This window comes from Dasypus novemcinctus, chromosome 3 (genome assembly GCF_030445035.2).
Source record: "Dasypus novemcinctus isolate mDasNov1 chromosome 3, mDasNov1.1.hap2, whole genome shotgun sequence".
NCBI classification, from domain to species: Eukaryota; Metazoa; Chordata; class Mammalia; order Cingulata; family Dasypodidae; genus Dasypus; species Dasypus novemcinctus.
Genome location: NC_080675.1, coordinates 93,580,522 through 93,724,700, shown reverse-complemented (window position 1 = coordinate 93,724,700; position 144,179 = coordinate 93,580,522). Strand labels below are relative to the sequence as shown.

General features: G+C 43.2%; 2 gene segments (V, D, J or C); both read left to right on the top strand.

Annotated features, from left to right (window-relative positions):
- Nucleotides 1–29,224: 29,224 nt before the first annotated feature.
- LOC131277967 (T cell receptor delta constant-like) lies at nucleotides 29,225–36,218 on the top strand. The segment is given in 5 exon segments: nucleotides 29,225–29,425; nucleotides 32,825–33,103; nucleotides 33,516–33,581; nucleotides 33,941–34,054; nucleotides 35,243–36,218. Coding segments are annotated over 4 exon segments (522 nt in total).
- A 7,682-nt stretch (nucleotides 36,219–43,900) lies between these two features.
- LOC101444481 (T-cell receptor alpha chain constant-like) lies at nucleotides 43,901–120,595 on the top strand. The segment is given in 5 exon segments: nucleotides 43,901–44,128; nucleotides 116,302–116,559; nucleotides 118,098–118,142; nucleotides 119,034–119,141; nucleotides 120,003–120,595. Coding segments are annotated over 4 exon segments (540 nt in total).
- Nucleotides 120,596–144,179: the final 23,584 nt, after the last annotated feature.

The window sequence follows — 144,179 nt, the reverse complement described above, 5'->3', positions numbered from 1 at the left end:
TGCTTGCTTCCCACACTCCAGCTCAAAACTCCAATTCTCTTCTCTGCCATGTAGTTTCCTCTTGAGTCCCTTAGTGGTGAGGACTTCACCTCCTATTGATGTGGCCCAATCAAAGCCCTAATCATAATTTAATCATGCCCAGGTACAGACTAGTTTACAAATATAATCCAATATCTATTTTTGGAATTCATAAATAATACCAACAGCTGTACTATATTATTCAATCACCCCTCCCTTGCAATTTCAAAACTAGAACCTAAAACCATCTATAGTCAAGTCCAAGTTATAGTTCTTTATTCTCATCTTCCACCTGCACCCCGATAAGATCTACATTTTCCTGCTTTCTACCCTAAGCCACCCCATGGTACATAGTCTGTTACCAAGGCTATGACAGTTTGAAGTTCTTTTATGAATCCCAAAAAAGAGAAAGATTATGTTTTTTATTAATGCATTCCTGTGTGTGAGAGACCCTTTTCATTGGACTGTGTCAGGGAAATATGACTCAGTTTGAGTCTCAGCCCTCCTGCTGGATCTTATATAAATGAAGACAGAATTGTAAGTTTTGCCCCAATAAATTTCCCATTATAAAAGCCAGCACATTTCTGGTACTTTACATCAATAGCCCTTTGACGACCTAAGACAGAAATTGGTAGCAGGAGAGTGGGGTGCGACTGCTAGCAATTGCCAAAAATGTAAGAATGACTTTATAAATGGGTAAGGAATATTTTTTGGAGGAATTGTGAGATGATTGATAGAAAAAGTCTATATTGCTTTGAAGAGACTGTTGGTTGGAATATGGAACCTAAAGTTAATTTCCAATAAGGTCATAGAAGGAAATAATGAAACTATTATTGGAAACTGGAGGAAAGGCAATTCTTGTTTTAAAGTGGCAGAGAATTTGGCAAAATTGACTCCTGATGTTAGATGGAAGACAGAATTTTTAAATGATGACCTTGGATACTTGGTTGAGGAGATTTCCAAATTAATGTGCAAAATGCACCTGGGCTTCTCCTTGCAACTTATAGCAAAATGTGAGAGGAAAGAGATAAGCTGAGAACTAAACTGCTGGGCACAAAGAAATGAGAAATTGATGATTTGATAAATTCTAAATTTCTGGAAAAGAAGCCCCCAGAGGATAGTGCCCTATGTGAGGATTCAACTGATCTTGGAAACAGGCAGTCATTTCAGTGTAAGTCAGGATTGGAAATGCACTTATCCAGGAAGGATTTGATGAAAGTCTTACTGTCTGATGACTTGGAACCAAGTGAAATTCATGGAAAACTAACAAGCTATTTGTGAGATCTGTATGAATGAAACCACTGTCAGCCTAGACAAAAATGGACAGGTCGGGGAGAGATTGAAGGAAAAATGGCTTCAAGAGGAAAACCATGGAAGCAGAGGTCTGGAATGAAAACATCTTGTCTGGCCAAGAAAGGGACCCACCCATGTGTGCAGAAAGGTGAGTTTGCCCCAGTATATGTAGAGGGTGGGTCTTCTAACCTGTTGTTCAAGGACAGTTTGGCTGCCCCAGACTGCAGAGAGCATAGAAAAGATTAGCAAGAGTTAGGTTATCACTCCACTGTTCTGAGGGTGTTGGGCCTGTGAACCAGAAATTAGGGAGAATGTTGCTACCATCTCACTGCACAAAAGGGATTGAGACTGTCCCCCAGAGACTGGGGAAAGTGTGGCCATCACCCCAATGTTCTTGGAGGATGAGGTCTGGAGCTCCACTGCCACCCAGATGCTTGATGAGGGCGGAACTGAGGAATTAAGGAGATGGCCATTGGGCAAGCCCGTGATTGGGGTAGGCCCCATGAGGTCCCAAAGAGTAGAAGACATCATTCTAGAGACGACCTCAGACTGAAATCTAACAGAATATGCCCTTCAGGTTTTCAGAACTGTTTGGGACCCATGACATCTGTTTTTCCTCCAATTCCTCCCTATGGTGATGCAAATGTTTATTCTATGACTGTCCCTCTATTGTATTTTGTAAGAAGATAACTTGTATTCTAAGTTTCACAGGTCTATGGCTAGAGGGGAATGTTGCCCCAACACAAATTCCATTCCTATAACTGATTTTTATGAAATTTTGTACTTAACATTTCTAATTAAATGATTTAAGGTTTTTGAAATATTGTGATATAACGAATGTATTTTGCATATGGAAAGACATGTCTTTCTGAGATTCAGAGGGTGGAGTGTGACAGTTTGAAGTTTTTTTATGAATCCCAAAAAGAGAAAGATTATGATTGTAAACTAATTCATTCTGTGGATGTGATACCCTTTTGATTGGACTACATCAATGAGGCATGACTCCAATTGAATCTTCACCCTCTTGCTGGTTCTTAAATAAATGGAGACAGAACTATAAGCTTTTACCCTAACAAAGTTCCCATTACAAAAGCCAACACATTCCTGGTACATTGCATTGGCAGTCCTTCAGCAAACTAAAACAAAGGCCATAGCATTTTTTCTTTTCTTCTTTTCCTTTTCTGTTCAATCAACAAAGGAATGTTAGACTCTATATGGAGATGAAGCTGCTTGGAATCTATGCGGTAATTTACGGGGCTGTTTTATTAGGGTGGGAGGGAGTTGTCACAAAGATCATAAATGAAATAGGGATACTTAAATTAAAGCAGGGATTTGGATTAGATCCTCCAGGGAAAGTGTTAATCTTTTTATACTTTAATACTGCTTCCCTTTCTTTCTTTTTTTTTAATTTTAGCTACAAATACTCCACACCCATCACCTGCTCCCTTTTGATTAAAAAAAAAAAAGGTAACAAAACTGACATTATCCCCTAGTGGTTAATGTTTACTAAGCCTGTTTTCAATAAGCCTATTGTACACTTTGTTTTCACAGAGATAGATACAGAGATTAAAGGCAAACCAAAATCAGTGTCTTGACAGCCCAGAGGAGAGTTTTTAAGAAGGGAATAAAAATATCAAAAGTCAAAGGTCAAGCAAAATCAGAATTAGAAAGCATCAATTGAATTTTGCCAGGACCACAGCCTGTGGTAGCACAGGTTGTGCCTTGCACAAAGGTCCTCAGCTGAGGGCACAATAGGGCTAAAATTCTGCTTGCCCTCTGCTGGCCAAGGTGACGCCCTGTTGCAGAACTTCTGGCTGGAGAAAGGGATGCCTTTTATAAAGTGCACAAAGGTGCCGCCTGGTTGCCAAGCTTGAAACAAGGGGTTGCCTTTGCATCCACCCAATGGGGTTACCTTTTCTAAACTGCACAAAATATCATGTGGGCCACAGATATTGAATTTGGCAACTCTGAAGACAATGGAAAATATGATATTTTTAAATTTATATGTAAACACTTTGTAAACTGTATAACACTATTCCAGTGTAAAGCAGAGCAGGCAGAGGTGATTCAAAGGCTTAGCAGGTTATGAGAAATCACATCGACCACAAACATTTTCTGAGTAATCCACAGCATGTAGAATCTACATGAGGTATTCAGATATCTGACAAGCTTCACTGTGGGAAACCATCTGAGGACAGACTGGCCAGAAAGCACAGATGGGAGTGGTCATGAAAATTTCCGAAAGTTCATTCTAGTTGCAAACTCCAGGAGAGATCTTGCCAGCAGGTCAGAGAGCCTCAGACAGAAGCACCTGGGTAAGCCTGACTTAAACCTAATTGCTGAAGTCTGAAGGGAGCAAGCCTCCAGCCTTGGGGGTTTTCAGAGGCTACATAGTGCAAAACCAAGGGGAGGTTTTTGTAAAGCTCTTTAGCACTGTGACGGGTGGGATACGCACAATGATACAAAACCCACCGAGACCTGTACAAAAACCGCAGGGGCAAAAGTGGCATTTCCCTGAAAAACCCTCAACCTGACTACCATCCTGCAGGGGATAAACAGCAGGCAGTCTTCCCTCCCTGCTCTGAAATCTAGAAGGGATGCCAGAAAGGTTGACTGGACCAGGGAAGATGAGAGGCTGCTGACCTCTCACTCTGCTACTGTCCTTTGGGTGAAACTGGCATTTCAGCATTTTCTTACAGGGAATCCAGGGAATTCAGAAATGTATTTCTTTAAGAACGATCCCTTTAGTTAAAAATAATATCTTTCTTTTCCAGTATTCCACCCAGGATACCACGCTACATTTACTCATCATGTCTGCTTATTCCCCAGACTTACCTGACTTATCACTCCTGACCTTGACCCTGAGCACCTGACTGAGATGGTGTTTGTCAGATTTCTTGGTTTTAAAGTGACTCTTGACCACCACCGCCCTTTTCACTCTGTATCCTTTAGAAAGAAACTGCCATGTGCAGCCCAAACAGGAGAGAAGAGTTAGTTCCACCTCCTAGAGGCAGAGTAGCTGCTCAAATTATTTGGGAGTCCTTTGCATAAGGGTTTTGTCTCTTCATCCCTTTTATGTGTATCAATATGGAATCATGGATACTTTACACTTTGATTTTTTAAATATACTTTTGTTTATTTTTAAAAGATGCATAGATCACACAAAATATTACATTAAAAAAATATAGGAGGTTCCCATATACCACACTCGCCACACCCCCCATTTTTCCCACATCATCGACTTCTTTCATTAGAGTGGTACATTCATTGCAATTAATGAATATACTTTAGAGCACTGCTACACAGCATGGATTATAGTTTACATTGTAGTTTACACTCTCTCCCAGTCCACTCAGGGGGTTATGGCAGGATATATAATGTCCTGCATCTGTCCCTGCAATATCATTCAGGACAACTCCAAGTCCTGAAAATGCTCCCATATCCCACCTCCTTTTCCCTCTCCTTGCCTTAAGCAACTCCTGTGGCCACTGTCTCCACATCAATGATATAATTTCTTCCATTGCTAGCATCACAATAATTCAATAGTAGAATACCAGTAAGTCCACTCTAATCCATATTGTATTCCTCTTTCCTGAGGACTCTGGGGTGGCAATGCCCACTCCACCTCTCAACTGAGAGGAGACTTCAATCCCACACAGCTGGTAAATGGGACTCTCATGCCTGCAGCTGTGGACTCTCTTGGGTCCTTGTTGAGGTGGTTGTCCATCCTCAACTCCCTGTCAGCTGACCTGAGTAAGTCCAATGAACTAGAGACTAGGTGGTGCAACAGTGCTAAGGCTCAGGACCCAGCTGGCACCTGGACAGCCCAGAGATTCAAGTCTCCTGGGCATACACCAATCCCAGCACCAACCACAGGTTCAATAAAAAGGACAGAAGAGGCATGTGTAGAAAAGTCACATATGAGTCCAACTCCATCACACTCAGGAGCACAAATTCCAAAGTAGGGCTCATTGGCAAGGCACTGAACTCTGGAATCATCTGCCATGACCGTAGGACCTGGGTGTATCTGTAGTCCTCGGGAGCATCACTGCCTGGGGTAGTATCTACTTTGGCTGTGTCTGGGCTCCTGCTGAGACATGCGTATGACCCCTCTGATGACCTCCTGACTCATTTTGAAGTCTCCTAGCCATATAAACTCATTTGTCTTTACCATTTCCCCCTTTTATTCAAGGTCTTTTCCTAGTTGCATCATCAGCCAGTGCTTGAATGCTTTGTTTTCCTTTTTGGGAAGAGATTGAATTGTTTTCAGGCAATCACTGGCCATAGTTGTGCATTCTAAACTGGCTGTACCTTATCAGTGCTTCATGCACCATGTCACAGGGTGTTGGGTCCCACAGTACCTGTCCTTACAACAGCACTGGTGACTGGAAGATCTTAACTCAGGGATAGTCGTGCATCCAAGTCCTATCACCTTGGCAATGTCAGTTTCCTGAGACTGCAAGTTAGATGTGGACCTAGGAAGTGGGAACAGTAGAATAGAAAGCAATAATTCTAAAAACTTCATCCTCAAGTGTTCTGGAATATTCACCATAGGAAAAGGTGAACCTGTCTCCTCCTCAGGCAACAACCTCCCCAAAGAAAACCTACCCATATCTGCTATTGATTAAGTCATCATGAACTCACTGGATAAATAAAACAAGAGCCATAATTCAAGAATCCAAGCCATAAAGATCCTCCAGTCCTAAAGCTAATGGGAATAAGGAAAGTGGGAGCACTGCCAAGTTTTTTTGAAACCCCCCTAAAGTACTGTGGTACAGGCAAGTGCATTTTCAGAAAAGAATCCATGTGACTGTGGAACCAAGTAAGTAAATCATTTGGGTTTGTCTACTCTTTGGGCATTCTTCATCTGAGGCAGAGATATCAGAAATTTGAATGGATAGTAATAGCACCAATCTCATGTCAAGGAGGATCCTTGAAAAGAGGTGAACTATGGTTAATCCTGCTAAAGAGTCTGGCAGATGTCTGTAAAAGAGAGACTTTGGGTGATGTGAAATGACGCACAAATTTCTGGAGAAACTGAGACAACTGTGCCCAATCCATGGGAGTCAGGCCCATCTGTAGAAACCAGTCATTGGTCTCACTCCCCAAGTAGAGCCAGAACTGACCAGGACCAAGATTGGCCTGAGTCTGGGTGATTTTATCCAGGTGGCTCCAAATATAAACAACTCTGATCTTCCTTAGGCCAAACACTGCTCCTGCGAGAGCTCAGAACTGAATCAGCCTCCTGGACATGGAGGGTGAAAGCAGAGTAAGGGGTCACTGGTTTTGCTACATACCTCTTCAGATAAAAAGGAAGAAATCCCAGGCATTTGTTTCTAACTGTTCGAGCTGCGTATAGATGCTGAGTTACTAGCGTGGAATCTGGAATATGCTATTTCCCAATGAGAAAACATCTCAAGTAGAAAAAGTAAGGATGTGATACTTCCAACTAAGAAATGCCTTAAAGTCTAAAGAACACAGTCAGGAGTAGTTCCCTAAGGGCACATGGTGTTCATCCTGCTCACAAAGAAGGTACAGTGCTGCTCCTTAATTAACTTTTATAAAGGAAGTGATGCTAAAATTGTTGAAGGATCATACTCTACAATGGCATCACTGATGCCATTAAGTAACATTTGAATTCAGCCTATGTCTCACATTTTTTAAAAAGGCAGAGGTCTCCATTTGGCAGCAGCTTCCAGTTATAAAGTGAAAACTCAGTAATAGGGGTCAGTGGTCCCAAATCTGCCAAACTGGGCCACTGGAAAAAGAAATAGCACTCCCAGCCCTGATGCCTTGGTATACGGCTTATGTTTTCCAAGCTAAGAGAAAACACATAGAAAAGTGGGTAGAAAAGTGGGATGGGGTGGACTTCACTCAGATAAAGTCAGGGACAAGACAGTCTTGGGTGTATGAAGTAAAGGAGGCATAGAATTGAGATAGAGAAAGAGAAAGAGAAAGAGAAGGGGTGGGCATTCCTGGACCTCACATACAAAGGGGAGAAGTGGGGTAGTGTCTACGTTCAGAGAGGGAGAAAAGAGCCCCAAAGCTGTGCTAGCCGTGTTAGAGCAGAAAAATACAGATGAAAAAAACCACACTAAGATTTTGAAAATTCAAATAATTCAGGCCCTTGCTTTTTGATCTCATAGATTTAAAACTTCTCACTAAAATAATAGTTTATTCATGTTTCCAACAAAGTTAATGACTGATTTCCCTGATCTCTCTTTAGTTGACAAGTATTTCCTAATTAATTAAGTTCCTCTGTTGACTAACTTACTTGGTCCAACATTTTCCTAAGAATGGAAAGCATACCGTATGATTTTAGATGTACATGGATAGACTCTCCTTTTGTCTTAATTGCTCTATGTTTTAACTGATATCAGAACAATATAACCAGGTCTTCAAACCCATGTTATTTACAGTTTCCTTTTAATTATATTTTAAGTGAATAATTTTGTTTTTAATTATTAAGCAAATTATAAGACAAAACCCCCAAAGATTAGATGTAATTAGTTGAAGTTTAGAAACACTGAGCCAGGGCATTCCATCATCCTTTGAATGGAAAAAGTGAATGGTGCCCAGAGGGGCAGGAACCAGAATAGTATTGAATTGTGCCCTCATTTTTAGCCAACTAATATTGGATTAAAGAGGAATCACTGCAAACCCAGGGCTTTTATTTTCCCAGGAACCTATTTCCTCTTGGTGATTTCCTTGGGAATGCCTCTCAAGTTCTTATTTACAAGGCTTCTGGGTAGTCCAAAACTAACAGAGCAGGTCGACATGAACCCACATCCTTCAAATCCGAGCACACCTTTTTTTTCCTCTCCCCTCCCCCCACCTGCCCCAGTTTTCTGTTCTCTGTGTCCGTTTTGCTGCGTGTTCTTCTTTCGTCTGCTTCTGTTGTTACCAGCGCATGGGAACCTGTGTCTCTTTTTGTTGTATCATCTTGCTGTGTCAGCTCTCCCATGTGTGCGGTGTCATTCCTGGGCAGGTTGAACTTTCTTTTGCGCTGGGCCGCTCTCCTTAAGGGGTGCACTCCTTGTGCATGGTGCTCCCCTACGCGGGGGACACCCCTGCATGGCAGGGCACTCCTTGCACACATCAGCACTGCACGTGGGCCAGCTCCACACTTGTCAAGGAGGCCCAGGGTTGGATCCGCGGACCTCCCATTTGGTAGACGGTGGCCCTATCCACTGGGCCAAGTCTGCTTCCCCGCAGCACACCTTTTAACCCTCTGGGTAGAGTAAGGCTGGGCCACCAATTAACATCACAAAACAGAGCCAGGCTCTGCACGGCATAAAGTGCCACCATATAAATGTGTGCTGCTGACTGTGACAACTACGGAGCATAAAAAAGGGCTGTGATTGTTGGGGACATCTTCATGAAATAGGACCATGAAGGATTTGGAATGATATGCAGCATGATATATTATCAAACTGAAGACTTGCCACTTTTTGAGTGCCTACTGTGTATCAGACAACTGTACTAGGCTCTTTACAAATGTCATTTTATTCAGTTTCACAATGATCATGTGGAATTTGATAATATTACCTGCATTTTACAGATCAGGAAGCTGGATCCTATGAAGCTCTAGGGCAAATGCTTGAATGCACAAGTTTTATGGACTATAACGGGAGCTGTCCAGATCGCATGCCTTTAATGAAAGAAACAAATTTTGTCACCTTAGACAACTCCAACTCTCTGGTCAACTTCTGTTTTCTGAATATCACACCTCATTCTACAACATATTTATGGCAGACTTAGTCCACTCAAAATTAAGCAACCTGAAACAAGTCAACATAGTTTTGTGCTACTCTGGTGACAAAAAGTAAGGTAAGTGACTATGATTCCAGAGTAAAAGATTCCCCTTTCTCCAGTGAAATGTTCTGAGAATAGGTCTCTAATCACTCTAAATTTTCATTTCGACATATTTCTCTCAGTTGCAGAATATTGTGTATTGAAAACTGAGACTCACCTATCAGTGCAAACATGGATTCACTAACCTCTATTTTAATGAGAAAATGAGAAGCTTTCTTCCTACAAAGACTTGCCCTCTCATTGGATTGCTTGTGCAGAAGGGATGGGGTGGCTCTGCCACCACTTCATGGCTTCAACAACCCAAGCCATCTGGTCTCCATCAGATATAGAGGAAAGATCTCCTTGCTCAGCAGTGTTTGCACCATCACACTGATTCCAGTAGTAAGACCTGATTTATACAGATAGGCTAATCAATCCAGAAAATCCAATGTTCTAAGGGAGAGGTGGGAAGTGGTGGGACAGATGGGCCCTGAGTGCTGGGGCACTGCTCCTTTCCACTGCTGACTTCAACTGCTCACCAGCTGCCTGATGCAAAACACGTGTCTTCCTTGGGAGGCACCAGAGGCCTAGAATATGCACATCCTGTGGTTCCCTGTACCCCTAACACCCAACATTTGAGTTCCTTCCCAATTCAGAAACCAAACCCTGTTGACGATGTGCCAATTCACAACGGATGTGGGTTACAACTGCCAACTACCCAGGAGGCATCGACCAGAGCAGGGCATGAGAATCAGCTTCTTAGAAATTCCCATACATGGGACCCCATCAAGCATCTCACACCTGCTCAAAGCAAGAGACTGGTAGGTTTCTCCTAAACATCTCCAGTGATTTATCTCTTTATGTTCAGAATTAAGAAGGTTGAGGTTACCACTAATTTAGGAAGCCTGAGACAAAGTTAAAGAAATGATTGGAAATTCTGTATTACAACTGTACATGGACTTTATGAAAATCTGCAGATGCACCTATACATTTACATAATCCTTCCCTATATCATGGCCTTGCCCTTCTAACTCTGAGTCTCACCTGGTGTTCATACACAGGACAAGCATTCTAAGCCATAAGCAGCAGGACCCTGCATCTCCTCATACGTAATGTGTTGGGAATCCTGCTGATCAGAATATCATTCCTAGCTTGTGCCAGGACTTATGATGAAGCCCTTGCATTACAACTCCCTGTAAGAAATTGAACCCTGACTACCTCTAAGTCTGTAGACATTTATGCTCCTGAAAAATGACCCTTGCTGTGCACTGCCCTCTTAGTACAACTGACAATGATAGGAAGGAGAAGAGCAAATTAACAAAGTGTGAGGAGAGTTAACAAAGACCTTAGTATCAGAGAAAATATTGTTGTGGACTCTGGGTATTTATCGATTGAATTGCTGTTAACCTGACCTCTCCAGAAAACGTTAAGAAAAATAATTTGAGAATTCAGGGAATGCACCTGCAGAATCTATACATATAATTAGTTGTGGCTTGAATTACCCAAAATGTTGGCAAGTAGCAAAGGAAGGCTGTCAGGTGCCAACTCTTTGCGAACTGTAAAGTAAGTCATCAATGGTTCCCCATTTCACATTTCTATACCCTTTTCTTCTGTTGTACACACACCACCATCACATCTGAAATATCCTTTTTATCTATTTCCATCAAATTCTGACCACAATAAATGGCCTAAAATCAATTAACACTAATATGTAAGTGATGAAAATAGAACTTTTCTGGGAAAGAGGGAGCAAGGTTGTGTCTTAACCAAGATCTTGACCATAAGCTAAAGACTGAAGCAAATATGGCAGAGTTTTCAAAGTTTGAGGAAATTCTGCCCAAAATGAAGCATCTGGTTGGAAGCTCCATGTGGATCATAAAAGGAGAGTCGGGAGCCTCCTAGAGTGACCCTTCCTTTCCATGTCCAGGAAGAGACCCAGCTGGAGCTCTCATCCAAAGAGAATATTAATCTGACCATGGAGAAAGACACTGAAGCAGAGGGCAGAACTGGAGTCATAGGAAAAAAGATTCAGTGGAAGGAATCACTTTGTAACAGTTGGCATCCATTCAACAATGAAGGAGCCCCCTTGTCAGAGAATAAGTTCAAGGCAAATGACTATAATGGGAAAGTTGTCTACTTGGTGGGAGTTAGAACTCAATGGCTGAGCTTCTTTCCTACCAAGGGTTCTATACTCTATTATTAAGAATTCCGTGTTAAAGGAAAAATAAGCCATCACCAAAAAGCAACTAAAGATAATATATTACTACATTTCTTCCCAGGTTTCTTTTTCAGTGCCTATATTACTATGTACTCTGGATATGTAATAATACCCCACATATGCATTTGCATCCTTTTAACATTTTATAATCAGTTTCCTATACTATTGCATACTTTTCCTAATCAGTATTTTTAATAAGCTACATTAATATTGAATCTTAGAGGCATACCATAGTTTACTTAATCAGTTCTCTTATGGTTGAGCATTTAAGTAGCTTCTACACTTTTCCTATTATAAAAATTGCTGAGATGAATATCTGTCAACTAATACTTTTTTCATTGCTTAGAATTACCATGCATATGTATATGAAGAAACTTCATATATGTATGTGTATATACATATATATTTATGTAAATAGCAAATTTGAAGCAAGCCTCTATTTTCCTCAATTAGAAGATTCAAAATAAAGGTATTTGTCCAACTAGTGTGCACAAACCCTTAAGGTTACAGCTGAAATTGTCAAATTTTCCACTTCATAATTTTAACACATTAATTTAGTCACACATATATTTAAAACCATACAATATACAAACAAATATATTAATTTTGAAATATACTGCTTTATTCCATTTTCATAGTTCATAAAATAATTTTATTCCAAATTTTCACAAACTTTTAAATTGATGTATTAGTCAACACTAGAGCCATTTTTTCAAATTCTCAAACAATTTTCTACAACTTATCAAATTCACTTTTGTCTAAGTTGTTTGAATAATGTCCCATCATGAATCTATATGTGAGGCTATAGCTCAAAACATTTTTGAATCACAATACCTATTCACGTAACATTAAGAGTGTTGTTTTGCCGTTTATCATATGAAAGAAGATTCATGCTCTGCAACAAAACATTTGCTTTAAAAGGTTTGTTTAAATAGCCAATCCTTGCAATTTCGAAGAAATATCCGAAGAATCACTACTAAATTTTTGTGAGATTATTTTGTCATCTTTTTCACTAATTCCAGCTACGGACTTATATATGCAAGAATAAACTAGCATTGATTGAGATCATTTCAGGTTAATGTATATTCAGCAAGCTGCACTTATCTGTTCAAAATAAAATAATTGAGGAATTGACTGAAACTATTGTACTATGAGAAATTTTATAAGGAATCAAATATATCAGGACTCCCTCTTCTCTAAGGATAATAATATAAAATTAATTTTATACTCAAACAGAAGTAATATTTTCTTATTTTAAATTCCCCAAAGTAGAAACATTTGTTCAAACTAGTAGGAATATTTTCACCATCCTGAAATCCCAATTGATTTCCAGTAAAAATAAAGCAATTTATACTGTGACTAACACTGCCAGTATTGAGAGTATCACCTCTTCTATTAAAAAAAAAAAAAAAAAACGAGAAAGCATTGCTTTAATATCTGTCAAAAAATTAGTTTGTTAATGCTATATCTACATTTTTATTACTACAGGGTTAAAACATTTTTCCAACTTTGTTAATTAATGGTTGACTTTCTTCATTTGTGAATGGTCAGTTCATATCCTTCACCCACTTAATTTTTAGGTTCTTAGAGTTTTCCTAATTGAATTGTGTGACTGTAATAATTTTGCACCACTGCGTTTTATGCCATTTAACTACAATAACAGCATCAGTGAAAGGAGATTTCTGAAGTATTCTAGATGTCAGAGGATGGTGCTGGCAAAATGCCAAGAAGAGGGAGCAAGGAAGAAGAGAGTTTTTGTACAGCTGCGTTTCACTGTGACTACGTACGTACCACGGAGGTTCAAATGCATTAAGTCTTTGTTCAAAAACTGGCAGCTAGGAACCACTGTGCTTGTCCTCTGAGTGTAATGGAGGAAGTAACACATGTGCTTATAGCCCCCTTTCCCTCTGGCTCCTTCTTTAGATTTTTGCTCCAAATCCTGGACTGCAATAGTTTCCGAATGTGGAAAAGTTTCACCAAAGTCATCAGTAATTGATTATCCCAAGCACACATTTCAACAATTTTTATGAAATATACCCATGGTGATGCAAGGGAAGTCAGGAGAATGGGAATAACAGCAATTTGAGTGCCTGGATACCAGGTCACATAGCGGTGTACAATGAACCAAGAACTTGAACCCAGGTCCGTCTAATGACAATCCCTTATTTCAAAGAACTTAATCCCTAGTACAAAAGAAAGCAAATACTCAAACCCTTAGTACAAATGTTTGCTGTGAGTTGAATTCTATCTCACTGGAATGCTTCCCGAGTGCCAACTTTTGGAAATAATGTATTTCTAAAGGCCACAACTTGAAGCTCCACAAGATGAAACCCTGACACTGAATCCTGAAACCTTAACAGTTCATGTGCCTTGTTCTGTTGAGAAAACTGTCGAATGAGAGAGTAGGGGCCCAGAGGGCTTCATTATTAAGCAGCATTGGACAAATGGCCCAGTAATGAGATAAAAATGAAGACTCTTCATAAATAAAACAGGACTACTTAGAAATACACAAGTAAGTAAACAGATGGTGGGAGAGAAATCTTTGTTGGGTACAGTTAGCTGGGAAGAGATTTTTGGAAGAGATGAATCTTGAGCTGGCCCTTGGAGGGAGTGAAAGACCTGGCATGATTGGAATATGATTTCAGAGTCAAGGAATCTCCCTTTCTGATCTAACGCCACCAAGAAGATCCCTCATTCCAGGGCAAATACATGCCTTAAGCCCACCTGCTTAAACTATGTGTTTTTGAAGGCTATTTTCCAGGAACTGAGTAATATTTCTGGTCACTTCAGAAGATCAATCGTTGTTAGTAACACAGATCTGAGAGCTTGTGAGGCCTGGGCTCTCCTTGGCTCTTCCCTTGATCCTGAATATGTTTGATTCACGAGCACAGGGATCTGTTAATTATGATCCCTTCATCCTGGAGTCACAACTGCCAGGCAGGTAGCACACCAAGTCCAATTGCTATTTTTAAGTCTAGGAGAGCAAAAACAATGCACAAGGGAAGAAATCTATACCTATGTTTCCTTCCCAGTTTGTCTAAAATAACTGGTCTAATGGTTTAAAGAATGGAATACATCAACCTAATCAAAATGAAGTGAAAGGAGACCGATTATTTTCTAAGGTGGAAGGCTCTTTTAGATGGTATCTGAGAAAGTTTAAGAATATTTTTGTGAATCTCAAAAAGAGAAACATTATGTTTGAAAAGTAATCTATTCTGGGTGTAATATGCTTTGATTATATTTGATTCAGTTGAGGGGTCCTTGACTAAACTACCTGTTAAAATTTGATTCGACCACATCAGTAAGGTGTGACTCAGGTTGAGTCCCCGCCCCTTTGGTGAGACCATAGAAACAGATTCACTCAAGAAGACATGCGGGAAGAGAGAGAACTTTGACATGTCGATCCTGCCATGTGACAGAAATCAGAAAGCTCAAACAGCTAAACCTCCAGGGAGAGATGGTACTCTTAAGGTACCTTGAGTTGGACTTTCCATGGCCTTGAGTCTGTAAGCTTTTACAAATAAATACCTTTAATAAAAGCCAAAAGATTCCTGGTTCTTTGCTTTGGCACCCCTTTGGCAGACTATGACACTATTTTTCAGCATATAGTGATGAGTTTGTAACATTTCTTTCTGGTATGGAACAGTGGATGCACTCATGGTTACAGAAAGAAACAATATGACTAGTTTCCTGCTTCACACAAAGAAATCATGCAGAAAAAGTATTTCAAGTACCCTCAAAAAAGTTTTAAAATATTTTAAGTCTCAGATGACCTTCTAGTTCCAACAGGAAATATGTAACTGCGAAAAGACATATTTGTCATCACCATCCTGTTCTAGTGACCAATCTTAGCCTCATTGAGCTATTATGAGCATCCTAGTATGACACAATATGCAATACACATCACTCATGGAATATTCTTGCCAAAAAGTAAGTTAACTAAACATAATCAAGCATTTAGATCTAACAGGAGATAGAAGAACACGTTAAAGGATTCCACAAAGAAACCACTAGATGAATTTAAAAAGTGAGACATTCTACAGGATAATAGGCCCAGGCCCTTCAATAATCAATGTCATAAAATAATAAAATAATGAAGTAAAAGCAAAATGGGGGAGATCATTTGAAGTGGAAATATTACAGATTAAGGAGATTTACAAGATTTAACAGCTAAATGAACTATATAATCTTTGAACGGATCTTTCTTTGGAAAAAAACATCTATAATATATTTATGGGGATAAATAGGAAGAGATGACTCTGGACTGGCTATTAAATAAATTTAAGCAATTAGCATTAACTTCATTAAGTGGGAAGGGGTTTTGTGGTTATATAAGAAAATATTTTTTAAATCATTCATGAAGTATTTAGGAGTCAATTATCATGAATGTGTGTAATTTACTTTACAATATTAAAGCAAAATAAATAGCAAATATGGCAAACAACAATTGGTAAATCTAGGTGATGTGACTGTGAATATTCATTCTATTCATCTCTTTTTTGGCATGATACAGAGATTTATAACAAAATTTTTTTAAATGTTCATTTTTAAGGGCCCAAAAAGTCTGCAGCAAGTTTAAACAATGAAAAGGTGAAACACGATATGCTTCTTGGAAATCAGCATGCCTGTTTAAAAAATACTGCTCTGCCTAAAAAACTTCCTGAATCTGTAGGAGTTAGAATAAATTAAAACTATGGCTTCATGTTACATATTTTTAAGATAACAATGAAATTGTCACTGACTACACAGGTAAAATAAATAAGAAAACCATTTATGATGACAATGCACATTTTGGATTCCTATTATTCTTTTGCAAAACAGGAATAATTAAGGTATCGTAAAATCACTAAGATTATTTTCAGGATTTGAGATAATGATAACAGCTCAAAATCAAGTCCCCTATTTGGAGGAAGTGAGATACTTCCAAACTTGTACAAATATACCAATGAACTCCAATCAATTGATTGCCAAACTCGCTTCTCCTTGCTGGGTAGGCATCATGGAGAAAGCTAAAAGAAGGATTAGCAAAAGCCAAAAAGCATATTCTAAGGAAAATTTAATACTTTGGGTCCCACAAAGGAGGGAAATCTGACTAGATTTATCTATACTTGAAACCTCATTTGGACCTCAGTTCAAAAGCCTGGGCCTCTCTTAACTCCTGTCCACTTCTAAGTATATTATTTTGGCCCATTAAACTTCAAGCCATGTTGGTCCATTCTCCTTTATGGTTTTGCTAAAAACTCAAGTGATAGTCTCAACTACTTGTCATTTTTTAAAGTTTTTAATGGAAAGGCAAAACTATTGAGACAAAAATATAGTATCAGTCTCAAGATACTGTAGTCACACTCTCAGGCCTTCACTAGTCATCCATCTCTCACCAATGCACATCGCCGAAGATCCAGCATCTAACCTACAGAGTACTACCAAGAAGAATAAAATCAGAGTTGAATGACATAAAGATCCATGGTTCTTCTAGATAGTCCAAGTAAAGTCTTTGCTTGGGTCAATTTCATCATTTCTATAGAACTTGAAGTCTGTCCCTCAATATGGTGACTGTCCACTTACTTATTGGTCAGTCAGAGCATATAATATAGGATACAACTGATCTACTAGTCACTAGCAAGCAGGTAGAAAACGATAAAAAGAAGGGAAAGCCTGGCATTCACTGCCATCATTGAGGCTTTGGCACCACAAACAGCAAAGAACTAGGACAGTTCTCTCAAAGGAGGGTCCACGGAAACGTGGGGCACCAAGACCTATCCAGGGAGTCAAGGAGGTCAGAGCTGTTTTCATAATAATGCCAAGCCAATGTGTGACTCTTTTCTTGTGGAATTTTTTCCACAGCACTAATGGGTCAAGGCAGTGTCCTCAATGCCATACTTGTAGCCATTGTATTCTTCACTGCTACATATTTTCAGAAAAATAAAAGTCACTCCTACTTTAAAATATTGTAGATGAATTAGTGAAAAAAGTTATTGCTTTTCTGAAATCCCTTTAGTATACATCTTTTTAGTAGTTTTTTTTTGGTGATAAAATGGGTAATACACATAAATATTTCTGCTACATTCTAAATTATGGTAGTTACCTCAAGGGAAAATACTTGTGTGACTGTTTGAGCTGCAAGATGAACTAACCACTTTTCCATGAAACACCTTTTTTTATTAAAAATAACAACTGACAAACAGTGGTTACTCAGAATTGGGCAATTGGCAGGCATTTTCTTCAAAATGAATGACGTGAGGTTCTCACATCAAAAAAAACTTACAGGCTTACATTTGTTAATGTTAAAATCTTTGCTTCCAAGAAATAATGAGAATTTTGGAAAGCTTTCATTTGTCATTCTAAGTTTCATGGCTCTCCAGTATTTAAAGATTTTTCCTGGTATGATTGGTGATAATATTAATTACTGAGATAATTTGATACTGTAAAATGAAATGTGTTAACATGTGGAAGCTGCCTAACTGAGTGAACCAATTATTCATCAAATGATGAATGTGTGATATTATAAAACCATGGATAAGAGATCCATCCAAAATACAAACTATACCAATGGAGTTTAAATTAACAGAATGGGAGAAGTTCATTAGTAGGGATTCATATTGCATATTGCAAGTAACCTTTAAGAAATTAGCTTTTATCAAATATTGGTGTAGTACCAGAGAACACTATAACCATAATTCTCTGAAGAGGCTATTAAAATACTCCTCACTTTTCCAACTACATATCTGCAAGAGGCAAGATTTTTCTCATATACTTCAGCCAATACAACATATCGCAGTAGATACAATGCATAAGAAGACATGAGAATCCAACTGTCTCTTAATAAGCCAGTTCTTCCTAACAGATATCTGAAGACCATGATGAACCACTCTGGGATCACTCTTCCTTTGGTCTACCCCCTCCCATGTTTTTCAGCTGTTCCTCTCTGAACTACATTTGAAGTCTCTTCAACAGCCTGGTTGTTCTCCTTTGACTACATGGCAGTTTGCTTGAAAACCTCAAAATATGCCTGTCAATGCCTGATACAGTGTGTGCAGTAAAAAAAAAAGAAGCCAATTCAAACTCCATAATTCCAGACATTCCAAGCCTCAAGGACACCCCTGTCTGATCCCTATTTTGTTTCTTGGCCTGGTATCCAATAAGGTTGTTCACAGTGCTGTGAGTCTCCAAGTGTTTGGCCTGTTTCCGGTCAGGACTGGACTGCACTAAGAGAAATTCAGTCCTTTCACACTGTCCCTTGCCCCTATTCCTTCCCCCAAAATGAGCTTCTTTGGCACTAAGAACATGACCCAGCCTCCTTTCAGGAAGAGGTGAACTTTAGAACACACATACCTTGTACCTGCCACTCCCCTTTTCCATGGAATAGCTTCCCAAACAACAAATAAGAGCAAATGAGCAAAATAGAAATCCAGGCTGCCCAGGCCATCCTATGACTACTCCAGGAAATAATAATCAGAATTACTTTCAAACCATAAAAGCTGGAATGGAAGATTAAAGAAGCCAGGATATTTATCTAATGTACCAAAATGATCACTTGCCTGGGAATCAGAACATGTGAGTTCTTTAAGGTTGGGTGCCTTGGCCAAGTTAGCAAGCTTATTTGGACCACCCTCTACTGAAAAGGCAGGAGAGTGAATTTATGATCCTTGAAGTCCCTCTGAAACAAGAGTAACACTCTTGTTTCTCTCCAGAAGCTCACTGATCCTTGATTACCCATGTTAGTGAAAGAGAATGTGATTTGAATAATCCAATGAGGTAGACAGCATGAAACTTACTTGTATTTGGCTTTAGGATATATTCTATAGTGTGGAGCAAATCACAACAAATTTAACTTCCTAATGATACTTAACTCGGATTAATGTTAAAAATCAATTTACTGGGACTCGACCGTGGCTTAATTGTTTGGGCTCCCGTCGACCATGTGGGAGGCCCTGGGTTCGCGTCCCAGGGCCCTTGTGAAGGCAGGCTCGCCTGCGGGTGCTGGGCCACCAGCCCACCAGCACCATGGAGAGCCGACTCAGCAAGGTGACGCAACAGAAAGGGAGACAAGCAAAAACACAGAGGAGCGCAGCAAATGGACACAGAGAACAGACAACAAGCAAACCGCAAGGGGGGGGGATGGATAAATAAATAAATACAGACACAGTAGAAAGCACAGCAAACAGACACAGAGAACTGACAGCCAGCAAAAAGCCACAAGGGGGGAGGGGAGAAAAAAAATCAGTTTACAACTTATGGTGGTATGTATCACTAAACAAATATAAGGAAGTATCCATAAAACAGCCTCATCCCAGAGAAAGACTAGGGATAAGGAGGTGGGATGATATGTGTTCTGGGCATGGCTCTGTCACTTCCTAGTTTATCCTCTCTGAAATTGAGATATATCATACTTAAAATGGATTCAGAAGACCCTTTCTGAGGACTCATTGACTCAAGCGTTGTTCTGGTACAGGCTATACAGTGATGACATGATAAATCCTTTTCTTCAAGAGTCTCTACCTAATAAAGGAAAGAAAACAAAAGAGTTTTGAGTGTAATGATATAGATGCCATGAAAATACAAGGAGGGGGTGGGCACCTAAACCAGTTACGGGAAGTCATTAAGGACTTCCTAGGGAAGTCAACAGCTAAGAACTGAAAAATGAATAGGATCTAAGGAGTAAGGCTAGAAACCTAAATGGGGCAAAGCAGTGAGAAAGGGCATTTCAGGCAAAAGGAGTCACATGGCAGAGACACAGAGGAGTGAGAGAACATGAAGTCTTTAGGAAGCTAATAGTTCTATGAGGCTGAGTATAAGGTGGCAAGAAAAAAATGCAAGAAATAGGACTGGGGAGGCAAGGCCTTGTATTTCATTCCAATTTATACTAAAGACAATGGAGGATTTGATAATTTCATAGTTGCTGTAGTTATAGAAATAAAAGGATATGAAGTTTATAGTATCCCCCAAGACTCATCCTCTGCATTAATCAGCTATTTCTGCTCTGATTATGCTCTGTAATAAACAACCCCAAAATTTCAGTTGCTGACAACAAACATATACTTCTTTTGCTCACCAGCTTGCAGGCCAGCTGGATTTGGCTTTGGGACATGGGTTAAGTACAAGGCTGCTCTACTTGTCTTCATTCTAGGACCCAACCTGAAGCAGCAAGGGTTCCCTAGAGCATACTCTTCTCATCTCAGAACTCAGGGAGTCAAAAACATTGATGGAAATCCATAATGCAACACCTCTTGTAGTCATCCTGGAACTGGCACACTGTTCTTCCACCCATATTTCATTGACCAAAGCATGACCAAGCCCCAAAATTGATGGGACAGGGTATATGCTCTACATGCTCCAGGAGAAGGTCCAGCAGAGTCACGTGGCACAGAGCCTGGATGCACACTTCTGCTACAGGAAGAGCAGGAAGAATTGAATTCCACCACAGGTACACTCCCATCAGGATTCATCACCCCAAAACTCTGTTACAGACCCAGGATTTTAAGATCACCTATCCCATACCAACATTTTTGCTTGGTTTAAGTTTCGATATTACTCCAGGGTTCCCTTGCCTTTTCACCCCAACAATTTTGTCACCTATAACTAGCTCTATTCAAACCAATTTCTGGCATTCACTTCTGATGGATTCAGACCAACTCTACAGGGGCATCAATAAGTCTCAGGTGTGGCAGCAGACTTGACCCAGTGGTTAGGGCGTCCGTCTACCATATGGGAGGTCCGCCATTCAAACCCTGGGCCTCCTTGACCCGTGTGCAGTTGGCCCAAGGGCAGTGCTGATGCGCGCAAGGAGTGCTGTGCCACACAGGGGTGTCCCCCACGTAGGAGAGGCCCACGTGCAAGGAGTGTGCCCCGTAAGGAGAGCCGCCCAGTGTGAAACAAAGTGCAGCCTGCCCAGGAATGGTGCCGCACACATGGAGAGCTAACACAAGAAGATGACGCAACAAAAAGAAATGCAGATTCCCATGCAGCTGACAACAACAGAAGCGGACAAAGAAGACACAGCAAATAGACACAGAGAACAGACATCCGGAGTGTGGGGTGAAGGGGAGAGAAATAAATAAATAAATTAAAATCTTTAAAAAAAAATAAGTCTCAGGCAGGTATTCAAAGTCTTACTTTATTATTCAATGTAAAAATCACCCTTCGCATGCTATTTCAAAGACTAGAACCTAAAACCAACTATACTTAAGAGCCCGAATTACAGTTTTTTATTCTCATCTGCCACCCCAATGAAATCTACATTTTCCTGCTTTGTACCTTAAACCACCGCATGGTCATTGTCTGTTACCAAGGCTGTGACAATTTGAAGTTCTTTTATGAATCCCAAAAAAAGAGATTATGCTTTTTAATTAATGCATTCCTGTGCATATGAGACCCTTTTCATTGGACTAGGTCAGGGAGACGCGACGCAGGTTGAGTCTCAGCCCTCCTGCTGGATCTTATATAAATGAGGCGAGAACTGTAAGTTTTGCCTTAAAAAATCTCCCATTATAAAAGCCATAACATTTCTGGTACTTTGTATCTGCAAGACTTTGGCAAACTAAGACAGAAATTGGTTGCAGGAGAGTGGGATGCCACTGCTTGCAATTCCAAAAAGGTTGGAATGACTTCATAAATAGGTAAGGTGTACCTTTTGGATGAATTATGAGATGTTTGATAGAAAAGGTCTATATTGCTTTAAAGAGACTTTTGCTAGGAATATGGAACCTAAAGTTATTTCCAATGAGGTCATAGAAGGAAATGATGAAACTATTAATGGAAACTGGAGGAAAGGCAATTCTTGTTTTAAAGTGGTAGAGAACTTGGCAAAATTGACTCCTTATGTTAGGCAGAAGACAGAAATTGAAAATGATGAGCTTGGACACTTAGTTGAGGAGATTTCCAAATTAAATGTGGAAAATGCAGCCCAGTTTCTCCTTGCAACTTATAGCAAAATGTAAGAGGAATGAGACAAGCTGAGAACTAAACTGGTGGGCACAAAGAAATGAGAAATTGATGATTTGGTAAATTCTAAGTTTCCATAAAAGAAGCCCCCAGAGGATAGTGCCCCATGTGAGGATTCAACTGAACTTGGAAACAGGCAGTCATTTCAGTACAAGTCAGGATGGGAAATGCACTTATCCAGGAAAGATTTGTGGGAAGTCTTACTGTCTGTTGGCTTGGAACCCAGTGAAATTCATGGAAAACCGACAAGCTATTTGTGAGATCTGTATGAAGGAAACCACTGTCAACATGGACTAAGAGGGACAGGCTGGGGAGAGATTGAAGGAAAAAAAATGGCTTCAAGAGGAAAACCATGGAAGCTGAGGTCTGGAATGAAAACATCTTGTCTGGCCAAGAAAGAGTCCCACCCATGTGTGCAGAAAAGGTGAGTTTGCCCCAGCATTTACAGAGGGTGGATCTTCCAGCCCTTTCTTCAAGGTCAGTTTGGCTGCCCCAGGTTACAGAGAGGGTGGAACACATTCTCCAAAGATTAGTGAGAGTTAGGTTGCCAGTCCACTGTTCTGTGGGCACTGAGCCTATGAGTCAGAGATTAGGGAGAATGTCGCCACCAACCTACTATACTAAGGGGGTTGAGACTGTCCTCCAGAGATTAGGAAAAGTATGGCTGTCACCCCAATGTTCTTGGAGGATGAGGTTTAGAGCTCCACCACCATTCAGATGCTTGATGAGGGTGGAACTGAGGAACCAAGAAGATGACCACTGGGTAAACTCATAAAAGGGGTGGGCCCCCCATGAGGTCCCAAGGAGAAGACATCATTCTAGAGATGACCTCAGATTTTGAAATCTAATGGAGTATGCTCTGCAGCTTTTCAGAACTGTTTTGGTCGCCTATTTTCCTTCTACTTCCTCCCTGTGTTAATGCAAATGTTTGGGTTTGTCTGCTTTTTGGGCATTCTTCATCTGAGGCAGAGATATCATACATTTGAATGGATAGTAATAGCACCAATCTCATGTCAAGGAAGATCCTTGAGAAGAGGTCAACTACAGTTTATCCCTCTAAAGAGTGAGCATGTGTCTATAAAAGAGAGACTTTGAGTGATGCAAAATGACCCATAAAACTCTGGGGAAATTGAGACTACAGTCCCCAATCCATGGGAGGCAGGGCCATCTGTAGAAACCACAGTCATTGGTCTGACTCCCTAAGTAGAGGCAGAACTGACCAGGACCAAGACTGACCAAAGTCTGGGTGATTTTATCCAGGTAGCTCCAAATATAAACAACTCTCATCTTCCTTAGGCCAAACACTGCTCTGGGAGAGCTCAGAACTGATTCAGCCTCCTGGGCATGGAGGGAGAAGTCAGAGTAAGTGGTCACTGGTATTGCTACTTCAGAAAAAAGGAAGAAGTCCTGGCATTTGTTTCTAACTGTTTGAGCTGCACAAAGATGCTGGGTTATTAGCGAGGAACTGGAACATGCTGTTTCCCAGAGAGACCACATCCCAAGGAGAAAAAGTGATGCTTCCAACTAAGAAATGCCTTAAAGTCTAAAGAACACAGCCAGGAGTAGTTCCCTAAGGGCACATGGTGTTCATCCTGCTCACAAAGAAGATATGGTGCTGCTCCTTAATGAACTTCTATAAAGGAAGTTAAAATTGTTGAAGGATCATACTCCACAAAGAAGGCATCGTTTGGTACCATTTAAGTAACATCTGAATTCAGCTTATGTCTCATATTTTAAAAAAACAAAAGAAAAAACAGAGGTGTCCATTTGGCAGCAGCTTCCAGTTAAAAAGTGGAAATTCAGCAATAAGTTTCAGTGGTCCCAAATCTGCCAAATTGGGGCACTAGATAAAGAAATAGCATTCCCAGCCCTGATGTGTTGGCATTCGACTTCTTTTCCAAGGTAAGAGAAAGCACTTCGAGAGATGGGTAGAAGAATAGAGGAAAGGGGTGGGCATTCCTGAACCTCACATACCATGGGGAGAATTCTCTACGTTCAGAGAGAGAGAGAAAAGAGCCCCAAAGCTGTGCTGGCTGTGTCAGAGCAGACAAATACAGATTTAAAAAATCTCACTAAGATTTTGAAAATTCAATTAAGATCCCTTGCTTTTAGATCTCATTATCTTTAAAACTTCTCACTAAAATAATAGTTTATCCATGTTTCCAACAAAGTTAATGACTGATTTCCCTGATCTCTCTTTTGTTGACAAGTTTTTCCTAATGTATAAGTTCCTCTGTTTACTGATTTACTTGTCTAGTATTTCCTTAAGAGGGGAATGCATACCACACAATTTTAGATGGTACATGAATAGACTCTCCTTTCATCTTAATTGCTCTAGGTTTTCATTTATATCAGAATAATATAACTAGGTCATTAAACCCATGTGATTTACAGTTTAATTTTAATTGTATTTTAAGTGAAAATATAAGTGAATAATTATGTATTTAATTATTAAGCAAATTATAGGACAAAACCCCCAAAGATTAGATGTGACTGAAGTTTGGAAACACTGTGCCAGGGCATTCCATCATCTTTTGAAGTGAAAAGGTAAAGGGTGCCCAGAGGGGCAGGAACCAGAATAGTATTGAATGGTGCCCTCTTTTTTAGCCAACTAATATTGGATTAAAGTGGCATCACTGCAAACCCAGGGCTTTTATTTTCCCAGGAACATATTTCCTCTTGTGATTTCCTTGAGAACTCCTCTTAAGTTCTTACTTTCAAGGCTTCCAGGTAGCACAAAACTAACAGAGCAGGTCGACATGAACCCACACCCCGGATCCCAGCACACCTTTTAACCCTCTGGATAAAGCAAGGCTGGGCCACCACTTAACATCACAAAACAGAGCCATGGAATGGGACACAAAGCTGCATGGCATAAAGTGCCACCATATAAACGTGTGCTACTGGCTGTGACAACTACGGAGCTTAAAAAAGGGCTTTGGTGGTCGGGGCCTCTTCATGGAATTGGACCATGACGGATTTGGAATAATATGTAGCATGATATATTATCATTCTGGCTCTTAAGAACTCCACATTTCTGTTAGGGCTGTGGCTCGACTGGGCCTGGAGATCAATGTGGCGGTTTTTCCTGCCTCGCCCAGCCTCCCTCTCAGGCCTCTGAAACAGCAGCGTAGCCTCTTCCCTTCCATGCCCCCTCCTTTCAGTCAACATTCATTCTCCTCCTTCAGAAAACAATTCTGTCAGATTATAACTTGGGTAAAAGTTGGACACAGGAGTCATACCCTACCCCTCCCTGAAGGATGCTCCAAAGACTGAGGAGGAAAGAGGTTAGGCCAGAGGAGACAGGAAATTCCTTCAGTGGAGATCATGTGACATGGCAATTGGTGCCAGCATTGCTGTAAGGAGAAATGCAACATGGTTTTTAGAATGGGTGTGTCAGCTGTGTATGATCCACTGATCTTCGGAAAAGGAACATATCTGGAGGTAGAACCAAGTAAGTAATTTACTTTTTCTTCCTATACCCACTGTGTTTGGCAATTACCCTTGTTAAACGTGTTCCCAAGTCACTGACTTGGTAAATTCTTCTCAAATTGCTGAAAATTCCTTCCAGCAAGTAATTTTGCAAAGGATGGTTTCAGGAACAGGGGCTGAGTCTCTCATGAAGTCCAGGGTGGGGTATGTGCTGTGGTAGGCTTCTTGATCCATTACCCTTCCTGGAGAATCTTCATTTTCTTGCCGCTGCCTATCTAGCTTCAGAGAACCAGCTTACTCAACATCCGACCATTCACCATTTATAGATCTAGGTTGCATCCAGACCTGTGCTACAGTACATCTAGTTTGCAGATGTGATGTGTAATGAGGAGCAAATCAGACCAAAAATTGAGAGACTGTGTTTCCAAATCTTCTCTTTGACTAAAAAGCTCTGTGAGTGAACATTGCTGAGCTCTAGTTGAGTTCTAATTAGACTGGGTGATTTCCAAGGTGCATTCTAGCTTTAATACAATATTAAATATGATCCTGATTATCCTCCAGACAAGTTGTTAGGGACAGTCCAGTAGGAAAAGCAAAGTCCTACAGTATGCATGTTCTATGACCCAGTAAGAAATCTGTGATTGAATGAAAAAGCACTGGAAAAGGAGCCAAAACTCTCTCAATTTGTCCATTAGTAAGCCCTGGTGTAAGACAGAGGTTTGGATAAGTGACAGCTGAGGCTCCTTCCAGTTTTATCACCTATTTCTCTGGTTCAACAAGCAAACCTGGCCTACAGAGACCAGCCACTCACTAGTTGTGTGAACTCAGCTAAGTCCCTTAACCACCATTAGCTATAGTTACTTTATCTGCAAGATGGATCTAATAATATCTGCCTCACTGAGTTTGTTACAATAATGTTTGTTGAGAGACTGTAGACACTAGCTGCTTGCAAATATATTTTATACCAATAGTAATTACCTATGATTATTATTATCCTTTGAATAGACTCCATGCCTTTCATATCAGTGTCCCTTGCTTCCACCGTCATGTCTTTCCACCTCTGCCAAAGGCATAATTCTGTTGTGATCGATTGATTGATCTACTATGGCCATTTGGCAATTCTCAGCACAACCAAAATGATTCTGTTCTCCCTGTGAAAACATGACCGTGAAGCAAGGCTTGTGGTAAGAGCTGTCAGGTGGGGGAGATAATAGCAGAAAACCGAGGGACTTTCCTAAATACCAAAATTCAGAAAACATCAAACAAGCTGTCAGCATGTAATGCTTAGATCTCAGAAACCCTTGCAAAGTTCAATGTCTCCAGCTATCTTATTCTGCTCCACCCACCCCTTCCAAAAGATGAATTAGATGGATGGGGGACAAAGAAGTGACAAAGATTTTTGTAATGATTCCTGGGGTAGTGTTTTGTCACCACCACAACTCATTTTTGGAACTGGGACTCAGCTCATCGTGGAACCAAGTAAGTGAAGTATTTTACTACAGCTCAGCCATGTATAGTCCCTCAGGGCTGCTATAGCATAGCCCTGAGTAAATGGAGCTTCTCAGGAAGTCAGGAATTTCTAAATTAAAAATCCATCTTTTTTTCTACAAAAAGTCAGAGTGAAAGTTTAGGGCAAACACGTTAGGTTTCTGTTAGGAAAATATTCTATGTATGCTTGGTAAGTTTGTTCTGAGGCTTGGTATTGATGAGTCTCCTGTGAGTATTAAATAGGTGATGCCAGGCTTCTGGTCCTGGTCGGGAATGGAGGCGCTAGAAAAGAAGGGTCTCCCCACTGTTTATGAGGGAAAAGAGTCAAGGGTCACAGCTTGGGAAAAGGGAGGTTAGAAAGACGGAAAATACTATGAAAGAGTTAAAGGTGTCTCCCCTCCCCCAGATGATAAGAAGTTAATCTTCTTTTCTCTTTTTGCTGAAACCTTGAGCTCAGCCAACATGGCTGGCTCAGACTAAATGAGTTCAAAGTTCCCTTCCTAGCCTGGGTCTGCCAAGGGCAGCTATGCAGTCACCTCCCCCATTTGCCCTGAATCTGGGAACGGACGCAACACAGGTGTTCTGAAGCCACATCCGGGGCAGGGCTTTGGAAATCCAGGAGCCATATCTAGTTAATTGTGGTAGTTGCCAATAGTCAATCACTGGAGACCAGTCCAGAGAACAAGTCTTTCAGATGTTTTCAAAGAATATCAAGTCCAATAAAACAGGCATAACCCCCTTAAAAGGTTATATTTCCATTGAAAATGAAGAAATGAAGTAAGGAAAGATGCATGAGCAAAGTCAGGCTCTCCGCCAGTCCTGAGGGGCTGGTACTGTCAACTGTCTCTGCCTCCCAGAGGATAATATAAGCTTATTGGGATTCTTCATTGTCTTTCACTTTCAAGAGAAATATGGAATTTGGTGGGTTTTCTTAGAGGGAGGGAGACTAGAACAATGAAAAGGAGGGAAACAATTATGCTGTAGTTGATCGCTGTCTGGTTGATGTTTGGCAAATTGCATTTGAGCAAAAAGTTGGGTTTCACTTTTCCTGTAACTCATTTCCACTTGAAATTCAGAATTGTCTGCAGTGTTAGAAGCAAATCTTTGAGGCTGTTCCTTTGGGAGTCTTAAGGAAGAGGGAAAGTGATGGAACTGATGCTTAGCCCCTCTTCCTGGGCACTGATCCATGCTTTCTAATGATAGTCCTTTTGCTACTCTGGTTTTCTCTTTCTGCAGTGATGGTGTGCAATGTAGTGATGTGAAGTTCAGGTAGAGAAAGTGAGGATTTCAAATCAAGCCTTCAATTCTGAAAGTTTTGAGAGTAAATAATGGCCCTACACAACCATCATTCTCTTTTATCTAGCTCTCTTCCTAGACTTGATTTTCAGTTATGGGACAAAGTCATCCATGTGGTCTTTAAGTTCTATTTCACATGACTACCATATCTTCCTGAAGCTTGTGCCAGGATCCAGATTCAGGAGAAATTATAAAACAAAAATAAGCAATCCACTGCAGGCACTGGCTTCTCTGACCTGCATACAGGACACATGGCTCCAATGGGCTTCCCCTGTGGCAACCAACTTCCCATACAACCTGCAAGTCATTAGGAAGCCCTTCACTGGGCTCCGAGAGTTAGAAAACAGATCAGTTATTATTCTGAGACTCGGTCTGAGTAAATGGGGAAATTTAGCTTCCTAACCAAAGAGCAGTATTTGTGAGCCTGTAGAAGGGAGCCGGAGTACGAGAACCAAGGTGTGGTTCCAAACCCTTCTCTCTAGGCCTAATACCCATCGTAAGAAATGTCAATTTTCAGTGCCCCATTCCTACTCCTGTTTGTGTTCTTCTTGGAGAGTTCTCTCAGTAAACTAGGAGCTACATTTTCTGCCCTGAAGACAGCTCTCAGTCTCCTGTCACCCTCTTCTCTTGCTCTCTCAGCCCTGTCCCTGCACCTCTCTGCTGGGGATTTCATGCTCACATTGCTATGCCTCTCCAGCAGGTAAACAAGGGTTTAGCTTCAAAAGGAACTGAGACTTCCCTGGTCCCATCAAAGGCAGCTTTGTAGTTCTCTGAGCTGTGGGTCTCTAGGCTGAGACACGGGGTTGGGGGGCAGGGCACAGATGTTCTAGCCCAGGCCTCAGGGCCAGCCCCAGGCTGGTTACCTGTGAGGCACTGTCACAATGTGCTCCTGGGACACCCGGCAGATGTTCTTTGGAGCTGGCACCAAGCTCTTCGTGGAGCCCCGTGAGTTGATTTGATTTGTTTCCTATGTTTCTCAGGATAATTTGAGTCCCAGTACAGGGGCTGCCACCGGGTTCGTGGCAGGTAGAGTCAGTAACTTGGAAATGCAGTGGTGCAGATGTAAAGTGGACCAGAGTGAAATGCTGGGTTGAGTCGCTTAAGTAGCTCTGTATCTACTTTTATATTAAAAAAAACAAAACAAAACTCCATACTAAAACTATTCCTCCCACTTGTTTCTGAAATCTTCAATGCAACCAGAAAGCACAAAGAAACCTAGATAGACTGTGCTAAGAGTTGGAACATTCAGATCCAGGGCTCTGTGGCAGGGACACTGGCTTAAATTCTCCAGGAAGTTGCTTCTTCCTTATATATCCCTTTGGTTAAGCTGACTAGCATGTATATTTCATAGCAACCTAAAAACAAATGTCCTGCAGCTTAGGAGATTTCTGAGAGAGGGGTTAGCCTGGTTAGAATAACCAGGTAGAGCTAACTTACAACTCAGGGTTCAGGTTAAATCTCATACTTGCAGAGAGCCTGGAAATTCTGTGTGGCATATATTATTATTATAGATTCTTGGGGGACCCCAAGACCCTCTGTGAGAATATGAGTCATGGATGATTTCTGAGTTTATAAATAAAAGCTCTTCAGGAAGAGTATATACTTTTTCTACTGTTTACTAGCACATAATCTTAGCATTGGAATGGTACTGATAAAAAGAGGTCTGAAAATAAAATAGCAATTGTCAAAACAAATAGCAATTTGAAACACATGTTAAAATGTAATTACACTTATTGACCATGAAGAAAGACTGGAAATTCTTAAATGATAAATAATTAAATCTTTAATTTAAATTTTGGACAATAATATAAATTTTTATAGAACTTAAATTTTTTATTGGTTTTAAGTCAAACATAAATAGACTGAAAAACATATGGCCAATGTATTGAGTGCATTCCATTTTAAAAAAAGGTTCAATTCAGTCACACAGCCTTTTCTTTTGTTACCATGACGCCAAAAAACATGAATTAAATAGAACACTTTTCAAGCAATTTGAGAAAGGTCTCCCCAGCCCAAAGTTATCATTGACAGTTGCCTGAAGAAATTAGATTTTAAAATCCCAGGCAGGTTCTAATTATCCAAATAAATCAGACTAGAATTGGGTCATCCTCTTAAATAACCAAAGAGATAAAGTTCGTTTGTTCTTTTTTAATGCACTAGTTTCCTTTCTCTCTAACTCATAACTCCTTGAAAATCAACTGGAATATATCTCAAAGCGAAGTAAGTATAGTGAGCAAGAAATGTTGCCATTCTGAAGGAATGTGAGTAACATATGTGGTTTCCAGCCGTTAATGCTAAGGCTGTCAGTTTCTGTTATCAGTGGCTTCAGCTATGCCAGGAAACTCAACAAAGATGGTTTTCTCATGTGGTTGAAGGTAGGTTCCAGGAAAGCCCTTTGAAAAAGTTAAGGTCCCCATCTCTCCTAGAGCTAAAACCAAATACCAGATTTTTAGGAATGAGTTTCCTGCCCTGAGTGAATAAAACAGAATCAAGTCTTTTTCCTGAATTTTCCAGCATGGAAAAGGTGACAGAATTATGGCAGTGGTGTTGAGGGTGCGTCTCTGAACTGTTGGTTCCCTGGGAAATAACTGCTCAGCCATGGTCCATGTATAAAGTGCTGCATCAACAGAAACTTCCCAACTAGCAAGCACTCCCCCTCAACCAGATAAAAACAATTGATTTGGTTGTAGCTCTACTACCATAAGCATCACAGCTGAAGCCCAAATTCAGACCTGGAAAAAGCATTAGAAAAATCATTTCTTTTCTATTTATACGTTCATTACCAAGACTTTTTGTTTAGCAGTCCCTGATGTCTTGATCAAGGACTATAGTAAATCAAAGTACATTGGAATTCAGCATATTTTTCATTTGATATCAAGAAGCCAAGTTCACCTAAGTTTTAAATATTAATATCCCATATTCAAGGAAGCAATTTATATTGAAAATCATCAATAAAGCTTATAATTGGAAATGTATCTAGATCACCATTCACAGGTTAGTTGTCTTTCTGGATTTCAAGCATTTAGCAAGGTTTTTTTTTAGTAGTGATTTGGAAATATCCTAAGAATCAGAGTGTCCATGGACAAAAAATTTATCACAGTTCAGAAATTTCAAAAAGGTGCAGTGCAAAAGAATCATTACTATCTCCCTCCAAGACTTCAAGACTTTTTGTATTAAGGGAAGAAAAAGATGCACCTACAGATGTAGATGTATGTATGTACAGAGTAGCAGACACATGATAATCCTAGGTGAGGCATGAAAGGAGAGAAGGCCAGAAGAAAATCCAATTATTGGAACCAATCATTCCACAACTCCACTTAGAATAAAACAAGAAGGAATGGAGTTAAGCCACAACAACCTAGGGGTCATATGGACTTCCTGAAAATGTTATTTTCTGGTAAATTCTCAAAGGAAACTTCAGGACAGTCGGTTTCTTACAAAAGAATAAGTATTCACCTAAAGATAGGGAGATGCACTACTGAAATTCTGCAGATCCCTTCCAATTCAAGAAAATGGTGATGGCTCCCAGAAGTGACCCCAACTGCCATTCTTGGGACATTTGAACCTATTATGCAGTCTTTATCAGACCCTTAGATCTTTAACTGACACAATACAAAACATGAGCGCCTGCCTTGATCTCTCTTCAAGAGCTTATGAATTTAAAAAAACTAGCTGACTTGGAGTTGTCCTGGGTGGTGCTGCAGGGACAGTTACCAGACATTGTATGTCCTCCCATGGCCCACTGGGTGGACTGTGGGAGAGTGTGGGCTATGATGTGAACCATTAACCATGAGGTGCAGCGGTGCTCAGAGATGTATTCACCAAATGCAATGAATGTCTGATGATGATGGAGGAGGTTGTTGTTATGGGGGAAGGCGTGGGGTGAGGGGGGTAGGGGGTATATGGGGACCTCATATTTTTTTAATGTAACATTAAAAAATAAGACAAAAAAATAAAATATTTTAAAAAAATAAAAATAAAATAAACCAGCTGATGCAGACAATATTCAACTTGGCCTCAATTGTCCAGAGGATTGATTAATAAAATGTAGATAACTGAACCCCAAATGATCCAGAAACTTCTTTGTAGTTGTTACTTTCCATCTCTGCTCTAGCCCTAGCCCTTAGCAGCTCCTAACTAGAAGTCAAACTATGTTTCATTTCTGCTGCCCTTGGCCATCCTTTCATGGAGGTGCTAGAAAGTCCAGGTTATTAACAGGTGCAGGGCAATCTGGATTGTAAAAGAGAACCATGTTTGGCCACAGGGGCATTGAGGTAACCACCACTGTTTAACTTCCACGGAGTTGTGGGTAATCATCTCAAAATAAGTTGGTTTTATTTGCAGAAAGTCAGCCTCCTTCCAAACCATCTGTTTTCCTCATGAAAAATGAGACGAAAGTTGCTTGTCTGGTGAAGGACTTCTATCCTAAGAATGTAATTATAAATCTCCAATCGTCCAAAAAGATAACAGAATTTGACCCTGCTATCGTCGTCTCTGCCAGTGGGAAGTACAGTGCTGTCAAGCTTGGTCAGTATGAAGATCCAAATTCAGTGACATGTTCAGTTCAACACAATAATGAAATTGTGCGCTCCTCTGACTTTGAATTGAAGACAAATTCCTCAGGTAGGTCATATCTGGTTTCAAGGACCTAGAGGTTGTGGAGGAGAAAGGTTGGGGGAAAGGGAAATTTGAGACGTAAACTCTGGGCAGATCTCTTTCAATATGACAATATGCTGGAAATAAGACTTAAGCCCAACTGCAGCCTATCATTGACTGGAAAGGAAATTCTTTGCATCTCTGAGAGGGGTTCTGAGCTAAAACCTATATGAGGTTATTTCATCCCCATTTGTCCTCTTCATTAACCACTGTCTCCTTCATATGAACAACTGCCCTACTAATGGTTCTCTGGGACTGAAAGTCCCTGGAAAAACTATGAAGTCTAATCTGGTACTGAATTCCAAAATAAAGATGGAGTTAAGAATCTTAATTCTTCCTACATGTAACATGTAACCCTGACCACTGCTGTTTGTTCCAGGGACTCCAGAACCAACGAAACCTGAAGGCACACAGCAAAGTTCAGAAAGCTGTTATGAACCCAAAGGTTTGTTCAAATCAAAGAGTCAGCTTCAGACTGAGGGTTAAGGGAAACTCTAATTATCAGATGGAGCCCGAAAGCATCAGATTTCAAAGGAAAACCTTGCCTGGCCCCAGTTGGTTGCCTTCAGTCTCTGCCTCTCCCACCAGAGCTGGCCTTGCTGCAAGCACTGGGTTTCCAAAGAGGTTTGCCTGGGTGTGAGCAGCAGCAGCCTTAGGTCTCTGAGGGCTGTGCGGCTCCAAGCTGGGCTGCGTAGGCCAGGAAGAGCGATGGTGACTTGGTACAGGCTGGTGTCAGTGGTGGGGGGCCCGTTTCTGGAAGTGAATTTAGTCTCTCCCTGAAACTACTCTTTCTCAACCACACAGTTCAAGCCAGGAAGGTGAACATGATGTCTCTCACGCTGCTGGGCCTAAGAATGCTGTTTGCCAAGAGTGTTGCCATCAATTTTCTCTTGACTGCCAAGTTACTTTTCTTTTAAGGTAAAAATTAGTCCCTTCCTATTCCCATCTCCACCCAAACTATGAAATCATGGGGGGAAGAGGTTTAGGAATGGTTTAGAAACCAAAGCATTCAAAATGGAAAAATACATGCAGATATATTTAGAATTATTAAGGTGGCTATCTTAAGTGCTCAGCACAAGAACATTCCATTTCCAGCTATCCTTTTATTTCAAGTCAGACCCCAAACCTGTCATATAATATTATATATATAATATAATGTACTGCTTTTCTAACATCCCAGCCAATATCCCCACCTCCACCCCAGGGAGAATTTTGGAGGTAAAAAGGAGAATTCGGTTTTATCTGCTATTTTGTTTTTCTGGCCCATGGGCCAGAGCTGTTTGTAAAGCCATAAGTAGAGCTTCACCTAATGAAGGAGAGAAGAAGCTACTTCTGCCTAGACAAAGGGAACGCCAGGTTCCGATCCTTAATCATAGGACTCTGATGTGTGCACAAGCCTGTCTTCAGCAGTGTATAGCTCACTAATTAACTACTCAAGATGCATACAAAGTCTGTGAGATATTAATTATCACATCTTACTTGCATAGCCTTTTCAGGTACTCTTGTACATGAATCAGGGCCTGATTTTGCCTCTGACACTTCTCTCCCTTGCTCTTTCTCCTATACCTCCAAGTAGTCCTCAGTCCCAGCTCCCGTTCTAGGAGCAATCCTAGACTTAGAATGTTAGACTTATCTGGCTCAGCCTGAAAACAAACCCAGTCACTTCCAAATGGGTGCCCAGCCCCACCTGCTGTTTTAAAAACAGTCCCAAGGACATAGGCAGTGTGGCTGTATAAAAAGAGCACTGAACTGGGAGTCAGAAGATCTGAGCTACAGACCTGATTTTGTCACTAACTCACTATGTTACCAGGTTGCTTCACCCCTATAGACCTTGGTTTTTACATCTACAAAACAGGGGAGTTAAGAATGACTAAATGAGTACAAGTGGGTTTCATTACTTGTGCCAACATTGATAGAGTGATTCTGACTAGCTAGACTAACTGCATGCATAGAGGGGGAAGTGTCATGATAGATTAGTGCTTTCTGCAATGGTACAGCCACAGCAAACATTGGCCATCCCAAGACTATGACCCCTATGATTCATTCTAGAACTGTTAATCTATGATTTTATAACAGGCAGCTCTGACAACTTTTCTTTGCTTGCAGGATGACTGCCGTGAGGAGGCTATACTCCCTGAATGTCTACAAAGATACTATCTCCAACTTCGCATAACTCAAGTTGACCTGTCACAGCCTAGCTTAACCGGCTACTGCCCAAACCAGTCTTCCTTTGAAAACAACAAACCCAGCTCATCCTTCAGCCTAGTAGTTGGGAAAAAGTCCTGGGGAGAAAGGGTTTATGGTCCTTAACTGCATTAATGCTGCTTTATAAAGGAATATAGGCCACATTTTTTACTCCTACAACCAATACACTTTGAAAAATGGTGTTTGTTCCTTTTGACTTTTCTTTGCCTCCAGAGGTAGATCCATTCTCCAGGAGTAAATGGGTCCTGGAAGAAAGAAAGCATGTTCACCTAAACATGAAAGATTCTGCTCTACCCAGCACTAAATTTGCCCCCAAACCAACAGTCCCATCCCCCCTCCTCTTGGCTTGTCCCACCCTCTGTGCTCACTTCAGTAACCATTTTTGCAGGGGTGGGAGGAGAGCAGACACAAACTTTCATCATTTTCTGGTTTTCCTAGTACATTACAAATGAAATTACATTTGATTTCCCTAATATTCTCTGTGCAGAATATTTAGAACTTCTAAAACATCTTCTAAATACTCTTCAGGTCACCAGCAGAGATCAGAGTAAAATACAGAGGAAGGACACTTCTTTCTGCTCATTGATTTATCAAAAATGAATTGACTGCCTCTAAATTCCAGGCACTGAGCTGAAGGAACAAAGATGAATAAGACACAGACCCTGCCTTCTAGTGGCTTTGGAGGGAGGGAAGGACAGAAATGAGGCCACAAGATTTCCCCTGTAAAAACAATATCTTCTTTTATCTACCAGTCTGTGCCCAGGGAGTTGGAGATCATTGGATGCTGACTCCTTTGCCTGGGCCTCTGGTGTTGATGATTGCCTGATGTTCATCTCAGACGTGTCTCTGTTGCATTTATTAAAACGTATTATGTGCACCTCGCCTCTGGGTTTACTCATTGTGGCCTCTGTGAACTCACTGGTAGTCAAATGAAAGCCAAACAGTTTCAAGGTCACACCGCAGCTTCCTGAGCCCCAAGTCTGCAGGCTCCTGCCTCTGACACCAGCCCTGGGTTTCCTGCTGCTGTGGCTACAATAGCAGCAGCAGCAGCAGCAGCGGAGCCCTCGGTGCAGCTGGCGAGCTCCGGTCCTCCCACCTCAGCAGGGTCACGGCTCTTTCCAGGTGCACACACTCAGATAGCAGAGCCTTCGCAGCCCCTTACTGTGGTTTCCATGGCACCTAGCTGAGGTGTCAAGCAGGGGGTGTATGAGGTTACAAGTGAAAGAATAATCATCACCGACAGCTCCCCCTGCCCTCACCAACTGCAACTCCCACACCATGTGTTCACGTCCCAAACAAAAGCTAAGAGGCAGTAGTCTTATGAGCCAATGGGTTTAAGGATTTCTGCATGGATAAGCTATGTCCATCCAGAGAAAAACAATAAATGATTCTATACAACTTCAACTTGAATGTGTAAAGAACACCTAATTCCACAATAGTGCCATCTATTACGTTGGGTAACATTAAAATTTTCCCTGAAGTTACTAGGTATGAAAAGATATCATTTACCCTCTTTTTTTTAAGATTTATTTTATTTATTTCTCTCCTCTTCCCCCTCATTGTCTGCTTTCTGTATCCATTTACTGAGTGTTCTTCTGCGTCCACCTGCATTATCAGGTGGCACTGGGAATCTGCATCTCTTTTTTGTTGCATCATCTTGCTGCATCAGCTCTCCATGTGTGCGGTGCCACTCCTGAGCAGGCTGCACTTTTTCAAGTGGGGCGACTCTCCTTGAAGGGTGCACAACTTCCTTGTGGGGCACCCCTACGCAGGGATGCCCCTGCGTGGCACGGCACTCCTTGCGTGCAGAAGCACTGTGCATGGACCAGCTTACCACATGGGTCACAAGGCGCTGGGGATCGAAGCCTGGACCCTCCCTATGGTAGATGGATGCTCTATCAGTTGAGCCATGTCTGCTTCCCACTTACCCTCATTTTTAAGATGGAAAAAATATATTCACAGAAAAACTGTGCACCTTGTCCAAAATCATTCAGTGAGCCAATGATATTGCTAGGAGCAAAACTGAGGTATCAAAAGTGTCAACCCAAAGTTCATACTTTAAGAGCATACTACATCCCCAAAATGAAGACAAGGTCTCAAAGTGAATATCAGCCAGATTTTCCTTCAGGGCTGTCCTATATTTAATCTATAATTGAGCCACCCTCTGGTCCCCTTTGGTCATCGGTAGGAAAAAGAAAATCACAGGACCATGAATTCCTTCTTCCAAAAGGAACCTCTGCAAAAAACTTAAGGCAGGAGTGAGAGGAGATTGTGGCTGCCTTCAGGTCTGGAGGCCATTGGACTATAGATTATAGTTTTCAGGAGCTTTCACACGTAACATCTCATTTAAATGTCCAACAACCCCAAAGTAATAGTTATCAAGAAGATTGTTACAAACTCTCAATAAACTGTGGAACAGAAATCCCAGGAAGCTGAGTCACTTGCCCAAGGCCATTGGATTCTAAGGTTCTTGCTATTCCTTTATATAGTGACTACTCTTTGCCTGGCTGTTTCTGAAGCCCAGACAAACTATAGTTCAAATCACCTATTGCTAAAAGCATCCTCGGGAGAAAGAGAGCCCAAGAATTGCAGTACTGCAGCACTGGCTCTGCCACTGTCACTGGCCAGCTGTATGACCTTGGGAGCATCCACTTCCCCCTCTTCTGTCACTAACCAGCCATATGACCTTAGGAATGTCCCATCACTCCAACCCTGTCTCTAGGACCTTAGGAATGTCCCTCACTTCTCTGGGTCAGTGATATTTCTTATAAAATGATGTCTAAGTCTCCTTCCATTTCTAAAATTGCATCGAATAACTCTACCAGTTCTTTGAAAATAGAGACTTCAATAGAAATAGACAAAGGAGGGATCAATTCCCAGGGGCTGTGGGTGTATCTATGTTTCACCCACAATGTATCACATCATTGTTTTCCCCTGGAGGTAATTCTCTTCCCTGGAGACATCACTGTGCTCCAAACTCAGGGACTTTGGAGCTGGGATTCAGGGATTCACAGACAACTTTCTAGGAGTAACTCAATTATCTTCAGTGAAAGAGAAACGTTCTCCAAAAGTGTGGAGATGTCTGGAGGATGCCAAAAAGCATCCAAGAGACATAAGGTGACTGGAAAGAAAAAGAGGTAAATTGGGGAAAATAACTTTGCATCCAATTTGGTTCTTAAACTGAAAACAGACTATGATAGTTGGAGCTATATACCTCAGAAAAACATGTTCTTAAACTTAATCCATCCCTGTGGTGTGGTTCCATTGAAGTAGGGCCTTTGGAAGAGGTTACTTTAGTTAAGGTGAGACACAACTCAATCAGGATGGGTCTTAATCCTATTACTGGAGTCCTTTATAAGCAGAAAGAAATTCAGACAGAGAGAAAGCTACAGATGGAGCAGCCAGAAACTGAAAGTCAACAGAGCCTGGAAGAGAAAGGAAAGGCCAAGAGTGGCCATCATGTACACTGCCATGTGACAGAGTTGCCAAGGACCAAGGATTGCTGACACCCAGCCCCAGGATGCCAGTCTCTGGGAAGAAAGCATGACCTTGATGATGCCTTGATTTGGACTTCTAGCTTCAAAACCATGAGCCAATAAATTCCCATTGTTTAAGCCAACCCACTGCATGGTATTTGCTTAGCAATAAGGAAAGTAAAACATGAACCAATTCACAATCATGGATAAATGGTAAAGGAAACTAAGATGAAGATATTTCTGCTGGCCTTTCCTTAGATTGACCCTTCACCTGCACCATTCTGGTATCCTCACAGCAAACACAGCACAAACTTGTCAAGTCCTATTCTGCACAGGCATGACCTGGGCACAGGGGACACAAAGACAATGATCCCTCAGTCATGCAAATTTCTCTTACCCACCATGAGTCACTCAAGTAGCAAGGCCCACTAAGCCACAAATGGGGAGGTGCTCAGATCCATATGAAGCCAGGGTGTACCCCTGGATGTGACCAGGCCTTGAGTTATTCATCAAACACTTTAGGGCATCTGTAAAGGCCAGGCGGCTGAGACACAAAATGACTAAGGACAAGACTGTGATCTTCCCTAACCTAAGTAGTAGCTCTGCCAAGCTGGCCCATGTCCCAAGGGTTTGCGTGCAGACTTCCTGGGCACCTGCATCACTGTGTGAGCAAGGCACAGTAGTAAGTGGCACTGTCTTCAGCCCTTGCAGAGGAGATCACCAAGTGGAAGGTTTTCTTGGTCCGACTGTGCTCTACAGAAAACCGACCTTGAGTAAAATCTGCATCTTGGGATCTGGTATTATCCCTGTAAAGGACAAACTGAAAGGAATGATCTGGCCTCCTTCGGTACCAGTATAAATCTGGGTTTCTGTATTCAGTTTCATAAGTGCAGAGCAGTACCACCCTATCATCCGTCGTCACCGTCTTGTCCAGGGAAGTCATCTGATTTACACTGTTAGAGAACACGACATTACCTGTAAAGAGAAGAAATGAGAAAACAGTGAATTCCTGCAGCCCTCAGGCTCTGGGTCCAGCACAAACCCAATCCAAAGGGAAGTCAAGGGATAGAGGCAGGAGAAGGACACAGAAATGAAAATCAAAATTTCTAAAATTTTAATTAAAAAAAAAAAAACAGCTAGAAGTTACCAAGGATTAGAAATGGGGTAGGAGAAGGGAGTGTTTGTAAAAATTAAAACTTTTTAAATTTAAAATTGAAATTCAAAGGCAGAGAACAACCAGAAAACTAAGTGGGAAAGAGAAAGATGGAGAGAAGTCAAGTCTTTAAAAGTAAGGGAAAGGGAAATGGGGTCAAGAACAAAAGGATGGTAAAGCAAATGAAGTTGCGTACAGAAAAACAAAAGGCTAAAACCCGTAATCAGAATCATTTTCTTTTTGCATCAGGCCAGAGGATATAGAATTAAGCACGGTTCGAGAAATCTCTGAGACATCTTGGGCTCTCAGAGGGGAAGGAGATGGGAGGGAAATAAGAGGAGACAGCAGCCCTGACTGTCACGTGACTGAGTGAGCTGGAACTCTCTGAGGCAAATGCTCCAGCCAATGAAACTATTGTTAATGTTATTTTGGTCCTCAATCCTTCTTGAACCAATATTTAAAAAAAAAAAAAAAACACAATGAAAATGATTTAAAAGAAAGGAAGAAAGAAATAGAAACTGCAAGCTAAGTGATGACATGCTTGGATGTCAAATCGCTATAAAAGTAGCTTATTTTCCATTTCCGTAGCTTGTTGTTGCAGACTGTTAACAGTCTGTGGGCCAGTACCTGCCCATGAATCACACTTCCAGCAGCACTGCCTTACAGTGCCTAGCACAGCTACTTGTGGTTTGCAGATGCTCAAAAAATGGAATAAGTGAATGAGTTCTGTGGACAAAGTCCCTTAGTCCTCTGTATAAAGAGGGAGGGAAAGGGGTTGGACAAGCTGGTTTTTAAAGTTTGTCCTAGCTCTAACTTCTAGGAATATTTGGTTTCAGGTGTTGAGAAATGGGAACAGGAGTATCCTGAACCTGAGAGTACTTAATTTTCCTCTATCATTAGACCCTTTGCAGCATATATTGGCCCCAGTTGGAAAATTCTTCCCTGAAGAAAAGCATTCCAATGGGTGAATGGCCATGAAATGGTTACATGTTCACTGGCCATGTGGTGTCACCAGTGGCTGGAGTCCCTGAGGCCAGTCTCTCCCAGCTGTGTGCTGTACAAATATTATTTTCCATGTAAGCCATGACACAACAAAATTTGGGAAGCTCCACCCTAAAAATGACAAGATGAACCAACTCACTCACCCCAAACCCTAGGTTGACTTCCTTCATTTCACATTTCCTCTATACCCAATCCATCCAGTTCTACCATGAAAATGTATTTCTAGTCCATCTACCTCTCTCCATCTGCACTGTCACCACCTCCTCCAATCACCATCATCTTATTGGGACCACCGCTCTTGTCCCCCAACCATCCATTCTCCAGGGCTTTGTAAAATGTCAATCAGATGATGTCGGTCAGAACTCATCTCCTGAGCCTGTAAAGCCTGGGTAGTATCAGCCCTTGACTCTTCTCCAAAATCCCCTCGTGCCCTCTCCTCCCTCTCTCACACCTCTTCAGCAGCTGCAGCCTTCTTTCGGATCCTCTATTTGCCTCGCTTTTCTGTCTTCCTGAGACTATGGGTCCCAGGTCTTCACAAATCTCAGCTCAGAGGCTTTGCCTGCCCACCCCCAGTAGATTAGTCACCCACCCCAAACACAGTCACCACTCTGATTTTCCCTCTCATAATTACCTGAAATCATTGGATTTATATACTTGTTTATTATTGGTCTCAGCCATCTCACCTCCCCACCCCACATACACATGCTCCATGAGGGCAGTGACCTTGTTTATCTTTTCCCTGATAAATCCCAGCCCTTAGGATTGTGTCTGCCACATAATCGACCATCAATAAATATTTGTGGAATAAAAGAATGCATGAACAGGTGTGCCAGGTTTATCAAACAAAAATATGGGACATCCAGCTAAATTTGAATTTCAAACAAAGAACAAAAAAATTCATGCCGTATTTAGGACACACTCATATTGAAAAAGTAAGTATGCAGTGTTTATCTGAAATACTGGGCGTCCTTTATTCTCTGACACTCTCAGGCAGGGAGAACTGCAAAAGTCCCACCATGTGCATCCCCACAGTGCCTGGGCGTGGGGAGGGAAGGGCTCCTGCCCCTCGGGCTGCCCCGTGTGCACAGCTGCTGCTCTGCCTGCACTGCCGCCTGCTGGCAGGGAGCCTTTCCCCAGGAACCCAGCCATCTGCTGGTGGAAATCTATTTCAGAGATTCCAGGTCCATAGGTTTTGCTCAGGCCCTGCCCTAAAGATGTCCCCCAGGATTGATATTTATAAGAAATTGAGCGTTCCCTTCCTGATCTGGATAGAAACAGCTCTCAAGGTAAACATCTACTCCTCTTCTGACTGTGCAACCACAATGCCATCTGACCACACCCAAGAAGAGAGAAGCAGGTGTCCTGGACCCTCACATAGAGGGCCACACCCTCTCTGCTAATGCTTCACACATAATGTTCCCTCTTGAGTCCTCCTGGGGGTGGCACAATAATGATTCTCCCTGCCCTCGTGTCCTTCCCTGCAGGAAGGGCACTTCTCAGAACAGCAGCATATATCAGCTCCAGCATTTACTTGCTCTGTGAGCCTATATCGTGACTTAAACTCTCAAAGCCTCAATGTCTCTATGTGCAAAATGGTGATCATAATGCTAGTGTTTTCACAGGGCTATTGGGAAATTAAATGAAATAACATACCCAGCAAATGATCTATGAATGTGAGGTACTGCTGATTCTATTGTCATTTTCATTAAATAGACTCACACATATAGTTCCTGAGAGCTTTGTTCTCATCAAAGCTGTTCAGAGAAAAGATGCAGAATCTAAAAAAAATAAATTGTGGAATCTGGCAAGAGACATTTTGTATCAATCAAGGGTAAAAAAGAAAAGAAAAAAAAAGGGACTCACACCTTGAATTTGTTGTCAGGGCTGCAAGCATGTCTTGGAACTCTGCACTCCCCAAAGAACAGCAGCTGTGTTCTCCCCAAAATCGCTAAGAGCATTAGGAGTATGAGAAATGAGTGTTCTAATCCACTGAGTTCTTATGTCTTTCAAGACTTCTACAGATTCACTCATGAAAGATCACAATGTACAATAGGGTGACCCCAAAGTTTAGGGATAAGGATGATCGACCTCAAGACTTAATGACACATTCCAGACTTACTGTCCATGAATTTCTATCTCCCTTAAGCCTATTAACATAGGATCCTGAGCAGCTCCCCAAGACAATGAGGGTCCTGGAGGCAACCACCTACCCACTGGTGAAGAAAAACCGCCCTTCATTAGTCCAAAACCATCCCTTCAACTTCAAGGCAGGCACTCAGACCAGAAGGCACCAAGTGATTTGGTCAACATAGCTACCCTTTTCCCACAGCTTGGTTCCTAATCGCTCCTATCACTCAAAAAAGGGAAACTTTGCGTCACTTTGCTGAGGTAGGTGGCTTTGTTTTTGACCTTGCAGCGCCCTCTGCTGCTCTAATGATCCATCTCCCATAAATAGCTCATACTGGTGGTTTACAGAAAATAGGTCAAGGAAAGAAAAATATTCTTTGTTCACTACTTAGATCAAAGCTGTTGCTTCTGTTTCCATTCAGCTTTCTGAGACAGGCAGCTGCTTCTCTGTTGGCCCAAAGGTTTCATCCCCCACAAGTCTCTCAAAAAGGATATGAGATAGCCCCTAAGAGGGCAGGTAGGCAGTTTCCTGTCAAGAAAAAGTCAAATGTAAGAGTAGAGGACATTGGGAAATTTATCTGTATGGATTCAGATGAGTGGCAATCTCTTACATACAATAGAAACCAGACACATGTGATTAAAAGGAGAAATCTTAGAAACACCTGAATTGTGGTGACGGGACTGACTGGTCTAGAAAAAATGTCCCTGCATCACACTTTCTTCCTGTATCACCTTCCATTCCAAGACCCCAGGACAAGACCTGCAGGAAGCATGCAGGAGGGGGGCTGCCAGGCTCCTGGGTGTTCTCTCCATCCCCCAGCAGGGGAAGCACAGTAGTCACCCAGGACCTAGGCTTTGGGGAAAATCCTTTGGCCAAGAATGAGTATGAAGAAACTACCATGGTTTGTCACCCAATGCCTCTACAAAGCTGCCGTTTGAAGAAAAGCTGTGAGGAAGAAGGATGCGCCATGGTGTTGCTGCTGCCACCTCTGAAGCAGCCTGTGGAAAGAAGAGTTCTGGTCAAACCAGGTGAGAGACAGCGTTCGTGATGGGTCTGTGTGGGGGCTGGTCTACATCTGGCCAAGCAGATTTCTCACATCATCTGTCGTGTTTATCTACTAATTCCCCAGATCAGGGAAGGAAAACAAGTTATATCTCCATTGTCCAGGGCTAGCAATTGGTAGTGGTTCTCTAAAGTTACAAAGGATTGTGAGGCCACATGAGAGGAAAAGAGTGATATGCCTGTCAGCAATATCTGCCATGGGAGCAGGGCCCAGAGGTAACGCCTCACCCTTGCGTATTTGCCATTCCTACTCGAGATGGCATTCCCTGTAAAGAGGCCTGCAGAGAAAGAATCATCAGAGCCAACTCTCTGCTGGATTATTCTTTTGCTAAAGGGCAAAATTTTAAATCTCTCTCTTTCCCTAGGCTTCACTAGGATCTCATGGACCATTTCCCCCACTATGAATTGCTGCTGCCTACAGCCTAAGAAATAAAAATTTTAAGTGAATTGGAAGGTTATGTATCTCTCTCTAAAATCATAAACTATGTGCCAAATCCAAACACTTCTCTTCTAGAGCTTGCCCACTATTTAACAGAGATAATCATACCCGGGTCTGGCCAAGACCACTACTTACCATAGAGCTACTAGGTTCTGAGTCTGCTCAGAACCTCTTAAATCACACTAAGGGAGGAGCAGAAATCAGGACTGGGGCTCAGAAGTCCTTAGTTCTAGTCCAAGCTCTGTCTCTACCTACCTGTATGACCTGGACCAAATTTGCCCCTCAGGGCTTTGGCTGGTTCATCTGTAAAATGAGAGCATTGGACCAAGCTATAGTTAAGTTCTCTTCCAGGTCTAGAATTCTGGAAGGCTAACAGATAAAGCTATAGATCTGATCTTAGTGCACTATTTGTTTATATTCCCCTGTGCCTGTTGCTTTAAATCCTCATTGCCCAGCAAGAAGAAAAAGTTAGGCATGCTTCTTCATTTGGGGGTAGCATAATTTCTTGGTTCAATATATGTGAATCGTCAGAGCCTGAGGGTCCATGCCCAGATGCCAAGTTAGAATCCAGTTATCATTGCATCTGGGAAAGACAAAAGTGCTGAAAACAGCCTTTGGGAAAAACATCAATTTGGGAGGGAAAAAAAAGCTTTGCAGAGTGTGATAACATTTTGATATCTTATTTATCATCTTCATCCCTGAAATCCATTCTGCCCATTCCTAACCCTGCTGTGAAAAAGGGTAGGAGGGCAGACCTAAACTGGGAGAAGGGGGCCTCTGTGGGGAACCAAGAGGTGTCTCTCAAGTGAGGAATGAGAGCAAAGTTGAGGCTACATCTCTTTCAACCATGCTGATGCCTGTGGTTTTTGTAAAGGTGCTCACTCCTGTGGGAATGGGGTTAATAGGAAACTGACATCCAGAGCCAGGACCAAAGAAATCATGAAACTGAGCAAGTAATATTTGGCAGAATTAATTTTTTTCTTCTGAAAATTGTCAGAGAGATTCAAGTGTTCCTCAAGGAGTAGGAACAAAAGATGAATGTTTAACACAATCCAATTTAACAAATATTTATTAAGAGCCTACAGTTTTTCCCAAGGATCATCTGGGCCAATTTCTGAGAAGATGCTGTTATTGCCCTCAGCGAGTCGGGCATTTTGTCAATGGACCCAGGGGACGAATAATGACAAGAGACTTACGTTTGGGAGAGGAACCCGGTTAACTGTGGCCCTGAGCTTCGGGGGGAAAAAAGACAGCACAATGGCATAATCTAAAACACCAGGTAATCAAAAATGTTATTTTATGATTAGCTTTAGCATGTATTTCATTATTTTGTAGGGCAGGTTTTTCTTCCCAATTATAAGTTTTCTTAAGCAGATCTATAAATTCTGTGGGAGGAAATGTTATCAGAATCATAGCTCTCTGAATTTAGGCTTCTCAAGGTCAACATAGGAGAAGTGACACTTTTGTCTTTCCAGTCATGAAAAAGGGAGCCTGGCATCTCTGGTCCCCTTGATGGTTCCTATCAGAACCAGTGGCAAACCACCAGATTTATGGGTCTTATAAATCTGTACCACAGGGTAGGTAACAAGAAACAGCCTGCTAAGTTCTTTGGGTATAAAAGGGTCTCTGTTCTCTATAAAGCCAGGAAAGGGCTTTGGACAATTCTGTATTTGGTGCTGTTCACCTCACAGCCTGAGTCCTGGGCTGCATTAATAGAAGAGAAAACAACCACCTGCTCACAAAGCTGGCTTCCTATCATGCCCCTAATCACACCAGAAACATGGCTGTGGGAAGTCACAGGCCAATACCAAGAGGGACTTTGGGGAAAGGGCCCAGGCACTGTGTGAAGGGGCTCAAGACACTCAGTTCCAGGAAGGGGACTCAGTTAATGATAAGCCTGGGTAAGTACCTCCATTCAAAGGTAGCTTTAGCAGAATCCCTTCAGTAACTAACACCTGGTAAACAGAGGGCTGAAACACTTGGCTAGAGAGTGAATTCCTTTATCCAGGTGGGAAAAGGCTATAAAGGTCAACCCACATTTCCTGTGGGTAAGGGAGAGCCTGGAGTTTATGTAAAGGCCTAATTTCCTGTGGGAGTCAAGTGAAACCTAGTGAGTTCTGTCCTTAAACCAAAGGTGTCAGTTTATTTGGTTTGGTTCTTGAATTATCTGGAAGCTTCAAAGAAAGCAATTCTCCCTGAGAATGTTGTTCCAAAATTTTGACTTCAAACTTCTAAAAAGATCAAATGCTAAGACAGATGGTAGACTTGGAAAACTAATTTCCTCTCTAATAAGTAGAACCTCCTTTTCTTTTGTTTGTTTGTGTTATTTTGCTTAGGAACTGGAGAGGAGGGTTAGACACTCTGAAAAAAATATTTTTTTTCACAGCCTTTTTTGGATAAATTAAATCCAGAGACTCAAATCAAAGACTATCAACTCAGAAAGACACTAAAGATCACCTAACTCACCTCTTTAATTTTGTCAGTAGGACAGTAAAATTTAGAGAGGTTTCCATCTTTCTCAGGGTCACACGGTTGAGCCTGGTTCTGAAGTCCAGAGCAAGCTGGCTGAGACAGCTCGTGGCCCTGACCAGGCAAGCCCTAAAGCAGAGAAAGCATCCTGGTCCTTGGCTGTGACAGCATCAAACCTTCATTATTTAAGCAAGATTTGGTACACTCAAAACAGAATTCTGAGTTCCAAAGGGAACTAAAATCATTCTGCCTGTTGGGGATAAAAGCTAGCTGAAATAGGAACCATACCTGAATGTGATAAGAGAGGATAGGAGCAGGGGTGGGAAAAGCCAGCATGAAAATGATCATGACCATCAAACACTAGCTATAAATTCTGCATATCTAATTCCCGGTGGGAGTTTATATTCCGTGATAGATTGGGTGTGCCAGGTGATTCCTTTGGACCTCAGAATATGTATACCAAATTGGCTAGCTGAGGCTTCTGGTGGCTTAAAGTCGGTGGCCGTATCTCTGGACATATCCCTTACCCTGAAGTCCAAGGCTACCACAAAAAAAAAACACCATCACCTGCTTTTCTCAACTTGGAGATGGAAGAGAAGTTCTAGTGCTTGAGAAGCTATGCCAGTCTCTGTTCATCTGGTTGGCACCACAGGTTTTTGCAAAGCTCCTCAACATTGTGCAACCACCAGTGGCTCTAGGATCATATTTGGAAAGGGAACTCAGCTCATGGTGAATTTTGGTAAGTGAAGGAGAGCACTGAACTCTTTTCTTGAACATGATTGGAGTTCACATTCCAACTAATAGGGAATGTGGCTTCCCCATTACCAACTAACGGGGATGTGGCTTCTTGCCCCATCTCTGCTGGGGCTGGTTGGCTTTAAGACGCCCTCACCCACACACACCTACTGCCATGGTCCAACCCATGGAAGTGCCCTCATGCAGCTGGATACAGCTCTATCTAAAATCTCACAAAGGCACTTAAACTCCTGGCCAAACTGCTTGGTGGCTCTTTTGTTGCCCTCATACCCCTGCTGGTTTAATTTTAGGCTTTTAGGTCATTGTGGAAAGAAAAATGTTGGCAATGTGTTTGGTTTTTTGGGAGGAAAATAATAATGATCATTTATTATGTACTTACTATGCGCGAGGCAGTGTGCTATATGCTTTCTACCCAATATCAAATTCAAGTCTTTTACCAGCTCTGGGGATTAAGTACTATTATTATCCTCATTTTGTAGAAGAGGAAACTGAATCACAGAGAAGTTGAGTAATTTGTGCAAGATGACACAGCAAAAAAAAGGGGAGGGGGACCTGGAATTTAATTCTTGGCACTTGGATTCCAGAGCTAAGTGCTTATTAGTGGGGGGATTATGTCTGGGGAAAAGTCACTGAAGCTTTGGTCCCTAAAGTTGCTGAAGAAATACCTAAAGAAGTATGCTGTCAGCAAATAAAGCCAAAGATTGATCAATAGGTCCACTGTAACCCAGTTACATATTCCTAATCCTTACACCGACATTGCCAAGCAGTTATCATTTCATTATCCCCCACTTTACAGATGTGGAAACTGAGGCACAGCAGGTTAAGGAACTTGCTCTGGGTTTCAAACCTAAGTCTATCTGACCCCAAAGCCTAAGCTCTTTCGAATATATTACAACTGCACACCTGCTAAATAAATAAGAAAATAAATAAATATATAAGGAAATAAACAGATGATACATGTGTGGGCATACAGACATGTACACACACATTATCCAACAAGCTGTTATGCAAAAGAAGAATTAAATTTTTTCCATAGTTTCCTCTCCCTTTTCAGGAGCAGCCATATAATTGTATAATCACATGTTTCTGCCTTTGTGCTTCCCCTGGGAGAGCAGGAGAGTCCCTGGCTCCAATCCGACCCAGCGCCTGGTGGAAGAGTCTTGGAGGTGTTTGTAAAGTGGCCTGTGGGGTTATGCCTCAGGGCAGATCCAACCAACTTATCTTTGGAAAGGGAACAAAACTGACAGTGTATGCAAGTAAATTTGAATAGCTAATGTTTCTAAATTGTTCTCTGGAACCCCCAGCCCTAAATTTTCTATTTGGGTATGTAACCAACGTCCAGGCCACAGCAGTTTGAATCCTCTTAATGGTTTCCAATTCAAACAACCTCTGATGTGCGCCTGCTACACGTGGAGCATTGCTGTTTACCTACATGCTATTTCATTTAACAGAGAATGATAATGGTAATGGAGCATTGCACTAGGAGTCAGACAGTTAAAGAGATTATTTTCCTATAATTATGGCATTTTCCATGGAACTAAGAGAAAATTAATTAACCTCTCTGCACCTCTATTTAACTCCTCTGTAAAATGGGGAAGGCAGTTCCTGTTCCTGTTTTACCAAAGCAGGTATGCTGTCAGTGACTACTGGTACATTTCTGGCAAAGTGACAATAAGGACAAGGAAAAAGGAAGCCCCCCCCCCCCCAGGTGATGAATTAACTCCACCACCAATCCCTCTTTATAAAAAATGGGTTTTATCATGGGGGGTTTGGGATGACAGGGAAATATTTAAGTAGGTAGCAAGCACAGTTGAAGCAATTGAGTTTTTGTAGAGTCCCGTGTCATTGTGTGATACTGGAGCAAATAATAAGCTGATATTTGGACAAGGAACAACTCTGAATGTTAGACCAAGTAAGTTTTAAAGATTATTTGCTTCTAAACATAAGCCTTCTCTCTTAGAAATTCAGTGAAAAATAACTGAATTATTCACCCAGTCATTAGTTTCTTGGGGGTGGATTGATGCTAAGCTCTTCCTGGTGAAAATGACAAGGCAACCCCCAACCAGAGCCCTTTTGACTCTTTCTTCAGCACCTCTAAGCACTTGAGAATATTAAGCTTGTTTTTGTTAACATTGGAGATATTTGCCTGACGAGTGGAATCTTACTGAAGCTTTAGTGTGTAGGGGCAGAGAGCAAAAAGGGAAAAGGGTCTGGGAGGAAGGGAGAGGTTAGACTAAGTACATAGCAATAGCAAGGGTATGTGAAATGCAACCTGATCCAAAAGGAGACAGTGAGATGGGGTCTATTGATATAAACAATGAAATGATGCATTTGCACATTATCTGCCTTGTCTGTCCAAGGCTTCCCTGTTGGTGCAAATAGGAAAAGAAGTGTCTAATCATGGTGACTCTCAGAGTCTTGAAGCCAAACTAGTTGGGTACAGCCATTTAAGATTTCCTGGTGCTGGCATTGATGAAAGGCTGATATTTAAGGAAAGGATAAGTTTGAAAGCAAAGATTCAAATTAGAAAGATCATGAACTTCTGAAAACATGCCCCAGGACTCTGTTAACTATATTTCTAATTGGGTCCCATGAGACATTTCATCCCTGCCTGGGCTGAGTTTTCAGAATCAGAAAAGACGTTTTTGATACCTGTTTATTTCTGTGCCCCTCAGTGAAAAGGTGGAAACTGAGGATGGAAGTATGACAGAAGGATTCCCTAATCCAGATGAAGTAACTCTCCTCTTCTCCATCTCGCAGTACCCAGAGGGATATTCTGAGAGCTGCCCCAACATTCTCAGAACAAACCTCACTTTAATTAATATAAATGTAGCTGAAAGTTTGCTCCATGAACACTCTTCAAAGAGGAATTTGGGGGAGTCTCTATTTTCTACAACAGTAATGCTGAACATTTCCAACCATAAAGTTACCTCAAGGCCCAGGTATCATTAGAAGCTCATTCCAGATGATTGTTTGGAACTTATTTTTGTTCATAATTCCTAAAATTACCAGCTACCCAAAAAGTGCCTCAAAGTAAAACTTCTACTTTCTTAGCCAAATTATGATCCACCTTAGAAAGGCTAGAATCAAAGTGTCATACTGAGTATCGTGTTATCTTCAGATGACCTTCCTGAAGTCCTTGTGTCAAAACTGGTGTAAGATATAAAATCATTTCCATGCTGACCTCTGTGTCCAGTGACTAAAGAGGATCCAAGAAGCAGTTGAATCAGCTGCTACTTTTCTAAACTGGATTGGATACTTAGAGTCTTCTGGATTTAAGAAATGATAATCAGGAAAATACATGCAATTCCATTCTTATTTATAATTCTCATCTCTCTCAAAGAAATGTTATAAATTCTCTCCCGAAAGTGTTGCCTTCATCCTTCTTGTGGTTTCTTTATTTGTGATGTGTACAGAGATGAAATATTAGTTGAGATTCAAAAATCATCCAGGAGATTTACCTTAAGCTTTTCCTGTCAGAAAGATGCTAGGAGCTAAAAAGATGGGAGGCTGACACTTGGGGACTAGATTAAAAAGGAAATCCAAATTAATCCCAAAGAGCAATGCTCTGTAGATTGTTATTTAGACACAAGCATGTCAACCTGTAAGCCTCATTGCTCAGTTGGCCAGACTGTCTCTACCTTGGGCTTGCCTGAAAGAGTCATAATAACATGTTTAGCCCCAGACCTGTCTTGGGTAGTGAGAAATGTCAGCCTCCAGCACTGAAAACTCCTCGTGATTTGGTTTATTTCGATAGAGTTTATCATTACACACAGTGTTCTGGAAGTAATAGAAAAGTGCATTAGTATCTCCTGCAAATGGAAATGAAATGTAAATTTAGATTGTAAATATATGGCTGCAATAAATAGACAGCAAGGAAAAAAGATGTAGAGATTAGAAACTTGCCACATTTCTCTACCCCTAAAGGGGATGTTTCTATAAATAGTTTTGAAACTATTGACAAGGTGGGGGAAGAAAGAGGAGCACAGAGGGAAACAGATTTTCTCCTAATCCTCTTTCCTTGGCAAAATTGGAAATTGTTTTGAAATCAAATTTCCCTGAGCAGAGATGAGAAACCATGTCTGTTTTAAGATTAAAGGACATGTGGGAGGTGTCTCTTATAATTGATTCTGAGGAGGGCACCCCATTAGTAACAGGTGCCAGTTATGCCTTGGCCAGGGTGAAGGGGATAAGCACAAAAATAAACCCAAGTAAGTGGGAAGAGAAAGGTAGGCCTCATGGAACAGGACTTCCCTGCAATTTTCTGGGTTGTCTTTTAACCAATGGATTGGATCCCAGGATAGCAGATCCTAGGATTTGAACCAGAAAATTTAAGGAGGAACTCAGTTTAACTTCCCTCAGGAGATCTAGCATATTTTGACTTTAAAGAGTCTTTTAATCCAGCTGTTTTTAGGGAAAGCTCTGTTCAAAGAAAGGTGTTAGGAAAAAAAAAAGTTAAAATCCTCTGAAATGAAAATAAAGATGTTAAATATCCGACTGACAAGAGATTGAAAAATCTGGTATGTGTCTACAACTGCTAAAGGAGACTTTGTAAAGGAGAAAACGAGCAGCCCCAAGGAGACACTTTGTCCTAAACTTCTCTAGTTAATGAGATTCAGGCCATTTTCTGCAGCAGGCTAAGGGCGGCTGGTAGCGCAAATCAGGCATCCTCCTGCAGGGGGTGAGAGAGGGACTTGGGTGCAGTTTGTGTAAAGCTGTTTACTGTGGTGTAACTCAGGTGGCCAGAAGCTGGCATTTGGGCAAGGAACCAGGCTGAAGGTCAAAGCAAGTAAGTGTGAACAGGTACAGCTTCATGTGGCTCTTTACAGGCTTTTCCTTTTTAGTCCATGTCCGGCAAGTTGTCTCTGAGGGGCAAGTGCTTGTTGTGCCCCGTCCATCATAGGGAAGCTGTCCAGGAGAGACAGGGAAGCCCCAAAAGCCCACCTTTAAACATACCCCTGTAAAAATTTCCCTCATTTTCCTCCCCTTCTGCAATCGGTTTCCAGAAACCAGAATCTAGTAATTTAATATGCACAATTTCAATAAAAAGCAGAGAATAAAAAGTAACTATGTGAGTGCCAGCCAAGAGAAGGCACTTAGGGAAGAAGAAAAAGAAACAGATTACCAAAACTAAGGTGGCAGCCTAGTCATAAAGAGAAGAAAAACAGGAAAGAAAGAAATATATGTATCTCAGAGTCCCATTGCCCTCTGAAAGCCCAGCTCTAGTGTGCAGTAGCTGCCTTCTAGGCTTGTTAGCAAATAACCCACAGTTTAGCACAGGGTTGAGAGAGCAAACCCATATTGACCCCAGGTCCCTTCTGCAAAGAGCAGCTCCTCTTCCTGTTTTTGTAAAGCCTCCTCTGGCTGTGACAATAGTGGAAATAACTTGAAACTGACATTTGGCAAAGGAACTCTCTTAACCGTGACTCCAAGTAAGTCTGAAGGGAATGTGGGAAGTGGGAGATGATTTCAATCACTTGCCCCTCCCCCTAAACATCCCTGCTTAGCTTCCAAATCTGACGTTTCTGTTGGAGGAATATGGTCCCATGAAGGGAATTAGAAGCCCATCAGTAGAAAGACTTCAGCCAAAAGCATTCCTCCCGTCTGTCTTAAAACAAGATTATTGCTACGGGGAGAGAAATTGAACACAGGATCCTAAGAGATTCAGCTCAAGCCAGGAAAAGTTTGCCAAAAAAGATAGAGGGAACTGGCATATTGTGGCCAGGCAAATTCAGTAGACCAAACATAAATCTTCCTGACTTAGACACTAAAATGCTCCTTAATTTATCTCTGAAATAATGGAACCCTGTGATTTGATTAGCAAATGTTGGAAATTCTACAGAGAGATTTCTTCTTTTTTTCGCTTTCACTTTATCTCTGTTAAAGGAACTCGTCTCAATTCCCAGTCCAGTAACTGAAGTCTCCTTGGGTGGACTTGTCTGGTTAACTCGGATAGAGCATTTAATCCTACTTCTTTCTCAAAATAATTGATTCAGCCTCTCTTTTAACGGCTCACCTGAGAAAAGAGGAAACCATTCATTTGTCCTCTAGGTCTTGAGAAGAGAGCAGAACATTCTCTCCTTCAGAGATATACCCAGCCTTCCATCATGGTAATGATGGATGTGTGAGTACTTGGAAAAGTTAAAGATACTGTGAATAAAAGTGAAGAGCTTAGTTGCTTTTGACAATTCTCCAAAAGCTATGTTTCCAGTGGGCTTCTGGGAGTGGCACTTATAAACTAATGCTAGGGAAGACCAACTTGTTATAAAATGAAAGTAAAGCAGAAAAGGGAAAACTTGCTGAAGGGCTTCTGTGTCCTTTGAACCTAAGCTAAGTGCCCAGGATGCTGAGTAAAGGCTGGTTAGCCCAGTTTTATTTATCCAGACCCCTCTTTTGTGGGTAGGAGAAGACGCAGCACTAGGTGAGATGCATTGGAAAACACAGCCAGGCAAAGCTCTTGAAAAGACTGACTAGGAGAGGGGGAATGAGTAAGAGACACCACAGGCGCATGCAGCATTGAAGGAGTTAAGGTGGCCCTGGTAGCAGAAGGCTTGGAATGTTCTGGATAGGCCCAGCCTGAGGTACTTGCAGTGTGGTTAGCCTCCAAGTTACCATGTGCAAAAGTGGCTTGCTCAGCAGGAACAATATCAGCACATGTCTCCGACAACAGTTAGAGCTCCCAGGAATAATGAATAATGCATGATATTGTTAAATCCCAGACATTCAAGACTTTGACGGCTTATCAAATTAAAGCTTCCAGGGGATTCATGTGAACATCCCTGGAGACCCAAGGACGTTGCTTTTCAGAGAATGGGTAACCAAGGCTGGGGGAGAGACTGAGTTTTATCTGTAGTATCTGGAAACACACCAAGCAGGACTCTGTGGTGGGTTTTCCAGAATGCAGGGAGCAGCTGGGAGCCCCTCTCTGCACTTGGGTGGCCTCTTTGGGGAATGAGAGCTGGAACCACTACACTTTAAAATGTTGGACAATCCAGGAGTTTGAAAGCCTATGCATGCAAAGAAAATATCTGTGTAAGGCAAGCATCCCTTCAGAGCTCTAGACAGTAATAGTACAGTTTGCCAGATTTTTCATGCAATGGACTCTAAATGCAGGGGCTACAAGACAAGGCTAGAGTCCAAAGGACCTATGATTAAATTCTGTTTTCCTTCATTCAACAGAGCACAGAGATTAATGCCACAACAACAGTTTAGTGTCTGTCAGGTTAAGGCCTTCAGCTGGGGCAGGCATCTAATTTCAAGTGAGAATGGGGGTGCGGAGTGGGGAGGAGCCCTTTATAAAGTGAATGTTGTGAAATAGGGAAGAGATAGGAAGGACTGCTTGAATCCCTGACTGTTGTCCTTCTTCTTAGCTAAATAATAACCTTTTTCTCTCACCCTTTTCGCAGTAATAAGCAAGCTAAAACTCTAGCCCTTTGCTAATAAGTGGTTGCTTGTAGAAATGACTAGTGAGGCTGGTTTAAGAATTTAAAGTTGAATACAGTCAAAGAGCTAAAGTATTTGTTTTGGGGGTTTTTTGTCTTCCTTTGAGTTAGGGTTTGATTACCATCACGTCAATTAATGAGACCCCTGATTTTTGCTACTTACACTTCTTGTGGCATCCGCCAGACACAGCCAGGGACTGTGACTGTCAGCAGTGGAAGCTGCCTCTAAAACAGGCCCCACTTAATGGGCTGCTCTGTGATGCCAGGACACCACGAGTGAGGCTGTAGGGTGACAACCACCCCAGCTGCTAGGGAATGAGGAGCCTCCCAGAAGAGGAGCCTTCAAGGCTAAAACCAGAACAGGCCCAGGCTAACCGGGATGCTTGGTCACCACCACAAGGCTTGGATATAACCTCTCGTGAGATTCTACTAACATGCCACGGGGTCCAAACCTGACATGAAAGCCACCTGAGTGAAGGATCAGTAAAATGTGCTGATCTTTTCATTTCTTATGCTGATATGTGAAAAGAGGCTAAGGAAATAGTGTTTTCATAAAGCTGGAGCCTAAACCTCATCCAATTCCAGTTAGCCACCTCCAAAAAGCTGAACGCTCTCCTTCCCTCTCCTCATTATCAACTAATTGTTATCAGAAATACGTGACACCTCAAGGCAAGGGGAGAACATGTCTTGAAAAAGGATCAGAGAAAGAGTCCTGAAAATGATGCTGTAAAATGGAAATGACCTTTAGGAAGAGAGAGACTGAACATGAGAAGTCAGTAATCCTCAAGACGGAAACCAGAGGAAATGGACAGAGATGGCAGATGGACCCTCCTTAGGTACAGGAGGTCAGTTCCCCAAGACCAGACATGCAAATCGTCCTCTCCCCTTCCATGGGAAGAAACTCAGTCCCACAGATCTGGGTCCCTTTAAGTGAGTTTCTTCTCCCCAGAATTAGAAGAGGAATAGATCTGTGAGTCTCGGGGACGCCCATGAGGTTCTTGTAAAGGGTTCCATCACAGTGTTAATACTGGTGGTTCTAGCTATGGAAAGCTGACATTTGGACAAGGGACTGTCTTGACTGTCTATCCAAGTAAGTGTAACAGGACGCAGCTGCATACTGGTAATCCTGGAATTTCACCCCAGGTATCAGGTTAGAGAGAAACGTGTGTTGTCTGGGAATTAGGTCTTGCTTGAAGTTAATTGGGGGCCTCCCATGTCCTTTCTCTTCTTCAGTCTCAATATTCATAGATTCCTTTTTGGACTCTGAGTAATTAGGACTATCCCCCAGCTGTTGGGTAAATCTGACCCTTACCCTAGAAAGACAGAAAAGAGTCTTTGCTGCTTTCAGAGCCTTCTGGAGGTGATGCCCCAATTTTTATTAGACGTGGGGAGTCACCCTTCACAATCAACTCCCTTGGATAATCCGTTCTAATGTTTAGTACCGTTCATTGTCAGAGTTTTCCTTATATCAATCTTAAATTCTTGGTGGTGCTGAGGCCATTTCCACTAGCATCATCCTCAGTGGAGAGGGATAACTGAGACCAGTGTTTGAATAGGTATGTGGTATTCAGTTCAGAATGGATTTAAAATGAAAGCAGAGAGGGGAGAAAATGAATGGGAACCTGCGGTCTTATTTCAAATCCCTCTATGTTCCCCGCCTGTCTCCTATTGCTTCTATAGATGTACAACTACAAAAAGAGAGAGGGAAGGATTTGACAGAAATAAGAATCCACATTCTCTATCACTGAAACCACAGGCAAGGGATGACAATTAATTCCAAAGACTTTCAGATACAACACTTAATACCTTCCTTCTCCTCAAGATGACTTGTATCCTTGCTGATAATTAGAGCAGATAGAAAGATTTGGCTTTGGTTTGTTTGCAGTTTCATCCCTTTGGGAAGAGAGAAATTCTATTTTTTTTTAATTCATAAAGTTCCTTCTGCCAGTTGTTGTAAAACTCCCTGCTGCAGGGAGATGTGTGACAGCTATGAAAAACTGACATTTGGAAAGGGGATGCAGTTATCCATGAAGCCAAGCAAGCTGGAAAGACCCAAACTCCCAATGTTCGTGTGTATTTTTGCTTCCTTTCCCCATTTACGCCCTTTGACTCTTTCTAATGAAATCAAATGGAAATGGGTTGAAAGAGAATCTGGAGCCCTGTGATACCTGGAAATGATAAAATTTCAAAAAGCGTGTGGGGGGGGCGGAACGAGATAAGAAGGGAAACAAGTTAAAAAGCAAAACAATGTCTTTCACTGCAGCTGAATAAGGTAGCTAGAGATGGGATGGGGAGGTGGGTAGCAAAGAGAAGGTGTCGTCACTCCAATCATTGTTGCAGGGCATTCAGCTTTATATCCCAGGCTCTCCATCGAGGGTAGAGGGTCCTCCCATGCCAACGGGATAAGGGTCCAGTCCCTGTTTTCCTGCACTAGCTACTCCTGCACGGGGATAGTAGATCAGGCAGACAGCTCCATCCCTGTTCTGAGTGTGAGGGGGAGGCTGTCTGACATCCCAGTCTTTATCCGCTCCTTGAGTGGCAACATAAATTCATACCAGGTGGGTGTGGAGCTGGAATGTGCTGGCGCTGCTATGAGGCTGAACATAGGGCTGTTATGATCTTCTTGAACGTACGAGATGCCTCCAAGTGAAGCCGGTTCTGATGAACAGGGGACAGGCAGGCAGGTATTGCCTGGTTTTCACTGAGTTTCTTAAAGCCCTGTAATGTGAAAGCCAAAGCTGAAAGGTTGACATTTGAACCTGGGATCCTTTAGACTGAAATATGTCAAAGGGTTCTGAAAGGCCAAAACTGCCTTTAAAGCTTAGCTTTTGTTGCTAGCTCTCTGGCAGTTGTCATTCTAGCAAAACACACCTATTTAGAAAGGTCAGCTCTTCGTTAGCCAGACAAATGAGAACACAGGTAGGGAGCATGGAGCCCAGGTCTCAGCTCTGAGAGCCTGGCATTTCCATTCCTTTCATCACAGCATGGTGAACAGATGCAGTCTCGGAGAAGGTGGATCCATGACACCTAGGGTACCAAACTAGGGCTTGGAGATGGGAATGAGATGCAGATTGAGATGTCGTAAGGCCAGGGAATCACAGAGAAGGGAGGAGGAGACAAGGGAGCTCAATGATGCTTTTTAAAACCCACCACATGACTGAAATTGTAATGATATTGAGGTGGAGAAGTGCACATTCCTAGCAAGTTTTCCTACCATCCACATCCGCAAGAGAATTCGGCCTAAATATGACCCCACGCACACAGATCCCATAGATAATGTTGAACTGTATCTGAGATGACTTTTGAAGTGGTGTCAAGAAAAATGGGGGTCTAAGATCTTTAAGAGTCACCTGTTAGTTATTGCAAAGGGTTGGGTGATTGTGTGGCATCCTCCTACGACAAGTTAACGTTTGGGCAAGGGACAAGCTTATCAGTCATTCCAAGTAAGTCTCCCCATGACTTTTCCCATGGGGTGTGGTGTGCTGATGTTCATACACATGGGGCAGCTCAAATGGCTATGAAGGGGGCATGGCAGTTGAGGGTACAAAGCTAAGGGAATGGAAGATACATTAACTCTGATCGAAACAAATAAATGTTAAACAGTGGCAAAGGTAGGTTTTGTCCTTTAAAGGCAGCACAGAGAATTTGGGACTGAAAGTGGCTATTTTTAAAACATGTCACCAACCTGCATTCTACCATCACATTCTCATTACGCCTAGGGGACAAGGTGGGGTAGAGGGCAGAGGAGGGGAGAGGGGGAAGAATCAATGGTCAGTGTGTAATGGGAGTGACAGGAGAGGGAGGCAGATTGGAAAGGAGCAAGGTGATCTGAGCCTCATGCTGGGTGATCTAGAAAAAATGAACCATTCCAGAAATTTCACAGAGAAATAAAAACCCTTCCTTGAGTCAGAAGATGTAATAAGGAGACCTGATTAAAACGCATTTCAGAATCATATGATCACCGGGAGAGAAATGAAATTTTAAAAGAAAAAGAATTTTTTAAATGCCCAAGCATAAAACAAATGGACCTACACCTTTAATTAGACAGCGAGCGGCACAAGATGCACATTAGCCTTCCCTTTAATCCCCTCTCAGGGGGAATCAGCCCCTCCTGCTGCAGTCACAGCTGCTCTAAGCACTGAGGCTCCTCTCCTCTAATGCCCGTGCTTCTGTGCCTGCTTGGGGGAAAGCGATAGTGTGCCCGCCCCTCTGTCCGTCTGGAGGGGCCCCAGGTGTAAGCTCAGGCTCCCTCTTCCGCCTGGTTTTTGTTGAGCTCCCTATCACAGTGGAACACCGGTAACCAGAAGCTCTATTTTGGCACAGGGACCAGTTTGACAATCATTCCAAGTAAGTCAAAGAAAATTTCCCATCTCCACTGTGTTGTGCAAACCCTTTAAACTCCAGCAAGAGCTGCGGGCTGCTGCTCTATTTCTCTGCCTCTAGGCATAACTTCATCTGGAATGTAGCAAAGGGCACCTCCTTCTCCCCACCCAGAATGATTTTTGCCATGACAGGTCTTCATTTCCCTGCCAGAAAACTCCTGGAGGGAGGGGGCAGACAGCATTGTTTGCAGCCATGGTGTCCCCTCGAGCTCACCCCCCACATCAGCACTGACCAGAGAAGTTTGGCCCCTTGTGGCACAGGCCTGAGGAGCCGAGAATGGAGAGACAACTCTCAGTTGAGAGAAAGTGGAGCAGAAGCTCGAGGTGGGAAATGAGGCGACTCCAGAGAACATTGAAACATGGGGTGGTGTAAAGGGATGAGAAGATGGCAGGGGAGTCCCTCTCACCCCAGTGGTTAGACCTAAGGGATTCACGGATATCACCTGGAGAGAGAAAGAGGGTGTCTGTTTTCTCTTTGAAGAAAAATTTGGCAGAAATTCAAAACAGATCACCCATGTCAAGCCTCTCCTAATTACAGCCTTTTATCTCAGTTTCTCTCCATTGTTCCAACAGGGAATAGTAGAAAGGGTCACTGGTAGCTTTGATGTTGTGGAACATTGAGGGGAAGGGGGACTCACAAGAGACAGTGAGAGAACTGACAGAGGGGTCTTGCAGTTGCAGTTAGAGCCATGGGTTTTAGCAATGACTCAGAACACTGTGTGTCTAACTATGGAGGCGAGAAATTAACCTTTGGGACTGGAACCAGAGTCACCATTACACCCAGTAAGTACTTAATCATTGCTCAGGAAATCAGTTATTCTTTAATTTCCAGATCACCAGTGTCAGATTCTGGGGGTCATACGAGACCATACAGGCTTAGGCAGGAGAATTTCCATCTGTCCTTGTTCTTAACTGGTAGAGATGAGTGACAGCCAAATATGAGTGTGCTGGGGAATCTCCAGTCTTGAATATTTAATTCAAAACTAGAAAATATGATTCACAATTCTCTTTTTGCTGCTGCCATGTGAAGAGAATTCAGATACAATGACTGCATCTTCATTTTCATCTTGCATGATAATTTTAACTTTGAGTACTGCAAGTGTTTTTAAGAAATAGGAAAAACACAGGATATCAAAGACACAAGCAAACCAGGAGCCCCAGAGGGGCAGACAGGCAGAATACCAGGCAGTATGATTTTACAAAACTAACCCAGTGGCATGTCTCTCTTTTCAGATGGCAAAGGTATTTGGATAGGTGCTAAGAGCTGGTGCTCTGGGTGAGGCAGGCTTACCCTAAATGAGAGGACCAAACATTGAACCAAAGGAGAGAGTTTAAACTTGGAAAACTTTTTTTTTAAAGTTCTTTCAGTGGAGTTTATCAATGTGGCATCACATCTGAATTAAGTAAATTAGAACTCGGGCAAGGCACAGAACTGACTATTAAAAACAAATATGTCTGGTAAACATATGTGCATATATATGTATGCATAGATAGGTATATGTACTGCATATTGCAAAGCCTGGGGCAAATAGATTTCTTGCACCTGAAATTAAAAGCTGTGTGGAAAGTTTGAATGTGTTCTCTTTGTAACCAAAGAATTCTCATAAAATGGAAAGAGAAGCATATGGAAAGAGCAAGAAATGGAGCTGTGGAACCATTCCAAGTCTGGATTTCCCAACTGTATAAGCCACTCCATTACCTAGAGAAATCATTTTTTCTTTTCTTTTTTCTGCATTAGAAATTAAAGGCATAAGTACTGAGGATTTGGATGGCTCAGATTCTTGTAGTGAAAATTACATTATAAAGAGCCTCCCAGCTAGGCTGGATACAACACCTTTAGACATCAAAGCATTTTTCTTTTCCTCACTCTGGCTCAGAGAGGAAACCAGTGCTCTCCTCACTCTGTAGCTAGGGATGGGGGCTCAGAGAGAGTAAGAGAGGTGGTGGTGACAGAGCTGAGCCAAGGCATCTGGGGAGCCCGTGGCAGTCAGTCTGCTCACTGACACAGACACCACAATAGCCAGGGGTCTATCTCCAGGTGAAAATTTGAGCTCTCCTAGGGAAAATGCCATGTTCCTTTGTGCCTCTGAAAGCAACACCATGTAGGAATGCTTTACCTAGCAGGGGACCATAACATTTGAAAATGGGACCATAACATTTGAAAATGTTATGTGGAACTCAGCTATAACAAGTTAAGACAGTGCTTCCAGAAATTTTTAGTGGCTGGTAGTTGCTACAGGTTTTGAAATTGGAAGACATCACAGCAGAGTGGAATTGTTTGGAACAGAGGAGTATGATTAGGATTAATGAGATGAAAGAAAATTCTGGCTAGAAGGCTAGAAAAGTCCAGAAAGAAAACATGTATCAAATCTTTGAGGTATTTCTTCTAGAGAAATGTTGTAGCATTCATCCAAGTCCAAGAAGTAAACACAAGCCAAATTCTAATGCACTGTTGACCTTTTTAAGTTTAGAAGTTTCTGTAATTATTACAATGCCTTCAGCTTCTTGGCCAAATAGTAGCCAGTCCCCAATGCAAAATGGAACAACTCTGTTTCCAAGGTCAAGGCACCCCACACCCCACACCCACCCATGCCCTAGCACTGTTTTTGTAGAGGAGTTTGATGCTGTGTGAATTACGGGAACAAGCTACTCTTTGGCTCAGGAACCATTTTGAGAGTCCAGCCTTGTAAGTATAAAACACATTCTGGCCCACCCTATCCCAACCAGAGTTTCATTACAAATTGAACAGACTCTGGTTGAGAAGTGTTTGATTCTAAGGAAAGAAAAAGTGAAATTCCAGGTGCAACACAAGCCCATCATTAGTGTGATTCATTGAAGAATTTCCGTGCTTTGCCTTTGAGAGAGTTAATCGCACCAATTAACTGGTGTGAACCACAGCTTTAAAATCTAATTTCAATTAAAAAAAAAAAAGTCAGCATCTCTGCAGATCAGACTGCTGTTTGGGTGTCTAGACTCAAAATGGAAACCTTAGTCTGTAGTTTTGCATATAAAGACTTATTCTGAGCCTATGAGTTAGTGAAGTGTGAGGAAAAGATGCACACTCCTCAGCTTGCAGGGCATTTTGGGGATCGGTGTCAGGAGAAAGCCCGGGCAGACAGTTGGGGGATGAGACACTTGGGCCAGGGGTCTGCCTTGTTTTTGTAAAGCTGCTGACAACGGTGAGAAGAGCAGCGGATACAAGCTGACTTTTGGCACCGGGACACGTTTGGCAGTTAGGCCTAGTAAGTCTGAAGGGAAAGGGAAATCTTTTTGTCTTTTCCTATTATTCGCTCTAGCCTGGCTTTCAAGTTGCCCGGCTTTAGATTCCAGATATGTAAGTATTTGTGACTGAGGGCCTCTGTCCTACCCATCCTCTCTCACATGACAGGAGAGTTTCAGGACATGCCGTCTAGCGTGAAGAAGTGGTGCAGTTGGGAGCTGGACCCTTCTTGTTCTGTGTGTTTCGAGCTTCTGTGCCAGCCATAATTATGGGAAGGGACTGGCTAGGCCTAGAAGCTGTCCCGGTGTTTGTGGGCATCACAGTGGCTGCAGGTGTGCTCAGTTCTTGGCAAGGTCTCCGGCAAAGCAGTTTATGTAATGGCGAGACCCAGGGTGTGAACACAGGAGGAAGTGCTGGTCCACTCGCCTTCGGGATAGGGACCCGGCTGACCATCCAGCCCTGTAAGTGCTTCTGCCCAGGGTGTGGGGGTCTAAATGGCAGGTCCATGGGGGCCTTTCCTGATGCTGCTCTGGGTCTTGGGTCCCTGCCCTGTCGGCACAGTCCTAAGCACAAAGGGGCTTTTGAGCCACATAGAGGAGGGAGGTGATGCAGTCTCTGCTTTGGAGGAGTCCTGAGACCCTTTTGTGACTGTATTAGACTACAGGCTGTCTTTGGGCATTCTGGACTCCAGCAGACCAAGGATACGCGCTGAGGACTGGAGCCACACACGTGTGGGCTGCTTCAGCCGCAGCACCTCTGCAATCTCCTGCAGGGTGGGATGTGACTTTCATAGGAATTGTGGAAATGGCTGTGGAGATAGAGGTTTGGTTGTTTCTCCTTTTCTGTCTTCCTGTCCTCATCTCTGCCTGACTTAGAGACCCTAAATTAGAACAGTTATTAATCATTTGATTTCTCAGACCCATCATTCATTAAGTGTGACAAGAAGTATTCATTAACATAAAACCCAGAAAGGGAAAGGACAACAAGTTTGATTCCCGATGTCTTCAGAGTTGAACTTGACAACTCCTTGGACTTAATCCAGTAACCAGAATCCCATGATCAACTAAGGTCAAAGAGGGCAGCTAGCAGGTAGCATTAGTCAAGGAAGTATCTGGCTGGAGCCCTGCTGTCCTCATAGGAGTTAATGCCGCAGAGTTTGGGGAAGTGGAACTAGAACCTTGAGGACTGGCCCAGGCTCCCGTCTAGGAAGAGATCATCAGTAAGGGAGTGGAGGCTGGAGACCAGATGGAAGTGCAGGCAGACGGTTTCTGTTATGAAGCATCTCACAGTGTAACCAGTGGCAGTGCCAGGAAACTCATCTTTGGGACTGGAACGAGACTTCAGGTCCTCCTTGGTACGTAAAAGGAACCATGAGGTAATTCAATTGTGCGTTCCTTTAAAGCAGGGGTTACTCAAAGAGGGGATATCCTGGCTGGATGCAGTCCTTCCTTCCTTCCAGTAGAAATGATCTCACTGAGGATGGCTACATTCGTGTTATTTTTATTTTTATTACTGAGGTTTTCATCTCCATCCTTAAATAGAGTTCTCTCTACTCCAAGCTCCCTCAATCTTCATTATTTCCTTTGGAATGGAATGGAAAGTGGACTCAGGAACTAATTTACTGTCAGGACTTTGTCATTCTGGGCAGCAGAATTAAAAGAGCTCTCAAATAGAGTAGTCCTGCTTACTTTAATAACTTTTCAGGGGTGATATGTGTAAGTGAGCAGAACTGGGCTAGAATGACCTGCTAATGACTATTTTAGAGTGGCTCTAAGGAAATTTGATTAACAAACATCCTACACACTCAACTTCTGAGAGGGATCATTTTGCTAGACCCTCAGTAGAGTGAAAGCAAAACCTCGACACTCTGAGAACATAATCAAAAGCCTACCTCACTCCCCAAAACACTCCTGTTTCATTATTTGCCAATTATGAAATGATTACATGATAATTAGCATGAAATTATATAGATGAGTAGTTTGAGTTATTTTGAACCGATAATTAAGATGCAAATTATAGAAGTTCTAGAGCATGCCATCAGGCAGAATCTCATATATTGTGGGCCCTGAAGACAAAGAGTGTGCTTGAGTGTAATTTGTTTGTGGCATTGGTTTGTACACTGCTCAGGAACCTGCTTAAAAGATGATGATATGTCTCAGAGTGCCAATTTGTGGTCTAGATGAGCTGTGCTCAGTGCACAGAGAAGTTCCACTTTCACAGTTTAGAAGCATGGTAGAATGGTCCATTCCTGTAAGGAAGGAGAATGTGACTGCTGTGTTGTATGGCATTTGTCGGAGTCTCCCCCTTGTCCCTGCCATGTGGGAAGTCTGACTGCAAGAAGCTTCCCCAGGAGGTTTTTGTTAGACGGTGTATTGCTGTGGCAATAATAACAATGACCTGCGCTTTGGAGCAGGAACCAGACTGACGGTAAAACCAAGTAAGTGAGAGGCCTGGGCTGAGCTCCAAAGCTGGCCTGAGTGAGTGACGGAACTGTGCCGTCCAGCTTCAGCAGGATTAAGACACAGCCACTCCCAAAAGGAGTGCCTGAGACCCTGAACTGGTTGTAGTCTGTTACTTGATCAATTCTGGTAATCCTAAGGATTGGGTTGTAAAAAATTAGGAAATTTCTGAGTTTTTTCACTGATATATGGGAATGCTTAAGAGCAGATAATAAGCAATACCCACAGCTATGTCACAAGACAAGGTGAAAAGACCAGACAACCCTGAAATTGGGTTTTCCTTGTTAAGAACCCCTCCACTCCAAGAGGAGTGCCGTTGGCTCTTTCGTCCTTTCTAGACTTATTATTCCTGCTTGAGAACCATGGCTATGAAAGTGGCATGATATTCCTGGCCCCTAAAACAGCCACTGCATGCCCCAGTGTTGACTACCTATGCTAAGTGGCTTATCTCTGCCTGACCTTGCCATTGGTCTGTGTGTCTCAGGCCTGAGGAGACCATCAGAACCCAGTGTGCTGAGAGCAAAACTAATAGTTTAAGATCCAGTTCGAATCTGTCTCTCAGCCCGCTGTTATTTTTAGAGAAATGTCCTAATCCTGCCAAAGAGCCAGGAGCTGAAGCTGCAAGGTGGTGAGACTTCCACTAGAGAGAACTTGCCTGTTCCTCCCCTCCCCACAATCCTCTTCCCACCTGCTGATTAATGTAAGGCCCGGTGTGACTGTGTGAATTATGGAGGAAACCAAGGAAAGCTCATCTTTGGAAAAGGCACTAAACTCTTTGTTAAACCAAGTAAGTGCTGGGGATTTCAAAGTCTATACCATTGAGAGCAACTAAAGTACCAACCCAGAAGTGAGTTAGAATAAATTTAACAAATTCTTTCTCTGTGGTTTCTTCCAACCTTCACCCATGAGCCCCACAGGACAGCCCATGGCCGTCCTCAGCCTGGGCTGGCACCACCCTCTGCTGGACATGGGAAAGATCTGGGTTGTGTAAGGTGGAACAGGGCCCCCTACCCAAGATGGCCCTTCTCAGGAGTGGTCACCTACCACACTTTGGTGAGTGGGTGACCTTCTTAGCAATGGTCTCATGGAAAGGAAGCTTGATTTACACGATCCAGAGCCCTACATGACCCCCTATCCTATGCTCTGGGATTGGGTTTTAATAGGGGATCATAGGAGAAGGTGTTTAATAGTGGATCATAGGGGGAGGACCAGGTGGCAGCTGCCAGGGGATTTTTGTTTAGGGAGAATGCACTGTGCTACTCAAACACCGGGTATCAACTCACCTTTGGCAAAGGCACCTCACTGCTGGTCACACCCGGTGAGTTCTTGTGGTTGGCTAATTATCTTTATTCTGGAAAGAAATCCAATGGGACCTGTTGAAACACAGCTGAATTTAATTATTTCGTTTAGCATGCAGTTGTTAACTGTGTCGGATGTGGGAGCAAGATATGAATACATGTTTCCCTGGAGGCTGGATTTGGTTATCAGGTCTATGGGCACTTTGATAAATTGTACTAGTACTGCAGTCATTATTTCTCGAGGGTCCGCAAAGCGTGTTGCAGCTTTAGGAAAGAGGCAGAGATAAGAGGAAGGAAAGCTTTGTGATAGAGACAGAAACAAACAAAAAGAGCCACAGTGTGTAGCCAAGGAAGCGTGTTCTTAACAGATAAGTGATGAGGACCCAGTTGGGTTTATACTGGTGTCGTCTATTAGAACTGAAAAATCTGGCCAGGGGCCTGAGGACTCAGGTGAGGGTAGGGCAGTAGACATTACTAGCTTCTCATGGCTATTCTTCAAAGAGAATAATATTCTCAGAGAATATTCTTCTGAGAACAATAAAACTTTTTCTAGAGATAGCACAGGCCTTGAAGTGACACATCAGCAGATTTATTTTCCCCTTCTTCACCCCAGAGACAAAGTAGTTCCTCACATAGACTCCCGCCCTTTCCCCAGACTGGCTGAGTCGACTCTGGGAGGAACAGAGAATCACAGTAGCCTGGAAGGCCTCCCCACCTCCACTGGATTATCTGTGATAACACAGAATGTTTATCCTAGTTGTGAAGCTGACAGGAAGAAGGTAATAGTGACAGATTATAGAAAGCAAAACAGAACTTACAGGCTATTTCCACACTTGCAGAGTTCAGTGGGTTTTTTCTGTGAGAATTGCAGAAACCGAAGTGCTCGCCACACAGGCCCACTATTCGCAAAAATGCCTGCCATCTCACATTTCAGTGGTATTTCATCAACAATCCTCTGTGCCCAAATCAGGTGTGACAATAAGGTAAGGGGTACAATTTGTTAACAAATAGAGTTAAATGAATGGTCCTGTCAAACCTCTCATCTTGAAGTGGTACACAATTGAATCCAACAACCCACTGTCCATTGCTCACCTCATCTTTTGAAACTACCCTCGAAGGTCACAGCATGTTCTTTTTATAGCATTCGTGCTGGCTTTGTCTCTTGAGGTTGAATTTCATTTTTGTAAATAATCAAAAGCCTTCCAGAGACAAGACCTGTAAGCAAAGGAGGGTCTTAAGCTTGTTACTAGTCCTGTTTTGGGTCCAAAATGAGGTGTGACTATAAAATAACGTCACTTGTTTGTTTGTGTGACTCACAAATTGACTGTCATAGAAGCATTTCAAACCTGTTTTAAGAAGCTGCAGTATCAGTGGAGGATCGCGGCTGTCTAAAGGGAGTACTTTGCAGGGTTCAGCAATCATTTAGATGTTTACATGCTCATCTGCTTGTTAACTCTGCCTCTTTATTTAATAAACATACTTAACATAAAGAGAGATTGAGATTGAGGAAGTTTTGCAAAGTCAGACCCAGGAGAAGCAGTGCACTTTCTCTGTGGACTGAGATATTATCCCAAGTAAATTCCTTTTAGAAAAACATGAGGTAAAGACCTTCCATTAGGGAAAGTACATGTGATATCCTACTAATCAATAGGAGGGTTACTCCAGTGATAATCTTACGCTGGTTTATGTAGAAACATGTAAACCAGGACCACCTCAGGAATCTACAGATATATCTTTGGAGCAAGTGCCAGGCTGGAGGTGTTAAATCAAGATAGACTTTTTTTTTTCTAAGACAGACTTTACTGTAAAAGCTGTTGGTGTTCATGCTTGCATGACAAGAGGAGGTAGAAAAAGAGAGGTACCTATGATGAGTCATGCAAGAGAAAGTGACTGCTATCGGAAGTGGCTCTACCCTGGACAGGAGTCGGGGAGCTCTGAGGCTCAACCTGATGGACTTAACACCAATTTCACAAGAATTTTATGAATCATTAGAAAAAATATTTATTATCTGAAGACCTTAAGTAACTCCTTTCAACACATTAGGATTCATGTTCTTTATTCTCCTCTGTTAAATATTTTCACTCCTTGTTTTTCACTTGCTTTTCCTACCCCTCTTTATACTTCTCACCTGTATCCAAATCAAATGTTTCATCTGAGCATTCATATTTTGAGAAACCATCTCAAGGGGAAACCATGCCCACTTCTTAGACTGTCTTTCAAGACTCTAAAAACTGGGTTCTTTCTCTTCTCCAAATTTATTTCCACTTATTCACTTTCACAAACTCTCCATTCTAACAAAACTGGATACCTCCTTCCCTTGAGTACTTACACATGCCCACACCTATGCCCGTGTCCAGAAATTGGATATCATGGACCACCACCCAAAAGCAATCTTTGGCAGGTGACACAGATTGAGTTTCAGTCTCTTAGCCAACAGACCAAGATTGCTGTGTGACTAATAATGCATCGGGAGAGTTTGCATTGCATCGGGAGAGTTTGAGAAATCATATCATGTTTAAACATTTAAGGGAGGCTAGGGTACAAGATCAAGCAGACAAATGGCAAAGTGGGAAGGAGAGAGCTTCTGTAAAGAGGGTAGGAAGAGGGATCTGTCCACGGGAAGATGTCCTCTGGAGAAGGAAGCATGCCCACTAGACATCCAAGTAGGAAATTTATGGCCTGCCACATCACATAAATTGTTTCTGTTTTCTTGCTGGAGCAGTCAGTTCCTAGTGGTCATTTGTTAAGCCTCTGGACCTCAAAGTGGCCAGTGGTGAGCCTGATCTTCCCTCAGGGATGCCCATGGAGCTTCTGACTCAGATTTTCCTTCAGATGACCTCAAAATTGAGAGAGACTCAAAAGAAACATAAAGAAAGGAGGGGAGAAGATACCTCTTAAGAGAATGATTACAGTTTAGTCCTCCAGAGGTGGTATTTACTGGGAAAGGAATGAGAATGGAAAAGTCTCCCCTAAGGCAAAGATAGGAAGTGATGAATGAGAAGCCCTTTTCCTGATGACTGTCTAAGTGGGTGCTGAAAAGATCTGGAGCTGGAGTCTGGGGTGATCTGGGCAGACTATTGGCTGAGACTAGCGCTAGTTCTGTGGAAGGAGAAAGGTTAGGAATCCCCTTGGAGGAGCCAGACCTCAGTCAGAACTGTCTGGCTCAGCATCCTGGGAGTCTGGACCAACATGCCTCCTCCTGTGAGGTGGGCAGAGGCGCTTGCCCCAAATCTTTCCCACTGGGAAAACATCCTCTCTGTTTTTGCTTTGGTGCCATGGAAATGAACAGCTCCTACCTTGACCAAATGAGGAATGTGATTTCCAGAACCCCTAGAGAATTACTATCTAAAACACCAGAGATATGCTATGATTTTGACAGTCAGTATTCTGGGCCAGTGCAGAAAATCTCTGGAATATTGAGAGAGAATATTGTGCATTATCCGATGTGGAAAGAGTCCTGAAAACCAGGCTGGTGCCAGGACTCTGTGCCAGGTTATTACTGTGACAATTACTTAATATTCTCTGTGCTCATGGTATCGCTCCTTCCAGAAGATCTTTAGGGAAAACTTGGTTCAGTGTCTAGGAGATTTTTGCTGAGCTGAAGATCACTGTGTGAATAATAATGCAGGCAGCGCACTTACATTCGGAGGGGGAACAAGGTTAATGGTCAAACCCCGTGAGTATCTCTCCTGAATCCATAATGAATGCTCTCATTTCAGAGAGAAGCCACAGCACTGAGCTTCATTTGGGGCCTGTTTTCTCCACTTGGTTTCATTTTTTTTAGAGGATCTAATTCCACTGATTATATAGTGTGTGTGCATGCCACATGTCCAGGTGAAAATGGGCACATATGGAACCCCCTGGCCCAGGGACAAATTAACTGAAGAAAAATGTATTCCTTGCCCTTTTGTTCTTTACCATTTGGGTCAGAAAGTCAGGTTGTGTTAAACACTGGGAGGGGTGGGAGAATCTTCTCCAGCAGCTTTGACAGGATTGCGTCATTCCTTGAAGTCCTGGTCAGAGGGCAGCTCATTCTGGAGGTAGGAGGATGAACTGTTTAACCACAGAAGAGCCTGTACATCCTGACTGTGCTGTGAATTGACCACGATAATACACAGTCTTCTCTGCCGCCTCTTTGGCCAGGGTCGCAGATGGGGGAGCACGCCGGCTGGATTTGGGGATTGAAAGGGATTTCCTGATCACATTGGCTTGGTCGGTTTCTGTAAAGCTTTCTATGACTGTGTAATATTGGCAGCAACCAGGAGCTGATTTGGGGGTTGGGGACAAGTCTGGCAGTGCATCCAAGTGAGTCTGCATGTTAACTCTCTCAGTCCTGTCTGTGCCATTTGAAATATCTCAGAATCTGTCTCCTTTGTAGCCCCAATGTTTAAAATACCTGGTTACATGTAGTGTTTTTCTCCTGTCCACCCAAGCAGAGCCCTTCTACCCTTAAATCAAACTGACTAGACTGAGGGATCCAGAAATGGGTGGTAGGAAGTCAGTTGGAGAATTAGAATATTTTCTTATATAACAAAGAGGTGAGGTGAGTCCCTTCCAAAAAGGGCTGTCAGGAAGTACTGAAAGTTAAAGGAGTGAAAATGCAGGACATTTCATGGCCAACATCACCATGGGCCTTTGGTAGAAGCTGTTTCTCCCCAACCAAAGACAAGCCCAGTGCTGCTGGGACTTTCAGGATGTAGGGTTATCCCAGTGACTGTGCTGGAGAATCATCTCCCCACCGTAAGTCTCCAGGATGACTCAAACCTGCCATAGAACTCCTGCCTCTCCCAGTCCTCTTTGGCTTAAAGCCTTATTGCATATTTGATAAGGTCACAGGAAAGCAGTTGCATGCATCCCCACTTCTGATCTCCCCCCAGAAGTTCTCTCCAAGATTCTTCAGGAGCATCTTAGAGACCACCTACTCTGTTCAGGATTTTTACTTCATATAACCAGACAGGGTTCTCAGAAGTGCCTGTTATGGCTTAAGCTGGGGTAGCTCCTGGGTCCACCCTGGAGCACCAGACATGGTAGAGCTCAGGAGATAAAGGGAGTTGTACAGTGGACCCAAGGGGCTTTCAGGAACAACATCTTTGATATAAGTGTTAATGAATTTCTAAAGGTGCTTTTACAAGAGTTTCTATGAGTTAACCTGGTAAGACTCTCCAGGGAAGTCGCCCTTACTTTTATGGCTCTAAATATAAGATATGTGTTGCAAGAAAAATGAGAAATGTCAATCGCACTGCCCAATGAGGAGACCTGGTATAAATATTGGGCTAGTTTTAATGTGAAGTTTATATAAAATGTTAGCCTCTCAAGATAAACTTCTCAGGGTACATTTATTAAGGTCAATAGATAACGATTCTGCCAGTGTTACTGGTACATGCACAACTTCAAGTGAGGACCAAAAATAGAAAGAAAAAAAAGACTAATAAAAGGTATAGCATGGTGCTTAAGAACAAGAATTTTGGAGTCAGACTGCCTAGGCAAATTCTAACCCTGCTACCTATTAAGTATGACCTTGACCTTGGGCCAGTTAACTAATCTCTTTATGCCTCATTTTTCTCATCTGTAATGTGGGGTAACAATAGTACCTACCTCACTGAGTTGCCCTGAGATTTTTTTAAAAAGGGATAATTCCTATAGACGACTTTGCATAGTGGCTGTACCTGGGAAGTCTTCAATAAATGTTCGTTTTTATGATACTAGATTAGGTGGCTGGAGGGAAATAAGGAAAAGTAAAAAATGGCCTCCTTTTATAGTTTTTGTAAAGCACAGCACTAGAGTGTGGCTCCAGCAACACAGGAAAACTGATCTTTGGACAGGGGACAACTTTACAAGTGAAACCAGGTAGGTCTAAATGCTCCCAAGTGAGCCACCATTGTCCATGTTTAATTTTTGGTTCATCTTCTCTCTGCCTTTTTAACTTCAAACCAAAGACTCTTACTATTTAAGTTTTATTTTCTTTTTGTAAAGGGCAGGAAAATGTTTGTAAACTATGGTTAATATGGTCTTTTCTAACCCATTTGGTTTCAGCTAATGGCAAAAAGGGGGACAAGACATGAGATTTATTTTGTGGGTACAGAATTTCTAGGCTAAGGCTAAGAGAATATAAGTTTGGCCAACTACAGTGGAAGAAAAATGTCAAATGTAAGTGGTTTACAAAAAAGGAAGGTGCTATATTCAGGATTATAGTATATTAGCAAACACCTCTGTAGCTACTAGAAATTTTTAAGCACTGTCTTTCAAGGAGAAAAGAGCATGAAAATAGCAAGCTTTTGTATGAAAATTAACTGGGGGTTGGGAAGAAAGGAGGTCTGGACTGTGGGTGGTGATTTGGATTTTTTGTTTAAAAATATGGAAGACAACACTTTCTATAGGATGGCTTTTAAAAGGTCATCTCCCAGTAGGAGTCAAATGTGTATTACATACCCTTCGTAAGCTACATAGAGGAAAAAATTTATCAGAGTAGGAAAGTGTTTTTGTACTGGGTAGAAACACTGTGCCAGCTTTGGGGCAAACAAGCTTGTCTTTGGGACCGGAACGAGACTCACTGTTACTCCCGGTAAGTCCTTTGGCACTTGAGCAAAGGCCCTTAATCTATAATGGCCAGCTCTCACATCCCAGACACCTAATGAATTTCTAAATGAGCTTTGGTGTGTTAACCCAATAAGACTCTCCAGGGAGAAGGTCACCGTACCTTTGCAGCTCTAAATGTAAGACGTGTTTCAAGAAAAAAAGGGAAATGTCAACTGCAGTGCCAAAATGAAAAGACCGGTATAAATAGTGGACCAGCTTTCGTGTTAAGTTTATAAAACGTAATAAGCCTTTTAGAACAACCATCTCAGGGTTTATTAGTTTGTATCTATACAGCACAGTTGTCCAGGTAATTTGACTAATATCAGTAGGTGATCTGGAGATTTAGGCAGTTCCTAGAGAAACCTTCTTTGTGCTCAAAATTGCCTAAATTGACTGTCACATTATCTAAATAATGGCCAGATCTGTTTTACTTTGTGCTGTGTAGACTCAGCCTAATAAAAACAAATGCTGTTGTGTTTTTGCCCACTCTGTCTCCTCTCCACTCAGAAAGTTTGCCTTCTATTAAAACAGCAACTCTTCACACAAAGAAAAGATACCCAGCCAGCAATTTGACTTATTGCTGCTGCTATTTTGCATTTATATGACTCCTTTCCTTGGAAGAGATTAAGACACTTTATACGACTTATTAGCTAAACAGATTGACAGCCTAATTAGGAAGAAAGAAACAGATTCTGAGTATCTTTTTTTGTGGCTATTGTTCCTACCCCTGTGTGTGGAACATTTGGTCAGACATCTCTGAGAGGCAGAAATCAGACAGGGGGGTGGTCTCCGTTTGCAGCGTGGGGCTTCTCAGCTGCACGTAAGAGGTTGTCACCAGAGGGGAAAACAACACTAAATAGGTCAGAGCAACTGACAGAGCCAGGGAGACTTATTCCCCCTAGAACCTATGTGTTCTCACAAAAGCAGAGCATGACAAATTTTGAACCCCCAGGTGTGGTGTGTACCTACTCTTCTTACTTTTGTTTTTAGACCCTTCGGCTCCAACTCCTATTCCGCACATCTCTAACTCCTCCTGTGTCTAACTCCTCTCTCCGGCCTTTGAATTCCAGCTATCCTGCCACCCCCCAGCTCCAGCACCCCTACCCTGTGCCGCCTGCCTCTTAACCTGTCGGTTCCATTTGAGAGAGCCTCAAATGGCTCAGGGACCTGAGGGAACCCTCCTCGGGGCAGGGTGGGGAGGTGCAGCAGAGGCCGCCGGGGGCTACTGGGCTACTGGCAGCCGGCATCAAGGCTGGCGCTGGGTCCCAGGATCAGGAAGAGCCTTAGGAAGGAAGGCCTGACTCAGAAGAAAGAGTACCCTGGCTTTCCTGATTCGGGGGTCGGAAAACTCTCTCCTACCTAGGGACCTGTGGCTGCCACCTAGGGGCCCCGCTGTGTGACTCTGAAGAGGCAGCAGGTTTTTGTAGTAGAGTCAGCCATTGTGGACAGACAGGCTCTGGGGGTGTGCTACATTTTGGGGCCGGCACGAAGTTGATTGTTATGCCACGTAAGTGAGTCTTTTCTTATTTCTGTGGGTTAGTGTGTCCATAAACCATATGGAGACAATCTTTCATTTGTCCCCATTTCCCAGGTAGTAGCTGATAGGATACAATTTCTGGGTCTACCCCACACAGCCAGCTTGGCCGTAAAGACAGGCAAATTCATTTTTTAAAATAGCTGTGACTGATTTCATTTAATGCTGCCAACAGCAAGGGAAATTAGCATGTCATGGGAACCAGATCTAGGCTCATTCATTCGCTGTGGGAAGACAGTCATTTTTTCTTATTCCTCCAGCACTTGGACCTCAGAATTCAGCTGAACTTTTCCATGCCTGTCTCTTCTAGCAGATTGAGTGCTTTTGTGTCCACTAACTTTTGTGTGCAAAAACACACTCCTTCAGTTTTTACTAAGAAAAGTTTTTGTTAGTTATTTTGACAATGAACTTCAGCTAAAATAGTCCCTGCTATCCATGTTAATATCTTGGCTTGAGCAAGTGCATTTTGCCCCCATTATTCAAAGTGCATTTCACTGTTGTAACCTACCACACCACCAGCAGCCCTTTTATCTTCACAACATTTCTCTAATAAGGTAAACAGGATCACATGTCATCAAACATATTTCACAGCCAGGAAAGCTGGAGCACAGCTAAGTTAAATAATTTAGGTCAAACCCCAAAAAATCAGAACTGAGATTACCACCGAGGAATCCCTGTTTTCTTATGGTAAATTATCTTTGTGAATTGAAAACATAAGAAATGCAGACCATAGGCATTTTCAGGGAGATGCCATGTAACAAAAAAAAAAGACTGTTTCATTGCACTGATGTTTCAAATGTATCCCTAAATCCTATTTACTGTTGGCTGTTGTTTGGTGCCAGCGACTTGGGGCAAGAGCACAGGGGCCAGGTGTAAAGGTAGAATGCCAGGAGGTTTTTGTAGACCCTAGTGTCACTGTGCCTGACAACAATGACAAGCTCATCTTTGGGGCTGGGACCAGAGTGCAAGTCTCCCCAGGTAAGTAATAGAAGCCAAGGAGCAATTTTTAAAAGGTGTTTTCTATACACAAACAAGCCGTTTTTTGGTGCAGCCTAAAGGAACTGCGGACCACCCTCCCCAGCACCGCGGTCCGTGGGGCCTTCCGTCCCTCTGGCCGCCTGGGGCCAGGCTCACCCAGGACGGCATCTCTCCTGCAGAGAAACCCTCAGTAAACCAAAACCATTTAATCTGAGTATGTGAATATCATGGTGCTGGCTGAAATCATATCAGCAGTGAAAATGAGACACTAGAGAATCAGATGTGTTATAACTTCAAACAAATGATCTGTTTCTCTCTTTTGCATTTTTATTTAGAATATCATGGAAGGTGAAGCAAGTTCAACTCCAATTTCAAAACTGTTTATGAATTATGCTTCCCTTATATGCAGAGGGGCCTACATTGACTTTTGATGTTTAGTCATTTGATTTCATCATCTGTGTCTGGAATCCATAATGGGCAAAGGAATCGAATGTAATTAAATGAGCAAATAATCTTCAATCAGCAATATTCCTTCATTGTTTTATGTGCTCTGCTCTGGACTTTTTTATCTGGGCTTTATCTCTAATAGGCTCCTCGGAAGGACAGTGAAGGTTTTTGTTAAGGTTTTTGTTTCTGTGTGGATAGCAACTATCGGTTGATCTGGGGCTCTGGGACCAAGCTAATTGTAAAACCAGGTAAGTCTCAGAGATGCAACTATAAAGGAGAGGAGACACTGGATGAATAATAGGCTAAGTGTAGCATTCAAATTATATTTGTAAGAACAATCCTGCCTGCTGGAGGCAATGCACTTGATCCAAATGGGGTGTTCACTCCCAGTGAGAGGCAATGTCAGCCATCAACTCTCTTGTTTGTTCCAGTTGCTTCCAGAATGAATAATGCTTGACTAGAACTCCCTAAGAGAGCAGACCCAGGTGGTTAGAGTGTCAAATTCCCTCTAATATGTTCAGAATTCTTTCCCAAGATGGAACCAGTCTCATTCCATTGGAAGAGCAGCTCCATAGAAAAGGGAAAGGGCCACAAAGACCTGAAGGAAAAGGTAGTGTGCCCGATGCTTCCCAACATCCTTGCCTCCGGCTGCTGTCCTATGTGGGGAGCAGACGCTTGCAACTCTCCTTGTCTCTTGGTGGTGAATCACTCAGGGTTCTGGGCCTTAGAGCTAACCCCGTAAGGACATAATTCAAAAGGCCCAGTGTCAGGGCATGTCAGGGAAATAGGAAGGCTGAAGGGATACCTGGGAGTCTGGAGAGAAGGCAGAGAACAGGCTTTTGCAGTAGTGAGACTCAGGTGTGCTTCGCCTAAAGAGACAAAAAGCTGCTCTCACCTCGCCTGCCATGCCCCATCTGGAGGCTTACTGTAAAGCTCTGGAGGGCTGTGTGGATTTGGGGGCGCTGGAAACAAGCTCATCTTTGGGACTGGCACTCTACTTTCTGTCAAGCCAAGTACGTGAGTAGTGGGATTTGTCAGGTGGATTCTGTGTCCAGGGCAATTGGGAGGTCACAGCTGCCCTTTGCGAAAAGGAAGGCTGAAGATTGGCCCCATTGTCGTCCCTGATCTGCCAGGCAGGTGGCAGGCCCTCAAAATTTCCCATTCTCCTGGATGGTACACCACAGTCAGGAAGGGGGAAATTTTAAGATAGGCTGCAGGGAGAAAAACTCCTGTGGGAAAAGTCTTCTCTAAATGCTGCAGGCTTCCCTCTTCTAGAGGCCCTATTTCTGGACTATTTATCAGCTCTGGTCAGTCATTTACCTGTGTAGATACAACCCCTGTGGACATATTTATTCAATTTTGAGTCAACTGGTCCAAATGCCTTGCTTATAGGTCCAATATCTTATTTTCTTCCAGAAGAGTCTCCAGAGCTTCACTTGGGGGATTACTGAGAACTCAGGCAAAACTAACTTCCCGGGAGTGGGGCAGGGAAAGAGGAGGCTTAGGATATTCAATTTGGTATTAAATTTGTGGTCCATGTAGCATCTTACCTATATTTTCTACATTTGTTTCCTTTCATTTTCCCTAGAATTTCCTTTATGTTTGTTCTTCACACCTACTGTTCCCAGGCTGAAAGGAGTGAAATAAAATCAGTTTTGAAATCAAGAATCAGAAAGTCGTAGTTATACTGGGATATGAGATCAAGTCTCCTCTCCCCAAAATCAAAATTCTTTCACTTAACCTCCACTTTTACCTGATAAAGTCAGTGGAGACCTGGATGCTCACTCCTCTCTTTTCTCCAGGTGCTTAGTGTATATCAACACCCAGCCAACGGGCAACTTTGTGATAAAGGAGCTCTTGTGTGGCCTTATCCTTGCCTTTAGGATACAATATTTTTATAACGGAAAAAAATGTTCATTTTTTCCATTTATTTCAGAACTGGACTTTCTTAAGGCGGTCCTAACTCTCAGCACTTTTCTTGATGAAACAGCACAGAGCTCCTTTAGGAAAAGATAGGACAGCTTGTCTTTTGTTACTCTTCACTCATAAAATGTTTTTCATGCTATGACAAGTGCACTATTCGACAGTGAGAAAGCTGCGAAACATCTTGACTTCTGAGTAGGGGACAGGACCGTGGAGTTTGGGTAGAGTTCAGCTGTGAGTTCAGATGACTCTAGCTGGAAAGCATTCCTGTGGATAGAGGACTGTGTCATCCCTTCAGACCTGCGTGTCTAAGGCTGAGCTCGCACATATGGGAGCAAGAGATGCTAACAAATCATTTGATTCATCTCCGGCAGACTTAAGCCTAGAAATGCAGAAGGGTTTTTAAAGCTCATAAGTTTGGTCTTTTTAAAGAAGGAAATGGTTTGTTTTATGAAGCAGAACCAATATTTTCTTCCTATCATAAAAGGTCATCTCCCAGAAAGGCAGAAGAAAAAAATCACGGAAAGTCCGACTGCCCCTTCCCACAGTGACTGGTGTTTGTTTGGATTTTACTCTTCCTTGAGTAGATGGGGAAAGGTGAGGAGGGGTTTAAGCAAAGGCAGGAAATGCTGTGGGAATAATAATGTCAGACTCTTCTTTGGAAATGGAACCCAGCTGGTAGTGAAGCCCAGTAAGTAGCCATGTTCTATTTATATTTGACCAAACAAATACATCCTGTAAATTTAGTTGAGATTTAATTTAACATGTAAACAAATATACCTTTTGAGAAATGACTGTGGCAAACATTCATGATTGTTGAGAATAGAGCAATAAGAATAAACAGGTTCAAAATAATGAAACCATCCCAAATTGCCTTTATAACACAGTGGCTCGGTTTTCTTTTTTCCAAACAGTGATTGGAGCCATGAGTTATTTCCAACCACAGTCTCTCTTAAATTGTGTTATGTAATGATTTGTGTGTGTACTGTGATTTTGTCCACAAACCTTGTCTTCTGTTCTATTAAAAATGAGTCCATCTCATTTTATTTTTATTTTTTTTAAGATTTATTTATTTATTTATTTATTTCTCTCCTCTTCCCCCCTCCCACCCCGGTTGTCTGTTCTCTGTTGTCTATTTGCTGCATCTTCTTTGTCCGCTTCTGTTGTTGTCAGCAGCACAGGAATCTGTGTTTCTTTTTGTTGCGTCATCTTGTCAGCTCTCCGTGTGTGCTGCACCATTCCTGGGCAGGCTGCACTTTCTTTCACACTGGGCGGCTCTCCTTATGGGGGGCACTCCTTGCGCGTGGGGCTTCCCTACGCGGGGGACACCCCTGCATGGGGGGGCACTCCTTGTGCGCATCAGCACTTCGCATGGGTCAGCTCCACACAGGTCAAGGAGGCCCGGGGTTTGAACCGAGGACCTCCTATGTGGTAGACGGATGCCCTAACCACTGGGCCAAGTCCGCCGCCATCTCATTTTAAATGCTACTAATATATGTAAGGTAACTTCTTTGTCTCCCATGCCTGTTTGTATATTTATTTTAAAAGATCTGATAGGGAATCCAAACAATGTCCCATTTTGACAAATATCCTCATCTAGTTCCATACATATCAATTTTCACCTAAAAAAAAAAAAAAGGAAAAGAAAAGAAAAACCAGCTTTACCATTCAAATGTGATAGAAAAAAAACAATTCGGAAATGAGTCAATGATCCCAGATAACACCTGAAAGGAAATTCAAAGTGAAACAAAATGGCAGGCATGATGGCAAGATTTTTGTTTACTGATCAGTTCCTCCATGGAGAATAAAATTTTTAACATACCACCTTGGGAAGGAGGGAAATGAGGCATTCAGGGGCCTGGTATTCCTGGGGCTGTTCCTTGGGTGTCAACTTCTCCATACTGCCAATTTGGGGACAGCAGGATGCGTCCAAATGTCAGTTAAAAAAAAATAGTAAATTATGGCAAGTGTTGTCAAGTTGACTAACTGGGTTATTAAGCTACAACAGGTTGGTTAGAGTTAAGATTATGGAATGACTGATCCAAGGAGCTCTAAAATAAAAGTCTACTTTTGAATAGTTTCTCTGTGGGAAATGTCCAAAGACAAGGAAGCAGCTAGATAACTCCATAAATTTATTTTTGACCTAGTAAACATGACCAACCTATGATAATCTTTTTTAATGACTGTGATAAAGAGAATCTTTTAGGTCAGGTAGATGAAGAGGAGCAAACTCTGGGGCTTGGTTCTTTGTGAGTTAAACAAGGATCCAGTCAGGGTGGAAAGTGATGGCATAAATTTCTGTCTGTCAGTGGTTTGAGGGCTTCCTTGGGCTGTGAAAGGAGAACATTTCCCAAAAGGCTTGAATACCTCTGGACCAAAATGCAATCCCCACTACCCTAGCTAGGGCAGGGCTATATGAATGCAGGCAACTAGTGCTTAACCTGAGGCAAGTCATCCTCAGGGTTTGGTCAAATGGCTTCTCAAGAACTTAGGGTGGAGCAGATGATATGGTTCAAGCAGTTGAGCACCTGCTTCCTACACGGGAGGTCCCTGGTTTGTTTCCTGGTACCTCCTAAAAAAAAAAGCAAACAAATGGAAAACCAACTCAGGGTTGTCAATGTGGCTCAGTGGTCGGGTACTGGCTTTTCACATAGGAGGTCCTGGTTTCAATCCCCAGCCCCAGTACCTAAAAAAAAAAGAAAGACAGAAAGAAAAAACATAGGGCTCAGATCTCTCAAGGGTGAGAAACCAGATGTATGTTTGAAGCCTTCCATTCCTGTTCCTGTCCTTGTTTGGGCTCTGATGAGAGCATTTCTAGCTCAGTAGCTCTTTGCCCCACCATTTTTTGCCTGCAATAGCATAATAGAATTGTGTTTGAAATCAGAAAGGAGTTTGTGGAATTGTTGCTTTTGTAATTCACTCTCAGTGTCAAATGAGGTCATTCAATTTCCTCTCTGTGCATTTGCAATAAGCAGCATAAAATTCAAGCAAAACAACCAAGAGACACAGAGAAAGATGGTTGAGCAGATAATGAGACCTGTTTATTATAGTAGAGGAGACAATGTGGGAATCTGTAAGTCCCATGAAGGTGAAATATCCATTAAAGGATGTGTGGCTTTCCTGAAAAGAGTCTCTAGAGGTTTTTGCTATGGTCCCAATCACAGTGTGCACAAAGTGCTAACAGAATGGTCTTTGGGAAAGGGACTCAACTTCACATTCTCCCTAGTAAGTGCCATTCATGTGATTTTCTGATATTGACTTCCATTGAGTCCATTGTTATTGGTGTTGGTTGGGAAAGTTTTCTAGGTTCTAAGTTATGGGGAAGCCTCTAGGTCCTGAACTCTTGGAGAAGCCTGGTCTTCAGCCCTTCCACAGCTTAGCCAAATTACCAAATGCTTGCCCTCAACTTTCTAGGGAAAGTTGCTGCTGGAGTTCTGCAGCTTAAATATCAGTGGTCTTTTCCATTGTTCGTATGTTATAAAGAGTAAATCATGAAACTTTGTCCAGAATTCATCATCAAGTCTCTTCTCCTAGGCTTAGTCCCCACTAGACTTTGTTCAGACATATTTTTAAACCCAGTCTGATTTCTGGCTGCAATTAAATTAATTTTGGAAATGACTCCAGTGTACCTATGACACCTCTCCTTCCACACTTCATAAAAGAACATACTTTTTCTCTGTTTGGTCTCAGCTGATGTTCTTGGCTCTGCTGCCCCATGCCTTCTCATTTTCCTTGTTCCAGGGATGGGTGGGAAATAATTTTTTTCTTAAGTGCTTCTTTAAGACCAGAGGCTATATCAGCCAAGAACAGCTTTTTGTGTTAAGACCTCTCACTCTCTGCCATTTTCCAAATCCTTTTCTTGATTTAGGAGAAGTGACCACTCCTTTTTTATTTCTAGCACAATAGAGTTCATTATGAGGCCAGAGATGGGAGTTTCCTTTGGAATATTTTTTACAAGCTAACAATAAGCTAAAAGTTTGTAGGCCGTTCAGAAATGGATTCTTGGGCCACCACTCTATGTATGGAAGTTCTTATCAGTAGACAGGCAAAGCCAGAGGCATCTTAATTATGTGTCCAGATCCTGGAGAAGGGGACCAAGACATACTAAGAGAAATTTTAAAACTGTGGTTAGTGGGGATATTTCCAGATATTTGCACTAGGAAAGAAGGTTAACAAGAGGAAAGGCCCAGGGAAGATATCAGGCTGGGCATGCAAGGTTTATGCCATAGAGGCAATCACTGTGTGAATTCAGGAAGCAGGCAACTTGTTTTTGGAAAAGGCACAAGACTTTCTGTGATTTCAAGTAAGTGTCCCTGCCCATCCCTAATTTTGATCAGCAATGACTTCTTCCCTTAAATGATTTGTCAGTGTGCCCAGCAGTACCTAGGAATACTTTGCCACCAAGGTGTTCTATTAGGAGCCGGGCAGTTAATGCTGAGCATCACGATGAGCAAGTTACTCTGGCATAATTCAAAAGCCACCTGGACAATCATGGGCAAACACAGAGCTGGGCCCTGAGTCTTGGTCTGGCTCAGCACCTCCAGCTTCTCCTGACCCCACATCCTAGCCCAGGGTGATCCCAGGATCCCTCCTCTGATCCCAGGAGACCAAAACCCTAAGTCAGAGAACTTGAGCCTCCTAAGCCTTAGGAAGCACAGAAAGGTTTGCCTGGGATTGAAAGAGCCATTTCTCCATACATAGCCCTTTCGACTTAATGTTATTACTACTTTTACCTTGCCTAAGTAAAACATAAAAATTTCTCATTGAAAACAATTCTAATTACAAAAAAGCTTTCCCTTCCTACAATATCAGTTTCCTCCCCAAAAGCAATCACTGTGACTTGTTTGGTGTGTTGTGACAAGTTTCTATGTTGATGTGAAATCTCCTGTCTCCAAGGAGGGATGCTCAAGAGGTAAAGGACTCAGACTGCAGCTTGCAGGATTTCAGTTAGATATCAGGAACAACTGCAGGAATGCAAGCGCTGTTGGCAAAGGAGAGCTCCTCAAAACTAGACAGGTTTTGGTCAGAGAATATCTTGCCTGAAGTCAGGCGGACAGACCAGATGACCTCTGGGAGTCCAGCCAAGTCTCTATAGGACTTGAAGGGAAGGTCTACTTCATGGCAAGCCTCTGTCATAGCCTTCTCTTTGCTCATCATCTGGTTATTGTGGTTGTTGTCAGTGCTGCTCCAGTGCCATAAGTGGTTTGATTTTTCTCAGCATCTGTGGGGTTTTTGCAAAGAAAGGAAACCCTGTGCATACTCTGGGAGTTACCAACTTACTTTCGGGAGAGGCACCAAACTCTTGGTCACACCAAGTAAGTCCTTCTTTCTGGCTAATTATTCTTCCCAAGAAGCCCATCTTCCATTATGGAAAAGCTGTCAAAACACAGGTGGTGTTTTCTTTGCTTGGTTTGTGTTGGGTGGTTCGTGATACCAGTTGGAAAACAGAGTTATTAATGCACATAATCCCAGGGGCATTGTACTTGGGCTTTTGTTATCCGTGTAGTCTCTCCCTGGGAAAATGTGTGAACCTCCATGAGGAGGAAGGTCTAGGGCAAGAAGGGGGAAAGGCAGGAATTGAATGAAAATAGACAAAGAGCCTGCAGGAGTAACAAATAAGGCAGGATCCCAGGAGACCTAGCAGTAGCCTCTTTGAGTGAATTTCCCAGGAGCTGCTCCTGCCAAGGCCCATTCTTTCAAAGGAAAACACAGCAAGTAGAATCAGGCTGGGAAGCTGCTAGTTATTAGTATTCCATGCGCGCTTTAACCTAATTACAAGGAGGCTGTTTTGGCCATGGGCAGTCATTTCAGGTTTTGTTTCCCTGCTTGCCTCCCCCACCTCCACCTGTCTTCCTAGAAGCCCTAGTCAAGGTTATTGCAATAGTACTGAACACTGTGTAACAACAATGCAGGCGGACTAACCTTTGGGAAAGGGACTATGCTCATTGTGAAGCCAAGTAAGTTGTGTTCCTCTTTAGCTGGGCCTTTAGGGGCAATCAATCAAATCATTAGTTTGAAAAATACTTTAATCCTGTGCATCTGTTTGGGCTCTTTATTAATGTTCTTTCCCCAGGGCAGAGAGAGTTGGTTCTTTTCTCTTCCTTAAGATGAGATGTGAGTATATATATACACACACACACACACTTGCTCTAGCTCATGCTGAGGGCTTCTCGGGAGCACAACAACATTTTCAAAGAAACAGAGATATAAACAATAATTGAGTCCATGAGGATGCCGGAAAAACCCTCCATAGGTCACCTAGTGCCCACCACACCTGGCCAGGCTCCTGTGCAGTCTCCCTGACCAAATGGGATGTGATCTGGCTCCTTCAGATGGTCTCGGGCAGGGCATTCCTCAACTCCTCCCTGTAATCAATTCCAGAATGAAGCAACCCTTTCTGCCATAAAGTACTTCCTCACATCTCTTTTAGTACCTCCTACTGCAATTTCATTCTCTGTTTGAAAAGAACCACTTGAATTTTTGGCATCTACATTGAGAACAAAACTTCAAAATGTGAGGCTCAGCCCTGAGACTACTTCTACAGCATCTCTGAAATCCCATGTGTCCCTCTTTGGGCATTTTGAACCCAAGTCATTAGGGATTAGGCTGTATAACATGAACTTTGGAGGCAGAAAAACCTTGAATTCAAGTCTGGATCTACTACTTTACTAACTGTGTGACCTTGGGCAAGTTACTTGACCTCTCTGAGTCTCACTTTCCCCATCCATAAAGTGAGAATAAAAACACACCTGCCTTGTCGAGTTATATAAGGACTAATGAAATAATACAGTTAAAGGATTTAGCATAGTGCCTACAACATAAAAAAGATCTCATTAAACTCTAGCTATTAATAATATTGATAAATACCATCTCCAGCACAAAGTCGAGCTTTCATTTTGCCTCTCAGGCTCTTCTGTCAAGGCTCTGTCATGCATCAGGAAAAGAGCTAGATTGGGTGTGGGGGGTGGATGGAGAATGTCAGCGTGTTCTATGAAATTCTTCACCTGGGATTTGAAAGTGTCTAAATGGAAATAGAAAGAATCCTGGTTAATTTAAATACAAAATCACCAAGTGTCAGAGGCAAGGGAGCCGTTTCTGCAGAGAGCTGCATGGCTCTGGGCCTCAGGGGTGTACACAACGCCTTGGAGCAGGACTGCGGCTCTCAGCACTGCTAGGTGAGTGCTGCAGAAGCCACGGCCTTGCGCCTCCCCAGCACCAGCTACCCCAGGGTGTCTCCTCCAAAAGGCCCTGGGCCCCTTCCCTTACGGAGGGACAGGGACGGATAGAGGATGGGGTGTCACAAGGAAGAACAACCTGTCCCAAAATGTCCCTTCTGCACTTCTGGGTAGTGAAGCTTATGAGAAATATGGCACCTGAAAATAACCCCAAATTGAACTCTCAAACCCGGAGATGGAGGATCAGTAAAGTCTAAGGAGACAAATTGGGCAGTTGGTTTTGAAGAAAGGAGGTAGAGGGAAAGGTGGGTCACGTACCTTACTTAATCTGGGAAAGTGCATGTTAAGAGAAGGTGGGGTCAGGGCTCTGTTCTCCAGCCCCCCAGGATCCAGACTGCAGGAAGCAGCTAATAACAGCAAGAGGAAGGGAGTTAGTTTAGTGGTAAAACCTTCCTAATAGGTTTTTGAACAGTGGAAATGAGCTGTCAGGAGTGGTTGCCAGAGCACTTTCTCTAGAGGGTTTTTGAAAGAAGATAGACACCTTCCTATCAAGGGTGATTGAAATGCAGCCCTGCCTCAAGGCAGGAGGAGAAATGAGAGAACCTCTTTAAGCCTCTTCCAGCCCCCGGAGCCTCTCTCAGTGAAAAGATTCTGGCTCATTAATGCAGAGCTACATCCTCGGGGGCACACAGGGGTTTGCTGGGCTAAAGTTTTAGAACCTGTGGTTGGAGTGTCCCAAACTCCCTTTGTTCTCAGGATAAACAGGCTGGCTTCTTCACCCTAAAATCAAAAGCACAGGCCCTGTGTCGTTTGTGCTGCTCAGATGCCCTGGCAGGTGGGAAGGAAGTGCTGGGGTTTTTTTGCTGAGCCCAGAAACACTGTGGGAATAACTATGACCAGGGTCTGACCTTCGGTCCCGGAACCAGGCTGTCCGTGCTGCCCCGTAAGTGTGGTTCAGACGGGAGAGGAGATGAGAAGAGGCCTCAGCTTGGGAGTTAGCTGGAGAGGCTGTGACCTCGGGAGCGGCGGTGGGCAGGGAGGTACCCAGGGAGTGAGGGAAAGAAACGTGAGGACAGTATGGAGTGGGGAGGTTTGCTTACTCAGGGAGAAAAATCACAGGCCTGTGTGAATACCACCTGTGGAAACACACTGGAGCTTCCCTCCTCAGGAGGGCCTGGATGGGGGCTGCTGAGCTGCAGGTTTTTGATGCCGAGATACCCACAGTGCAGGACAAGGCTTCTCCTTTGTCTTTGGGAAGGGGACAAGGCTGCTTGTCAAGCCAAGTAAGTGGCATGTCATTTGAACTGTGCACTGAATACAATGTTCTCAGAGAGGAAAGCCGGCTCTTTTTCCACGGAGGCCCCCTCAGGTCAGGACATTAAAGGGGCAGGCAGACCAAGGCCCAGCACCTGACCATCTTCCTCATCCTGGAAGGAGCCTTGGGAGGGGTGGAGGGGAAGAAATCCACCAGAGCCCCCAGAGAGCCCGGCCTCGGGGTCCACTCCGGCAGACTTGCAGTAAATAAAACCGCCTGATGACAGGGTGCTCCTTCGATGGAGACGCCAACGGAGCCATTCCTGTGTAGTAGATGTAAACCCTGAGGCAAGCAGAGGCCAGTGACTAATATGCTTCAACAGGAACAGAACCCGGGATCCTGGAGCAATTTTCCACTGGCCTGGGCAATTCAAAACACAGGTCATCTGATTGAGAGGGTGGCAGCTGTCATCAGCGCTAGTGATGCTGAGGACTGGGTTTAGAAGTAGGCAGGCCCTAGACGTGGTGGGTCTTTACTCTGCAGAGCCTAGAGCCAGGGTGCAGACTTCATCTCCCCAAGCGGCCCTCTCTCAGGTCCAGCTGCTCAGGAGGTGCAGCTCTTTGCCTACATCATCCTCAGTGTCTTGAAAGAAGAGAATTTAGAAGGGAAGGGGGAAAGGCTTACATCTCCTATCATGCAGTTACCTCGTTTTGTAGCAAGATTGTTTCCCCCTGAGCAGTTTGTCTTCATTTAGCAGCTGTCTTCTCATAGGAAGCCATTTTGTAGAGGTGTTTGTCACGGTGTGACAAGTGACGGCTGGGGGAAATTGAATTTTGGAGCAGGGACCCAGGTTGTGGTCACCCCAGGTAAGCCCGATTCCCTGGGGTCTCTCCTGCCCTTAATTTTAGCTGCAGTGTGCCAAGTATTTCTAGCTGACACTAGGAGAAACGCATTTGAAAGGAAGCCATTTCCATAAACAGCTGCACCCAGAGCCACTAAACAAAGATGAGAGGTCTGTTTGGTGTTAAACAGAAACATTTTTGGATAACTAGGGATTCTCATTATTCTTTATCTTGCACATGACTACCCTCATTCCCCTTATAAGAAAAAAATCACAGTTAAGAAGGATAGTCATGATTCATGCTGCAGTGTAGGAGAGATCTGCTGTGGATTTGGGGGGCGGAGGATTAGAAATGTGTGCAGGCAGATTGGACGTGTTTTTGACAGGATATGTAACACAGTGTGAATTATAACCAGGCAGGAAAGCTTATCTTCGGACAGGGAACCGAATTATCTGTGAAGCCCAGTAAGTACAAAATTGTATCCCTAGATAAAGTAATGTCTGTGGATTAAGGGCTGATTTAGAGCCAATTATACACTATATGAAGAATGTTTACAGAGGGTGAATGAGTGTTGAGTAGAATCAGGCCAAAATCTCCCTGGCATCTGGGTGCAAAAGGGGCCATGTAAGGATGTCTCTGGGAATTGCTCCCAGAGTATTTGCAGTGGGACTAAAGATGTGTGACTGGCTTCCTGGAGTGTCGGCTAGGCTCCACAGCCCTGGATTTGTGCAATAATCAGTAACAAGATTTCTGATTCCTTAACAAGCCCTCAAAGGCACTCTTCTCTGACTAAGAAAATGCCAGCATATAGAAGGAACTTTGTAAATAGTAATCATTGACCAATATAAATGTGGTTATTCTCTCCCAAAGTCTAAAAATCACTAAAATAGAAGTTCATTCATGAGTACTTTGGGACATTTTCCACTTCTTGGACTTTAGGCCAAAAATTTGTACAACATAGCCTCATAGAGCTGAGAGGACCCTTGAAATTATCCTCTCTGTCTGCATTTATGAAGAAACTGCGGTCCAGGGAAGCGACTGATCATGGTCCACAGCCAGCCAATGGCCCAGGGAGGACGAGAGCTTTCCAAACTGTCTCTATCGTAATCCTCCAGCCTCAAGTTTGAGGGGTCAACAGGATTCATCTGGCAAATATTTTTTGTGCCCCTACTACATGCCAGGCTCCTCCAGGATCCAGCAGGGAAGAAAGGCAACACAGACTTTGCTTGCGGGGTACGTTCTGGAGGTGGGTCCCATTTGTTCTCTGGGATAGGACAGCCCACATGTGCCCTGACCCTCTTGGGCACGACCCTTTTGTGCCATCCTCACTGCCTCAGGAAATAATATTATTGACTTTTGTTGCAGTTTTAAAGTCTTTTAGCAGTTAAATCGACATAGATACTTCTTTCTTTCATCACAAGAAAGGAAATAGCTCAAGGTGAAATAGAAAACTAGCAATTGCCTTGATAATTTGATTATTATTAAAATTATTTTATCAGTATCAAGCAAATGACCAAACTAACTGGATACACCAGCTCTATACCTTATTTAGATCCTGTAGGCTCAGTCTAAGAAGAACTAGAGGATCTGGGCATTTTCCTGGAGGCTTAACCCAATGATGCCCACAGTGGAGGAGAATTATTCTCTGTCCTGGGCTTTATGAGTCTTTTTAGATGAAAAGATGTGAACATCGATTTAACAACTAAAATCAGAGAACACTTACTCTATCTAGAGTAAAGGCACACATTTGATGCTTTGAACTCTGTAATGGAAAGTGGAAAGCAAAGATTCCCTAAAAGAAAATAGGATTTTAAAGACAAAGAAGCATTTATTTGGATTTGTTGACAGGTAAGTTGGTTACTCCAGACCAAACCTAAATGGACCAACCATACAGGCCTAATCCTCTGCACTCTGTGTTCTGCCGACCTGGTCTGTTTGATCAGGTTTTTGTTGTTGGACATATCACAGTGTATCTTCTGGTTCAAGCTGGCAACTGACCTTTGGAACTGGGACTCAACTGATGGTTGCACCTGGTAGGCCTCCACAGTTAAATACCGTTCACACTGATTTATTCTGTATACTGTATGCCTATGTAACTTAATTAGCCTGGGGTGGAGAATGTGGGACAGACACCAACAATGCCTACTTTAAAGGGTAAAATTTAGAGAAGAGAACTATCAAAGACCAAGATGAGAAAGAGACGTCTTTTGGCTAAATTTGGGATAGGAGTGGATGAAAATGAGTGAAGCAATCATCCTAACCTAAAAGAGTTACTGAATAATGGGAGCAAATTCCATAAAAGAAATCTCTGGTTCTTGTAATACTTTGTTTGCACTAAGACCAGACCAAATGCTCCAAGGTGGTTTTACCAGGACTATCTTAAACCAAGTCTAGTTAGTCGGCTACATTTTTAGTCTTGAAGTTGCTAAACACAAAGGTATCTGTTTAAGATATTTAAATGAGGCACTATTTCTATAGTTCTTTGGTGCCCTTCCAGCTAAGCATTCCTGCAACACATTGCTTATCGTTTCTACATGTGCAAACAAGTAAGCCCCTTGCCCTGCAAAACTTGGCTTATAATCCTTGCTTAGACTAAAGTCACCTCTATTTTCTTTCTCATAACTGTGTTCATTTGTTGAGATTTGTTTAAATTCAAACTGTGGGCGTCTAGCTGTTGGCACTGGGGTTTCCTTTCTCTTGAAATTGTCAGCAAAATATTTTGTCCATAAATAATGTTTCATCTAGACTTGCAAATGGCAGCCAACACTGCAGGCTTTTTTTTTTTTTTTCCTGAAGGGACTCTGAAAGCAGGATGGGGAAAAAAGTGGTCAAAGCATTTGTGGGGACTAGTGTTTCATTTGTGGGGACTAGGAAGGGGCCTGTGTGTGTCAATGTGGATGATAAAGTAAATTTGGTTGTATATTGTAGGTTCCTTGTCAGGTAGGACATAGTGGTCTTGATATATCACATGTACGTAGTAAAACTAGCTCATTGGTGTAGTTCAGGCTGTCATTAAGAGAAGCGCAGGTCCAGTTGCCAAGTACAGCACAGATCCAGGTACGGAGTAAGGAAGAGAAATTTCCAGATAGCCCTGGAACTAAATGCAGAATAAGGGTTTTCCTTACAGTCATGTACACCTGAGGAGGATTTTCATTTACAATTAGAGAAAGAAAAAAGAAAAAAAGTCCAGCGCATTTACTTGCTGTGTCCTTGTTTCAAAGATTGTGTAGGGAATGCAGAGGAGACAAGGGTGAACCCAGGCAGAAAACTAAAGAAAAGAAATCGATAAAACCACTGAAGAAAATCTGTTGCCCTTTTCTTGCCTGTCTCTGATAATGAATGTCTTCTCAGCACATTCCTCACTTTGATTCTCAAACTTTCCAGGGAAATTGCAAAGAACTGGTTGGGTTGGGTGAGTTTTGGCCTGGGTACACATTGAGAGCAGCTCTCATCACTGGACCCCTTTCAGGAAGCTCCAGGGGACTTTTTGTAATGATAGTAAGCACAGTGCACAATTTTAACAGACTTTTCTTTGGATCTGGGACCAAACTCAATGTAAAGCCAAGTAAGTTATAGTTGTCTACAAGAAAAAGTCACCAACTCATTATGCTAAGTTCCTCTTACCATTCTCCTTTTGTTTTGAGTTCTCTTATTTTGTCTTTTGATCATTTGTTGTTCATCTTGTCTTACGAGCTGATTTAAAATGTAGTAAGTGAATCCTATTTGTCAGTAAGCTTTCTGAAACTACCCAGTCATGCTCTCAGGATCGTATCTTCTGCAAGGAAATTTCCTAAGGTTTCGTTATTGCTACTTTTGCAGGTTGACAGCAGAGCATTGGGGAATAATTTAAAGTTCCAATGAATGTCAAGGATTTCAGGGATAAGATGACAAATTAAAGTAATATGTCATCTTTTTAAGAAGATAAAAAAAATTATTCTTGATAATAATCTAATAACTAACATTTGTTGAACACTTGTGCAAAGATGCCTCTCCTACCTTAATTCATTTACTCCTCATAACCACCCTCTGGGGTACAGATTATAATCCCCTCATTTACAGATGAGGAAACTGCAAAAGTTTAAAACAAATTAAAGAGGTTAAAATAGTTACTTGAGGCTCATACATGTAAGGGACAGGTCTGCGCCAAAGGCTGGTCTGCCCTCCCTCTCTAGCTCATTCTCTTGGCCACAGTCTTGGCAAGGTTTGTGTAGGAAGACAGAGCACTGTGGCTATAATAACTACAAGCTCAGCTTCGGAGCAGGAACCACAGTAACCGTAAGAGCAAGTAAGTAAGAAGGGAAAAGCCAGAATAATTTTAAACAGTCTGGTGAAGAGGTTTATGAGGAAGTTCACCTGGAAAGTGCAATAGTCAATAATTAAATCCTAGAAAGTTATCCCAGTTTACATTAGTGCCACAGCCTTCCCACCTTGTTTGTCTCCCTCACCTCCTCTTCTACCCCAAAATGGCTCTCCTCCTCAGGTATACCTTCAGAATGATAAATTGGCTGAGAGCATAGGTGTCATGGTCAGATAAAATCAAGCAATCTGAAATTATCTCAGGTTCCTAAAAAAAAAAAAGTAAGAGAAGATGCCATAGACTGCTTTAAGAAGAGAGAAAACTCTTTTCAAATATTCATACTGCTATGGAGACAGGCAAATGGGTTAGAACAGAAGGCAAAATCAAAACCAGGGGATAAAAGCAATGGATCCCAGCCTCCTATAAAACATTTTGAACAATTAAAACTGTCCCTCAGTGGAAAGGCTGCTTTGTGAAAGACAGAACTCTCCTTGCTTGGAGGTCTGCATGCTGGATTCTTAAAGCATACCATCAGGACACTTAGAAGGGTTTCCATGCCATTGTAGATATTGAACTAGATCATCTCTGGTGCTAAGATCCCATGACTTAAGCCTAGAGGATGGAACGATGAGCTCAGACCTATTTCTTCTTATTCATATCATTTTGATAACCAAAGAAGTAGGTCATCAAATTATTCAGGCTCTAAAGTCTACTTGGGATTTTTAGGCCTAGAAGATGGTGGCATCTGATTTCCCAGTGCCATAAAACAGGAAAAGAAAAAGAGATAAAAGGAGGAAGAAAGAAAGAAAAGATAAAGGAAATGCCTGGAGGGAGGATCAGAGGTTGAATGGGGGAAATGGGGTGATTTTGCAAAGGATGAAGCCAGTCCATCAAAGTTTTCACAAATTCAGCTTTGGGAAGGGATCCAAACATAATGTCAATCCTAGTAAGTAAGCAGCCTTTTGTACTGGGAGAGAGGGCCCTGGAAGCCAAGTTCCTTCCACTTTAAACACTCTAGAAAGGATGCGTAATTGCTTTTTGATGAGAAGGGACTCTGAAAGTGAGAAGACTATTGTTGTCACAGACCATTTGTCCCTTGAGTTATAGCCTCTGAGGACTTACTGCCCAGCCTGGACTGCTGGCTGCACAAGAAAAAGGTTTAAAGCCACTTAAAGAAGATGAAGTTGAGTTTTCAACCCCATAGCCCAGGACAGGGGGGCAGAAAGTAGGGCAACATTAGGACTAGGTTCCTGTAAAGGGGGCCAGCACTGTGTCGATAGAGGCTCATCCTTGGGGAGGCTGTACTTTGGAAGAGGGACTCAGCTGACTGTATGGCCTGGTGAGTAAATCATTTTCTACTCCAGGGAAGCTTTACTGTGAAGAAAATGAAATGGAGATGGATGAATTCCTTTAGTCTTGAGCCTAAGGGGAAATGTGCATTGCCCCTCCTGGGAGAGCCCCCTCCATTGGTAGACCAGGACAGGGAAGGAAGCACAGTGATGTGTCAAAAAGACGGAGAGCCCTTTTAGGGATCCAAGAGTCTAGGAAAAGCTCCGAGGACACTCTATTCATCCCCGCCAAAGGCAAAGGATAAGGGCAGTCATACTGGGTTATGTGAGATGCCCCCAAACACCTACTCTGGTCCCGCACTCAACACTAGAGGAAGGATATGGCCCTCACCCTAGGTTTGGTAAGCCAATTTGTACCACAGGTTGACAAGTTTTATTTTTATTGGGTCCTGTGATTCTAGGTAATCTCTCTGTTAGAGGCTCTGTCCACGGCTGCACTCCTTTCTTATGGAGAATAACCTCTCCATTGTACTCTGTAAACTTTGGGAGCCTGGGGGATATTCTTTTCTTTCCCCCAAGGAGTTTTCAAGGCCTTCCTTAGTGCTGGTCTCACCATGATGAGGGTTCTAGAATAGCTGAAGGGAGTTTGGATCTGAAGTTTTTTCCAGACTATAAAGCTATTCCACTGTGCACAGAAGGTTCAGCAGCTGGGAAGACCTGATGGACCCTGGGCTAAAACGTCTGTGCTCTTTTTAGGGTCTTCCCTGGATACTAAATTGGATGGGAAGACCCTGTTTGCAAGTGCATGCCTGTGTATATGAGTGTGTCCATTCAGCATTTGTACTCTGGATGTATGAACAGTCTGACACTGAAGGTTCCAAGAGCTCACTGGACTTCAAGTCCTTTGAGAGTTAAAATGGTCAAATGGGGCCCTCATTCACCAAGCCAGGTCCAAACAGCCGAAGTAGGGAAATAAGTAAATATATAAATGGGTTAAATACAAACAGTGCACACTGAGAGGCATTCCAGTTCTATAAAATGGATATCTGGATACAGGATTATTTTAAACATTGCAACAAACCTCACTCTGCCACAGCCAGTGAAAATGTCCTTTGTCACATATTTACCAAGTATGACTTCCTTGGTCCCTGTGGTTTTTGCTGGGCCCCAAACCACCGTGTGACCAACACAGCAGGGAACCGGCTAACTTTTGGAGAAGGAACCAAGGTACAAGTCAAGCCAAGTGAGTACAAAGCTTGAGCCACAGCCCTGTTTGCAACATTGAAACAAAAACCTAGTTATCAACTTTAAATTGAGTGTGCTATGTCAGTCCAAATGAATCTGTCTCAAATAGGCTTAGTGTTGCTCTTATGAGTAAGCATGGATATATGGACAAATTCTGTGCAGATAAACATGCTATCTTGATGTTTTCTAGGATCTGCTTTCTTAAAGGAAGGGGAAAAAATAACAAAAATGTATTCCTCATTTCTTCTCTTCTCTTATCTGATTGTCCCAAGAGGCCAAGGATGGTGTAAAGGGTGATCCCCTCTACTCAAAGTGATAAAGTGATTTGAATATGGTCACAATAGCAAGGCAAGGATCCATGTTTTCTAAGGTTAAATATACTGCTGTCTGTACCAGCCTCTAAAAACATCACTCTGATTTATCTCCTCTGGCCCTCATTTTTCCTAATTAATGCAACTGAAATATTGGTAACTCTTATCTCCCAGCTCACAGAGAGAGTGTGAGGATTAAAAACACACTGCTCTGAAAGGAGGTTGGGTTTTATGGTGACTTTTTATTTGGGGAGGGGATGTTGTTTTTGTTGTTGATGAAGATGGAGAAGGGAATAAGGAAGGAAAGGGAACTTGAATGGCAAAATTATATGAATAATACATGAACGTGTACAAAATAAATCATTAAGGTATTCTACTAGAAGCCAAAAGACAGTGTGAGCCCCAACTCAGCCACTTGCCAGCTGTGTGGCCACAGGAAGATCATTTAGGCTCCTAAACCTCAGTTTTTCATCCTCAATATGGAAATTGTGATTCCAGCCCTGCCCAGCTCAAGGAATTGTGTGAGACTCAAATGACGTATGTGAAATCTCTTTTAAAAGTATGGGTGGTCAGATGATTCATGATTTATTAAAAGTCAGATTTTTATGAAAATTCCACTGTAGGGTAAATCTGAGGGTGCCAAGCTTAAGGGACTTCGGCTACAGCAGAAACATGGTTGAATTCGGATATGAGGTGGACCTTTCTAATTGTGTAAAGTGGGAACATGAGAGTCAGTGACCAAGACCTTCCCTAGACATCCTCAAAACCTATCTGAGATCGTTTAGGGGAGAAATGTGTGAGGTTGCGAGCTTTTAATAAATGGCTTTTGAGATTTCCTACCAATCCAAAGAGTATGTGAGATTAAGATTTTCTTGAGTTTACCTAAATATGTGCGTAGTGTTAGACTGAGTTTCAACCAAGTCAGAGAACCCTGGAAGAAGTGTTGTGCTTGAAAGTGAAGCACCCTTTGGTTTTTGTGGTGAAATAGATCAGTGTGAGGCTTACAAACACCCAGAAGCTGGTGTTTGGAAGAGGGACCATGTTAAAAGTGGATCTTAGTAAGTATGACCAAGAATTCTTAATTCTATTCCTTTTTGAGACAAGCAGCAAGGTTTCTTGGAAATTGAAAAGGACTGTCAAGTGTCCTCAATTTCTGCATATTCCTAGGGAGCAGACCACTCTCCACACCCTTCCCATCCTAACTGTAATGGTTCATTCTGCCAGGTAACTGTTTGCATTGTTTTGAGAATGGAAAAATCTCCTCAGCACAGTGTCCAGCTCCGTTGGAGAAACCAACTCTGAGATGCCAATACCTTCTTTTCCTGTTGGCATCCTCTCTCACAATTTTGATGCCTTCAGTTGCCAGTGCCACGACTTCCAATTGCTCAGAAAGCATGCCTAAGTCAATTTTGGAAGAAGTTTGGACTCACTTTATCTTTTCTAACCAGGAATCTATACAGTAGAACTAGATTTAGTACTTTAGCAGGAAGAAGGCATGGTCTGAGGGTCCATTGTTGACATGCTGAGGGATTTGGAGCCAGGCTTTGATTTTCAGGCCCTTGATTTGCTTGACTGTAAATGGGGGTAATGATTAACTCCTCGCTCTTACTTCACATGCCACCTCCTCGGAGAGGCCTCCTCTACCCTGTCAACTGAACAGGCCACCGAACACAGCCTCCTCTGGTTGCACCCTATCTTGTTCCCAGATTGATTTTTTATGACTTTTCATAACTTGACATCATATTATCAAGGTGTTTGTTTGTTGATTGTCTCTCTCTAGACTGTAAGTGCACTGAGGACAGAGACAATGTCCAAGCTGCTTTCCTCTGTCTCCCAGAGCCTAGAGCAGAGCCTTATACATTTGAGGTGTTCAGTGAATAGTGAGTGAGTGGGTGGAAGAACTGTCCCTACCTGCACCTCCTTCTCACTAAAAGGACAGAGTTTGCTGGTGCATGCAAACAGTGGAAACCCATAGAGTTCCTTACCGAGGGCGGAAGCAGAATACATGTTTCCATTGTTTATAGTTGTATGCCAGATGGGATGAGGGAGCAGGTCCAGGAGGTATTTCCAGGGCCTTGTTTCACTGTGCCTATTAGGCAGGAAATGAGTTGGTCTTTGAGAAGGGAACCAGCGTATCAGTAAGTGCCTGGTTATTATTAATCATAACGCTTGCCCTTATCCTGTAGTCTTACATTGTATAGGTGACGAAATGTCTCCTTATTCTTTAATTCAAGGAGTATTGGGGTTTAAAAGAAAGCCATTAAAAGTCAGGGGAGGGGAATGAGGAGTTATTACTAAATGAATATGAGTTCTGTTTTGGGATGATGAAAATAGTCTGGAAATAGATAGTGGTAAAAATTAAACAGTATTGTTACAGTACTTAATGTCAAATAATTGTCCACTAAAACTGATTTTTAAAAAATTGATGCAGTCCCCCATCGCTAACACTCCAGCCATATTCCATGTCCCACTCCATCCTCACAAATTTTTAAAAAGTAATTAAAGTGATGAAAAGGATTTTTTTTTCAGGGAAATGAGCAGTATCATAAGTGCCCTGAGGACAGATTGTGTATAGGTGTCAAATCCTAAGTAAAACTGGACATCATAGCTGATATTCTTTGGCTAGTAAGATCAAAGATTGCTTAGTGAAATTTCTCAAATCTTTTCAGAAGAAATGTGTCAAGTCATCTAGGGAATATCACTTAGACACTTTCAGGCTTTCCCCTACATCAGTACTATTATGCCCTGAAAAGAGGCCTTCACAGGCTTAATTCCACAGCTTAGTCTTTCTTCCAGTAATAAAAAAGGGGGGAATCCCAGCTAGAGAACTCCCAGAGGGAGGATAGATGCATGATAATCACATTAATCTATTATCAAGGTAGCTTGGGCATTTCTGTCTGGCAGCTCAGGGCTGTGATTTATAACACATTCATCTTAGGGAGTGGGACAGGATTATCAGTAAAACCCAGTAAGTAGGCAATATGTCACTAAAGTAGGAGGCTTAATGTGGCTACTGAGGCCCATTGAACTTACTGCAGTATTTGTAGGGCCCAAGTGTCAAGAAATTAATGGTTTATGCAGACTTAAATACATTCCGGTGTAGCAAGAAATATTAACATAATGGCACAGAGATAGAAAGATCTGTCTGTGGAGAAAAATAGTCATGTAGATGAACCAAAAATAACAGACTGAAACAGCCAAGTCAGACAGCTGATCCTAAAGAAAAAGGCAGAAAGTTCAGCTGAACGCTTCCCAGTCTTCTAAACCTGGCTTCATTAATGCATCTGGGCCACAATTTCTTCAGCTATAAAATGAAAACATTATCATCACCTCACAAATTAAAAGAAGTTACCACATTTGAAAGTATTTTATAAATTATTAAATGCTATACACCTGTAAATATTTCATTTGTTTGCAGAATAAACAGCTAAGTAAGATAGTAGAATTCTTTTTGAGTGAAGAGAATATACTGATTCTTAGTAAAATAGCTGTTTTCATGTGGATCTGTAGCCATAGACATTAGAAAAAGCCCTCTCTTTTCTGCTGAAGTATAGTGACTTGACTGTTAAACACAGATGAAAATGGCGGGGGGTGGGGGGGGGGGAACCATCTTGTAAAGGCCTGCATTACTGTGTGAATTCTGGGAGTTACCAAAAGCTTACCTTTGGAACTGGAACAAAACTCCAGGTCATCACAAGTGAGTTCAATTTCCTGAACAATTCTCCTTCTTTGTGTTGTCTTCTCTCTGAGAGTAACATTTGGAGCACATAATGGGGCTATAATAGGTTTCCTTTTTCTGGTCCTATTCATGAGATTCAAATAAAAAGATTATATAAAGATCCCTCCTCCATCCCTTAACATTTTAATAGCATTGTTCCACTCAAGTTGTGTTCTTTCTCAATAGAAAAGAAAGTCAAGATGTCGCCCATAAAGCAAACAGAAAACAGTAGATTTCTAAAGGGTAAGAACTAAAGAGAGAACAAGAAGTGTTTTTTTATCAGACCTGAAGTGGGGTGGGTGACCTTTAATCAGACTGAAGCTGGGTTTTGGGGGCAAAACAGGACTCAAGTAACAAGGCTACCACCGAGCCTGCAAAATGAGTTGGCTGGGGGGAGCAGGAAGCTGTCACAATGATTTGGATGGGATTCCTGTAAAGTCTCAGATTTACTGAAATTTAAATTAAGGGAGACACCATGGAAAGAATCTAAAAAGTGATAACTGTAATGGAAACAAAAGAAGGGCTAGGTGTATCTGTTGGATAAATAGAGTTAAAAATCATGAATTTGATGGTGATAGATCCAGAGATGTGGGTAGCTAGGACTTCATTTTAAGTGTTGCACAATAATACCCCACATTTGAGTCAAATGACCTGTGTGTTACCTGGAATATTAAAGAAAAGAAAAGAAAAAGTTAAAATGTAGCCACCTTTGTAAGTAGAAGGGCCATATCTCTAGGTCTCAGGTATAAAAAAGATGAGTGGACTTGCGGGTGTTTTTGATTGACTACGAAACACTGTGGGAATGATGGAGGCTATAAATGGATCTTTGGGAGTGGAACCAGACTGCTGGTCAGGCCTGGTAAGTAAGAATCAGAGAAATAACAGAAGGATTGAGGGGGAATGCCTTCGTGTCTCCAGCAACAGCCATGTAATGGAGGGTAAGATAGAGTTTTTGGGAGGATCACTGTTACAAGACTTCTGAAGTCTGGTTCTAGAAAAAGAATTAACCCCAATATAGCTGCAGTCCTATTCTCAAAGGAACACGGAAGAGGATCCTTTTATTATGGCTCCTCCAAAGATTTACCTGTCCTATGCTAAAATGTCTTGTGCATCCAGGACCCTTGAGTCTTTGTTAGCCGTTCTGTTCAATCTACTTAATCTCAGACTACCCAAACTTCATTTGTAAAATAAGAATAATGATATCTAACTCAGGGCACATACCTGAATGAAGTAATGTAATAGATATAAATTGTTAACTTGCTTGGCACATAATAGGTTCTCTGTAAAAAATGGTTTTCTTTCCCCTTCCCTAAGTAGATTACAGCAGAAATGCCCAACATTGCAGGCTGTTTTTTGTATGGGGATTTGTTATAGTGTGAACTCAGGATACAACAAACTCACCTTTGGAAAGGGGACTATGCTTCTTGTTTCTCCAGGTAAACGTGCCCTTTGTCCTGGTTTAAGGCTTCTACAAGTCTTACTGCATCTTACCCTTTTAGATTGCATCATACTTGTCTTACCATTTGATGTATGAATTTAGGATTGAGTCCTCATGGGGGGCTTTTAAAGATGCAAAGAACTACAGAAGAGTAAAAAATAATAGCAGAACTAATTCCCTTGGTCACAGTGGAACAGGGACTAACACCCTAGAAGATTAACACAGACGTAGATGTTCCAGAAATTGCCTGGCTGCCCATTTAACACCTGGACTGTCATTTTCCCCCAGACATCCTTTGTGTTCTCACCCTTTATATCCCTACATTTAGCCGTGGAATCTTGGACAATCTGTGACTCATACAGCTACAGAAATATTTCAGTGCTGAGAATATTGCCTATTAAACTCAAAGACCCTTCAGAGCAGAGACTCTACTTATATCCCTTGAAGTGTCTGAAGTGTCTAACATGGTTCCTTTTACAAAGCAAGTGCTTGATAAATGCTCGTTTAATTGAAATTAAGCACTCAAAGAAATCAAGTTTCCAGGCCAAAGGGAAGAAGAGAATACATTAATGGCAAAGTACATTCAGCCCTGTGGTGGCCAAGGAAAAACACCTCACTGAGAATCAAATAGACTCCTGTTTTGGTCCTAGCTCTGTTAGCAACTGGCATTGTGCCTCAGAGCAGAGCTCTTACCTCTGGGCCTCTGTTTTCTCATCTGTCAGTGGGGAAGTCAGTCCAGATGACCCTTCTTGTCCCCCAGCACCAGCAGTCTATGAATTTATTCCATTGGAAAAGGGAGGTTTTTTCTTGGATGAATAAGTCAAACATTAAATATTGAGTGTTTTCTAACTCATTAGGTTAACTCAGGAAAAGGGGTGAAGTGGCAGAAAGGAGTTTATTGTAAAGCACCAGACACTGTGGGGTTCATGGGAGGAACAGAGAAGCTCACCTTTGGGATGGGGACCCAGTTAAAAGTGGAGCCCAGTAAGTATGAAATTCTGTGGTGACTACAAAATGCATTCTGGGAGATGGTGAACAAGGGAAAAATGAATGCCATTTTTGTGATTTCTGTGTTATTTCTAATTAATGGTAATCTAGTCCTGAGGTATTAAGAATGTGGCACCTAGATAAATTAATGAAAGTCTTCAAAGACTATGCATGCCTATCTTCTCTGGGGTAGAATTTAGCAAACCATTAAAAATTTTTCCCAAGATATGTGGCTGGCAGAAGCTCTATACAACATTAGAGTTTTTAAAACTAAAAATGAGCTAAATGGAGCCCCACAGAGGATTAAAAAAAAAAAAAACTAGAAGAACAGAAAATTTCATGGCCCTGGTCTAATAAGACCTTTCTACTTTCACTGCCATTGACTCAGAGGAGCATGGCCGGTGGGGGGGGGGGGGGGGGAGTATTCAAGGTCATTTTATCTATGTCCCAATTCACTCCAGAGGTGAATGTCCCTTTTCACTAGGGACATTGTCCAAGAAGAGTCAGTGAAGTACAGAAAACCAGCCCAGGGTTTCTGGTCTCAGTCCAGAGTTCTAGAGATGATTTGGCCCCAACTGGCCACACAATATCAAAGAAGTCACTTCTCCTTTGGGTGCCTCAGACTACTCAGTGTTAGACAAGAGGGTTTAAGTACTTAAAAATCTGAAGTTCTCAGATCTCATTCCTGTATCATACTTGAGTTTCTATGACTCAAGTGTATGAATGACTGTGGGGATTTCATAAATAAATTCCATAATCCAAGGGAAATAACCTTGTTAATCAATAACTTAATTCAACATAGAAATAATAACCATCATCTCAGTGCCTGTGATTTGCCAGTACGATGGTAGGTGTATTATAGATAGTAGTACTTATCCTCAAACAGCTCTGTGAGGTAGGGAGAGGGAAACTGAGGCTCAAAGAAACAGTTGTCCAAGATCCCACAGCTCAAGAGTGGAAGAGCCTGGATTCAAACCCAAGTCTACCTGCCTGATTTCAATGTCTTACTCTCTCTACTGCATGACATCTCAGATTTCAGTGTATGTCTGTTTCAGGGCTTACTTAGAAATAAGAGAGGATGCCAATCACAGTGAGTAGGGATATACATGAAATGTACCTTTTCTTTTCTTAGATATTGCTATGGGCTAGAGATGGAGTTTTGCAAAATCTTGACTTAGATGCCTCAAATGTCTAAAGGATTTTTCTTGCCCCTTTAATGAAGAAAGAACAGTATAGTTGCTGCTGAGAACATCTACCCCGATGGAGAGAAGGGAGGAGGAGTTGGCAGCTGCCACTTCCCTCGTTCTTACTCTCCCTTTTCCTCTCTTCCTTGTATTTTCCCCAGGCAGACCAACATGTTTGTGAGTTATAGAAAAATACAACATGGAAGGCACTTTTGGACATTGCCAGAGCATAAAACTTTAGATCCAAAGGGCACATAGAAATCATGTAGTAAAGACAGCTGTAATTTTCCAAGAAGAAAATTAAGGCCCAGGTTGGTTGAATTATCCAATTCAAAAGGTCAGAGAGAACTGGAACTGGAATAGCACCTGGGGACCCTGGTCCCTGGACCATCATTTATGATGATGGTTGGTAGGAGGTGTAAGATATGTTCATGGACGGAAAAAATTCAAATATGTTTTACTAGGTAAGTATAAAAGAGTACTACTTATTACTAGCACCTTACTAAAGGTCCCCTGGATCTGCTCCAGCCATTGCATAAAAGTGGAAAGAGAAGGCAATAGTCCATTTTTAAAAATTTATTTATTTTTATCTATTTCTCTCCCCTCCCCCCCCCCCAGTTGTCTGCTCTCTCTGTCCGTTCACTGTGTATTCTTCCTGTGACCACTTCTATCCTTATCAGCAGCACCGGGAATCTGTGTTTCTTTTTATTGCATCATCTTGTTGTGTCAGCTCTCCGTGTGTGTGGCACCATTCTTGGGCAGGCTGCACTTTCTTTTGCACTGGGCAGCTCTCCTCATGGGGTGTACTCCTTGCACATGGGGCTCCCCTACACAAGGGACACCCCTGAGTGGCAGGGCACTCCTTGCACGCATCAGCACTGTGCATGGGCCAGCTCCACATGGGTCAAGGAGGTCCAGGGTTTGAACCACGGACCTCCCATGTGGTAGGCGGATGCCCTATCCATTGGGCCAAGTACACTTCCCCAGTAGTCCATTTTGTCACAGTACAAATCACTGTGGGAAATACTGGAGGTTTCAAAGCTGTCTTTGGGACGGGAACAAGGCTATATGTCAAAGCAAGTAAGTTCTATGAAATAACCTGATTGTATTACAGTTGATGGACATCTCTGCTCAGTGAACTGATTTTTTTTCTTTATGGTTTGGCTGCTATTTAAATAAGATAAGCTGGCAGTGATAAGGTTGCATTATACAGCATCCAAATGCATTACTCAGGCAAGAAACATGCAATGAACACTTAGTGTGGATGGATAAAACTAACCAAGGTCCTGTCTAGAACTGAAATGGGACTTTTTCAACCTGAATATTAGTGATTTTTTTTAAGATTTTATTTTTATTTATTTCCCTTCCCCTGTACCCTGCCCCCCACCGCCTCCAGTTGTCTGCTCTCTGTGTCCATTTTGCTGTGTGTTCTTCTGTGTCTGTTTCTATCCTTATCAGCGGCACCGGGAATCTGTGTTTCTTTTTGTTGCGTCATCTTGCTGTGCCAGCTCTCTGGTGTGTGCAGTGCCATTCCTGGGCAGGCTGCACTTTCTTTCGCGCTGGGCAGCTCTCCTCACGGGGTGCACTCCTTGCGCGTGGGACTCCCCTACACAGGGTACACTCCTGTGTGGCATGGCACTCCTTGTGCACAACAGCACTGCGCATGGGCCAGGTCACCACATGGGTCAAGGAGGCCCGGGGTTTGAACCACAGACCTCCCATGGTAGGCAGGCGCCCTATCCATTGGGCCAAGTCCGCTTCCCTTAGTGATATTCTTGATATAAGCCACTGTATCCAAAGCAGGAACTCCTGTTAGATTCTGCCTTATTCCTTGTCATCTTCCAATGGTCTTAGGAAAATGAAAGTTAATTAGTAAAATTACTTGCCCTCTCCCACTTTGGTGATTGCACACACACACACAAGCACAGGCTTAGGAACTCCCTTGTGTGTGACTTAAGCCTCCCAGGCCATGGTCCAGTTGCAGGATACCATTTTGTATAAAGTTATATCAGAGTGTGAACTCAGGCTTTCAAAAATTCATCTTTGGAACTGGCACCCAACTTTTGATCATCCCAAGTAAGTCAGATCTCCAGAAATGTGTTTCCCCACTCTAATATCAGGTTTATATTTTTATCTATGTATTTTTGGCATTTAGCCTGGTCTATAATAGAATATTATAATCATTATTACTATTTTGTTATTATTAATCTTAATAATGCTACTAACTTAGAATATACATTTTCTGCCATATTATTCTTTTTACACTTTAAGGATAATGAATATCAAGATATCAGTAGAAAAATGGTAGTTTCCTTTGGAGTCAAGTTTCTTATTTGGTCATTCAGTTTCCATATTTGTGAGGTCAATATGACCCTCACGATGTTTGGGTTTTTGTACTGCCTTCTTATTATCTCTCTTAGAAAGGCTTTCTTGTTTTTTTTCCTGCCTAAGCACTTAGGTTTTTGGCTCACATTTACTCAAAATATACTAGGCTTTTAACCTCTCCCAAATCGGGCTTCCTTGTCCAATAATTACACATAGCAACAGTTTGGTTCTGTAAATGATTATTGAGTATCATCAATAAACCAGGGACTATAGATGGCTTTTTTTAAAAAAGAAGAAGAAATTGATGAAGCCTAAGATATGGTCCTAGATCTCAAAGAATATCCAGACTTATCAGAGAAACAAAGCATTCACGTGCTAAAGGTCTAATAGCGATTTTCCTGTGAATGTGCTGGGATGGAGGTGGTGTGGGACCAGCTCGGGGAACCTGAGATGCAGGGAGCCCCACTGGCTGGAGACAGAGGGGCCCATGTGTACATCTGCATCCCTTGGCAGGGAACAAGCACGATCCAGCTACACGTGTTTTTGGAAAAGGATTCAAATCTCTTATCTGCTGAAATGTTTGACTTTCTTGAGGACAAAAAGCCCCTTGGCAGAGAGCATTCTTGAGTGAGGTGAGGAGAGAAACAAGAATGAGTCAGGCATGAGTCACCCAAGAGTCTTGCTCAGCCCAGAGAGGACGTGCTGTCTCTGAGTCATGCGGTGGCATGTTTTTGGCGTGTACCGCAGCCTCGCGTGCTGAAAAGGCTCTTGCTCCTACTCTTTGCAGCAAGTGAAAAATACGCTTTTGCAAATGTCCCCAAGAAAATGGTGCTGCCTTCTCAAGCGTGGCAGATGAGATGGGAAGTGCTGGCCTGTTCCCTGGTATCTTTAGAAATATTCACACCTACTTGGCCTAATGTTTCCCACAAAGTTTTCTAAGGAGTCTTTCTCAGCAGAGAAATAGCCAGAGGCTGTGTTTGTTGAGCATTGTGATGAGGTAGTGAGGGCCAGTGGGTAGCACTGGAGCTAATGCCGTTTACATCCCTTAGAGAGACCCCATCAAGCCGGATAGCACCCATTATAAAAAACACTTTAGGATTAACCTTTAGGATCAGCTTTTCCAAGGTTCCAGCTTTTTGAACCTCTATGAAGGGGCTCTGCCTTCTGTGAGAGGGTGAGCAGGACCAGAACCTTTTTGTTATGCACTTACCCAGAGTGTGACTATGGGAGCAACAGATTCACCTTTGGAAAGGGGACCCAGGTTGTTGTCACACCAAGTAAGTGAGTCAGCCTCCTCCTGCACAGATGACCCCTCCCCACCCGATCCCCAGTGCTGGACGACCTCTTATCTGATTTCCATGGGGCAGGGGAGGGGAGGCGAGCCCATGCCACTCATTAATGCCACACCTGAGGTTCTTAGACAGTTGCTGTCCTGAATCTTTGCCTGCCCCATTTTGGTTCTGCCCTCTGCGTCCATCAGCATCTCCGCTGACCACACTCCCATCCTCTGTGTAGAGCTGTCCCTACCCTTCCCTGGGGTTGACTTTCAAATTAAACAAAGGACCACAGAAGTGAGAGCTGGAAGAGACCTTGGGGAGCATCTGGCTCAGGTTGCAGGGGGAGCCTGAGGCCCAGGGTCAAAGCCATCTACCCAAGGCTATGCTAACAGCCGTGCAGAGCAGCGTCAGCCTCCGGCCCCTCACTCCCACCCCTGAGCTCAGCAGAGCTGCGCAGCTCTTGCCATTGCAACCCTCAAACCCAGCGTGAGCAAAGCAGAGGGCTGGCCACACAAAACTGCCCAGGAGCCAAGGGTGGGGCTCCCACCTCACGCAGCCACCGGCCAGGACTGTGCCCGGGTCATGACACTGTGACCCTCAGCTTTCACATCTCTGATGTGGTGACCATGATCCCTGTTTCCTTTTATCTTTCAAAAAGGTTGTGATAATTATTGTGACTTTTTTTCTGTAGTCCTAGGCCTTCATGGAAGCAGGAATCCATCTGAATCAAGGTCACTGAGGGTTTATAAAGGAATCAAGGTGCGCAGGGCCTGGCTTCTGCTTGGAGTCTTGCCTCAGACGGGTATGCAGGAATCAAATCCCTGGGCCTCCCATAGGAAGAAGGGTGGGAACAGGCAGTATTTAAGAAAAAGGCACGGAGAGGGAAAGATGAGAATAAGAAGAGCTTCAAGGAAGGGAGGTCAGAACAACTCAGCAAAATATAGTCCAAAACCTCTTTTGCTCAGAGCACTTTCAGAGGCCTCTTGTATCTGACAATGAGTTTAGGAGTCAGATCCTTAAATATTTGCCCCAAGCAGGCAGGTTGTTGTTGGTGGTGGTGGTAGTGGAGGTATTGCAAGATTGGGAGTAATGGCTGGGGCTGCAGCCAGGAAAGTGGTGTTTCCTCCTGGGTACCTGGTAGCCAAGGACCTCCAGCCCCAGCCCCTGGCTCCCGTCACTGCCCTGAGTCTTCAAGGCTCAGAGGCTCTGAGGACAGCTGTGGGAGGTTTCCTCCAACTCAAGGCAAATGCCAGCGAGTCTTTTCCAGGATTATTGCCTCAACACCACCAGGGCAACCTACAAGAAGAGGTAACATGAGATAGGTTTTAGCAAAGGCTTTCCTCAATGTGCATCAGGAGGAACCTACAAACTTGTATTTGGAAGGGGGACCAGCCTAGTTGTTCATCCATGTGAGTATTATGGAAATGATCGAGGGAAATTTTGTGGGCAGAGAATATATTTTGGAATGATACTGCAATAATGAGAGAGGGAACCTGTAACAAGGTCGGCTCCACCGTTAAAGGAGTCCATTATTGTCTAGGAGGAACTTACCAGTGTATCTAATGAAATGACTGAGGCTAGGCTGAATGAGAGTCTTGTGCACTGCTTTCAGAGGACAAACCCCAAATTTTGGAAAAGAGCCTTTACCCTTGGTTATGTTTCAAAGAACTTTCTTTCTGCAAGCCATTGGGGTCTACCTGCCCCTCAATCCCCTGGCTGAGACACTGGCAAGACCTCTTCTCAGATGTGTGAGTTATCTGTCCCCTAGAAAAGAACCTTCCAACCAGGGTGCTGATGGGTGGTGGGGCAGGGATAGGTCTCCTCTGGCTCCAACCAGCCTCAGCCTTTACCCCACTGTAAAGCACTGCCGGGACTCATCACAGTATTAACTACTGTTTACTGCATGTCTGATATGTGCCATGACCATACTCTGTCCTTCATGTAAGTTCTCATTTGATGCTCACATCCATCCTAATGAAAGGTAGGTGGTATTGTGCCAGATGAGGAAACAGAGGTTTGGGGTAAATGATCTGGTAGGAAATGACAGCAGTGGGGTTTAATTCAGATCTATTTGACTCCAGGACCATCTTGTTAACCATCCCCCCTGCACCCTGTGAAAGCAGACCCCACACCTCACCTGCTTGGCCCTTGTTTGCCCATCCTGAGCCTTCTTGCCATAGTGACCAGAGAGCCTGGGCATAGGACTCAGCATTTCTGAAGAGATCATCAGTCATTGAACTGGGTTGGCAAGATTCAGGCATGGCAGGAAAGGAAATAGAAATTTAGGGGGACAATTTATTGGGCATAACATGACATAGAGAGAGAAGTTTATTACCCAGACGATGGAAGAGGCTGTTAAAAGCCTTTGTTCCCTAGGAACATGTGTACCAATGCGGGACCCACCAGCAGCCTTCCTGGGTGGCAGAGGGCAGGTATTTGTACTGCACTGTACCAGAGTGTGGACACAGGCAGCACATTCACTTTTGGGAAAGGAACAAGACTCAAAGTATATCCAAGTAAGTACCTGACCTTAAACTCTGGCCAAAATCACAAAAGTTCCTACTTTGCTTTCTTAGGTGATGAATCTGTGCTTCCTACACTAATTTTTCATGTTTCTTCATGAGGCTTGAATGCTTTAAAATTTGAATTCCCAGCCACTGGCTCAATAGTATTTATTTTCTAACGGTAGGAATTGCGAATGGGAATTGGCCTTTTCATCATTACAAAGACAGACTCTTTGTTGCTTCTAGATTCCTTGGAGACAAAAGATCTTTATCAAAAAAGACCCATGACAGATTATGCAAAAAAAAAATTATTTTTGTTACCATCTCATTTTCATGAAAGGTGATGAACTAAACTTCCCAAAGACCCTGGGGTTTGGACTCACAAAACTCTATGTCCAATTGAGAGATGGAGGAAGAACTTAAAGCCTAAATAATGCAATAAAAACAATAAAAAGTTTAGGAAATAGAACCAGAGAGAAATTAAAGGAGAAATGAAATAGTCCTAATAAATAAAGAAGACAGGGAGCATGACTGCATTAAAAATGAATTAAAAGATTGAAAGTTTTTTCCAGTCAACAAATATCTGTTGAAGCAGCTATTATGTCAAGCACTACGCTAGATGTGGAAGAGTTAGAGGGAGAGAGAGAGGGAGGGAGGGAAGGAAGGAAGAAAAAAGAAAAACAGGAAAAGTTACAGTCCCTGCACCAAGGATCTCGCAGTGGGTAAAAAGACAATTAGACAATTACATCCCATTGTCATCCTTGTGGTAGTGAAGCGCCATGCAAGCTCAATGGGCGCATAGAGGAAGGTGTGCCCGACCTGCTCTCCTAGGTGCCTGTTCCTTAGCTACACCCGCCACTGTGCAATGTAAGTCTTTCCTCCATCCTTACTTCTCAACAGCCCAGCACAAGGCCTGGCACTGTACAAATGAGCATCGAAAACATGACTTTTGGGTAGGAGAGCCAGGAGGGCTTGGGATGGGGGATAATTATTGTTTAGAACTTGTTAAACATTAGCAGTTCTCTCCAGTAGAGAGAATTGTTAGACCTCGAAACAGGGAAATGACAGTATCCATCCAAATGCGTGGGGGTGGGAGGAAGCCCGTCCTCCAGGGAACAGCTCCTCTGTAGTCATCTGTTCATTTGTGTGCTGCTCCAAAGCCTTTTCCCTGCCATGGCTTGGTTCCGGCTGATTTAGAAAGCCCTGAAACCCATTATATTTCTCAATAATCAGAGCTCAAAGCCATAAGGATTACAACATCCGTGATAGGGAAGCAGCACAGGTGACTTTTAGCAGCAAAAAGGAAAGAGGTCTGTTGAGAAATGAATGAAATCTACGTCTCTGTTGAGAGACCACCCAGGAAATAGTTGTTCTAAGGAAGCACTTTTCCATTAGGACTGCAATCACCTTTGGAATACACAGCTCCAAGGTGAGACTGGAAGAAGGCCAATAAATGCACATTTGGGCAAGGCTTTTAATTCATCATTGTTTCTAGTAGGTAAACCCTGCAAAGCATGGGGGCGACACGTGTCCTGCACACACTGACAGTGTCCGTATCCACCCTGGAACTGTTTCTGAAAGTGGCAGGAGCATTTGCTGCACAGCTGTCTACGTGTTCAGCAATTGCACAAACAGAATGAAGCTGTTTCAGGATGATTAGAAAGAAATAATCAGCATAATGAGCATAATGAGGACCCTAGTTGTTTCAGCAGGAGTGGGTAGGAGAACAAACAGATTCAGAGCACAGAAAACTTAAAGGATAAAATTAGGCTGAAATTTGGGATGGAATTCTAAATTCTTGGCACTCTAAGGAATATATATCTGCATATATTCCATGGATATAAAATGAGTGCTTTAAGAAAAATGGGTTCCTGGATCAAATAAGTTTGATAAGCACTAGATTTTATTTTTACTGAAGGACTTCTCAGAGTCTTTGAAATTCTGATTTGCATTGTCAGTCTTCAAGACTGAAATATAGTAAACAACATTTTCCAAACTTTTTGAGCTTAGAATCTTTTTTTTTTTTTTTTTTTTTTTTGGCAAATTTAGAAGAACTACAGTTCTGTGCAGTTCTCACTTAGAAGTACTTGTGTAAACCGTTCTCAAACTTCGGAGTTGTTGTGTTTTTTTTTGTTTTTTTTTTTTTTCCTCCATCTGGCTGTCAACCTTAATCTTAAAAACCTCCAGAGAAAGAGACTCTCAGGCCCCATATGTAACTCATCCTGATTCTCACAGTCCTCCTTGTGCATTTTGTGTGAATATTCCTACAGCAATATTAGCCTTTCTCTTTCTCTGCCCTCAAAGAATGATAGAAGCCACTCACTTTTTAAAAGGAGACTCTTTTCTAGGCCTCAGTTCCATCATTTTTAAGACTGACCCTAGGCTTTCCACCTATTCCCAGGCAATGAACTTTCCCCTCGAGATTTATTTCCTGATTAATCTCCAGCTATTCTCCAGACTCTTCCATTTTTCCTCTTTCTCTTTCCTGGAGGGTGAATGGGCACCCACCCTCCAGGACAGCCTGACCAGCTCAAGACAGGCCGTGAGGGAAATGTCGGTGGGACATTACACAGGCAGCTGAGGGCAAGGACCCTGGGGGCCGTGCTTTTCTCCCTTGTGAGTGAAAGGTGATGTGGAGGAGCCTGGAAGACAGGGCAGGAGGAGGTGCTACCCCAGGCAGGCTGGCCTGGCCGTGCACAGGCTGGAGTTCTCGTAGAGCCGGTCCTGTTGTGCATTTTCTGTTGGCCGTGGAAAGCTGACCTTTGGAACGGGGACCAGGCTGACCGTACACCCCTGTGAGTAGGACCATGCACATGACCGGATCAAAATTAACCAACTGCTCATCTATAAGAAAACAGGCAGAAGACTTATGGCAAACTCAGGGATAGATGAAGACTCATTTTCCATTTCCGTAAGCTCACTTGGTGACTTAAAATGTTCCCATTTCTCATATTAAAGGTAGAAATGCCAAAAGCCAATTGAGTAAATGAAAGTCTGAGCAGAATAATTTACCGAAACATTAAAAGAGTTCTCGGTGCTTTCAAGCGAAGCCGATAATATCAGTACCAGATAATCTGAACATTCAGGAAATTAGCTAAGTGCCCTTGGGGGAAAGAGATGAGCTAACAGCAAACACAAATTCTTTTCTACAGCAGTGGTAAGCTTAATTCCCTGGATTAGCTAACGAGCACAGTTCTGGGATGCCTGCTCATAGTATCTTCCTCTTTGGAGTTTAGTAGTGTTTGGACCCCTCTCCCAAGGGTGAAAGTAGCCCAGACCCCCATGTGAAAGGTATTTATACCATTAGAAATAATGAGGAATGGAGGCAGTGTGATAAAGCATTCATAGCACAGCTTGGGAGGCCAACAAACCTGGAGAAAATTCTGGCTCAACTCTCATGAGCCATACTTAATAAAGTCTCCACTTTCTCAATGGCAAAATGATGATAACCACATCATAATAATATGCAACAATGTCCAGAATATAGCAAGTAATTAATAAGTAGTAGCTTATTCAAAATTTCATTATTGTTATCAAGGCTTTGCTATCCTAAGGTTTACCCAATTGGAAAGGGAAAGGGGAAAGAGTTCTTTGGGAAATAGGAGAGCTAAGAAGCAAAGAACCAGAGAGCCCTTTAGGCAGGTGCCCTGAGACCCTGATGGGCTCCAGCGGTTAGCACAAGAAAGGTTATCGCAAAGACCTTACCTGCAGTGGGGGTTCAGCAGCGGTGCCACACTAACCTTTGGAGTGGGAACCAGAGTGAGTGTCCAGCCAAGTAAGTACAGTGGGGTAAGGAGGGGCATGGACAACTAACTCTTCTTCTCTAAGATGCTGAGCTGAGCCCAGATGTTTTCTTCTACAGGATCCCAAATGATTCTTTCCACCTACCCCTAGAAAATCCTCCCATCCAGCCCTCGATGCTCTGGAGACATTATCGTTAGACTGGAAATTTAGGTATCACAAGGCAGGCAGTAAGCCAGTAGTCTCGGACCTTCCACGAGACAATCCAAGCTACTACTCTCCTTAACAGGGCTCTGTGCTTTCCTGAATTCTTGGTTTGATGAAATCACATGAAATTGCAGCTTCCAGCCCAAGATGGAGCAGGAGGAAAATAATTAAACATGCCAGATGCAAAAATCTCAATACGAAAGTGCAGAAGGTCTAACTCTTAGGAGAGTAATCCTCCTGTCCCCTGAGGGAGATGAAAGCTTCTCCTCTTTAAGCAGTAGGAAGGTCCAGTGAGTTTGTGTACTGATGTCACCTGTGGTGTGAATACTGGAGCAATGACTGGTAAACTCACATTTGGGAAAGGGACCCAAGTGACCATAATATCTGGTGAGTTATCCTAGGTGGCTCCGTTTGCCACCCCATGGGCCAATGTCCCTAATCCTTTGCCTGGGAGTATCAATCATTACCATGGTCTGGCTAACTGTGGATGTTACACCTAATTGTCTTACAGAGACTTCTGTGAGAGGGAAAAGCATCATTAACAATGTTGAATATCTGTGTTTCTCTAGGTCAAACCCATTAAAGTTTGACTTTAATTGTTCAATGAATATTTTTTAAATACTCTCTATGTGGTCATCATCACCTTAGGTAACATTAGGCTGAGTATAAAGATGTCTCAGATAAATGCCTGACCTGTCCCCAAAGAATATGAAAACTAGCAAAAGGGACAGAATTATTCTAAATTTAGCTACCTGAAAATTACTTTAGTACTTGTCAATTGATGTCAATAGGCACAATAGAGATTCAGAGGAATGGGGTTCTGGCTGGAAATTGGCCTAGGTGGGGTAAGATTTTGCAGTGGAGAGGACTCACTGAGCCCTGTGGATGGCTAAGTTATTTATGGACAAGGGAAGTTCCAGACTTAAGAACAAGAAGAAAACAGTGATGATCTTGGGAATGGACATAACCCATGTGCTTTGACCTAAGTAAACACATCTGACAGGGAAGTTGGAATGGACAACAAAGCAAAGATGTCTTCTTAGATTATGGAGAAAAGGAGTACTGCTTGCTGCCTTCAGGAGAATGCATTTAGAGCCAGGGCCAGGAACTGGGAATCCAATTTAGAAATGCAGACCAGATGGGAAGGTGAGAGGGGGTCAGCTCTTTGCATGGTCAGCTCTTGCCCTGGGGACCTCCTCTGTCCTTTCACAGTGGCTCTAAGAGGGCTTGCCCCATCCCTCGGAGCGGGAAAAAGCTAAGGTTTTCTGTAGTGGAGACGTTGGGAGTGGGCCACAGGTGTTGCCTCCTACTTGCAATTTGGCCAAGGAACCAGAGCTTTTTCTCCTGGTGAGTCTGCCCATGCGTGCCATTTCCTTACCCTCACCAAAGCCTCAGGGACCCAGAGTCAGTGTCGCTGACTCACATTTCTGGGTTCCTACTGCCTTACGACAAAGCACAGATTTATAGAGGCTAAAAAGCTTTCACTCACGGTGCCATTCCTGAGGGTTAAAGCACTGGAACATTCAGACATGTGCTACCACAGCTAGTTTTGAATTAAAATGACAGGTTAGGACATGGAATAGCTGAACTTCCACGTTGAAAGATTGATCCAGTCTTACTAAGGTTACGTTTTGATATCATTAGTGCAGGATGTGTTTATCTTGCTAGGGTATAAGGTGTCTTGCCACAGGGCTCTAGCAAATGAACCTCTAAAGACCTTCAAATTTAAAGTGTCTTGTTTCTTGTGTTCAGACAAAAAAGAAATTGCACTAGAGGTACATGGGGTGAAAGAAAAAGGGGGCTAAAAAAAACAAATTTAAGGATCAATACCAAGTTTTTTGACCAGGGAATCTAAAAAGCAGACATTCTGTATCATAGTCATCAGCCCATTTGTTTATTCAACAATTGTTTATTGAGCACCTACTGTGTGGCAGGTACTAGGGATACAGTGGTAAACAGGGTCCCGGCCTTTGCTCTCAAAGACCTTATGTTCCAGGGAGCCAACCTGAAGAGTTTGATGTAGCCATCCTCCCATGGCACATAGAGGGCCTGAGAGAAGGTTGCGAAGGTGGAAAATCAAGCTTTCTAGACCATGGCAGAATGTCATGCCAGAAAGTCTGGGCTTTATCCAATGGGCAATAGGGAGTCCTTGAATTATTTTGAAGAGAAAGCAACCCTATCCAACCCACGCTTTAGAAAAAGTATTTTGGAGGATGAATGCAAAAACGAGACTGGGGCGGGGCAGCTGAGCAAAAGAGGTTGGTGGTCGGGAGCTGCACAGGAGAAACAACACTACAAAGGCAGGGTGGTGACGCCAAAGTGCATTCACTGCGGCAAAGACGACTTGTGAGCGCTAAAAATCACCCCAATTCTTTGACTCTATTTTATTGCTCTTTCAACTTGATCTCTTGTTATCAAAGTTGAACAACAATTGGCCTGCCACTGGTAGAGTAACCCGCACAGACGTGAAGATGGTTTTTAAGTCTTGCACCAAGCCCCTGTTGCCTCTCCTCAAAATCTCATGTTCCTTAGCATTCTTCTCTCTAGTCCAGCACTGTCCCGTAGAACTTTCTGGTAATGATGAAAATGTTCTATGAAACTGTACTGTCTGAAATGGTAGCTACCAGTTTCATATAGCTGTTGAGTTCTGGAAACTGTAATTGTTGAATGAATTTTTTATTTTATTTTATTTTAGTTCATTGTAATTTAAATAGCCACAGGTAGCTAGATACTGTCATATTGGACAGATTGGTCTAGACCTTCTCCAGGCTGACATGCACTCGCACCAGGACATGAGTGGGTATTCATGCAGGACTCAAAGTTGGGCATCTGCCCCCCACCCCAAGCAGCCTTCTTCCCCCTCTGTGTCTGGTAGCACCTTCTCCTCTGCCTCTCCCTCAGTCCGCATTCCCTCAGCACCTCCACACCCTTCCAGGTCCCCCTCCCAGCCCCACCCATGGCCCCCACTTATGACTAACTAACCTATTGGGATGTGTCCGTGGCACTGTCTCTCCCCTCTCCTTGAAAGAGCTGGACCTTAGGTCCTTAACCCACGGTGATGTCAGGCCCCAGGGCATGTGGAGGTTGCGGCTTTAGCTGTCTCTCAAATGAGTCCCTGGAGCTCACCCTCTGCTCAGCAGCTCCAGAAGCAGCCCCTGGTGGCAGGCAGCTCTGCCCTGCCTCGGCTTCCTAAGGCATGCCAAGGGCTGATTTCCCTGATTTGAAGTCCAGCTGATGTCTGTGTTACCAAGGCCACCCTGGCTCCCTCAGCAAGTGGGGTGCATTTGGTCGGGTGTGGGAAACCTCGTGTACTGATTTGGTGAGGAGTTGTGGGAGCTGAGAACCGCAGGGGCAGGAAGCCTTAATCCCAGCCCCGCTGTAAACTCTCTGGGTGGCCCCGGGTGTGTTAAGCTTCCCAGCAAACCTCTGCTTCTTCCTCTAAAGGCAGGAGGTCGGGAAGAATAAACAGTGAGAATCGCATTAAAAACACAAAATCCCATGGAAATACTGAAGAATGATTCTCAGCACTAAGGAAAAGCCTCCAGCAATTCCTGCTTCCTGGAGGTGAAGAGTAGAAACTGAGACTGTATATTACTTAGCAGCAATGTTTCCATGGCAAGGCCTTGGCAAGCCTCAAAGGCTGCAACTACTAAAATGTGTTCAGTACTTTGCACTTGGTTAATGTAATTCTATATGGAGAAATTCTCCTTTGTTTCTCAGAAGAGTCTGGAAAGAAAGTGGACAAGGTAACATCCCCAGTTAACAAATGAAATTCCTGAGACCACAGAGCTGGTGTGACTTGCTTGCAGCCCCAAGTGTAGTAAATGGTAGAGCCAAGGCTTGAACTTGGGTGTTCTGATGTAATGTCCAAAATTCTTCATGATAGAGAAATCTCCTGCTAATGTGAGAGACATTCTGAGTTAAGGCCAATCCCAGAAACCTCCCATTTCTGCCAATGCCAGCATAGGTGGGGGAGTCCACCTAGAGTCCACGCTGCCCAGCTTCCTTTGCCATGTCTTTCTTCTAAGCTTGCTTTCACCCTTCTGCCGGAGCTGCGTTGTTGTTTATTAGGCCTGCTGAGGTTTTGGAGAAGTTCCTATCAAGTGGAAGAAAGAGCAGTATCATTAAGTAGCACTGTGTTTCTAGTTTCTTCAGGCGGCAGTCAGGGAGGGCCTGGCAGAGAGCGGTCACTGCGAGCCTGGCTCTTAGCCAGGACCCATGGCTTGTGCGTGTCCTGAGGCCCAGGCCATCGTAGGGAGCCACTCTGTGAAATGTTCTTTCCCATCCAAAGCCTGTGAAGGGGACTTGCCAGCCCCGCCAAGCCCCGCTCTGGTCCACCCCTGGCATCTGGACTCCGACCCGGGTGGGGGCCAGGAGGGAAACGGCAGCATCTCCTGACCCTGTGTCCTCTCGGTCCACAGTTATCCACCAGCCTGACCCCTCCGTGTACAAGCTGCGTGGCCCTAAATCCAGCAACACCTCCGTCTGCCTACTCACCGATTTTGCGTCTCAAGACAATGTGACACAAGAAATGAAACACATGGTGTTCAGATCAGGCAGCACTGCTCTGGACGTGAAGGCCATGGACTCCAAGAGCAACGGGGCCCTAGCCTGGAGCAACAGCATCAATTTTGAATGCAACTCCGCCTTCGAGACCTATGCATTTTATCCCAGCTCAGGTCAGTGCAGCCTTGGAGTCTCCCCACTTACAGAGGCCTACTTCTGCCGGGCCTCAGTCTGGTGGTGTCTAAAAGCTGCTGTTTGGTGGTCTAGCCTCAGCCATCATCAGCAGAGCCCCCTACCCTCTAGGTACTGAGGGCCAATGAACTCTCTCCTGGTAGCCCCAGAATGTCCCGAGCAAAAGGCAGAAGGGGAGAAGGTGGTAGGAGAGGGCGCTGCCCGGCTCGGTCTCCGCTGCTCCCTGGGAACCCTCTGGGAGGTCCCGCCTCCTGCCTCCGTTCAGGCTGCAGAACCCCCTGCTCTTCCAGGCCCAGCTCTCATGCCCTTTCTCCAGGCTACATCCCGGTCCCTCTCCCTCCCTCACCCTGTCAAATGAGCTTGTCCCACCTCCCCACCTCACCATCATTCATTCATTCAACAACCATATATGGTGTGCTGACAATGTGCCAGGGGCTAGGGGAGAGGATGCAGGGTCTGCCCTGACAACGTTCTACTCTACTGGGGGCAGACCACCCATAAGCAATGGGGAAAGCAGATAACTTCAGATTGTGATTGAACTTGGGGTTGAGGAAGCCACCACTTTAGGGACAAAGGTCAGGGAAGGGCTCTCTGAACAAATGCTATTTGAGGAAAAGAAGGTACCAGCCCACACAGAGGGCACAGAGACGCTCCCGCAGAGGCCCTGGGAAGGAACAGAAATGACTGCAGCACAGCAAGCAGGGAAAGGGTGTAGGAAATGAAGTGGAAGAAGCAAGTGAGGGCCAGATCATAGGGCCTCAAAGGTCTTGAGAGAGGGGACGACACTACTCTAAGTACACTGGGAAGCTACTGGTTGATTTTAAGCAGCAAAGTGACATCAAATTTACTTTTTTAAAAGATCACTCTGACTGCCCAGTGGATGGTAGGAACCAAGAATGGAAGCAGAAAGGGAGCTATTGCAGCAGAAAGGTGATGGGGTTTGAGCCAAGTGGTGGCTGGGGAGTTACGGAGGTGGCTAACGTCGTTTGTGCTTCAAAGGTGGAGCCATGAAAGGATGAGAAGAAAAGGAGGGGATCAAGGGAGATGGCTGGATTTTATGCCTGCATCAATGATAATTCCATTTATTGAGATGGAGACAACAAAGGCACAAATTTGGGGCGCAGGGATCAAAACTTTGTGGAACACATGAAGTGATCTATACTCTCTATAGCACTTGGCACTGTGTACATGTCTTGCTTCCCCTACTGGACCGGGATCTGCCCTAGGACAGGGTCTCTGTCTGATGGGTTCCTTGTGGCCTTGTGTCATATAACATGTACTTTGCACAATCAGTGTTTGTTGATGAATGAAATGGTACCAAGGAAGCCAGGGTGTTGGTCCAGCCCAGGGCCAGTGGCTCTCCCCAGCAGGTGCCGCATACAGTAGGTTCACTCAGTCCGCTCTGCAAGGAAGGCTGGCAAACGTATAGACATCCACCCGCCCAGCTCCTGGGAGGTCTGGAGTGGGAGAGTCAGCCAGGCTCTGTGTTCTAAGAAAATGTCTTTGTTTCTATTTTTAGAGTATTCCTGTGATGCCAAGTTGGTAGAGAAAAGCTTTGAAACAGGTAAGAGAAGGGTCTAGCCTGGCTTCACACATGGTGGGAGGCGATGCACCCATAATCACCCTACTGGGGTGGGAAGGGAATAAGGTTATGAGGGACATAAAGTTATGTCCCTGGGAATAAAGTTATGAGGGACAGGACTAGCCTCTGGAGCCCTGCTCAGAGCCCTGCCTGGGGTTTTTCTTGGATCCCCAAGTTCCTCTCACCTTTAATTTTCCTTTACATTCTAAGCACTTTGAGGATGAGTCTCTAGTTTTACTAAGCAATGACTCACTCGTAGGCTTATGTATTCCTTTCAATAGCTCTACCATCAGGAGAGCCAAAGAGAGCTTCTGGTTGACCTAGCTCTGAAATGTCTGACTCTCTAATGTATACCTCTAAACTCACCAAGGAACCTCGAGGTCATTTTGCCCCCCACAGTCAGGGGATTTTGCCTTCTTTCAAGAAGCAGTGCTCATGTGGCCCAGACACACAGCAGAGCCCTGTGTCTCGAGGGCTCCCCCACCCACTCCTCACCGCCTACCCTGGGTCCATATTCATCGCCATTTGTTCTGTTCTTACTGTCACCCTTCCTGTGGTTTAGCCACTAGGTTCTCAGTAAAGGGCCTGACACAAGGGATTGATCTAATTGCCTATAAGTTCCGAGCACCTAGCCCCCATCTCCACCCACAGAGGGACTCAGAAATAGAAGAGGGGCTAAGCTCAGTCAGTGTACTTCTTTTGAAGTAAATACTGTCTACCCTGGAGGAACGCACAAACATCTGTTTATAAGGGGATAGGCACAGAAGCTCAAAGGGGAGGCAAATCCAGGAGTTTGGGGGCAAGCTGATACAGGGAGGTGTGCAGCCCTCCTCCACACATGCCTGTAACCGCTGCGGCCTCTTTGTGTTACAGATATGAACCTAAACTTTCAAAACCTGTCAGTCATTGCGCTCCGCATCCTCCTCCTGAAAGTGGCCGGCTTCAACCTGCTCATGACTCTGCGGCTGTGGAGCAGCTGAGGTGAGTGGGCATCTCGGCAGGGGGGTGGGGTGGAGGTGGCGCCGAGGGCCTGGGGTAGGTCCCCAAACCCTGAGAACAAACCTCCCCACAGGGTCTGGCATTTAAGTCCAAAGTCAGGGCTCACCAAACTCTTCCATTTCATCCCATTACAAGTTACTCCTGTTGCCAGCAATGGCCCAGAATTTTAGCAGGACACCACACACTCATTTCAGTCACTTCCGTTGAGCCCCTTCTCCCCTATGAGGTGTGAAAAACACTTGTTTTCTCCATTTTAGAAAGGAAGGAACTGAGGTCAAGTAACACCCAGGGCCACGCCGCTAATGAGTGAGAGAATCAGAGCCACGGCCACATAGACCCGGTGCCCTTTCCGTTCAGAGCCTGTGCCTGCTACTGGGTCTCTTTCAGTGCATAACCAAAAGCAGGGGTTCTTAACAAGGGGTCCATGAGCTTCAATTGAAATTTTAAAAAGCATTATTCTTGTGGGGACCTGTTGGTGTGGGTATTATATACTTATTAAATAGTGTGGACTTAGTACGGGGTCCATGGTTTTCACCTGACTGGCAGAGAGGTCCATGGAACAAAAAAGGTTAAGAACGCCTGACCTAAAGAGACCCATGTCCCTTAGCTAATAGTGAAAAGATATCATACTCAGATCACATCCCAGTCCTGGCTAGCGTCTCCATCCCCTTCTCCCCCAATGCCCCTGGTCATCCTGTTGAATGGCACATTCCATCCCATCACTAGCAAAAAGAACCTCAGGGCCCACGTGTGTCGCCTGGCCCCAAATGGAGACATCTCACCACATCCTAAATCGTCTGAGGCCTCCTCTGCCCAGTCTGACTTCTGTTCCTTCTCCTCCAGGTTGCCAAGATTTTAAGGGAGCCCTGGGCTCCGTCAAGTCTTCCTCCTCATTGCCACCCTTCCCCCCACCTTCAGGCAGAGGGGAGAATTCTCTACCCCCCAAGAAGAAGGCGCCCACTGCCTCTCTGTTCCCACTGGCAATGCCAAAAACTGGATGCTGCCCGACTTTCGTGATCAAGATGCTGAATTGCTGCCAAATTCTGCTGCCTTCATCCCCCATCACCTTCATGCTGCTTTTCTTTGCCTGACATTTACGGCAAGGGCAGGCACAGCTGTAGCCTTGCCTGACTATGAGGAAACTCCTGACTGGTCCTGAGAGGTGCCTCTGAAGTCCCTCTGTATAACAGAAGTCTTCTTGGCCTCTAGCTCCTGGGAAATGTTCTGAGGAGTTTATATGTTTTTAAATAATGTTCATAAAGAAATACATATGATTCTTTTTCCCAACGTGTGTGGGGGAAGGATCTCATTATTTAGGCCCTGCTATGCTGTGGGAGAAATGAGCTCCCTCTCTAGGCCCTGCTATGTGATGTGTCTGAGCCACGTGGTGTATTCAGCTGCCCATGACTTCATTAAACATGATTTGGACGAGCAAAGGCTGTGCTTCTGTGCAACTGGGTCTGGTTGGGGTCATTTTCTGGTTGCTGTTGATCACTAGCTGGGCAGAAGGAACTGAAGCCTTTGTCCACAATGCCACACACAGAGAGCCTTACTAACAAACAGCTTAAGTCAATCTCTTCTTGGAAAATTCCACTTAGAAGGCTGTGCTGGGAGCCAGGCAAACCCACTTAAAAGCTCGGCCCCTACTCTTCCAGTCATGCCACACTGCTGGGCCACCCATAGCAGGAGACCCAAGCACATGGGTGGTGGTGATTTGTAGTTGAAATTTGGTGAAAAAGGACCAACAGAACAAGTTTCCCCAACGCCCACCCCCCACCCCCACCCCCATTCCCTGCTCTCTGGGAACATTCCCTTTGCCTTTGCTCCAGAATGGATTCCCACTGAAACTCTGCATTGTCCCACAGACTTGTGGCTGGGAGCCACCCCCTACTCCGCTCTCCAGGTCCCAGCACAATGCCCAGCCCCTTGGAGCCGGCAGGGAGGGAGGGACCCTAGCAGGACTTTCCACCCACACCATCCTGGACATGAGTATGAGGAAAGCAGAGATGACCTCTCTCCCCTTAAGCCCAGGGACTCAGCCAAGGAGAGTGGATGTTCCAGGCCTCCACCTAAAGGGCAGGGGGTGGGATCCCTGGGGCCTCCATGGGGTGCTACTCTCTCTCCAGCACTTTCAGGAGCCATGGATGCTGATGGGAACACACCTCAGAGACCACTCAGCCATCTGCCTAGCAGTTGCCTCTACAGAACCAAAGCAGAGTGCTCACCAACGCCCGGGGTGTGAGGGGGTTCTAGCCCAACACCCCCATGGGGCCCCTGTGTGTCTCTGACCACACCGGCCGGAAGTCTGCAACACCTCCCAGCCACAATCCAGCCCTGCTTCTCTTTGCAGGGCTGGAGGCACCAGCTCAACCTTGGGCACAGCCCTCCCCTCTACGAGCTTCAGGGTCACCACCCACAGAATGTGGTCAGCTCCATGCATCCAACTCTGAGAGCAGAGAACCATGGTCCCACCTCCTGGTCAGTCCACCTCCTGGTCAGCCCCACGAGGGGAGTCACGGAATCCTCGGTTCCCCCTGAGCTGCCTGCTCTTCAGCCTAAATACAGATCCTTTTAATACTACTACAGGGAAAGAAGTTCTCAGAGGAAATACCATCACAGCAAGGTCACTCTCACACCTAAGCACACAGGTCCCGTCTTCCCAAAGGAGGGATTCGCCACCTTTGTGGAACTCCAGGCAGGCCTCTTGCTCAAAACTGCCTCCCCTGACATACTGCCAGAGATTCCACCATCGGGAATTTCTTTTAATTAAAGCATTCTCTTTCCCGTATCAAATGAAAATGCTCCTGGGAGGGTTAATAGAGCAAGCTTCTATCAACTGTTAAAAACTCAGGGCAAATTGGTTTATCTTTTTCCCCCTAAAGTAGTAATTCACTTTTCCCTGTATAAAAAAAGATCCAGGCAAGGTAAGTGTGGGTGGCTGGGGAGGTAGGCCAGCTCCTGAGAGTCAGCTGCAGTGGTGTGAGGCTGCAGGGGACCTGGGTGCCTGGGACAGGGACGGAGCAGAGGCCCTGGGAGGCAGAAGGGGCCAAACAGAGACCCTCAGATAACCTCAGCAGAGGCCCAGGCTGAAGGAGAAGGAAGGGAGACTTCAGGCCATTACAGCCCAGTGCCCAGGCGGCCAGGCCAGCGGTTCACAGGTCCCCTAAGGCCACCGAGGACCTATGTGAGGAGATGCTGCAGGGCCTGGGAATCCATCCTCACAACTGGAGGGAGGAAGGTCTAGGCTGAGGTGCAGGGTGATGGGGCCCTGGGTAGGCTGGAGGCCAAGTGGAGAGGAGGGCCAGCACCGCTCCCTAGGAACCTCCTTAGAAACCCCCACCAGGGGCCCCTCAATCCTAGGAAGGACCCTCCCTCAGGTCTGCTGCTAAACCTGAGGCCAGTAAGGGCTGAGGTCAGAGGAGTGGGCCAGGAGCAAGGGGGTATGTTGAGTGGGGGACAGAGACCCCATCCATCTTTGACCACTCTGCTCTCAGGCCTGCTCCAGGCCCCAGCTGGGATACCGAGGGGAATTAAAGTTGTCTTGTGGGGAGGTGCAGGAAAAGGGTTCCTGGGTCCACCAGGGAGGTCAGCGCTGAGCCTAGGGCACCAGTGGAGCTCCTCAGTGCAGAGGGTCCAGCAGTAAGGACCTGGGGACTGTCCAGCTTGGAGAGAAGAGGCAGCTGATAATCAAATCCACAGAAGGCCCAGGCTGCACCAGACCAGTTTGGACCCAGCGTCAGGGAACAAAAGCAGACATCCGGCAGGAAGCATCTTACCAGGCCAGTTGTCAGATGGGTTTCTCTAGACAGATGTCCTACTGCCCCAAAGGCTGAAATGCCTGGAGGCAGAAGAGTAGCCCAAACGACCCCTCATGATCCCAGGCCTAGCACTCTAGAGCAGTCTCTGAAACTTCATCCAGAAACCTGCCCTTTGAAAGCAACTGGAGTCACAGTCCAGTCAGGAGAAAGAACAGGCCGAGCAAGTACATGCTTCAGGAACATCCCCGTGGGCTCTGCAGCTCTGACGGGTGACCCCTCTGCTGTTATCCATGAAGGAGGCAGCCAGCTGAGTCTTGAAGGACTGCTTATCTTCTAGGCACCCTCAGAAAATCCAACGCCCCTGGGTCACGTGGAAAGCTCTTAAGAGATAGCAACCTGTACCTAGATTTTCTCATGTAGTTAATCGTTTAGTGGCATTCTTTATTTTACCTTGAAATAACAAAAAAATGAAGAAGAAAAAAAAAGAGAAAGTTGGCACTTTAGTTATCTGGTAACATCTCAGCTAGAAAACCCATTGAACTATGCCCTGCTGGGAAGGGAACCCTATTCCCCCACACCTAGCACAATACCTAGGCATGAAAAGATGCTAGATGCTTAAGACTTAACCATCAGATGAACAAATGAATGATTAGTGGAATCAGGCACGGAGAGGGAGCTGAGCTGAGAGGCTGGTGGGAAGGCACAGGCACGAGAGAAAGGGGATTAATAGAGGAGGCTGGGTGAAATTCTAGCTCACAATGTTGCCAAGAGCTGAGTCACCTGTCCAGAACTATCAGGAGAGGCCGAGCCTGAGCGATGGCCTCTTGGCCGGCACAGCCCCAGGGCGGGCACCCATCTTCAAGCCTGGAGGGCAGCTGCTCCCAGAAAGCACACAGGGCACCATGAGTCAGAGCTCCGTCTCCTGTGTGGCCATACCAAGGCCCAGGTCCAAAGGTGACGTTACTGTGCAACCTTTCTCTGCACCTCCCACCCTTAAACCCCTTATCCTGTCTACCTCCTTGGGCACAGGGTGGGAATAAGGGCTTCTGACTGAGGTGAGCGGGTCTGGGGAAGCAGCAACCTGGAGTCCCGGGCTGTCACCCTTGTTAATAAATGCATGGATGGCTGAGAGGGCTGCAGGATGGCCAGGGCCGTGCCTTGTGTAAAGGCCACCTGGGCCACGGGGGCAGGGGCAGGGGCGGGGGCGGGGAGGTTCAGGCGTCATTTCACAGACACACACCTGCAGAAAGTTTCCTCCCATTATCAGATGTAGAGTTACATTTTGAAATTAATAAAGAGGCCAGACATTGAGTCAGTAGCCAGAAGTAGGGCAGGAAGTGGAAAAAGTCTCCCACTTCCCCCCAGGTGTTTGGGGCCTGGGGCAGCCCCTACCCATTTCCATGACGTCATGCCTACCGAGAGGGGTAAATAGGGCACCCTTTGAAGCTCTCCCGCAGAAGCCACATCCTCTAGAAGGAAGGGTTAAAAATACTGAGTTACTGATAGCATCGCCCCAGGCCACGTGCCGGGAAGAGGCAGGCTGGGCCGTTACACCGCTAACCGCAGGTGCGCCGGGAAGACCGCCAGGCTGGGGGGTGGCAGGTCCCTCTGCCAACTGGCACCCACACCCAGCAGAGGCCCGGAGGCGCCGCCCTCCTGCCGCAGCTCAGGAGCTCCCTTACCCCACCTCCGCCGCCCCGAGACAAGCCCTGGGATCAAACCTTCTATCTCACCTGATTTAACACTTGCTAAATACAGGACAGGCCTTCAAGGCTTATGTCCAGCTCACCCTCCCCTGGGAGGGGTATGGGAGCCCACAGCTGACTCCGCAAAAGCTTGGGCTGGTTTCTCCCTGGGATGCCCACTCTGGCTGGCCCTTCCATCGACCCCCCACTCCAGGCAGAGGCTGAAGTGCAGGGTGATGGCCCTGATGGGGGTCTGCTTCTCAGAGCTAAGAGCCCAGGATTCAGGAGTCCAGGAGGCAGAGCCTCAACCTGGGACTGGAAAAATGTCAGAACTGGAGTCCCGGCTCTGGGGTAATGTCTCAAGTCAACCACCTGGGGGCAGCAGCGCTCCACCAAAAGGCCTCTTCCCTTCTTTCTGTTTAATTCTGGAAATGTAAAGCCCTAGAAGCTTAGGAAAGGCTCTTTTCAGAAGAAAATGAAAGGTCAGGTGGCTTTCACTGTGCAAGCCCCTACCCTGTGCCAGTCACTGCACTGGGATCCAGGTCTGTGTGACCCTGGCACATCTCCACGGAGAAGAGAAGGGTCTCCGTGAGGCCCCACCAGCAGCAGGGGGCACTGCCTGCCCAGGATGGGCCATGCTGATCACAGAGCTCTAGAGGGGAGCCCAGAGGGCAGGGCATGGGAGAAGGCTCGCTGGGAGCCGGGAGAGAACTTTGGATTCAGAATCAGGGAGACTGGCTGACGTCCAACTTCCACTTCTTTGCTAGCTGCACAGCCCTGCTGTAGTCACTAACTGCTCAGAGCCTCAGTTTCCCAGTGGGCTAGTGCTTTCATAGGGTAGTTAACAACCAACCATGTACCAGGCTCTGGGAAGTCAGTCTGTACAAACTGTATGATTCCTTGCAGATGGAGTTCAAGAACAGGCAAAACTAATCTCTAGTCACCAATGTGAGAAATCGGAGCTGTGATTGCCTCAAGGGTTGGAAGGCTTGACTGCAAAAGGCCACGAGGAGATTTCCAGGGGTGGTGGCAGGGTTCTGTATCTTGATCTGGGTGATGGTTACACGGGTGTCAAAATTAATCAAACCCATTGCACTCGGTGAACATATTTTGGAGCACTGCTGCACCATATAGATAATCGTTTACCCTACAGTTCACACTCTACCCAGTACATTCAGTGGGTTATGGCAGAATATATAAAGTCCAGCATCTGACCCTGCAACATCATTTAGGACAACTCAAAGTCCCCAAAATGCCCTACATCACATCTCTTCTTCCCTCTCCCTGCCCTCAGCAACTACTGTGGATGGAGGAGGTTGTTGGTGTGGGAGGAGTGGGGTGAGGGGGTAGGGGGTATAAGGGAACCTCTTAAACTTTTTAATGTAACTTTTTGTGTGATGTATATATCTTCAAAAAAATACAATTTACAAAAATGATGGGATGGGGTGGGGAGCGGGGTATATGGGAACCTCTTATGTTTTTTATGTTTTTTAATGTAGCGTTCTTTGTGATCTATTAACTTTAATTTAAAAAGTGTAAAAAATGAAAGGAAAAAAATGAAGCCCTGTATCAAAAGAAAATAAAAAAATTTTTAATTTTAGGAAAGCAATTCATCAAACTATATATGCATTTTAGTGTATGTAAATTATCTCCATAAAGTATTGTTTGCATTAAACACACACATACCATACACACACACATGCAATTTCTGTCCTCCCAGAGCTAACAGTCCCGTAAGGACATAGGCATGAAAGTGACAGGTTGATAACTGTATAATCATGTGACAAGCATTATTGTACTATGGGGAAAGGTCCTTGGGCAGGAGTCGGGAGAATAAGGTGCTTATTATAAGCTTTGCTGCCCTTCAACTAGGCTTCTCACCTAATGGCTTTAACTTTTCTGAGCCCCAATTTTTCATCCCTTATGGGAGATATAAATACTTGCCCACCTACTTTGCCTTATTGTTGAAGGGATCAAAAGAGATAAGTAAACTGAAACTCCAATGCAAATATAAAGTGGTGGTGCATCAAAATGCCCAGGAAAATGAACCAGGGTGTATCTGCCCAGCCCTGCCCTCAGGATGGGTCAGGCTCAAGCCAACTAGACCACCATGATGAGAAAAAGGGGAGGTGCTGCTTAGCTAAGCCTAGGACTCCACAGGCCCTACCAGTTCAGGACCGCCCATAGTGGGTGGTCACATGTGCCGCCACTGTGGCCCCAGGAGCTTCAGGTTACACAAGCGTGTGCCTTTTGTTACTCCTTCCTGGCTTCTGCAAAAGCCTGATGGAAGGGAAATTACAGGAGCACAAGGCACTGGCAAGGCTGGGGCCGAGATTCTGACAGAGGCCAACACCCCTGGCCCCAGTGCACTCTGGGCTTCTCCAACTCCTCTCACTGCGTCATCCCATTTCTTATCTCCCCTCTCACCCTCTGAGGACGTACCTCCTTCAGAAGGGCCCCTGTGACCCCTGGCAGGACACAAAGTCTTTCAGAATGGAGCCAGACCTTAGCAGCACCCTCCAGGGGTTGGTTCTCTGTATAACATCTTCTCTTAGGTCAGAACACCCTTAAATCGTTTTAGATTTAACACCCTTAAATTGTTCCTTTGGGAACAAATGAGCCAGTCTCCCTGATGCTTTGGAAATCTGAGCATGTTCCCATTCAAGGGGCAATTGGACTCCAGGGAGAGATTCCTCCTGTTTTCAAAACCTTCCTAAAACCCCACAGAGAAGCTGAGGAGCCTGTCTACCATCTCACTGAACCAGCCACATAAAAGTTAAAAAAGGAGAAAAAAAAGAAAACAACATTCATGGAACAGCATATAAATATAAGAAGACAAGGCTAACAGGACTTAAGAGGGTTTAACTAGATCAGGGGTTCTTAATCTTTTTTGTTTCACAGCCCTCTTTGCCAGTCAAGTGAAAATCACAGACCTCTTACTAAGGCCACACTATACTGTGTATTATTTAATAAGTGTATCACACCCACACCAACATGTCCCCACAAGAATAATGTTTTTTTGAATTTCACTTTAAGCTCACAGACCCCTTGTTAAAAACCCCTGAACTAGATGAAGGAATTTCAGATAGTGGTAAAAAACTGTTTTCCATTTGATGTTTCCAGTTCTGATGGGAGAAAACCAGGTTAACCTTTAAAAAGGATTTCTTTCCAGTGAAAAATGCAAGACACTTTTATCACTCTCTCCAGTATCTTCTCACTAACCCATTATTCTGTGATTTCCAAGGGACACGGATGATAAAACCTCTTTATCTAGAATTTTTATTAACAATATCCTGTGTCTGTAGAACACCAAAGCAAACACTGTCTTTTGATCTTCACAATAAACCTAAGCAGTAGGCAAAGCATTCTCTCTGCAGTTTACAAATGAGGAGATGAGGTGAAGTGACTCATTTAGGATTACAGTAAACTGGGGCCTGGATCAGCACTAGAGACACAGAAGTCCCAGCCAGTTTTAAGTGCAGCTACTGTAGGGGAGGAGCACGGTGTTTAGTATTCTGCCTCGGGTCCTTCTCTCCTCTGTGACTCTGTACCTATTTGATCCCTCTCCCAGATCAGATTAAAATGGCAAAACAGAGCTCTACATTCAGGGAGGCCTCCCTCAATGAGTATCTGTTGCTGTGGACAGTCTCCTACAGCAATAAAACTCCACTTCTCAATCACATGGCAAAGAGGGTTAAGTAAGGAAGTAGCTAGAAATACGTGCCCTGGCTGGTCCCCTGCCTGCCTCTTTCTGTCAGGGCTTAGCCTAAATGACACCCAAAACTGGGTGTTGCGTATCTCGGAGTTGGTTATACTATTCTCTCAAATTTTGTGTGATAAGTTCAATAACAAAAAAGTTTAAAAATAAAGTGGTTCATCCCTGGGATTTAGGAAGGCAGAGCAGGCCTGAAGAGCAAACCCTACTGGGGACTCTGGGCGAGGCGTCTCTCCTCTTCCTCCTGGGAAGGAACGAAGCCTGCCATTGGCCACCACCATCCTGTTGCTGAAAACCAATCGAACTGGACGTGCAGCTGGTAAAAGCATTAGGTCGTGGAACATTCTCAGCATTTCTGACTGCTCTGAGTATACCAATACATGTATAAAGCAGTTACATTAACAAGGTACTTTCACTTACAGTTTGTTGGGACAATCGTGTTAAGTAGTATTATCCCCATGCTTATTATTTTACTATTTATCTCATTCAAAGCCTAAACCAAATGCTTTGGAATCAGTCAGAAATTGGAATCCTAACATTTGCAAACTGAATCTCCATTTCCTCATCTACCCGATGTGATTATAGGAAAATAAATAACAGGAGGGCATCAATACCATACATGCATATGATACTCAATAAGTGTGTTAGCTCACTCACTCCTGGAAAGTAAGGGCTGTGTCTTAGCTTTCATAATTACATACCCTATCTAGCACAGTGCCCAGATGCCTAATTAATTATCTGATAAACTTTAGGAATAAAAGGTTCACAAAAGGTTAACAGATAATAAGTGACAGAACAGGTCCTTGAATTGACACTTGTAGACTTTCTGCCAACTTCACACTATCTCTCCAGTAGCTTGAAAATACATCTATTTCATCGCACTAGCACTTTCCAGTGAGCTTGAACCCAACTATAAATTCAATGGAAGCAAGATTTCAGTTGTTGTTTAATACTTCATAAACTCCCTACTTTTCTACTCATTCCCTAAGATCCTTGTTCTAGAAACTGTTTTTCCCATTTTTAAAATATTTAACTTTTTAAAAAATTAACTAATTCAAAGTCACATGGCAACCAAACTTTAGTCTAGACCTCCATAGCCCAGAGTTGCACCCACCAAGGCGGAAGGACAGTAGGGTCACACTGAGGGTGTACCCAAGATCCCCATCCATGGTAACCAGCCAGTGCTAGCTTGTAGAGTCTCCAAAAGCAGAGAAATGGCCTCTATGACCTCCCCAAGTATTTTCCAGCCATCATAACAAAAGTGTTTTGAAGCCCAAGATTAAAGGCGGTGTTCAAAGAGGCCAAAGGTATAGGCTGCTAAAAGAAGAAAACACAAGAGATGGTTTCCATGTGATAGGGGACAGGAAATGTGTGGGCAGAGGTTTTCAGTGCTTGGCTTCCTGCCACTGCAGAGAGTAGCAGGCAACTATGTACCATGGCTGTGATAAATGGCGTCTGGCCTCACAAAAGAGCATGGAAAATAAAAACAAACTCACCTCTTAAAGGTGCTGAGCTAGAGACAGCAGGAAATGCTAGGATATACCTAATTATCTGTACAGTAGTACTCAAAATCGACTTGTTCAGCATGGTTTACTGAGCACCCATGTGTAAGGGCCAATGGAAAGGCTTCATCACAACAGTGACTAGATATTTTAAAAGGCCCAGAAAAAAATAAAATAAAATAATAAATAATTTTAAAAAAGGCCCAGAGAAAGAGACACCCATCTAAGGAAAAGATTACCTATCCTAGTTCAATGCCTCTCATGCACCATGTCTTCAGCGCCTTCAGCGAAAAAAATTTTAAAAACCACGAGAATTAGAAACTCAAGCAGGGCTGGGGGTATGCATTTCTTTTAAGTTTGATTGAAGGAAACTGCAGTTTCCCACAGCTAATTCTTCTGTTCATACTGAGTTGAAAACCACTGAACAAGTCAATAAAGCCTAAATACAAATGAGTTGCTGTAATGGGCCTTTAACTAAATTTAAACTCAAGACTCTAAAAGCAGTCAGTAGGCTTTGCCCCACTCCAAATGATAAAAAGACACACACCAAAGATGAAAGATTCCTATTGGTAACTGGCTTGGATAAATAACCTGCGACACCAGCTAATCTAATAAATAGAAATTTAATATGTGCCCCAATGTATCTCAAAATCATTGTGAGAAATTAAAAACCTGCATGTTAAAGGCTCTGAAAATTGTGATGTCCTCCATGACAAATTACTGATTATTATTTCCAGTTTTCAATCCACCAGATTTGAAGTTTGGATTTTTACTATTCAAAATACCCTCTTTATATAGACTAAAAATAATCCAAACGGAAGCAGACTTGGCCCAGTGGTTAGGGCATTCGCCTACCACATAGGAGGTCCGCAGTTCAAACCCCAGGTCTCCTTGACCCATGTGGAGCTGGCCCATGCGCAGTGCTGATGCACGCAAGGAGTGCTCTGCCACGCAGGGGTGTCCCCTGCCTAGGGGAGCCCCACGCGCAAGGAGTGTGCCCTGTAAGGAGTGCCACCCAGCGCCAAAAAAAGTACAGCCTGCCCAAGAATGGCGCCACACACATGGAGAGCTGACACAACAAAAAGAAACAAAGATTCCCCGTGCCGCTGATAAGGATAGAAGGGGTCACAGAACACACAGCAAATGGACACAGAGAGCAGAAACCTCCTGTTACAGGACATTTAGATGTGAAAGTTTTAAAGCAAATAAATCAATCCTAATTTTAGTGAACTAGCATTCCTAAGAGTGACAAAGTACACACCAGCAGCCTGTTTTTGTAAATAAATATAGATTGCAACAGTCATGCCCGTTCATTTAAGAAAAATCTGCCAACTCCTAATTTAGAGTGGTGGTTCTCAAAATTTATTGTACTTCAAAATTATCCAGGGAGCTAATAAAGAACAAAGAAGTCCCCAGGGAATTGTGATATACACCAAAATTTGAGAACCACTGCTCTAGATAAATGCTATGCAAATGTTAATATGCCCGAGAATCACCGGGGGATCTTGCTAAAATGATTCCGGTTCAGTGGGTCTGAGTGGGGCCTGGAGAGTCTTCCTTTCAAATACACTCTTGGGTGATACGAATACTGGTATCATTGGACTGGCTATATTTTGAGCAGCAAGGATCTAGAGTAGTGCCTTTCCAATCTGGCTGCATACTGCAATCACCCGCCTTACAAAATATAGGTGCCACCCCCAAGAATTTTTAATTAGCCTAGGGTGTGACCAGGGTATTAGGATTTTTTTTTTTAATTCCCCAAGTGATTTTAATGTACAGTCAAGTTGAAGATCCTACAGAGCAGGGGTTCTTAACCTATCTTGTTCCATGGGTCCCTTTGCCAATCAGATAAAAACCACAGACCCCTTCTCAGAATGTAGCAGCAAATAGTTACATGACACTCAACATCAGAGGTCAAAGAAAATAAACATGTTTTTTTTTAATTCAAGCTCATGGACCCCCTGAAATCCTTGCATGGACCCCTTGGCAAGTTCATGGACCCCTGATTAAGGACCCCTGCTCCACAGCATAACCCATCATTTCCCTAGTCAGTCAAATTTAAATAGTGGAATTCCTAATATAGCTTGTTTCCAGTATATGGCAACCTTAAAATACCCAGGACAGAAATATGGCCATAAGCCCAACACATATAAATATGCCTAGATTTTAGCCGGTAGACTATGGTCTACCCATGCTTTGTCATGAACTCTTTGAGCTTATGCAAGTTACAAATCTGAGCTTTTATTTCCTCACCTATGTAATGAGGATTAGAACCCCTGAGATAAATGAAAGACTAAAGTGAGACAATATGTGTGGAGGTGCTTTGAAAAATACTGTCCTATAAATCCTATAAAACAATCACCACTCTTTGCACTCTGTTTTCAATTCCTAAGAGATGTGTATTTCACTTTTCACCCCTAACGATGAAAATGTGAATGTGCAAGCACACACTTAGCTCGATCTTCAAAGTGCTTAGTGGTGCAGGTCCAGGAATGCATTATGTCATAAGCACAGAACAATCAGTAACAATTAAAGGATTAGTAAAGAATTACCTGCCCCAGGGAAAAGACAAAGGTCTACAGCAGGACTCCTTAACAAGGGGTCTGTGAGTTTGAACTGAAATTCAGAAAAACATTATTCTTGTGGGAACGCATTGGTGCAGGTGTGATATATTTATTAAATAATCCACAGTACAGTGTGGGCTTAGTAAAGGGTCCATGGTTTTCACCTGACTTGCAAAGGGGTTCGTGGAACAAAAAAGGTTAAGAATCCCTGGTCTACAGCTTCCCAGGGATGTAAGCACTGTCTTTTGTCATTAGCTTCAAATACACTTAATGAAAACATGGAGGTAGGTTCACAGTTGCAAGTCACCAATACCTAAAGAGCTTTGCTCAGAGGACTGAAGGAGAAAAAAGATTTTGATAGCAACAAAAAATAAAAACAAAAAGAAAGCCAGAGGCATAGGGAGGAGTAGCATAAAGTTTTTTAATTTGGAAGGCAAATAGGTAACACTCAATGGAAGGCAGAGGTCATGCTAATAAATGCTCATTACAAAGTTGTCTTGACACAGAAAAGTGGGAACTTCTCCTGGGCTCACCATCTGCCTACCAAATCAGAATCGGCAGCAAGCACAAATCTGAAGAAAATTCATGTGTCCAAACAAGCTGCCATCTCAAGAGCTTTTATCCAGGGGAAATCGAAAATTGAACCTAAAAGAAATAAGCAGAAAGGTAAGATGAGATACCTAAGGGTTTCTTGTGTTTTTTTTTTAACTTCATTTTTGTACATTTAATAATTGAAAATATAAACAATAATTTAAAAATAAAAAGAAAATACAGTTGAATAAAAACATACATTTCTCAAATGTACTGGATACATTATCAAAAAAATTTTTTTCCATCACATTATGTTACACAATATATTTGGTTCATAGAAATGCAATCATACAGCATTTGTCCTTTTGTGTCTGGCTTGCTTCGCTCAACATAATGTCCTCCAGGTTCATCCATGTGGTCTTATGCTTTATGACTTCATTTCTTCTGACAGCTGCATACTGATCCATCATGTGAACACACCAGTTTGTTTATCCATTCAGCCAGTTGATGGACACCTGGGTTGTTTCCAACTTCTGGCACTCGTGAATAACGCCACTATGAACATAGGTTTGCAGACATCTATTCATGTCACTGCTCTCAGTTCTGAGTGGTATTGCAGGGTCATGTGGCAAGTTTATATTCAACTTCTTTAGGAACTGCCACACAATCCTAAGGATTTTTTAAAATGTCTTTCACACTACAGCCAGACCCCAAGTCCCAAATTCTTCAATCTAAATTCTAACCCACAAAGACAAAGTCAGTTATGAGGTTCCCAAACTCTGAAAAGTACTTAAGCCAGACAAGACCATCCACAACTGAAGCAAATATTTTTCACAGAACATTTTGTGGTAGTAGTCATAAAAATTAACCTTCTAACTTGAATCCCAAGCCAGGAGCTGGTAGACACGGCTTCTCACTCTAGCTGTATCATTAATTGGCAGCATGACTTTGCACAAGAACCTCCAACCTCCCTGGCCCACAAATTCCTGGAGGTGAGTAGGTTACAGTTTAGCCTAAAGAGCTTTTCTGGATCTAGAATTCTTAGAAAGCACTGAATTCCAGGGTTGTTGTTTTTTTAATTTATTTGGGGAAAGGGGGTGGGCAAGGAATTCAGGTAAGAAAGTAGAAAAAAATTCCCAATCTCAGATTTTAAAAAGGACCAGAATAGTGGAAATAATTTAGTTTTCATTAAAAGATGGGTATTTTTGGCAAGAGGAAGTTAGGGATTAACTCTGGAAGAAGTGGCTGCATAGCTGCTGGGCCAGCTGGCTGGGCGCTCTAAGCTGTCAGGTGGAGCCTCCCCTGCCCCTTCCCAGGTTTCCTTTCCAGTTCCTTCCGGCAGGTATGCTGGATATGGGTGTGGCAAGAAATCGACCCTTTGGACCGTGGGACACCAGATGCCTCAAGCCATGAGTGGTCAATTTCCTGGAGTGTGCCATAAAAATACTGTAATCTTCTATGTGCTCTACAACTTGAAAAAGGTTGGGAAACACTGCATTTCAGAACTGGGCTACCTCAGTAGGGAAAAGGGTACCACCTTATATTGTGTATTGGTTCAAGTGACCTGGAGATTCTAACATCAGAGCTTAGACTTGAGCTAAAGGGATTTTATTTCACTAACAATGATATTTAAAGAAATGCTACATAATTGCAGAACATTCCTAGAACAGGGAAATTGAAAGAAATGTACAAAAGAAAGCAAAAAAGGGAGGAATGCTCAGTGTTTTCAGAACCAAATAAAAACAAATACCTTTAAAAACTCACTTATGCAATCCATCAAATTTCTAAAAGCAAATGCTCTGGCAATTGACTTGAACCAAACAACATGTCAGTTCTAATGGCCAAGGTAAGAGAGTCTAGAATACAAGGCCTTTTCAGGAAAAAAAGCCTAGACACATTAAGAATTGTAGAAAAAAATCCCAGTTTAGTACAAAAGTCAAGTTCCCAGATTCTATGATATTAAAAATACATTTAAATCTAAGACATTGAAGCTGGTTCATAACGAAGACAAAATTGACTTGAGAGAATAAGTCTCTTCGATAGTGGTTTTCAGAAAATCCTACTTAAAAAGACCTGATGCCTTTTTTAAAGCAGTAATATATCAGACAGCATTCTAAAAGCAAAGGTTCTAGAAATCTTTGAAATGTTAACTCAATAAAATCAGACCACTCAACAGCTCGGAAGAAGAGTTTCAACGTTAACCAAGGAATAAAGGTTTTGGGAAACTGACTAATAAAATTTCCTCCCTAATATCAAGGCATGTAAAATGGAAGACACTTACTGAGAAAAGTTAGCATGACTTTTTCAGTCTATTTTACCTATGCAGAAAAGGCAGTGCCATCTGATCAGTCTGTTCTAATGATCTTAAAAGAAAGCGAAGCACAACACAAAGAACAGTTGAAAATAACCACTTTCTATTCAGATTAAAAAAGATAATGCCAGACAGGGTCATTTCTGTTTAGAATCTGCCTTCATCTCCAGCACCACTGCTATTCAGACACTAGCACTGGAAAGACATGCTCAATACTGGTTCTCCTTCAAATCCATCTCATTCTAGATCCCTGTCACCCAATTAAAACCAAAATTAGTGAAAATGTGAATAAAAAACCATTCTGCAGAAATTCTAAGTTCAGAGCTCAAGTTGACTCAGTACAATTTTAGAAGGTACAGATCATCTGTTTGTGAAAATGAAAGGAGCTTTAGAGATCATTTAGTCTACTTCTCAGTTTAAAAGTGAGAAAACCATACCCTGAGAATTGGCCATATTTGTCCAGAGCTTTACTGTCCAAAATGGTAGCTACTAACCATCTCTGACAATTTAGACTTAAGTTAAAATTAAATAAAGTTAAAAATTCAGTTCCTCAGTCACATTAGGCTAATGGCAACCATACTGGGCAGTGCAGCTCCACAACATGTCCACAGTCCAAAAAGTTCCATCGGGCAGTGCAGGCCCAGACTTTCACTTGCTGCGTAAGGTCATGTCTGCTGATGGTACTTCCCTGTGCTTCCCATGGACCTTATTGACTTTGGGTGATGGATGACTTCGCTAAAACATTTTAGGTAGCCTGTCTTTATTCTTTCTTATCACACTTTCCTATGTTCTTACCAACTTTCTTATCAAAGAGTTTTTTCCCTTTTAAAAAAGAGAAGTTTGATATTTTTAATGAAAACCAAACAGAAGATGTATATATTCATCTTCAAAAAGTCTTTGAATATAATATACAGGAAGGAAATTAAGAAATTTGGAGTCAAAAGGCCTGTTATCAAGTTCTCACTCTGTCACTTAGTAGTTCCAGGGCCTCAACAAGTCAACTGACAATTCCCCAAGATGTAATGACCCCATGTATACAACGGGAATATCACTGTCTTTGCCTACCTGAGCCACAGGGTATGTCGTGAGGATCACATGAGTTAATGCAGGTAAAGCATATGTGGAATATATGTGAATTCTGCAAGCCTGGTAATGTGATAACTCTGAAAATATTTAATTTTGTAAAAGGCCTTTACAGACATAATGCATTTTGTTATACACAGTCATGCTTTAACTTCCCACCTCCTTTGAACAGATGGTGGGTACTGACAAAAAGCAAAGCCTAGGGAAGTGGATATGCCTTAAGCAGGCAGATACCCACCTACTACATGGGAGGTCCCAGGTTTAGTTCCCAGTGCCTCCTAAAAAACACAAGCAAGACAGTGAGCTGACACAATGGACTGGTATGGTGAGCTGAAGCAACAAGATGACACAATGAGATGACACAACAAGGAAACAAAATGAGAGACACAACAAGCAGGAAGCAGAGGTTACTCAAGCCATTGGGTACCTCTCTTCCACATGGGAGGCCCTGGGTTTGGTTCCCAACGCCGCCTATAAAAGATGAGCATACAACAAACAGACAGTGAGTGCAAACAATGGGGGGGAGGGGCGCAGGGGGAAATAAATAAAATCTTTAAAAACACACACACATACAACAAAGCCCAACTGAAAATTGGAACCATCATGAATTCTAGTAATCAGAGGCTTTAACAGATGCAAAGGACTCTGGCGAACATCCAGGGCAATTCCCCTCTTTGTACAGACAGAGAAACAGAAGCTCAGAGACAAACTTTTTTGTCTCTTCAACTAGTCTAAAATGCAGGTCTTGGGACTAAGCATTTCACACTCTTCTCCCACCCCATGGCCTGTGGCCTCATCTTTCCCTTGGCCTTTTCTTTCACAGTACCTTCCACATATCTTAGCATCCAAGTAACTGGGAGTTCTGTCTATCAGTCATCTAATGACACAGCTAGTTTTTTTGCCAATGAAAATGATTTATTCATCCATATGCTCATTCAACAAACATCCAAGCATTGTGACTGTTAGGCCTGTGCTAAACCCTGAGGTCTCTACCCTTAGGGAACTTAACATCCATAGGGAGAAACAGGAGAGCAGAGAATGGTTTCCTAATAATACGTTAAGTGCAGCAAAAGAGGCATGCACAGGGGCCCCTGAGAGCGCAGAGAAGAGACTCCTATGAAACCAGAGTCAGATATGACTTGCAGTAATGTCATCCAAGTCAGAAGGATGAAGAAAATAAGGCAGGGAGTTAGGGCAGCAATGAAATTCATAAACACAAATCAACTTGATCAGTTTTGATGTTTTTTCTTTTTTTTTTTTCCAGTAGCCTTAAATGGACCAAATACAAAACAGAGCTCAGAGACCAATTAGCTTCATGTTTTTTTGAATAAATAAAATAAGCAGATTAGAGATTTTAAAAATACACAAAAATTAATCTTACCCTTCAACCAGGGAAAAATTAGTTTAGAAAAAGTTATGCTGCACCAAGCACAAAAGGTTTTCTGCAAATTTAGAATAGTTTCCTTTCAGAGAACTTATTTAGTGGCTGGATCTAATTCAATAAAAAGAGATGTCAAAGAGAAAATGAACTAACTAAATGGGCAAAAATAAAAAGATTGCCAGTCATTGCTGAAAGCAAAAAAGGATCTACAATGAACCAAAGCAGTAACTACTGAACTGATGAGAAAAGAAAACTGAGCATCTGCCCCTCTATGTGCCCAAGGTCTACCCTATTTAACAAAACCCTGGGCCACTTGAAGGTTCCACACCCTCTCGTTCCTCACTTAACACTGCCCACTTCTGGCCAGAATGTAAAGCAACCCCCATCCAGCATCTAATAAGTCCACTTGGACCTCTGCTGCCCTCCCGTGACTGGAAAGAAACCAGGTTTTATCATAAAGTCATCTGTAGTTTCCTCCCCAAAGCTCAAATGCACTCAGGCTTTATACAGCTCATTCTCCGTTACATGAAATGTTCGGTCCACTAGGTGGCAGTAGCGCATAAAGAATACCACTCCCTTACAGAGAGAATTTTCAAATACTGATGAACTTGAAAAGCTAATAGCAATTGAATGTTTGTAAACAGTATTGCCAGTCATAGCTAAAATGTTCTGCCCAGCCCTATAGGCCCCTTGCTCCTGCCAGGATTAAACACTATAAATTTTTAAAGACCTGTGGGACAACGGTCTACATTATGAGGTTTCAGCACAAGCATACGGCAAACAATCTCCGCCTGCTGTCAAGCCGGGCGGGTGGGTGGCGCTGAGCAGCTTTCCAAGGCCGGCTTTGTCCCTTTCAGTCAGTCTCACCTTTCCCTCTGATCCTGGGCCTCCACCATCAAGGACCCTGCTTCCCAAAATGTGGCCCATTTTGGGCCTTCTTTTCCTCATTTCTCTTTTTAGATAGGATGACATTTTTTTAAAAGAATTTCACACACGGAAAGACGAAATGGAATAATTACAGAAAGCATGTACATTTAAAAATATTCTAATCTACTGAGCTCCTGTGTCATATACTGTGTACTGGACATGTGCTGTGTCCAGCACTGACCATCAGATTTCAGGTGTGCAAGGATTCTTGGGGTTCAGAAATTCACTAGGAACATTTTTAGTTTTGTATTTTTATTTGTATAATAATCTAAAAAACATTATGAGTGGGCAGCGGCTGTAATCATTTGGGCTCCTGTCTACCACCTGGGAGGCCCTGGGTTTGCATCCTGGGGCCTCCTTGTGAAGGCAGGCTCGCCTGCCAGCACCGCAGAAAGCCGACTGACTCAGCAAGGTGACACAACAAAAAAGGGGAGATAAGAAAAAACACAGAAGAGCACACAGCGAATGGACAGAGAGAGCAGACAAGCAAGCCACGGGGGGCGGCAGGGGATAAATAAAAATAAAATAGAGACTGGGAAGAATGCACACAAATGGACACAGAGAGCAGACAGCAAGCAAAAAGCCACAAAAGGGGGGGAGATAAATTTTAAAAAACATTATGAGTATATGCATAATCACCTGGATAGCCGCCTACAACCAGTTCTACCTATAACTAACTGATAAACCAAAGGGACAGCGATTACCTTTACTGCCACCTTTGGACATGTTTTCAGGAGACCACAAAGTCTCAGGTATGTAAAAGTTTGGATTAATAGATGGAGGTTTTACTTTAATCCTGGCTGAAAAAACTTCCAGGAAGTTGCTCAATTCTTCTGAAAGGGAAGGAACCAAGACTATGAGGATCTCACAAGGAACTTATAATTAACTCTATAATACTTAATTTGTCCAAAACCTCTGGATATATGGCTGTTATATTATTCTCTGTACTTTTCTGTTTTTAAATTATTCATAATAAAAGCAAAGGAAGGAAAGTGAGGGGGAGTACAGAGATAAACGCATTTGACAAATACTATATAGTGAACAACTTTAGCAAAACTGGGGTATACAAGAAACTTGGTTTTTTTCAATTCAGACTACTAATTGTAAGATTTCTGGCTCTCTGAGCCTCAGTTCCTCATCTGTAAAATGATAACAGCAAGTCTATCCTCAATGGTTATTTTAAAATAAAATGAGGTACAGTCTTTAAAGCCTGGCACGTGGTGAGCACTCTATAGCCATTAATTTCTGCACTTGCCACTGTGTGTGTATGTGTTTAAATCAATGCCATTTTCTTTTGATCTGCCTTTTACAGAGTAGCTACAGGTTTTAAATGTCACCCCTAAACTCATACAAAATAAAATTGTACATGCTTATTCTTTTTATACTCAAGTTTCAATTTACTTGGCAAGTAGGGAGAATGTTCAATCTGTTCTATTTATTTGCTTTGTTCTCCTTCTGAGTTGATATAAATATTGAGAATTCATTTGGAAAGTGTTTTGGCACACTGTATATATTGCTGAGTTAGAAGCACATAAAAGGGGCAAATAAATGTATATTTAAAAACTGAGAGTGGGACAGTAAAGCATATGTCAAATGAAGAATCTCTGTGAAAATCCCTCTGGGCAATCCCCCAGAGAAAAGGATTTTTCTAAACATACTCTATAGAAAGATTTAATATTGCAATATGGGATTGGAATATTTTGCTGTACCTTGAGTCCATAATTCCCAACTGAACAGGTGGCCCTAAGCTGTTAATATGGTCTGCAGTTTGCAGTTTCTGCTGAGCCTTATTTTTGTCTCTGATTTTTGTCATAATTTTGAAATACTAAGTTCTCCACAGCAGATTCCTTCTCCAATCAAGACAACCCGAGGAAATAATTTTCCATGATTTGATATCTCCCTGAGCCTACAGATAATCCTTAAAATGTTTGCTCTGTACTCCTCCTAAGCATATACCATGACTCATCAAGAAAAAAAGGAGAATTTCAGAAATCTAGAATAAAGCAATCAGAAGACTTCTGATCTTTCTGGAGGGTTACTATCAGAGTCCAAGAGTTATAGTATTTGAAAGCTTAAGATTAATTCATGGTAAGTGGATGTGGCTCAAGTGATTGAGCTCCCATTTACTATATAGAATGGTACAGGATTTGATTCCCGGTACCTCCTGGTGAAGGCAAGCTGGCCCAGACAGCATGCTGGCCCACACAATGTGCTGGCCCCCGCAGGAATGCTGGCCCACAGGGCAAGCTGGCCCAAGCGCAGTGTTGACCCACACAGAGCACTAGAGTGCTCGCCCACATGGAGTGCTGGCCCATGCAGTGAGCTGGCCCGAGCGGAGTGCTGGCCTGTGTACAAGCTGGCCTACGCAGAGAGCTGGTGCAGCAAGATGACACAACAAAAAGAGACAGAGAGGAGAGACAATAAGAGATGCAGCAGACCAGGCAGCTGAGGTGGCACAAGAGACTGAGCACCTCTCTCCTACTCCAGAAGGTCCCAGGATCAGTTCTCAGTGTCACCTAAGGAGAAGACAAGCACACACAGGAAAGAGACACAGAGAGCAGACAGTGAGCACAAAATGAGGGGGTAAGGGGAATAAATACATACATACATACATAAAATTTTTTTAAAGAAAAGGTTAATTCATGTCAGAAGCTGAAATATTGTAATCATCTTGTCATTGTATATACCTTGCATGAGGTTGCTCCAACTCTTGTGTTAAAGATTTCTGCTGATTAGTGCAAAAATGATAGCTTTCCCAGCAGTGATGGAGACGGGCTGGTCCTAGGGTATTTATTCTTCCCCAATAATGAAGGCATTTCCTAAGATGCTCCTTTCTACCATCCAGTAAGAGAAACATTAAATTTTTATAGTGCAAAGAGTAGTACACTCATTCATCGGTAAGCTGGGTGGGTTATTAGAAGGAGCACTGGGTCAAGAGTACTACTGGACTAAGGCACTCCTTGGTAACTGCGTAGCTATATGGCCTGGACCTCTTTGAGCCTGTTTTCTCATATATAGACACACAGTTGTAAGTCACCCCTTTTCTTCTTAGTGCATTAGGATTCTATGAAGGTGCTGTGGTAGAGGCAGGGGGTAGGGGATACGGGAGGGGAGGATGTCCCACACATCAAGGGGAGGCCAAGCAAAAGGGGTTTTCCAATATCCATCAAACAAAACCGCTCCAGCTGCTCATCTATTTGTTTTATATACTGGAATTCTAAGTAAAAGTTTGGAAATAAAGAGCTCTACTGTTAAAAAAAAAAAAAAAAGAAAAAAAAAAGGAGGGGTGGGAGTTTGATATTTAAAATCTTCTTCCAAGTTAATCCAGCTAGGATCAACCTCTGTTAGGGGGATCTCCACTAACCTGCTCTCTAGTAGCAAAACTATTTTAAAAAAAAAACAAAAAACCCCAACCAACCTTTACAACAGGAGGTTCTTAACCTTTTTTGTTCCACAGACCCCTTTGCCAGTCAGGTGAAAACCTTACTAAGTCCACACTATACTGTGTATTATTTAATAAACATATCAAACCCACACCAACATGTCCCCATAAGAATAATGTTTTTCTGAATTTCAATTCAAGCTCACAGACCCCTTGTTAAGAATCTTGCTGTAAATCTCTAGAAATGATAAGGGCAAAAAGTAAATAAAGAAACATCTATCTGTGAACCAATGTATATGAGGTGCAGAGGTGCCCAAAGATGTACTTACCAAATCCAATGGATGTGTCATGATGATGGGAACGAGTGTTGTTGGGGGGGGGGGGGAAAGGGGGGGGTGGGGTTGAATGGGACCTCACATATATATTTTTAATGTAATATTATTACAAAGTCAATAAAAAATAAAAAAATTAAAAAAAAAAAAAAAAAAAAAAAAAGAAACATCTATCAAGAATATCTATGAAAATGTGTTAAGAAAGGAGAGAGGCTGTGGTATCTGAACCGATACTGCTCCCTCCCATCTAGCGAGGTGGAGACCACTCCAGCGGGCCGCAGCCAAGGACATGGCTCCCTCTCCCTTCAGCACCCAAGGAAGGACCTTCTTCCAGGGAGAAGCAATCCATCAGCATTTCTCACCCTTCCTCCAGTTACCTGTCTCTGAGGCTAAAACCTGGGCAAATGCAGTTTGCCATCTTCTTCCCAGCCCCCATTGGTAGACCAGAGACCTGGGCACTATACTGAGAGTACTGGGGCCCTGACCTCTTTAGGTCCAACCCGTGAGGCGGTGGCTCCACACTAGGGGAAGCAAGTCTAGATGATCCTGGGTTGCTGCCACCACCCACCAAGTGCTCAGCTCCCAGGACAGTATCATTCAGAGAGAAGTTTAGCATTATCTCCAACCCCAACCCCAGAGCCCTGCCTAAGATTTTGCCTGGGGAGAGAAAAAGGCCATAAATCAGATAGCTGTCTTCAAGAACTGACTTCACTTGTAACAAGAGAATGAAGTTCAACTCAAGAACACTAAAGGTTGTGGTAAAAGGCAAGTAGGAAGAGATTCAAAACATAAATAGGGGGAAGCGGACTTGGCCCAATGGATAGGGCATCTGTCTACCACATGGGAGGTCCATGGTTCAAACCCCAGGCCTCCCTGACCCGTGTGGAGCTGGCCCACGTGCAGTGCTGATGCGCGCAAGGAGTGCCGTGCCATACAGGGGTGTCCCCACATAGGGGAGCCCCCCACACAAGGAGTACGCCCTGTAAGGAGAGCCACCCAGGGTGAAAGAAAGTGCAGCCTGCCCAGGAATGGCACTGCACACACGGAGAGCTGACAACAAGATGACACAACAAAAAGACACACAGATTCCCGTGCCGCTGACAACAACAGAAGCGGACAAAGAAGAACACGCAGCAAATAAGACACAGAGAACAGACAACGGGGGGGGGGGGGGAGGGTGAATAAATTAAATAAATAAATAAATAAATAAATTTTTTTTTAAAAAACATAGATAGGCTAAATTGGGGAGCAGATGTAGTTCAAGTGGTTGAGTGCCTGCTTCCCAAGTATAAGGTCCCGGGTTCAATCCCTGGTACATCCTAAAAAAAAAACTAAAAAAAAAAAAAACATGCTAAACTACAGGTTGGCTAGTTTACAGGAAAGAACAGGAGGAGTAAGACAGCAGGGAGGCACCCTCCTGGGGTTAGAACACAAATCAAGTGACCTCATAAACTAGTCCTTTAAAAATGCCAGAATCTGATTGTACTAGTTTGTAGAGCAATTTATGCTCAAGACATTGTGGAAAACAATAGAGCAATTAACTTGATGTGGTCAGGGACAGAGGAAAAGACCTCAACTAGCCCCACTGTCATCCCAGGGGGATGACAGGCATACCCAAAAGTACATCATCAGAGGATGAACCTAAGGTAGGAAGGGATAAACTTCACTGAGACAATCCAGTCAATCGCTAAGCAAATAACCACAACAACCCCTGGAAGGGAAGAGAACCAGTACCCAGAGTGGCTATGATATATCTAAAATATCCAGTTGTGATGGTTAGGTTAACATGTCAACCCAGCCAGGTAACTTGTGTCCACTTTTGGCCAAGCAAGCACGAGGCTAAGTGTAA